Below are 142,437 nucleotides of genomic sequence, written 5' to 3' on the forward strand. Positions count from 1 at the left end.
CTAGCATCAAGAGCAACTGATATACCGCCTATATACGAGCGACGTTGCCACTCTTCGACCAAGTTCGACCTTACTGCACAGATTTTTAGTAATTTTTAGAATTTTTGTATGGAACTTCTATAAAAGTTATATGTGTTTTTTTCGACGTCAGAAATTAGTAAATGTGTTTTATTGTGACAATTTGAGAAGGCCTTAATTCTGGTAATTAGTCAATATCCCGGACACTTATACTGTCTATTCAGCTTCATAATATCTCCGTCGCTCATTCCCATGCGTTGACCGATTTTGGCTGATGTTTCCTGGAACAAATAAATTTTTGAAAATGTTGAACATTGAAAATTAATAAATAACAACACAATTGATCACGAGCGATGGACAAGCTGAAAAATACGTTAAAAGAAGGTAACTATAGTTGTGAACGATGAATAGGTACTTGAAATAAGTGGATGCTTGTGAGTTCAGAGAGTATTTTCACGAGAGATGGAAAGATTGATAGGGATATTGGAAGAAGGGTTAGTGCAGAAAACTCTGTTAATGGAGGACTGAATACAGTATGAACTTATAAAAAAGTTGGCCAAAGAAACGAGACAATCAGTCTACTATGGAATGCTGAAATCAGTACTGATGAAAGGCAGTGAGGCTTGGAACTGGCTGATGAAGAATTAATGTAGGATGACTGAGGTATAAATGACTTCCCAGAGGTATGTAAAACCATGAATTCATCTACGTAATGTGGAGATCTAGAAAGAATACAAGGCTCATGCGAACTAAATTAATCAGACAGCTACGCTTAGATGGTTTAAACACGAAGAGCAGATTGACAAAGAAAGGAGTATGAGCAGAATACGGGGACACCAGGGATGCCCGAGGATATCATGACATGATCAAGTGAATTAACCAAGAATTAACCAATTTATGAGTCATTATATCAGGCAAAAAGATACGTGAATGCAGCAAGGAGTGTGTCTCAAAACTGAGACCTTAGGCGGTCCATCCCATGTGTAGGTTTGTTTGGTTAGTTTGGTTTGTGGTTTGTTTGTTATTTTTCTCAAATTTTAATGGTACTGTTATAATAAGATATAAAAGGACTAGTTACCTTTATCGGAACAATAGTCCTATTTCCATCTGTGCTAAATCCATACTCAGAATAGTGAAGGACACTTTCGTAGTCGTATTCCACTCCGTGGTTGGTTACCACGCTTGAAGTGTATTTGTTGAAGTTGTGCTCAGTACCTGGAAAAAATGCAAAACATTATTAGTTACTTTAAAAAGAAGCTGAATTTATTTTACATCAATAATTTCATATTTGTGATAACCGCCTTGTAGTGTTCAAATATCACAGGCTCTCGGAAAGTTTATACGTAGTTCAAAGATCTTCACGCAGGACCGTTAAAAGTGGAGGAGTGTTCACCGCAGAAATTGGTGTGGGACCACAATCCTCAGCAATGATTCTTGAAGAAGATGTTGATAAGGCACACGAATAACTTCACAGTTGACCAGATCAAATGGTCTTAAATGAAACTGGACTGAGTGAGCATCTCATAAACTAGACGTTAAGTTTACAGCTTCAATATGATGCTATCAATATGAGAAGCACGTAATGTTTGACCTTTTAAATATAATATGAAGTGCAATCTACTGTTGAGTTTGGTTTCGACTTCTGATTTGCTTAATCTTGAATACTTGGTTTGTTGTACTGCTCTAAGAAACTGACGTTATTGATAATTTTCATTTTGCTGTGCCTACAACTTCCCAACTTGTGTGTTTCATCCTTCCTACAACATTGTGATAGTTCTAGTCTCTAGTGTAGATGGTATAGAGTTACCGGACAGATGTCGGTAGTGTATAGGATCACCACGGTAGGTACCAAGGTACGGGGTGACCAGATTTCGAGAAGCAGAGATATTATTTTATGAGAGTACAATACAGAAGACGTTGGCCTCCAGGCCATCCTACACACTCGTTCCCGATTATACGTGCTTTTAGTCTATACACAACGAAGTGGAGAGGCGACCATATATAACCACCGATATCTGTCAGCTACTCTATAACTTCTATGATCTATCTACACTACAGTTATATATGGCTAAGAGCTCAAACTATCGCAGTCATTATGCGGATCCCTGTTTGCACCGTTGATATTTACCTCACGAGAACGTGTCCTCTTTTATAGTTTCATCAAAGAATATTATAATAAACAATTTACCTGGTCGGATTTTGTCCCACACAATTCTGACAAAGTCATCTCTGTCGTGCGTACTTTGCATATGATAGAAGCCCAGCGCGTGTAAGAACTCGTGAACGATAGTACCGTGCCGCCAGCACCCCGATCCCGGGTTGTTTAAGGCCAGGTTGAGAGTCTGAACCCCTCCGACCATACCGACGCTGGAATAACAGCCGGAATTGTAGCCCTAGAACACATTTTTTTCCATTAACTCCTCACGGAAGTGGATGAGAAACATAATTGCCTCAGGTTAAGGGTATTTTTTAAGGAAATTCTGAGGAGGAAAAGGGGATGAGGTGTGTGTAGAATTGAGGGTGTCAGTGTATCCAGGAATGACGAACATTTGACAGCATACTTCTCACTATGGAGCATGGTGATAGTTCGAGAGATTCCGGCTTGAGAGGTCAAAGGATCTCCCTCAACCGTCTTTTCTTGATCCGGCCACCACGCAGTTGGTGGCCAGATGCATCCACTGCCAACTGGACTAACCTTACCCCATAAGTTACCAATGTTGCAAACACCTAGAGGTGACCTATGGCGGCCGTATTGTCTATCTAATTAATGGTTTCTGGGGCGCACGGTACCCATAAGCACCATTCAAATTGAAATTTGTGAATGCACTTATTCTTCCAAGGAAGACATATTTTTAAAACATTTCCAATGATAAATATAATGTCTTATTATAAATGCGTTGAACAGACAGGTTGATACATGTTGCACGAATGTTGTGTAGTTTCAGGACAGAACAGTTTGAAATCAACAGACCAGTTCAAGTTACTGAATTATAATTTAACTACAAGTAAATCTCACCACAACATTAACATAATTTGGAGTGGACATCTTCGACTTCTTAAATTTCACGCAGGATGATTTTGAAATTTCCTCCATCGCCTCCGCGATTGCCTCTGCATGGGAGTCAACTGCAAAAATAATTAATAAAAATATTCAAATTGTAAATTATTAAACAATATTTATGCTTGTCATATCGAAAGTATTAGAATTCACTTCCTACAACGATGTCCTTTCCTAGCTGCTTAACCCTTTCAGTCCCAGTGTTAATTCAAATTAACATGAACTTTGTGATTTTTTTTACCGTAACGGTAGCAATTTAGAAAAACCATGTTTTCGTTTTCTTATAGCTTGTAGTCTTTTCTGTGGTGTCTATTTTTTCCGCTCGGTTGAAATCCTTATTCCCGCCACAACAACGATAAATATTTTGACATCTGCTGATTGTGAGTTTCATCGAATTTCTGCCGTCATTGATTACTTAATTTAAGGTGAGATATCAATATTTTATACTCGAATTACAAATATTTTAACGCATTAAGATGTGTTCTATAATAATAACATCAGTTCAATTCACTGATCACAGTCTTTTTCCCAGAATATTGTAAATGAATTTCAATATTCATTCAAATTAACACTGGTAGTGACGGACATGTTTTCGACTAGTATGGCGAATTTTTAAAGATGATTATTTCCTTGATTATTTCTTTATTTCTGGATAAATTTTAGTTAAAATGTTATTTGTTTGTACCTTAGAGATAAACACTTCATTGTAAATGTGCATTTTTGACATGAAACAGTTATTTGTATTACTTTTGTGTTATGTTATGTTGACATATTCAATACCAACTTGGCAAGTTTTGTGGATCATTTATAACATTTATTTCAACAATACTCCTAAACACACCATGTAAACCAACAAATAGCTGTAATTTTCTGTTTTTGTTTCTTGTGTTTGTATGACTTGTTGCATAGCTTTTATCAAATGTAATTTTATTCTTATTTTCTATGTTTCAAAGTATTTGTCAAATTAAAATTATACTACCAACCATGTAAAAGCCCTCTGGGCGTTAGATAAATAAACAAATAATAAATAAATAAATAATAAATAAATAAATAATAAATAAATAAATAATAAATAAATAAATAATAAATTTTTATTTTACCTTTCTATTTAAAAAATACCCTCTGACGCATATAAAATTTTCTAAAAAAAAATACAAAATTAAATACCAAAAATTTTCAAATAATTTTCTAATCAAGCATTACATATTTGATAATTGTGAAAAAAATAATGCGGGTGTGAAAGGGTTAAGCTGATTATTGTTGAGAGCAGTACTTATCCAACGAATTAGATGATATCTGTAATGTAATATGAACATGGTTATTGAAAATTGTGCACGTGATTTTAAAATACAACTCCCCATCTTGATCTATACCAGCGAAGTTCGTTCATTTTGTGGCAAAAGTGTTGTCGTATTTTGTTGCGTGTCGTTTCGCTAGAAAGTAGTGTAAGATTTTGAACTATTGTTGCTTTAAGCGACACGCCGCCTAGAAGCTATATATTTTTTAATATTAATATAGCTGATTAAATTATTAATGATCAAGTCTGCAACAGTCTCCACCTAAAATATTTTTTACTGCCTAAAATTCGTGTTTGAAAAATGATCTTCAGAGATAGTCTAACTTGCTGGAAGACAAATTTGCTTCGTGCAGACCAACAAAAGGTAAAAAGCAATGCTTCTTCCGATCTTTCGACTGCGAGATAGTACACTTTATTATTGATTTATGTTTTCCAAAACCAATAATATGTTTGATGATTGATTTACTAAGCACGGAAGGGTTCAATAAATTTAAATTAAAGTCAAGAAAACTTACGCAATAATGCACTGAGATTATAGTACAATGTATTGTTGGTCCATAGCTTTTTAGGGTTCAGTATGGCGTTCCTTGTTCCAGCATAGTCCTCTACAAACGAATCCACTTGTTCTGAAGTCAGTACGATATCTCCCTCAAACTTGCCGCTATTCTCCCAGTCGTTCTGGAGGTCTGCCAGCTCTGGACTTAATGGTTCTAGAAGTTACAGAACGACGGGATTTATGTGGTGTTGCATTGAATTTTTACAACTGTTTAAAGAAGCGAAGCTTGCAGTCCACACTAGAGTGCTGATACAACCCTGATGTATGGCCATGTCTTCCTCGGTCATCCACGTTTTCTTATACCATTCTCATTCACGTCATACATTCTTCTTACACTTCTTTCTTCGTTCATTGGCTCGGCATACCCGAAGCGTCCTTTTCTTAATTTTAATCATTACGCTTACGTCAGCCATGCATTCTGCGAATCTCCACATTTCTTACACGATCATACGTTATGATTTTACAACACATACGCCTCAGGGATATAGCATCTACAACATTCAGTCTACTTTCATCCTTCCTCTGCCAGTTGCATGGCTCCCTGCCATACATATTACATAGGGTAGATATCAGTACTCCATTGTACACTGCTAGCTTTCGCTTTTTTAGACATTTTTGTTCAGTCCCCTATTTATGGAGTTTATTTTACCGATATTGCTTCCTTGTCGATATTGTCCTGCTACACCCTCAGGGTATCTTGCACGGTTGATCGATAAAACCCTAATATGGAATTGATATAAATATTATTACAATATTGCCTAAAACCATCATCTATGGTCAGTTAGCAATAATTGCGAACACGGTCAGAAAATGATTCCGACAGTCGGTAGACAAAAACTGTTTGCTTTTAGCGCGGCACCCAAGGCGTCAGATAAACTTCGGTTAACTGCCAATATACACCTTTTTTTAATAACGCGTTCGTTAAACAAAATAACTGGATTATTAATGAACGAAAGTGAACAAACGAAGCTCTTAGAATTGAAATAAACCTTACACGCGATAAATTGATTTCATTAACTAACTAACTAACTCTTTTAGTGTCAAAAAGTACATGCGGACGCCAATGTATATTAAAGTTAGTATTACAAAACAACATCATTCAATTTATTAGCATTTTTATTTTGTACGTTACCGTTTGACCTTTAGAAATGGACAGACCCGCCATTGTTGCCGTCGAACAACGTTTTCTTATTTATTTCATGTCAATATCGGTTTGGCTATTAACAGCACAACTTTAATAGGGATACTGATATCACATCGTTGTAAATTCCGTAAAGGATCTCGGTGTCGTCTTTGATCCCGAACTGAAATTCTCTGACCATATATCGCAGCTCACTCAGTTTTGCTACAAACTTCTTGGGTTCGTCATTAGGACATGCAAGCAGTTCAATTACCAAGATGCTATGTTAGCGTTGTTCGATGGCATACTGAGAAGCAAGCTGGAGTATGCGAGCGATGTTTGGGCACCGTAGCACCAGAAGTACATTGATATTACAGAGCAAATCCAGAAGAAATTCCTCAGGTATGTCTATATGCGGACGCATGGAACCTATCCTAGGTTCATGCACCATATCGACTTACTTGAGGAAACTAATTCTGTGAGTCTGGAAACTAGGCGGAAAGCAAGTCTAGCTATTATGTCTTTAAAAATTTTATCGATAGCCCATTCCTCTTGGGATGCTATGATTTATATGTACCAGACCACTACAGCCGAAGTCGATACCATGACTTATTCAGAGTACCAAAAGGCAATGTGGTATGATTTGTTTTCGACTGTTTTCCTAACTGTAACATATCTGTAAGTTTGTCACATGTAGTACTCGTTTATCTACCAAAACTGACACTAGGTATAAAGAGCAACTTGTTTGTATAACGCGATGTTCTATGTTTCCTCTGTTTGTTTTAACGTTGGGACGTTGGTGCATGCTGTTCGCCACCACATGGTCCAGTGTTGAAGTTCCGACCATCATTTGCAATAATTTCAAATAGCAGCGTTTAGTGCTTACAGTCCTGTGCTTCATGGTTGTTAAAGTTAATTTATTACCCGTTTGATTGTGCACCTTTTTTATAGTGAAAATAATTACAGGATTTCCTACTGGAACCTTTAATGGTTAACATAAATGGTTTTATTTTTAATGTCGTAGCTTTAAATCTCCGACAGCTAGGAGCGAATTGGATGGATGCTTGTAATTGCTACTTTTGTGGCTTGTTCCGTGCCTTTCGTTAACTTCTACAAAGTCGAAATCCAGAAACAAAATCCAGAATGACCATAACTGACATAAAACATAAAACCGACGTCCTGGTAAAGCATTGAATGACAGGGGAGTGGTGCTGTTGAACGAACTAGCAAAGAATTTGGATGTAAGTGACTGTTCTCTAAATGACTTAAAACAATTATTAAAGAGTCACCTAGTTAAATGCTGATATGACTATGTACATACATTGGTCGACGTTCTGATAGATTGGTATTTTCAAACTTACTTTCATACGTCCCATCGACAGTTTTCTCCAAGAAATCCCTGAAATTGGCAATATCATTACTGGACCTAGCGACACCAGCTTCAACAAAGGTGATCCCGACAAGAAGCATTATTATTGCGAGGCCAACCATTTTGAGTTCTGAAACAAATTTCTACATTTTATAAAGCTCAGTTCAAAGAGACTGATACATACTTTATTGAATGAAAAAAACGCACTTTGTAATTCACCACCATTTTAATTGAATTAATAACTGACAGCCAACCAGTTTTCGCCTATCTCAAGCTTCATCAGATTTTGTTTGATTTATAATGTGTAATACTTATTCAGCGGACGGCTTTCGTGGTAGGGTGGTCACGATCCTTGGCTACGATTCCTGAAGTCACGGGTTCAAATCTCGTCGTGCGTAAGTAAATTTTATTTAATTAATTTGTGTAATTTTCACACTTTATCAATTTAAAATAATACATAGTATATAAGTAGCAAGTTCCTTGCTTGAAAGCCGTAATTTTTGAGCAGACCTGAATAGCCAGGTACTTCTCTTCATACCCCAATTGGGGATGTCGTAGTATCAAGGTCTCCAGTCGGTTGAGAGCAGTTGGGACTGTTACGCGGTACTCGCATTAAAAAGTCTATGAATGTAGATATTTATATTTACCTTTTAGAAGAAATGATTAGTGACTTGATGAAATTTTGTATTAACTAAAAAGACGACTCACTTTTGCAAAGCACAGCACTAAACTACAATACGATGGCGAAATTGCATTCATTTATAAACATTATAAATGCACGCATCTCTTTGGCAAAATAATGCCAAAAGAACGGTAAGATTCTCGTTATCTAATGTTCAATTGGCAAAACTGTGAAAACATTTTATTCATGGATACATGGAATTACAGATTACAAACACTTTTTTGAAGAAAGAAAAAGATATATAGGAACGTATTAATTAACAAATTAATGTACAATGTAAATACAATGCTAATATACCTATCTATAAATGATATGAATGAATTATTTTCAAAGATTTAACTGTCAGTATTAAAGTTTTTGGTCTTATCTTGTCTTTGGGTTTATGTCAGTGCTAAAAAGGGTTGCTTGGTTCATACACAGAGGTGGACTGACCCAGAGGGCAATATTGACTTTTAGTTTTGGTGGTCCATTATAAAATAATGTGCAAACTCTCGTTCCAGTTCCTGTTCTTTTTCTCATTCTTCAACTTGTTCTAGTCTTTGTTTTTGTCATTGTGCTTGTTCATGTTCTAATCTTCGTTCTTGGTATTGTGATTGTTCTTGTTCTTGTGATTGTTGTTGTTATTGGTATTGTGATTGTTCTTGTTATTGTGATTGTTGTTGTTATTAGTATTGTGATTGTTCTTGTTCTTTCGATTGTTCTTATAATTGGTCTTATGATTATTCTTGTGATTGTTTTTATGATTGTTCTTGTAATTGTTATTGTTCTTGTCATTCTAGTTGTTCCTGTTCTTATCTTTGTTCTAGTGATTGTGATAGTTATTGTTCTTGTTCTCGTTATTGTTCTTGTAATTGTTCTTGTTATTGTTCTTATGATTGTTCTTGTAATTGTTATTGTTCTTGTCACTGTAGTTGTTCCTGTTCTTATCTTTGTTCTTGTGATTGTGATAGTTATTGTTCTTGTTATCGTTATTGTTCTTGTGATTGTTCTTGTTATTGTTCTTGTAATTGTTATTGTTCTTGTCACTGTAGTTGTTCCTGTTTTTATCTTTGTTATTGTGATTGTGATCGTTATTGTTCTTATTCTTGCTCTCGTTATTATTCTTATTATTATTCTTGCTATTGTTCTAATATTCGTTATTGTTTTTGCGATTGTTATTATAATTGTTCTTGTGTTTTGTGATTGTTCTTGTGATTGTACTAATTTATTTATTTATTTAAACGCCCATTGGGCTTTTACATACATTGTTATTAGTGTTATTACATTAACTATGTGACATTGAAAAGTTTACGTACATATATAAATAAAATAGTTATTATATCTGTATTACATAAATGTTTTACAAATAATACAGAATACCATTATGGAGAACAGTTTTTTTTTTCTTTTTTTACTTACTTAGAAAAATAAATGGATTGAAATTAATCAGCATTTATAGGGACTTAAAATCATATTCGAATTGTTATTTAAATTACAATATTAATTTGTAAAGTTAAAACATATATATTAAAGTTAAAAAGTCATAAAAGAAGTCATAAAAGAAAAGAGTGAAAAAAACAGAAGCTAAAAAATGGTTTTTTTACTATGGAGTGGAGAAGTCATACATATCAGCAAAGTGTTTATGTAGATTTCGTTTGAGCACTGCTACGGAATCTCTAAATATATCAATAATGATTGTTATTGTTCTTGTGATTGTTTTTTTATTGAATTACCTAGCTATTCGGACCGGTACACCAAACATGGCTAAAGCCATTGGCAAATGGCATCGTTTCAAATCTGAATGGTGGTCCTACACTAAGCCAACACTGAGAGTATATTCTACTCTAAAACGTGCTGCAAATATTACTATTCATTATCTTAAACGAGTAAATTGTGAAATAACACAAATTAATCAAATTAAATTTACTTGCGCACACCGAAATTTTAACCCTCGACATCCAGCTTGCTTTTCGAGAGCCTTACCCCTCGACCACTGAAGTAAAAAATATTTGTAAAATAACATTAAGGCGATGCACTACGTCGTGTAATATTTTAAATTGAGCCGCTATCAATAACAGCCCTTACGTAGATGGCGATAAGGTTTAAATTCCCGCTTAACACCATCCGCCTGTTTTGATTTATGCAAGAAAAAAACATGGCCAAAGAGTGCCTTTTATTTTATTTTGTGGATGTTCAGGCATAAATATTTAATTTTTTTTCGATCATTTTATAAATAACCTAATTTGCCACATTATACAATAAAATCATAACCGAAAATGGGTTCGTTAGTAGGAGATTTTGAACTTTAAAACAGTTTTCATAGGCCTTATACATTATTTTTTTCTGGGCTTATAAATAGACTTATCTGAAAAAATACTCGATTATTTTAAAGGCCAAGATGTATTCTACTCGCAGTATTTAGTTAAAGCATCTGAAACATTTCAAAACTTTCAACGTGATTTTGCATTACTACGTATGGCATCGCCTTAATATTAAATGGGACTATAGTGTTTGGTTTAACCCTGTTCAAATGTAAGCATTTGACCCGTTACATGAATAGCAAACGTTCTCATTTGCGCCCTAATCGCTTCGCGTATCGCAAGTCGTAAAAGGCCCAAAGGCTGTATTTTTATATCTTCATTGACTGTTTATCGTTAGCTTCAAATGTAAGTATCTCGTTAACAGCATGACATCCACAATACATAATTGTTATTCACATAAGGAACGATAGTATGAATGACTACACTGCTTTTTAAAGCCAAAAAGTGTTTAAAAAATATATCCATTCTACGAAACTACACGAAGAAAAATGAATATTTCTAAATTATTAAGTTATCTTCAAATTATTGGTAATTCGATTAAAAACGGGATTGCAGGCAATTAACCGATAAACTTTTAGTAAATTCCTAACATATTACCATATAACCTAACATAAAAAATCTAATATTTTCGCATTTCGTCATTATACATTATCAGAGAAAATGCAGGTGCATGAACATGTGTTCCGATATGTTAGAAATTTGAAAACAGGTTATCAGGAAATGGCCGGCAATCTCGTTTTTAACCGGATTACTAATAATTTGAAAAGATTCTAAATAAATTAGCAATCCTCATTTTTCTCTGTGTGCTCGGAAAAAAACAAGTATTGCTGATCTATGAAAATCCGTTCTATAATAAGAATGTTAGTACTTTCAGAATATATCGGAACACGTGTTCATGAACCAAAATAATGAATTCCTAGACTACCCAATCAGGTTGTCGCCTTCAATGAAATTAAATGTTATTTAAATGAGCATAGTTTTTCATTTCGTTCATCTGTAAATTGATTTGTACGTTCCGTTTCCGTGTCAAGATGGTGGTCGCAATCTGAATTTATACCTATGTATAACATTTTTGTCATTGACATTTTAAGTTTTATATATCTTAAAAATATATGTTATAAAATTATGATTATAAGTACATGTGTGTTGTTTATATACAAAGCTGGAGGTTCGTGTTCAAATCCCGGCGTGCGCAAGTAAATTTAATTTAACTGATTTGTGTTATTTCACTTATTTAAACTAATATAAAGTATATTTGCGGCACATTCCATAGTGGAATATACTCTCAGTATCGCCCTGGTGTAAGACCATTCAGAATTGAAGCGTTGCTTTAAAATGCTTTAGCCGTGTTTGGCGACAAGATCTGAATAACCAGGTACTTCCCCACCTTCCTCTTCCCATCTCCTTCATCTCCGCATTACCTTCAGTCTCACAACATACTACAATTGGGGATTTCATAGCATAACTGACTCCAGACGGTTCGGAGTAGTTCTAAAAAAACAGCTGAAATGTTAATCATATGAAATTTCCTCGAAAATTATTAAAAACACACTTTGGCCTGTTATTTAACTGGTTATAGGTATGAAAAAAATTCACAGTGTATCTTTAAATGCAACTTAGGCATTTATCGCGAGATTTCTGCTATATTTAAACAAGTCGTGTTTTATTGTAAAATTACTAGTCGTCCCTAATATTTTTAAACAGAGACATAATACACCGTTGCTGTTTCAGAGTGCCAAAATTTTACCTGTTAAGGCTATACTATGGCAAAAAATCATAATTCAGTATATATTTACCCCGCAGCATAAAGAAAAATTAGAACATAAATACAGTACTAGATTCACGCGAAATGACGGGAATAGTTCCGAAATTTAATAATAAATACGGACAGAGAACGTTTGAATACAACATACCGAAGATATTTAATTTATTACCTGACACTATAAAGCAATGTAAATCTATGAATAAGGTTAAATATATGGTGAAAAATTGGCTATCGGAAAAAAAATATTTATTTTAATATGTATGAAAAATTGTATGAAAAAATTGTTAATTCTGTAGATATAAGATGTAAATTATAACTTTAAAAAATGTATTTGAAACTAACTTTAAGCACCTGTTGACAAGCCAATTCCATCGGCTTAGCAGGACTTGTTTGTTGATATTATGTATTAACTATTTATTCAATAAAAAAAAAATAAAAAAAAATAAAAAAATTACATATTGTTATATCTGCTTTACTATGCAGACTTCGGTGTTGGGAACTCTTTGAAATTAGCAAAAGGAAGTATTTACGTTACAATAAAAGGTCTGGATTAAACTAAACTGTTCATTACCCGAGGGTTGGTAATTCTCTGGCTCCCGAGGAGCTTGCTCTCTGACAATATCATCTCGCAAGTAACTATTACACTCTAGCGACATCTGACGGAATCTGGAGTAAGCTTTATGACTAGCGCCATCTATCGATTAAATACTCAACCTAAAAAACTTTCTCTTAATTATTATCGTTTTTTTAAATATTAGCGTGCTCTCTTTACAATTCGTATATATCATCTTCCTTTAAAACCATCTTTTTCTTCTTTTTTAACGCTTACTACGAAGCCTTATTGATTCAGTAAATATTATATTTATTTCAATATCACAGTAGTTACCTGACTGAAGAAATTAATAGTTCTGTGAACATTGAACGTTGCGTTCTAATTTTGCATTATTATAAATAAATCAAAACTAAAATTTCCTCTAAGATTTTGTGAGAAGGTAGTTAAATACCTATAATACCTATTTATAAGCCATAAATTTTGTGTACTTATGTTTTTTTTTAAATATTTCAAATAAGGAATTATACTTTTTTTTCACAGAAACGTCACTATCTCAATGACAATTCTTTTTTTAAACATTCTTCTGGCAGTTAGTTACCATAATATTGAAAAAATGCAAATGAAATCTACAAACAAACACCACCATTTCTCATTGAAAAATGAATCTTTACTGAATCATTCAAACGGTGAATAACAAACAAATTTACAGGTAGACGAAATGCAAAACGGTCGAGTTAAGTAATTATAAATTTATAACATGGTTTTAATTTGTTCAGTTGTTTGGTTTTGGTTTCAGTATGTATTTGGTGTCGGTATAGTATTTATATCTGATCTCCCTTCTGATTTTCTTGACTATTTTGTTGAATAATTGTAATGGTTTTCTTAAAAATCACCTTTGAGATCAAGGTTACGGTTAGGTTGGATTGTTGTTGACCTTGATCTATCGGTATTTCAATGGAAGAATGCTTCGAGGAACTAGTGTGATCGATTGGTCGCGAAGCACACCAAACTCGCGCTCAGCACGGTGTCACTTGAAAACTGGGACCCAATTTTCATTTCAGTAGACAACTGTTCGCATGCGATAATTATCTACGTTGTCTATGGTTTTTCTATCATCGATTAATTATCTTCTAATTTTCGATAGAAAGCGTATTTTGGAATTTCTAATAGATAATTATCTATTACAAAGCAGTAGATAATAATTGGACTATTGGTTTTAGTAGTAGTTCAACTGTCAAAAAGTGTTACTTGTACGGTTTGCGTGTATCGTATTTTTGTTAATTATTATAAAAATGGTGAGTTTTGAAAATTTGACGCACATACAAGCGAACGAAGACATGGAACAGGCCGAATATTTAACTGAAAGGCCACCAAGAAATTTTTTTTCAAGAAATGATGTATTTAGTCTGAGTAATGAACTGTTCATAAAAAATTTTCGACTATCTAAACAATTGGTGCTCAAATTAATTGATCTATTGTCGCCTTTGATGAAAGAACCGTATAAAATCAAGTCTCTAGATGTTAAAACGAAGGTAAGAACGATTAATGATCCCCGTTATATGCAAACAAATCATTTTTTGTACTCAAATCAGTGATATGATAATAAAACTTTTTTTTTTCAGATTTTAATTGCGTTGAATTTTTTTGGCACAGGATCTTACCAACATTCTGTTGGGTCAAATTACTACTTCTTCAACGAACAACAAAGTGAATTGAAAATTGACAGTCGTAAACAGATGTATATAGAAAAATGTATCAAATCTATAGAGTTAAATACACGGGTTACCATATAAAAAAAATAAATTGGTACATTTTTATGTTGGTATTAATATCGGTTGTTTTACATTATCTACGACGGTCGAAAATACACATTTATCGAAACAGTAGATAATTTATCGTCCGCGATCCTCGCATGCGAGCAATTGTCTGCTGAAATGAAAATTGGGTCCATGATCGTTTCTACAACTCTTCCTTGAGCTTACTTAAACAGCGTGGCTGTGGATTGTCGAACCATTTTCTAAGCCTCTGTGTTTCCTCCCTCCTACAACAGATATCCTCCAGATGGCATTCCCAAAGATGTGTCGAGTTGATGTTAAGAAAAACAAAATAGTTAATGTTTTATTGTAGTTCATGGTTAGGTTAGGTAAGTTTTGAATAATACAACTTTTTGTGTTCGTTCGTTTTATTGTCAGAATGACGATGTTCAGATGTTTTGTTTAGAGAATAATGACTAAAGAGGAATATAATATTTACAATTTAGTATCAGGTGCGTTGAAAAATGACAGTATTGGTTGAAATGGATTCATTGAAATTAATTAGCACTTGTACTGAGACTTCAACTTGGAGATGTCGCCAGCGCTCATGCCGACACGCTGTCCAATGGTTGCTGTAGTAGACTGGAAAAAAATTAAAACAGATTAACGATCTTACTAATAAACGCGTTTTAAATTTCATACAATGATAAACAACCGTTGACAAACATATATACAGGGTTTTCCAATAAGAGGTGTTATTTTTATATTCAATCGTAAAAGATCAATGGTTTCGTTGCTTGTGTGGCACGTAGCGCCGTCTTGTTGAAAGTAAACGTTGTCCATATCAATAACATCCAATTTCGGCCATAGAAAATCATTAATCATCTCTCGATAGCGCAATCCATTCACCGTAACTGTTGCTCCAGCCTCATTTTCGAAAAAGTAAGGTTCAATGACTCCGCCGTACCATAAACCGCACCAAACAGTCACACGTTCAGGATAAAGAGGCTTTTCAACAATAACTCTTGGGTTTTTCGAGTCCCAGATGCAACAATTTTGCTTGCTGACGAAGCCACCGAGGTGGAAATGAGCCTTATCACTCAATATGATTTGCATTTGATTCACTCAAGTGAATTTTAATAATTTCAATGCGTTGTTGAAGCGTGTATCGTTCCATTTTAATTCATTCGTCAAAAAATAACAGCTTCGAAAGTAACATCTACTGAAATAGCGGATTATTCAAAATAACATCTCTTATTGGAAAACCCTGTACATACATCCACAAATATAAAAATGTACGTTTCGTTGTTGGTACCCTATATACTCTAAAACTACTGGACGGATTTTGCTGAAAATTTCAAACTTTTATCTTAATAGTGCCATGAGAGTTTAGAGTGTAGATTTAATGACAGAAAAGTCGGAGACGCCCGAGGAAGACTTTAGCATTATCTCTACACTGGAATGATACGCAGGTCGAATTAAAGTCGAATAATTGGTGGAATAATTCGAGGACGCCCGAGTAAGGTATGGCACGACCAAGTGAAACAAATGCTTATTATAATACAATAATAGTATTTCGGAATTTGACTAATAAATGCATTCACAAGTCCCGGAGCAACGCTGGGTACACGTCAGCTAGAACACAATAAACGTTACAGAGAGAAGCTCTCAGTAAAATCATCGTTATTAATGCCAAAAAATATGCTTTGGATAAATTGAAGTTTTTCCTATCGTTTCGCTTTGATAGAATAAAAATAAAATTGTCAATTACTTTATTAAAAATATAAGCGCAAACTACTAAAAAATACATTTTTTCACTAGAAAAATAAGAAACAATTTAAAAAAAAAAATTAATCCCAATACATATTAATGATAGTTTCCTTTGATTCATTTTTATTTCTTTCTTATGAAATTATTCACAAAATAAACAAAAACAAAAATTGCTTTCTCACTTAAACCGCCTATTTCTATATTCTGTGTGCTGAGCGATTTTTATGCCTATCACCCACATTTTTGGTGATATAAGACACACTAAGAATAACCCTTCTTTGGCTTGTGTATTCCTCGTATAGAGTTAAATATAGAGTATCGTTTTAAAGATACATATTGCTTACACAGCGGAAGAGACATGTTCATCTGTGTTTTAGCGTTGACAACTCTCAAAGTCATTAGTTATACTCGAAATGTTTTTGGGATCAATTTTAAGAAATTTTTGTTTTGAACTTGAAATAAGTGGGGAGGGGAAGGATATGGGAAAGAGGAAGGTGAGGAAGTAATCGGCTATTCAGATCTGGTCACCAAACACGGCCAAAGCCATTTCAAGCGACGTTTCAATTCTGAATATTGGTTTGCAAATGCAAAAAAATGGATTTTTATAAACACGTGTTCTGACATCGTGACAATTCATTTTGTATTTTTCTAATAGTTTATCAGGAAACCTATTAATTCATTTATTAAGTGCTTAATTAGTTTTTAACCGGATAACGAATAATTTGAAGAGATTCTTAATAAATTTGTACGTTTTTTCCGTGCATATAAAACAAACGGTGACCGGACAAATCATCACAATGATAATTCATCACATCTTTAAAAAGTTACATAAAGTCATGGAAAGTGATGAAACAAACACTTTATTAACTGGGTTAAGTAGGTTATGTTAGGTAAGGTTAGGTTAAATTTTTTTTCATCGTTTCTATGACTTTATATCACTTTTTAAAAATGTGTTGAATTGTCACTGTGTTGAGTTATCATGGAACCAAAAGGTGACCGGATAACTCATCACAATGATAATTCATCACATCTTTAAAAAGTTATATAAAGTCATGGAAAGTGATGAAACAAACACTTTATTAACTGGGTTAAGTAGGTTATGTTAGGTTAGTTGAGTTATCATGGAACCAAAACAAACCCACGTTTGCGTTGTGCGGTTTGATTGTAGCTCGACATGTTTTCATGTTTATCTTTGTTTCTATTATCTATGCTTGTATAACATCTGTTAGTTACAAGTTAAGTTACCTGGAGAGGGACGATAGTCTTGCTGCCATCGATGCTGAATCCATATTCAGAGTAATGCATCACACTTCCATAGTCGTACAGCACGTTGAAGTTGGTAACCTGGGTTGTGGTGTACTTGTTGAAGTTGTTCTCGGTTCCTGAATAACATAAAAATACATTATTATCTATTTCTTTATGTTCCCCATTAACCTCATTGAATTTCATATACCTACGAGAGCTACTCGTTCCAAAATCATGTTTAAATGTAACTATAACAGTACTGAGCATTTCAAACATTCGCTTGCACCTAGATTACATGAAGTTAGTAATATATACGCAGATGTAGCGGATCTATTTAACTGCTCGAAATGTAGGCACAAGAAGGTTATAATAGAATATTATCATCTTAGTCCACTTATAAGTTTTTCATGTACTTGTATCTCTTACTTTTTTTATATTCGAGTCTTTGTTTTTAATATACTTTCAATAAATTAATTAATTTTACATCGATACAGGGTGTATCGGCACGTACCCGACAAACTTTAACCAGCTTTTCCTTGGCACATTTGGAGTAAAAAATGTTATGGGCACTTCGCTGTCCGGTAACATTTTTTTTCAATTAAAAACAAAAAATTATAAAAAAATCCACACTCCATCACTGTCATTGGCATTGTTTCTCGTGTTCAACAGCTGTTATTAGCAAGTGTGTCAAAAAGCGTCTTCGCTCTTTCATACACACTAAATAATAATAGTTAAAAAAGAGACGAATGGTGCCGTGCCATTTCGTTGTGATTGTAAAAGCGCGCCAATGTAGGTATGTACGTATATTATTCAACGAAACTTGAATAAAATATTGCCAGATGGGTTTTCAAACTGTGACAAAGGATAAAACAGTGGTGACATGTGATGAAAATATGAATGATAATTTTTTTATTAAAAAAAAAAATGTTACCGGACAGCAAAGTGCCCATAACATTTTTTACTCCAAATGTGCTAAGGAATAGCTGATTAAAGTTTGTCGGGTACGTGCCGATACACCCTGTAGAATATGGATAAGATAACAAATTTGAGGTAAATGTAAGTATAAAAATGTAATTGAAATATTCGTATTAGTCCGTAAATATGTCGATGGTTAATGCTGAATCGAGTCGCTCTTTTGATTGGCGAGTTCTGATAGGTAAGAGTTCTTTCCTTTGGAGAAAAAAAAATTCATGGGATCTGCCACGAGTATACTTGTTATGGTACCTCTTTCAAAATAGGTGGATTAAGGTTCCAGAGATTAAGTTTAAAAAACTGTTTATTGGTGGGCTCCCAGCTTCTTTATCAAAATTGCAAATTCGTAACTCGACTAGTCAACTAACGGCCGCTGTTCCCAATCCTACTGATCAACAGCCAAGCCGAAATTTTGGCTCAACACTGCTCAAGGGCACAACTACGCTATTTCCAACGGAAAGGTGACAACTGAGCAATCTACAAATTTAAGAAAGGCAAACTACTGGATTAAGCCTACCTCAGTAAATGACTAGTTATAAAAAGTGTCGACAGAATGAAAAATATTCGCGACGCCAAGACACGATGGCATTAAAGTCAAGCAAACACTTTATTTTTAACCTATTAATATGTTTATTTAAAAAAATATATATGCATTAATAATAAACACAATAATTAATTCGTAAATATTAATTTAACATTGAAAGTTTTGACTTTGATGTCATTTTATTGTCTATGAAAGTGGGCGGGGCCACTTAGGATAATCAATGGTAAAGCTGTTTGGAAACAGACGAATCGAATGTTATTGAACAAATTACTTGGCTGATCGGAGCCTGAGATTGATCCTTCGAAAAGTTGGGAACAACGGCCGTAAGAGTGCCAACTCGATCCACTAGGAATAAGGACGTATTTCAATGTCACCGTTCATAAACAAACTATAAAACAAACTCGACAATTACTCTCTTACATAGTTTAGCAAACGAATCTGAATGTATTATTATCTTAATGACTGTACAGTTGAGGATTGTTTTAAACGGAAGTGGCGCCATCTGTTATTTTCAAAAAGTTGAAGTTTTCAAACAGCGTTGGGTTTTTATCTGCTACTTTACAAATGATTTCGACAGTGTTAACATGAAAAATTCGATTTTTAAAACATGACTAAATAACTGGTCAGTGGCTGAGTTGGCATAACGTTTGGGTCGATTTTAAGGCGATGCCATACGTAGTAATGCAAAATCACGTGTTTTTGGTTTGAAAATTTGGTCGCCTAGAAATGTTTCAGATGCTTTAACTAAATACTGCGAGTAGAATACATCTTGGCCTTTGAAATAATCGAGTATTTTTCAGATAAGTCTATTTATAAGCCCAGAAAAAAATAATGTATAAGGCCTATGAAAACTGCTTTAAAGTTCAAAATCTCCTACTAACGAACCCATTTTCGGTTATGATTTTATTGTATAATGTGGAAAATTAGGTTATTTATAAAATGATCGAAAAAAAATTAAATATTTATGCCTGAACATCCACAAAATAAAATAAAAGGCACTTTTTGGCCATATTTTTTTCTTGCATTAATCAAAACAGGCGGATGGTGTTAAGCGGGAATTTTAACCTTATCGCCATCTACGTAAGGGCTGTTATTGATAGCGGCTCAATTTAAAATATTACACAACGTAGTACATCGCCTTAAACCGATATTCACGTGGAAGATGTTTCTGACGTCATAATAATCAAATTTTATGTAACATTCTCTATTATTGAATTTAGTTATTAAAAACTTGACAATATTTGAAAAACTCCTACCACAGTCATAATAAGCGTCAGATATTGGCTGTGCAATGATGCAATAATTATCTAGAAGATGAATTGAACCAATAACGCCCGACTTGGAACCAGACGCATTTGTTAATTCAGCTACTAGCTTATCTTATTCATTGAGAATGTTACTGATCAAAACATACCTACCCCAGATTAAAAAAAATAAAAACAAATATTTGTTTTATATTTACACTGTGTCATCTTGTCAAACGTAATAAATTGCAATTACTACTGTGGAATATGATTTGGTAAATATTGAACGAAATAATAATTTTCTCATTCCAAACTTTTAACACTTGCACACCATGCCACCCCTTCTTCACTCCGAACTTTTAATGTCGCGTGTACACTTGCGAGCTGAACCACGAACCACGAACCAAAGAAACGCACGAACCAACCGCAAACCGCCATTAGTGCACAAAGAAATCTTGCTGTTATAAATTAAAATATTGCTAATTTATTAAAAATCTGGTAACATTATTTGTATTCCTGTTAAAAACGGGACTGTAGGTTTTTGATGAATGAATCGACAGATTTCATAACAAACTATCAGTAAAACACAAACGTGTTATGAGGATGAGAACACGTATTCATAAAAATTCTAACATTATCGCATTTCGTCATTATATTTATCAGGATAAACGCAGCTGCATTAACAATTTATTCCGAATGACTAATATTTTATCAGAAAATGGTCTACCATCACGTTTTTAACCGGATTTTAATAAATCAGTCATACTATTGTTCTGAGTGTGGTTGATTCGTTCCTTTCCCGTGTTTCGTGGTTCAACTCGTGGTTCGGCTCGCGGTTTGACTCGCAAGTTTATACGTAGCATAACATCTGATCCGATCAATTGGTACCTATGTATTAATATATATTTAAGTGCTCGCTTTCGATTCAGGGCGAATTCGGAACCAATTTAGCTACTGCGTCTTCCTGCTGTAAAATTATTGAACTGAAATAATTTCCTCTTGTGACAAAATATATCAGAGAAGGATATTATTGAATATACGAGTATATGACATACTTCGCAACATGTAATAACAACTAATATTTCAAACTGACAAGTGTAGTGTTTTATTGCGTTACTTATATTTCATGTTTTTCATATTTCTTTTATTATCATAGCTGCAAGGCAATTATTCAAACAGGTAACTGGATAAATCACAACACTTTTGAAAGGTGTTTTGTGATAAAATTTGAGAGGTGGGAATGGATACTGCCACCCCGGAACCATTTATTGTGTGACCAACACCGCTGCCATTACTCACCCCAAGTTTAAAATTACGTTTTGTAAAGCAGGGGTGCCCGGGTACATGGGAGAAGGTTTGTCTCTCGACTCCGCCTTACGCCGCCATGGGAGGGATCTATCAAACGTCTGTCACTCTTGGACATACTGACCTCAGATTGCTACCGTACATCCTCTCCTTACCTCCATAAAGAATCTTCAGAGGTGACATAGACCCTGAGAGTATTTTTTTAAAGTCTATCTGTGTAGAGTTAATGTAAAAGAATAATAATGTGACAAAGAATTTGAACTGACCAGCCTGGATCTTGTCCCATACAATCCTGACGAAATCGTCTCTGTTGTGGGTGCTCTGCATGTGGTAGAATCCTAGGGCGTGCAGGAATTCGTGGATGATGGTTCCGTGGCGGAAGCACCCATTTCCAGGGGTGTTGGTCTGAAGGTTGAGGATCTGAGCTCCTCCGGTCATGCCGACGTTGGAGTAGCAGCCAGAGTTGCTGACCTGGAACGTGGACACAAACAAACGATCAGTTATGACAAAGTGGAAAGCAGAAGAAGCAGAGATCAGAAGAGAAGCTCCAGATCCATGGATAGGCAGGTACAGATACATTCATAACATGGTCAAACATTGTTTTATAATTTATGCCTCGTGGAACTCATTTACATAGCAACCAATTCTGCTTTTATCATTTCTCTGCCAGCTCCATGCTTCATTGCCAGACATCAGGGTTGGTATCTGTTGGGAAGTGAGTTAGCTAAGAGCTTCACAGATGCACTCATAGAGGGCAGTGCAAAGAACTTGTTTGGAAGTCCGCAAGATGGCAGCTAGTAGTCAGTAGTCGCTAGTGCCAGTTAGACTACTTCCAGACAAACTTGGTTTTGGCAGATCTCATTTAACCAGCTCCTAGTTAGGTCGACTATCGAGTCACTATTGGAATAAGCGAAGTATTGAATAAATCCATGATTTAACACAAAGAATTTATTATTTAAAATCTCCTTCCACAACGAGTTGGAGAATTGTTTGTGGGAACACAACAGTATCATAATTCCATTGCGCATTGCTAAACTCGCTACACTGGACATTAATTTGACAGAGACTACACAATAAGATCAGGTAAATCTCATTATCAAACTGCAGAACCTATACCTGGGATGTCCTGTAGGGATATATGCATTATTTCACCATATGGAGCAGACTAAGACTATCCAAGAACACGAAGAACGTGAATAATATGAATACTGTTGCTGCGTTAATGGAAAAGTACAAAAAAACAACTCACGACAACATTGACGTAATTGGCTTGGGTGGTCCTCTTTTGGAATGTGACGCAAGACGCGCTGGAGATTGCGGTGAGGGCGGCTTCCACTGCGGTCACTTGAGCAGAGGCTGAGAAAAAAATAAACATAATTTTCAAATTATGTACACAAATGGAAATACGCGGAGTGCAACAACTCTACAAATTCATACATTAGACCAGAGGTTCCCAAAGTGGTTTATATAGACCCCCAGGGGTCGATATCGGCTTGCTGGGGGTCTATGTCAGCGAGAAAAATAATTGGGGGTCCACGAGATTCAAATGGGGGTACATTTACCTCAAGTCAACATTTAGGAGTTCCGTAAATGACACAATAGACCTAACACAAAGATTGAGAAATTACTCATTTGATATTTGAATTTTTATATTTCGTAAAGTTGTTAATTGAGGTATATAAATAGAGTCTACGTTCCTTTTCTCGTCAGAATTAATATATTCAAGCAAAACATTGCACATTGGAAGCCGCGAATTTTCCTAGTTCCCCAACTTGTTTTTGAAAAACGTCCAGGGTAATAATGACGTTCAACATTTAAATGTACTTTACACAGACTTCAAAACTAAGTTTAAGGACATTTTGACTATCGAAATGGAACATTGAAGAATCGGAAAACATGTGACAAGAAGAAATGACCGGAATAAGCACTGACAAAGAACTTAAGGGGCAGTTCTGTAGGGCCAGCTACAGAAAAAAATTCACATTGCTTATCCTGCTTCATTTTCATTTGGTGTAATACCTCACAAGGGCGCCCCTGTCTGCACAATGTAAAGAAACAGCAACTATACCGCCACCAGGCTGTTGGGCAGGCAAGGGAAGGGAATATTTTTACTAAAAAAATAAATGATTATCTCATGGGACGTTAATAGTTTTAGGAAAATTCAATATTCGGCAGGCAGGGGTTCTACGGGGAAAAAAAGTTTGGGAACCTCTGCATAAGACAAACGCCAAATAAATTATTTACTAAATACTAAATTAGACTGCTCGAAACTCATGCAACTTATAAACATACATATACCCACAAGATCAACACTACACAATACACTTTTCCACCGAGGTGTACATAAGCGCAACTATATTACTAATTCTCCGATACAGAGGTTTTTCACTGTGGGAAATCAATACTTCGGTGATATTGATATGTTTAAAGGTGTACTTGGTGAATTTCGAATTTAATTATTCCAACTTTTGGTTGTCTTATGGTACACCTATTAGACCACGGTTTTTAAAATTTTTATTTCATGTATGTATTTTTGGTGTACTGTAGGTAATTTTATTGTTCTCGTGTCAAAATTATACTACATATACTTATGTGAAAGACTAATCAATTATTGGATCAATGGAGAACTAGAAGAACAAGATGAGAAGACAGCGTTTAGGTAACTTACTTAATCCGGTGGTGGTGTAGTAGAGAATCTTGTTGGTCCACAGCCTATTGGCGTTCAGGATGGCGTTCCTCTTGCCGGCATAGTCATCTATGAAGCTGTCAATCTGCTCGGGAGTCAGGACGATATCTCCCTCAAACTTCCCGCTCCTCTCCCACTCGTTCTGGAGCTCGGCCAGCTCGGGGGTCAGAGGTTCTGGAACACATTCATTATTATAATCAGTCAGTTAAACCAAATACTAATATATTCATCAAATTTTAATGAGGAAGTGGCCCATATACGACATAATTTATTTATTTATTAATTTTCGGGAAATCGACAGTTTACATTTATTTCAGTTTGTACATTAGTATTATATATGGCCAAAATAAAACAATTATCGATTTCCTCCTTGTGACTTTACCTTTACTGAGACAGCATAGTAAGGAATAAGTAAATTAAATTTATAAGAAAGGAATATGAAATCAAAAATTTATACAAAACAAAAATTTATATAAAACGAAAAATTTAGAAAACAATACATTTATAGCCATGGAGAGAGGTTGTAGATATAAATCAAATCTTAATAGAAATATAAACAATAGAGACATAAACATTATTCACAAACCATCAGAGAAATATTCTTTTATGGACCTCTTGTATTTTGTAAGTTCGCAACTGAAAATATCCACCTTGGATAATATGCTATTGTAATTTTAAATATATAACAGAACATGAGTAGTACTTTTACAGAACTTCAAAATTAACGTCGAAATTCGATGAATTTTTAAATTATGAGAAACAACTCGTCCTTATTTATAAAACAACTTGTGACATTTCCCATATGCTACACTAGCGCCTCCTAGCGGGACGAGTTTTGCGGGTTGATTTTCTTTCATATATTTTAATGGATTTAATTTGAAATAAAATGATGTTTAAAAATAAATCTATATTCGATTTTATTGCCTTTTTTCTCATACTACGTAAAACAATATTAATGTGGCTTTTTGGCCATTGTCGGAAGGAATGCAACACGCTACACTAGCGCCTCAAGCGGCCAGAGTTGCCATCCAACAAAGTAAACACTGCCAATATATTTCTGGAGTTGGACGTATTATTATTATTCTAGGGTATTTGTTTCAACCAACATTTTATCTTTCTGAGGAAAATATTCGATTGAATGTAATACATTTCTACATTATGCACCACGTTATTATTATTTTTTTGTAATGTTATATAGGAATAAAAAAATTACAGTGTATCTTTAAATGCAACTAAAGCATTTGTCGCGAGATGTTTGCTCTATTTCAAACGAGTCGTGTTTTATTTAATATTTTAACCATTTTCGCTCTAACGTTCGTGTTTACATAACTCCCTTTTAAACCATCTTTGAACGCTTACTACGGGGCCTTAATCTTCCTCATTACGCTTCCTCTTTACGGATCTAAACTCTTCTCTAACAATCATACATGGTTTTACCACACATACACCTCTGGGGTCTCAATTCTACAGCATTCAGTATTTTTTTTAATTAAATTTTTTTATTAGTTGCAATTGCAAAGTTTGTACATGATGTAGGTATCAAGTTTTTTTTTCACATTCCTCCTCACCATGGTTTGTAGTTTTTTAAACCTTTGTATTTAGTTTCAAATCTATTTTAATCCTTTCTCTGCTGCTATGAATGGTGAATTTAATTATTAATTTTATTTAAATAGGCAAATATCAAAATTATAAAGAAAATTGGAGTCGAGTTCAGACTTAGAAGAAATGAGATGTTGAATGGAGGGGAGGCAATTTTAGATAAGGCTTGATAGAAGAGAGGATATTTGTTTAGAGAGGGACAGCCAAAAAATATGTGATCTAAAGTTCCCACTTCTAGACTACAGAATCTACAATCTGGGGAGTCAACGACGTGAATTTTATAAAGGTGGGAAGGAACGGAACAATGTCCGATCCTCATTCGAAGAAGTGAGAAATTTCTTTTTTGGAAAAATGGGGGAAATATAGATCTTTGTATAGTTATATTATATATTTGTACAGCGCCCTTGAGGTGATTTTGTACAAAAACGGCGGTATACAGACAATCTAAAAAAATGCAACGAATTAACTAATTACAAATAATATACTAGATATTAGGAAACTATTCATTAAAAAGATCATCCAAATAAACTGCATAAAATCCTCACAATGCCACGTAACTCACCCACATAACACAAGGGCAAAATCACAGAATCAACTTCAAGTGCCAAAAATTAATTCAACCTTTTCCAAAAAGCACGAATCCTTCCTAGCCCCTTACATCTTCAACACCTTCCTAAAAGAAACCACTTACTGCAACACTCATAAGCACCCAAACAGTTTACACATTTCAACATATGGTTACTACATAAAAAAAGGGCATGCATCAGCACATTTCTAGCAATCCCTTCTTAGTCTAATTCTCATTCCTTATTTACAAACGTGTGTTATTTACATTTATAGTGATTTACTCTTTCTTATTAAAACTGCTTATGTTTTACGTATGCCTAGTTTATCAATACCTAATACTGTTGTTTAAACTATTTTTGATATGTTATTATTATGAGATTTAGACGCTACCATTTTGTAAATTTAAAGTTCCTACGAAATTCCTGTTTTTATGTAACTATATATGTATATAACTAAATATGGAATCCTCCATGTATATATTGATATATATTTGTATAAATGTTTGTGTAAATATGTGTAAGCAAATATATGTACCCGCCTCGGAACAGAAATCTTCTAGTGAGGCGGGTTACTTTCATATTTGTAATATTGATCATGTTATTGCAATAAACGCCCGGGTTGAAAATAAAACAATGTATTTGAGAGTATATATCATACTTGAATCTGTCGCAAATATAAGTAAAATTATATAGGCGAAGCTTAATGCCAAATCACTATTTTGATTAATTTTTATAACGAATTGGTGTACATTATGAATACTAAAAAATATGCTTTAGATAAATTGAAGGTTTTACTATCGCTTCGCTTGAGTAGAATACAATTAAAAAATAAATTACTCAACAAAAATATAAATGCTAACTACAAAAAAAAATATTTTTTTCAATAATAATGTATGAACGCATAAAGGAAACAACTTAAAAATACAGTATTATATCCAAGATTATCTGTGACAGTTTCACTTGATTAACTTTTTTGTTTTCTTATAAAATTATTTACAAAATAAATAAAAACCAGTTTTTTTGCTTGAAATCGAACGTTTCTAGACTCCGTTTGTCAAGCGATTTTAATGCATATTACCTACGATATAAGGTATACCAAAAATACACATTTTTGGCTTGTAGCTTCCTCTTAAAAACCCGGAAATCGAACAGGCGATCCGTGGATCTCGAGCCTTGGATATCGATCCCGAAGATTGTAACAGTTTGATTACGAAGGTCGACAAAACATTGTTATCAATAATGTTTGTCATAAAAGATTAAAAAACATTGGAAAAACCAATGATTGTTTTCAATGTGTAATCAATGTTATCGATACGTCAAAATTAAAATGGTCAATTTTATCTAAAGATTAATATGAAGGAATAGATCATTTATCTTTTTTTACTTTAACTCTACACAGCAGACCCCGAGAAATATAAGTAATAAATAATAAATAGAGGTCGGCATATCGTTCCACAGCCGAGCTGTTGAACTCTGTGAATTTTTTTATTGATTATTTTAATATGAAACAATAAAAAAGTGAGGTTGCCATAATTTTTATAATACATCTGTCTAGTAAATTTGAATTTTTATTTATTATCATTGATTTTAGTTTTGTGTTTAGACAAAAAAAAAACGGAAGATGAGCCATTTTAAAACTTTTTTTGTTTGATTTCAAAAATTGAATGCTTAACAATTTATATGTTTAATCATAATAATAAAATTTTAAAGCGTATTTTAATACCTTTACAAAATAACTTTTATTTTTTTGATAAGTTCAGAAATATTCCATTTATTCGGATTTTATTGAGAACCGGAAACACACAAAAATTCCTGAAGCTTGTATGGTTAGCAAATTTATGGAACAGCGTTTTCATAATCTCTATTTCAAATAAGGACAAGTCAATTAACCATTCTTTCAATGGCGTTCTAATATTTACCGGAGTAATAATTACTTATATTAAAAAAAAGCAGACATACCCTGGTACTTTCCATCCACAGACCTTTGCAGGAAAGCACTGAAGGACTCCACCTCCGTGTTGCTGCGGGTGACTCCTGCGCAGACGAAAGCGACTCCGAAGAGCAAAAATACGAGGGTTTGAAGACCAACCATTATGAAATCTGTAAAATTAAAAATATTATATTATCCAACAGTTGTCAATGATGAATACTTGGAGCAAGTTTGTGTATTTGGGAAGCATGTTTAAGAGGAGTGTGGCCTTTTTCATACAACAATTAATTTTTGATTTGAGGCCAACCAAACCAAACCGAATATTTTGATAAATCGAAACGTATTGTAAAATTCTAGTACTGATGGAAGCATTTGATGATAAGCTATAAAAATAAATTTATAAAGAACTTGTTTTCAACTTAATAACTTCAAGAAATAACTATTTATGTCTTGGGAGATGGTATAAGATGGTTTATTGATCCATTTTTTCTCAATCAAGTTTGAAGGTTAGGAAATACGAATAAATTATTAAAATAATCCTAATTAACTAAAGGACTCCATGGTTGAGGGGTAAAGCACTCGACTAGCAAGCTGAAGGTAGCGCGTTAAAATCGCTTCGCGTTAAAATTTTATTTAATTATTAAAAGTCGAAGATACTCTCAAATGATGTAAGAACACCATTCAGAATTGAAAAGTTGCTTGAAATGACTGTAGCCGTGTTTGGTGACCATATCTGAATAGCCAGGTATTCCTCTATTCCTATTACCCATCTCCTTCTCTTCCCCACAACCTTCAGCCTGACAACATACCCCAATTGGGGAAGCCATAGTCTCACTGGCTCCAGAAGGTTGGGAACAGTTGAAACTCTTGAAATATGGGATAAACGGAGAAATCTAGGTGGATTCATTGTCTTTATGCCGCAGTAAGCAATTTTATATGTTTCTATATTAATATTTTGAGGAATAGTATTAATTCAATTACCTATATTCAATGAATATATATAACATAGATCGCTCGAGTGATTAGAATGAACTGAGAAGAGAATGTATCGATATAAAAAGTTGGAGACGACCGAAGAACGGATGATATGAACAAATCGAATGATGCCGCTATTGCAGGATAGTGTAGTTCTTGGAGATGAAGTAAAGATAGTAAAAAAAACAACAAAAAAAGTTTTGAAGTTATTCTAAATAAAATCAGTAAATTTTAAAGTGATCTATTTTTATTTATAGTCACCAAAATGTTCAAATCAAGAATTTTCAAAGTATTTTTAAGGGTTTTAAATATTATTACCAAGTGTGTCAACTTACCTTTTGAGAGCACGATTACACAATATGCAAAATCAAGGAGTCAACTTCAATTTATAGTCAATTCGAACATGATAATTATCTGAAATTTCGCAAATGACTGAAGAAAAACATTATTGCCACAACTTATGCTTATAATGTTTTTACGTGAAAACGTTTTTAAAAAGTCTCTCGCCAGTGCTATGAAACGCTTTTTGTCGCCAAATATCCAAATACACGCTATGGCCCAAGGGTTGTGGCGCCAAGTGGAGATTATATTCTAAAAATAGACGATCGTCCATTGCTTTATATTGCGCTTACGTCATCGAGCGGGAAAGGGTCAGATAAGAACTTCAAAATTCTCTCTGCACGAACAAAGAACCATTCATAATTTGGCAACGGAAAAGTTAACATGAGTTATTCGTGCGTCGTCGTGTAGATCTTGAGGTGCTATAAAAATGAAGCTGAGCAGAAAACATACATTATGCCCAGTGACGAACGAAAGACGTTTTCTCGCAAAAAATTAAAACTATTCCATAGATATTTCCCAACCATTTTTTTGTATTAACTCCACATTTTCGCTGAGATAAAAACTTGTATCTTTCCATCTTTGGGGGTGCTGTGAGGAGGGTCTTTTTGAGGGAAGTAAGGATTGAACCTGAGTCTTGAAGAGATCCAGGTTGTAGGAAGGAGGAAGCACAGAGGCTAGCGAATCGTACCACAGTCGAGGTGTTGAACTCACGTTTTCATGTGAAGATAATGTCACCCATGTGTAAATATTGGTTGTTACGTTAATTCCTGGGAGCATCTTCTATTGAAATATCGGTAATACAAGGAAAGAATTACCGCCTTAATACTGCGATACTTAGTTAAGATAAGGGCCTCCGGGGTCGACGGGTAAGGCTCTCGATTAATAATTCAGAAGTTGCGGGTTCAAATCCGGGCGAGAGCAAGTTAATTTATTTTAATTAATTTTTGCTGTTTCAAATGATATGCATAATATATAGTATATTTGCGATACGTTCCAGAGTGGGAGATACTCTCATTATCACCCAAAACTTTGCTTGAAACGGATTAGACAGATTTTTCCGCGTCTCATTTCCCTCCCCCTTTCGTTCAGCCTCACAATACCCCAATTGGCGATGACATAGTCTCATTGGCTCCAAACGGTTGGAAGCAACTTTCTCTGTATTATATTGATATTCATATAAAAAAGAAATCTATCAAACATTCCTCCGGCTTTTTCTGATATTTGGGAACTCCAAATTAGAGGTGGCCGCCGAATTCAATACTCGGACAAACTCGTAATTTGTACAGAAAAATGATGTCTTGAATTTGATTACAAATATCTATTTTTTTCCAATACTCGAGGTGTGACAACGTAATTAATAATTAAATAGTAGAACTATTGTGACATTATATTGATAAGAAAAAATCAGGATTAATTGATAAGAACGAGTGAACGATTGATTTATCGTACCTGACCGATTTTACACCACTTGGTCGATTACATTAATTTACCTATTTTTTTCTTGGTAAGCCTAGTTCGAGAGAGGTATGTCCCAGTAAATTGAGCGTTATGTTCATACTAATCGAACAAAAATATAACATATTCAAGTATCTAGATTGGAATCCAATAACGAAACGCACAAGAAAAGATTAGGCACAACGAATATGTGTTAATTAATGAAATTACTACAAATAACATCATTCACAGCGTAATGGAACGGAACGCATTACAATGAGATAGCTGTACAAATATATGTGTACGGGTGAAACAGCCTTATTATTGTGAACGCCCCTCGTTCCTCGTGACACCAGGTGCGAGCTTAAGCGGTCCACTGACGGGCGAGCACAATGTCACAGGCGAGCGACGAGTATTTTTATAATTCTCGACGAACAAACTAGTGAGCAGAGTAGTAGAATACGATGTACGTACTGTCACTAGGTTGTCCTAAATACGTTTATGTGTTTCTAGGTTCACCGACTCACTTTATTTTATTCGACGTTAAACGTTTTCGGGTTGTAAAAAGCAATGTGAATAATGATTTTTGAGTACATGCGAATGGAAAGAAATTTGGTCAAATTTGGTTTTTGCTCGATAATGAGCACATAGGGGTATTTTATCACAAAAAATGACCAAGAGCGACGTGTTTGTGACAGCCGGTGACAGTTTGTCTGACCAACGGACTTGTGTGCGACACTAAACGCAGTAAATCACAAGTTTGTCCACTGGACCCAGTTCTGTGGAACAACGCGCGTTTTTCAGTAACCTTAATCTTCCATTTTAATTCATCTAAAAGGGAATAATTAAAACACGATTGAAATCAACGGTGAATAATTGTGTTCGAGCGCCCTTTGAGGGCAGCACCCGTCTTTCTACGATGATATAATTATAATTACACATACAGCTAATAAGCCCTGTATATAATAAATTTAATAAATTTGATTTAAATCTAGGCTTGGTTGTAATCGAGCTTAGCGCGGCTTGACGGAAGCGTAGATATCATTAATATTACACGTGTTGTTTGGTTTTAATAGATGAATGTGCCTCATTTTTCTTAATAAAGCCAAATTACTGTCTACGTGAGCAATATATCTGTGTTCTCTACTGTCATGCTTTAGACGGGATTAATTTGCGAGTTAATTTTTTGATCAAATTCTCCATTTGAAATAGTTTTTATTATATGACGAACCATGACAAACAAACCGCTGAAAACACTGTTATAATACCTTACCAGACTGTTTGTCTATTTTAGATTGATTATCAATGAATAACATCAACTTTACTCATCGCTCAAAGAATATAATAGTCCATACTGATAAAAAGTCATTTTTGGAATTGGAACTGATAACTGAGACTATCGCATCCCCAATTGGGGGTGATGTTGTGCGGCTGAAGGTAGTGGGAAGGGAAAGGAGATGGGGGAGAGGAAGGTCGAGGGAGTACCTGCCTATTCAGATCTGGTCAACAAACATGGCTAAAGCCATTTCAAGCAACGTTTCAATTCTGAGTATCTTAAAAATTTGAAATAACACAAATTAATCAAATAAAATTCTGTGCGCCCTTCGTTACTCCAGTTCAATGAACTCAGATTTGATCAGAAGGTAAGTGTCATTTTGAATATTGGAACTGAATTCAGACTGAATCACATGATTTTCGCTGATCTAGGCCAGTATTTTGATAAAAATAATCGATAATTTCAATTAAAAATAAAACAATTAGAAAAAACATGATATACACGGTGTCCGCAAACTCGTAGTACAAGCGGGAAACTGGAGAATCTACACCACATGGGGAACCCAAAAAAACATAAAGTTTTTTGATTTGAGCATTTTCACAAAAAAAAAAAAAAACCAAAAAAAAATATTTTTCGGCTATTTTAGGGTTAAAGTTTTTTCTGGTGTTTAGGGTTGAACAACAGATGTTTTAACCCTGCAGAGCAGAAATATTTTATGATTACACCGGGTTAAATGAAGGGTGATTTCAAAATAATGCTTCAAATCCGAGTTTCTTCATTTGTTTTACTTTCAAATAGTTTAAATTAGTTGGGTACTTTGATCTTCAGTAATAATTTATAAGAATTTGATTAAAAAAAGAAAAAAAATAAAAAAAAAATCAACTTCAAACTCGATTTACTCGATAACGAAAGCTCAAATCAAAAAAAATATACTGCAAAATCGACTCCAAATGTGATGTAGATTCACCAGTTTCCCGCTTGTACTACGAGTTTCCGGACACCCTGTATACTAATATTTTCGTATTTGAGCATCAGTACATGATTGCGTAAAATTCGTTTCTTATAAGATTTGGGTAAGGCAGATAAATTAATTAAGTCCGCTTTAGAATTGCACGAGTCATTGTTTTGTTTGATATCGTTGATTTATTTTTAAACATATAAATAGATAAGACATTTACGCAATGTTTTTAATTATTCAACATCGTAATCCATTGTCATTAGATATTTGATTTTTATCTCGGTAAGTACGTCCTTTGTATTTCTGGTTTTCTGTTTTTATTTTAAAATAATCAGGTGTCGAGTTGATGGATTACTTTAAATAATTAGTTTGTTCAATTAGTAATAAATAATAATAACTGTAAAGTGAAGATTATAATATTATGCTTCCACTGTGATTTGACGTTGAACCAGGGTTAAAAAAAATATCACAGGTATGTAATATGAAGAATATATTATATCACGGATATATTATATCACGGATATATTATATCACGGGTATGTTAAATAACGTATTTATATAATATCACGGATATTGAGGTCCAAACTTCTGAGAGTCTTGTAAACACTCTTTCCTTTCCTTAAAAATCGTCTTTTTGTCTATTGCAAATTAAACAAACTTGTTATTAATATCGCAAAATGCAATATATTAACATTTACACGTAATAAAAATAAAATATCCTTTGTATACACACTAAACGGCACACACATCAATGAAGTAAAATATATGAGGGACCTTGGGGTAACACTGGATGTTAAATTAAACTTTATCCAACACACTGATGCTCCGCGCGTACATATCTCGGTTCTTGGTGCTCGAATCTCGTATATCGGCTTTAAAATGTAGCGTAAATGGAATACTACAATACATCTTGTTATAAATTAACGACGACAATAAAATGCTGGGATTTATAATTCGCATAGCAAAACCCTTCCACAACATAAACACTCTATATTCCCTTTACACCTCATATATTCGCCCGCACCTGGAACACTGTACACCGATCTGGGCTCCTTTATACCAAACCCATATCGAAAGAATAGAAAGAAACACATCAATTATAAACTAAACTTACACTTCTCAAATTATACCGAATCCATTAAATTTCATAATTTTAACTCCCTCTAAACACGACGTCTAATTTTTGATCAAATCTTATTATTTAAAATCCTAAATAATGGTCTGGACTCACCAGAACTTACCAATTTAACCTTAGAAGCCTTATCTACGCCTTTGAGGCGTACACACAATCGTAAATTTTATTTCTCTTTCTAACGGTTGAAGTTAGCGTCTCGTGCTTTTTAACCAACCCAGTGGCCGACGGGAGCTCGCCGATGGTACCTGTATCACTAAGGTAAGTCCAGCCATTTTTAAGTTTTTTTTTATTTATAATACGCTTGCAAGACGTATGTTTAGGCTTTGTCTAACTTTTAACTAAGATTATGTGTTTTTACTTTAGTAACTTTTTGTCCATTTTATGTTTATTTTGGCATTTTTTCAGATACCAATATGTCATGGTTAAATATATTAAACAATAACGATATTTTGAAAATCTTAGACCGAGAAGATAGTCTTTCTCTGGGAGAATTAGCTCCTGAATACGAGGACAGCCAGTTTGGACGACATTCAAAGCGAAGATGAGAATAACTATGTAACTGAAGAGGCTTTCCCTTTACAACAATCTGCTACCACTGAAGAAGCCGACTCAAAATTTCAAAAGCTGACCTAGCATCTGATTCTGCTCATGCTTCGCAATCTGCCAACTCAGGGCGAATTAATCGTGTTCCTGGAAATACTCTTCGCGGTAAGAATGGACGTGGGATATTTGGTCAGCAAATAAGGGTCAATCATCTCACAGAACTTCAGCTATGAATAAAGTCCGCACCTCTCGAGGACCATCTCAAATTACAAATTAAATCTAATGGGCACTATTCGATCAAATGAGCGGGAAATGCACGAAAAATTGAAGATCTCGAGATCTCGAGCTATTGGCAGTTCTACGTTTTGTTTTGATGGGCCTCTGACACTTCTATCGTACAAGCCAAAACCTACAAATATGTTTTCCCTTTTATCTGGTTGTGATGAAAATGCAATAATTTATAATTCAAGTGGCAAACCAGACATGATTCATTTCTAGAACCAAACAAAAGGAGGAGTAGATTATAATGTCATGCAGCCGCAAAACTAATATATGGTCAATGGCTGTTTTCTATGGCATCTTAAACATGGTTTTTGTTAATTCTGCTGTAATTTATGGCCACAATATGATCAAATAAACTCTCAAACAAAAGAGTATTCATTAAACAACTCAGCACAGATTCGGTCAAGCCTTGGATTCAGACTTGAACCTCCGACTTAAAAATATAAGCCAAATTTTCGCAAAACCTACTGATTCAGGTAATAAACTTCCGTCAGGAGAACCAGAGCCCAAAAAACGTAAATACTGCGCTTTTTGCTGCTAAAAAAAGAGAATGTCAAAATTAGTGTGCTGTAAATGCAAAAAGTCAGTATTTTCTGAGCACAAAGTTGATGTCTGTGTAGATTGCTCTAAAATTATAGCTAGTAATTAAAAGCATGATTACTTTTAATGTTTGCCCCAAGAATAAGAAATTAATCTTTAAAAAATATATGATTATTTAAAAAAAACATATGTTCAAGTTGATTTTTAAGAAGATGATTTTTTTGTTTGAATATAAGCATAATGTTTTGATTCGTTGGAATAAATACCTGTGCTATTAGTTTTCATTAATAAAACTGTGTTTTATTATTAGTTAACATACCAACCTTAACTTTCTATCAAAAAATAGGGCACAAGTAGGTATATTTTGCCCTACTGGCTGTCATTTACATGTGTACGCCTCTGAGACGTATGTTAAAGCTTTATGTACCTATAAAATAGATTAGGCTTCTAGGGTTAATAAATCTTCATATTCCGTCTAGATCAACCCGACAATCTGATTTATTTTATCTACCCTTGTGTAGAACAAACATTGGAAAAAATTCCCCAATTCCTCGTATATGTGCACAATATAATACAAAATTTTACAGCATTGACATTTTTGGTAATAACCTAAAGAAATATCGATATGAAGTTATGCGTACGATCGATTATTAATATGAGAGTATGGAATGTATCGGGAGCATCTCCTATCCTATTCCTATTTTCCTCTTCCTCTCCCTTTCCTTTAACACCAAATTAATTTTAAGATATTAAAACTTCATTTGCAATGAACTTTAGCATAAGAAACTTCAGTGGCTTGACTTCAGTTAACTTGTATATTTATATCTATCATTGTATATTATATAAAAGCTGTTTGCTTCTTACAAAATAAATAAATAAAAAGACCCTCCCCACACCATGCTCACAGATGACATGGGCCTCGAGGGAAATTATTTTTCTCTCAGGGCCTCATGTGTGGAGTTAATGTAAAAAAAATAATATATTTATTTTCTCATAATATCCAGAACAAAATTATGTTTGCTTGAAGAGACCATATCACGGAAAAATCTTTCTTCGGTGAGCCATACTGTCCAATTCAATATCTGAATTTATACTGAGCGGATTTTGACTCATGGATTACACACACACGACAGAGCCAGCGAGCCATTGGAGCGAAGATTTGGCACAAAACGTCGGGCCGAGTCACAGCTATTTGGGTCGGCTCGGTGGATTTTGAACTCAAGATGCCGAGCCAAGCCAAGCCATCTGAGTTTCCTGACATGTGATTTTTGGCTCTCTCGTGTGTGTCCAGCATTAAATATTATTTTTGAACTCGCCTAATATCAAGATGACGAGCCAAGCCAAGCCATCTGAGTTTCCTCACACGTGATTTTTGGCTCGACGCGGGGCTATTTGGCACATTGGCTCTATCGTGTGTGTCCAGCTTTAGATATTATTTTTGAACTCGCCTGATATCAAGATGACGACCCAAGCCAAGCCATCTGAGTTTCCTCAAACGTGATTTTTGGCTCGAAGCGGGGCTATTTCGCGCATTTGCTCCATCATGTGTGTCCAGTTTTACATATTATTTTCCTGTATCCATATGTCTTTCACATTACAAAAAATATTATTACTATTTTCTTCTTTAATGATTAAAATTGTTATACCACGTAGGTCGCACGAATTGACACTAGCAATTATAATTATTGAAATAATCTCGTTTTATTATTATTAAGGCAATTTACCGTTGCAGTAATTAAAATCGATCCATTTCGTTGCTTTATAAAAAGGAAACGAATTTTTCTTTCACATTTTCCCTTTGTTGCTAAAATCTGTATATTGCCTAATTGCATGAGACATGGCTTGGATTGTAAGAGAAGCTATTATTTTTTTTTATTGTACAGCAGAACATTCATTCCAGTTACAGTACAATTTTACATCAGATTAGCATTTAGCTAAGTGACTCTTCAATAATTGTTTCAGGTCATTTAGAGAACAGTCACTTACATCTAAATTCTTAGCTAGTTCGTTCAACAGCACCACTCCCCTCGTCATGCTATGCTTTGCCTGGACGTCGGTTTTGCCTTTTGGTACTCTGAATAGGTCATGGTATCGACTTCGGCTGTAGTGGTCTGGTACATATAAATCATCCCAAGAGGAATGGGCTATCGTAGAATTGTTCCAAATTTTGAAAGACATAATCATCGACAGACTCACAGAATTAGTTTCCTCGAGTAAGTCGACATGGTGCATGAACCTAGGATAGTTTCCATGCGTCCGCATATAGACATACCTGAGGAATTTCTTCTGGATTTGCTCTATCATATCAATGTACTTCTGGTGGTACGGTGCCCAAACATCGCTCGCATACTCCAGCTTGCTTCTTAGTATGCCATCGAACAATGCTACATAGCATCTTGGTTATTGAACCGCTTGCATGTCCTAATGACGAACCCAAGAAGTTTGTAGCAAGACTGAGTGAGCTGCGATATATGGTCAGAGAATTTCAGTTCGGGATCAAAGACGACACCGAGATCCTTTACGGAATTTAAACGTGATAGTGTTTCGCCCTTTATCTTATAATCGTAAAGTATAGTATATAGAGAACGAGTGTAAGAAATAGTGACACATTTTTTTTGTATTGAAATCTAATTTGTTTATCAACGACCATTCAGATAGTGCATTCAGATCAGCTTGCATTTTTAGACAATCTTGTTGGGAGCTTATTTTCATATATTTTATCTGTAAATTGATTTGTACGTTCCGTTTCCGTGTAAAGATGGTGGTCGCAATCCCAATTTCTACCGATTTATAAAATATTTCTCGTTCACATTTTAAGTTGTATATATCTAAAAAATATATATGTTATAAAATAAAGATTATAATAAGAAGTACATTTGTGTTGGTATGAAAAAAATCACAGTGTATCTTTAAATGCAACTTGGGCATTTATTTAATTTCTGCTATATTTAAACGATTCGTGTTTTATTGTATATTGTTATATCTGCTTTTTTATGCAGATTTCGGTGTTAGGAACTCTTTGAAATTGGTAAAAGGTTCTTATTATAATTGTGTTTATTTTCGTTACAATAAAAGGTCTGGATTAAACTACACTGTTCATTAACCGAGGGTAGGTAATTCTCTGGCTCCCGAGGAGCTTGCTCTCTGACAATATCATCTCGCAAGTAACTATTACACCCTAGCGACATCTAACGGACTCTGGAGTAAGTTTATGACTAGCGCCATCTATCGATTAAATACTCAACCTAAAAAACTTTTTCTTAATCATTATCGTTTTTTTAATATTAGCTTGCTATTATTAATTCGTATCTTCCTTTAAAACCACCTTCTTCTTCTTTTTAACGCTTACTACGAAGCCTTATTGATTCAGTAAATATTCTATTTATTTCAATATCATAGTAGTAACCTGACTGAAGAATTTAATAGTTCTGTGAACAGTGGACTTTGCGTTCAAGAAGCATTTTTCTAATTTAGCATTATTTTATAAATCAAAACCAAAATTTCCCCTGAAATCAAGATTTTTGAGAAGGTACTTAATTACTTACGCACTTATTTATAAAGCATATACTTTATGTACTTATGTTTTTTATATTTCAAATAAGAAACTATACAATTTTTCACAAAAACGTCACTATCTCAATGACAATACTTTTTTATAAATTTTCTTGTGGCAGTTAGGTACAATAATATTGAAAAATTGCGAATGAAATGTGCAAATATACACAACCATTTCACATTTGAATGAAATGTATGCATAAACACGACCATTTCACATTTGAATGAAATGTATACATAAACACGACCATTTCACATTTTAATGAAATGTATACATAAACACGACCATTTCACATTGGAATGAAATGTACAAATAAATACGTCCATTTCTCATTGAAAAATGAATCTTTACTGAATCATTCAAACGGTGAACAACAAACAAATTTACAGGTAGACGAAATGCAAAACGGTCGAGTTAAAGCAGGACTTAAAGCATAATACATTTTCATCACTAACTAACCATTACGCCGTTTTTCAACAGGGGTAGGCAAAGAGGACAGACCGACAAACAACTCGGTCTTGACACACACTCCTTGCCTCATTCACATTCATACATCGTCTCATAAATTCTTTTATTCTGAATCTTGACATGGACCGACTCCAGTGTCTGATTCACTAGATTGTGCTGTGCCTTCCTCGGGCGTCCACGACTTCTTTTTCCATTCAAACTTCTTCTAACATTCAAATTTGCGTCATACATTTTCATCATCCCCAAACCATCAGATCGTGTCTTTCTTAATCTTAATCATTACTCTTACATCAGCCTTGCATTCTTTGGGGGTCTCCACTCTTCTCACACAATCCTACATAGTTTTACCACACATACGCCTCTGGGATCTTATTTCTACAGCATTCAGTCTATTTTAATCCTTTCTCAGCCAGTACCAAGCCTCACTGCCATACATCAGTGTAGGGACCAGCACTCCATTATGAACTGCTAGCTTTGCTTCTATGGACAGTTTTTCCTAGCGCCAACTGCGTTCAGTCCTCCATTAATGTAGTTCCCTGCATTTACCCTTCTTTCAATATCTCTGTCAGCCTTCCCATCTCTCGTAAACATACTTCCCTAAATACACAAACTCATCCACCTGCTCCAAGTATTCCTCATTCACAACTATATTGTACACTGCTTTAGTAGTCTCTCAAAAAATATAAGGCAATTACACTTAGAATAAATAATTTCTTTTTTAAATCCCGTCGTCAGGGAATTTTTAATTGAGTTAGTTTGGGTGGATAATTATGTCCTTTGACTCCAACAATATCCTCATTGGGATCTCCCGTGATAAGGATTACATTTTCGTATTATTAAAATTTTGTAATATGGATACTATTAAGTTATTATAAATATATAACATGGTTTTTATTTGTTCAGTGTTTGGTTTTGGTTTCAGTGCGTAAATTATTTATTCCCGATCTCACTACTGATTTTCTTGAGTATTTTGTTGAATAATTGTAATGGTTTTCTTAAAAATCACCTTCAAGGTTACGATTAGGTTGGATTGTTGTTGACCTTGATCTATTGGCATTTCAATGGAAGATACTTCGAGGAACTAGTGTGATTGATCCCTTGCGCACTGGTGCATAGTCGGCAAGCACACCAACCGCGCTCCCAGCACGGTGTCACTTGAAAACTGATCGTTTCTACGACTCTTCCTTGAGTTTACTTCAACAGCGTGGCTGTGGATTGTGGAACAATTTTCTCGGCCTCTGTGTTTCCTCCCTCCTACAACAACAGAGTCCCTCTACATGGCATCCCCAAAATTATGTCGAGTTGATGTTAAGAAAAACAAAATAGTTAAGGTTTTATTGTAGTTCATGGTTAGGTTAGGTAAGTTTTGAATAATACAACTTTTTGTGTTCGTTCGTTTTATTGTCAGAATGACGATGTTCAGATGGTTTGTTTAGAGAATAATGACTAAAGAGGAATATAATATTTACAATTTAGTATCAGGTGCGTTGAAAAATGATAGTCTTGGTTGAAAAGGATTCATTGAAATTAATAGCACCTGTATAGAGACCTCAACTTGGAGATGTCGCCAGCGCTCATGCCGAAATTCTGTCCAATGGTTTCTGTAGTATGCTGGAAAAAATTAAAACAGATTAACAATCTTAATAATAAACGCGTTTTAAATTTCATACAATGATAAACAACCGTTGATGTACAAACATACATACAGGGTTTTCCAATAAGAGGTGTTATTTTGATATTCAATCGTAAAAGATCAATGGTTTATTTTATTTTATTTATTTTTTTTATTAAGGAGAAAAAACAGATACAGATATCAATTGACAAAAATATAATAATTGATATAAATATAATAATTGACGAAACATCAACTAAAGAATTCACCTGCATCCAAACTATTTCTCACGAATTAACTTAAACAGCAGTTAAAAACACTTACAAATATTTTCACTTATAAATAGGGGAAAAATATATACATAAGAATATTAATTTACAAATAGAGATATGAAAGAAATGCGCAATATCCTTTAAAGAATTTACAAAGGGTAAAACAAAAAAAAAACATATATATATAAATAGATAAACAATGTTAAACAGAAATTAAAAAAAATATATAAATATATTTAAACGAAGTATGTCTAAGTTGTTTACTTTGATCTTTGTAGGAAAACAGTCTTCATTTTTCTACTAAAAGTAGTGCGTGTATCAAAAAATAAGTCAGAGTCCTTGAGGTTTTGATTCTGATTAAGTGATTCGCACATTCTTCTGATTGGATCCCTGACACCAGCATTTGTACGCGTCCTGCTAATGTGGAATAAGTCGTTAAGCCTTGTTACTCTGGGTGGTACTTTGAAGTTTATCAATTTCAGTAAGTCGGGACAGTCAATAACGTTGTTACAGATTTTATACAGAGTCATGAGATCAAGGTATGTTCGCCGGTTAGATAGAGTGGAGACGTTATAACTCGAGAGCATATTTATGTACCCGCGTTTGGGTGCGCTCATTCTGTAATTGAGGAATCGGAGAAATTTCTTTTGAATACTTTCAATATTTTCTTTATAGATATCGTTTAGTTGATTGTGTAACACGTAGCGCCGTCTTGTTGAAAGTAAACGCTGTTCAGATTGATACCATTCAATTTCGGCTATAAAAATCATTAATCATCTCTCGATAGCGCAATCCATTCACCGTAACTGTTGCTCCAGCCTCATTTTCGAAAAAGTAAGGTCCAATGACTACGCCGGACCATAAACCGCACCAAACAGTCTCACGTTGAGGATAGAGAGGCTTTTCAACAATAACTCTTGGGTTTTCAGAGCCCCAGATGCGATAATTTGGGTTGTTGACGAAGCCACCGAGGTGGAAATGGGCCTCATCACTTAAGATGATTTGCATTTGATTCACTCAAGTGAATTTTAATAGTTTTTACTTGTCAAATGTTAAAAAATGACAGCTTCAAAAGTGACATCTACCGAAAAAAACGGGCTATTCAAAATAACACCTCTTATTGGAAAACCCTGTACATACATCCACAAATATAAAAATGTAGGTTTCGTTGTTTGTACCATATATACTCTAAAACTACTGGACGGATTTTGCTGAAAATTTCAAAGTTTTATCTTATCAGTGCCATGAGAGTTTAGAGTGTAGATTTAATGACAGAAGAAGTCGGGGACGCCCGAGGAATACTTTAGCATTATCTCTATACTGGAATGAGACACAGAGTCGATTTAAAGTCGAATAATTGGTGGAATAATTCGAGGCCGCCCGAGTAAGGTATGGCACGATCAAGTGAAACAAATGCTTATTATAATACAATAATAGTATTTCGGAATTTGACTAATAAATGCATTCACAAGTCCCGGAGCAACGCTGGGTACACGTCAGCTAGAACACAATAAACGTTACAGAGAGAAGCTCTCAGTAAAATCATCGTTATTAATGCCAAAAAATATGCTTTGGATAAATTGAAGTTTTCCTATCGTTTTGCTTTGATAGAATAAAAATAAAATTGTCAATTACTTTATTAAAAATATAAGCGCAAACTACTACAAACTAAATTTTTTCACTAGAAAAATAAGAACGCATATCAGAAAAAATTTAAAAAAAATAAAATTTAATCCCTATACATATTAATGACAGTTTCCTTTGATTCATTTTTATGAAATTATTCACAAAATAAATAAAAACAAAAACTAACTTTACATTTTGTTTCTATAGTCTGTGTGCCAAGCGATTTTTATGCTTATCACCTACATTTTTGGTGATATAAGACACACTAAGAATAACCCTTCTTTGTCTTGTGTATTCCTCGTATAGAGTTAAATATAGAGTATCGTTTTCAAGATACACATTGCTGACACAGTGGAAGAGACATGTTCATCTGTGTTTTAGCGTTTACAACTCTCAAAGTCATTAGTTATACTCGAAATGTTTTTGGGATCAATTTTTAGAAATGGGTTTTTTGAACATGAAATGAGCGGGGAGGGGAAGGAGATGGAAGAGAGGAAGGTGGGGAAGTAATCGGCTATTCAGATATGGTTACCAAACACGGCCAAAGCCATTTCAAGCCACGTTTCAATTCTGAATGGTGGTATCTTCCAAATGCAAACAAAATTGGATTTTTATAAACACGTGTTCCGACATCGTGACAATTTATTGGTATTTTACTAATAGTTTATCAGGAAACCTATTAATTCATTTGCTAAGTGCTTAATTTGTTTTTAACCGGATAAGGAATAATTTGAAGAGATTCTTAATAAATTTGTAGGTTTTTTCCATGCATATAAAACAAACGGTGACCGGATAAATCATCACAATGATAATTCATCACATTTTTAAAAAGTTACATAAAGTCATGGAAAGTGATGAAACAAACTTTATTAACTGGGTGAAGTAGGTTAGGTTGGGTTATTAATTTTGTTTTTCATCGTTTATAATGACTTTATATCACGTTTTAAAAGTGTGTCGAATTATCACTGTGTTGAGTTATCATGGAAACAAAAAAAACCCACGTTTGCGTTGTGCGGTTTGTGCGCTGTGGTCATGCTTTCATGTTTATCTTTGTTTCATTTATCTTTGCATGTAAAACATCTGTTAGTTACAAGTTAAGTTACCCTGAGAGGAACGATGGTCTTGCTGCCGTCGATGCTGGCTGCATATTCAGAGTAATGCATCAGACTTCCGTAGTCGTACGGAACGTTGAGGTTGGTCACCTGGGTTATGGTGTACTTGTGGAAGTTGTGTTTTTTTCCTGAATAACATAAAAAAACACATCATTATCTATTTCTTTATGTTCCCCATTAACCTCAAGAGCTACTCGTTCCAAAATCATGTTTAAATGTAACGATAACAGGACTGAGCATTTCAAACATTCCCTTGTACCTAGATTACATGAAGTTAGTACGAGAGCTATTCGTTCCAAAATCATGTTTAAATGTAACGATAACAGGACTGAGCATTTCAAACATTCCCTTGTACCTAGATTACATGGAGTTAGTACGAGAGCTACTCGTTCCAAAATCATGTTTAAATGTAACGATACAAGGACTGAGCATTATAAACATTCCATTGTACCTAGATTACATGAAGTTAGTACGAGAGCTGTGATGTTTTGAATATCCACATAAATAAACGATAAATAATAAACGAACGTGCTCTAAAATTTTTTTGTCTAGACTAGCAACATGGGATAGATTATAGGGCTTAAGTAAACACATTCCCACAGAAAGGGTTAAAATACGGGCAGTCAGTTCTTGAACGTGGATACGTTGACAGCTCCGAGAAATGAATACAAATCAGAAGTGTTGTGTGAGATTACAGTTAATTAGTGAATTCAGATGGTGTTAGAAAGCTTTGTTGGGTTTTGAATTAAAGTGAAATATTATTGAACCGGTGTTTGTGTGAAGTGAAAGTGGTTGGACTCAATGAGAATACAATTAATAATAATGACAATAATAATAATTGGATAATTTGTAGAGCGCCGTTTTGTGAAAAATCACCCCAGGGGCGCTAAGGGTTGGGCGATCGCGATTATAATATAAAATGTGTTAAATTAAACGTGATTTCGTAAATGTGTAGTTCAAACTAAATTATTTGTCTTAAAAACATGAAAATAATAATAATAATGATTTCGTTTTAAAACAGAGTGACCGTATATAAAGGCAGCAAGTTTTAATCGGTCTAGGGAGGAATTGATTTGGCGAGATCTATCCACGGAGACCGAAAACCAGAGGATCAAACAAATTATAAACTTGGGTTTGAATCCCAACAGAGATTAGGGAGGTACAATTGTATTTACAGAATTATTTAATTACCCTTTTATATGCGTAGGGAGGGGACCAAAATTGAACAGATTGCAAGGATTTCGCTAAAATGAGGAAAGAGGCCGATAGGGAGGAGATCGAAAATTAAACTGATTTAGCTATATAGTGTAACCAGGTAAGCTTCACGCTGAGAATGAGAGATGACTAACTGGGTGAGTTTTTTTATATTATTTATTAAATTTCAGAGGACCCTTTTAAAAGACGGATACAACCGAGGTACAGGAACTAAGTTTACGACACCTGCCGCCCAAATAATGTTATCATTAAAAGGGATGTGCTAGGCGAACTGTCAATCAGCTGTGAGCGAGAGACGAGTCAACGACCTTTTCATATGTAGGCCGATAACTTTTGTTTTAGGGGAACGCCTTGGACTGAGGGTCATATCGAAAATTTACCTACCTGCCGACCTGTTATTCTTTTAAAACATTACGAATCAAATCATGACGTTGTCCCTGCGGTAGGTATTGGATCGCCGACGAAACATAAAATACCTTTTACTAATTAGGCCAACCAATACAAATTCGCAGTATAAAAATACCTATCTACAGGGTACCTACCACAACACTGGCATACAATTGAAACAGCGAACACTATGAGGGATAGAGGCGTTTAGGCTACAGCAGTGTACAGTCAGTCGAAGGAGAAGTTTTGCTAGCGTTTGACCGCCCAAATAGAAAGCGATCGGATGCAACCAGACAAAACAGAATGAATACTTTTCTTCTGTTATTTGACTTTCTAATTTAATACTTTTCATATATTGTTTGACTTTCTAAGTTACGAATTGGGATGCACAAAAACAAATCTAGTGTCAAAAGAGGGAGATGGTAATCTCCGAAATAAAACTACCAACCGATCAACTTTTCTCAACAGGTACCTTTCGAGAGGTAGGCAGCCTCTTTAAATTAAATGCAAAAATCAAACCAATTATCCGTTTATACCTACTTGAGAGGATAGGTATTCAGTAGAAGTTACCCATACCTAATACACGAGGATGCTAGTAACCTCATAAAATAATTACTAGAACCGAATATTAAAATACAGACAGTCCTCATCCTAAATTTGGCATTTCGAGTAGACCTTACATATATCTCACATGATAATTGGCTGAATGAGTAGGCACACAACCTATCGCTAAAAAGCAGGCTAAATGTCGACAAGATCGTCGTGTGTTATCTATGTTATTGACCTAGAAAGGGATGTAAATCCCCGACGACGAGGGAGTTACAACGTTTTCTAGAGGTGGCACGTAACTTAGGACCTTACGTGTCACATTTTTGCGACTAGATTCGTGAAAAGGGATGTCATGGTTTTCCCCTTCTACACTCAGTAAAGTAGATTTTCCTGGAGGTGTATGAGATTGGGGCAATTCTGAAATTGGTGATGAGACCTGGTTTTCTTTATTCTGGCGTGACGGTTGCCGATTTGGAACAAGGGGAGACCCGGCCGGTTGTGATATCCAGACACGCAGATATCGATCGCCTTGCTCAAATTATCATCCATCGGTTTTGTTTGGTAAAGAGGAGGAGCCAATCTTAACTTGCAAAAAAAATTCATTTCCTTTCCTCTCCTTCCCCTCCCAAAATATATACATGGATGGCGCCGACACCTAACACCATAAATTTATCGTATGTTTATCACATATATAAAATCTAACACTTTATTATATTCACATTACCTTACGATAGATAGAATCGCGTAGCTAGTTGGGGGAGCAGGCGACTTAGAAGATAAGGTTTATAAAATGGCTTTAAAACACAGCGGTAATGGATTCAACTCACTCTATCTCAAAAAGAACCAAGGGATACCACACATACATAGATAACTAGGTTTCTAAACCGAGAAACAAAAAACCAACACAACGTTCGGTGAAGCCTTTTTATACTGAACCGTCACGTGAAATGAGTACGTTCAAGGTCGTACGTCACGTAGACAAACTAGGATGTACACACTTGAAGGGGTGTGTAATAAAGAGAGAGGCAAGGGCTTGAAAGACGGCAGGGAGGACCTTCCTACCCCGGATATATACATAACCAAAGCCTTATGGAAAAGTTACCTACGGGACTTACGGGAAAATTTATCGTAGAAAGAAGAGAAGAAAAAGTTTGAAGTAGAAAGGGTAGATCATTACAGAGCTATTCGTTCCAAAATCATGTTTAAATGTAACGATAACAGGACTGAGCATTTCAAACATTCCCTTGTACCTAGATTACATGGAGTTAGTACGAGAGCTACTCGTTCCAAAATCATGTTTAAATGTAACATACAAGGACGGAGCATTATAAATATTCCATTGTACCTAGATTACATGAAGTTAGTACGAGAGCTATTCGTTCCAAAATCATGTTTAAATGTAACGATAACAGGACTGAGCATTATAAACATTCCATTGTACCTAGATTACATGATGTTAGTACGAGAGCTATTCGTTCCAAAATCATGTTTAAATGTAACGATAACAGGACTGAGCATTTCAAACATTCCCTTGTACCTAAATTACATGGAGTTAGTACGAGAGCTACTCGTTCCAAAATCATGTTTAAATGTAACATACAAGGACTGAGCATTATAAACATTCCATTGTACCTAGATTACATGAAGTTAGTACGAGAGCTATTCGTTCCAAAATCATGTTTAAATGTAACGATAACAGGACTGAGCATTTCAAACATTCCCTTGTACCTAGATTACATGAAGTTAGTACGAGAGCTACTCGTTCCAGAATCATGTTTAAATGTAACGATAACAGGACTGAGCATTTCAAACATTCCCTTGTACCTAGATTACATGAAGTTAGTACGAGAGCCATTCGTTCTAAAATCATGTTTAAATGTAACGATTCCAGGACTGAGCATTTTAAACATTTCCTTGTACCTTGATTACATGAAGTTAGTAATATATACTCAGATTAAGCGGATCTATTTAACTGCTCGGAATATAGGCCCAAGAATGCTATATTACAATATTTTCATCTTAGTCCACTTATAAGTTTTTCATGTACTTGTATATCTTACTTTTTATAATCGTTTCACTGTTCTTAATATTATACTTTCAATAATTAAATTATAAAGTTTTCACCAATATAATATGGATAAGATTACAAATTTGAGGTAATGTAAGTAAAAAAATGTAATTTAAGTATTCCTATTAGTCTGTAAGTGACTTTGAAAATGTCGATGGTTAATGCTGAATAGAGTCACTCTGATGATTGGCGAGTTCTGACAGGCAAAAGTTCTTTCCTTTGGAGAATAAAAAAAATCATAGGATCTGCCACGAGTATACTTGTTATGGGATCTCTTTCAAAATAGGTGGATCAAGGTTCCAGAGATTAAGTTAAAAAAACTGTTTATTGGCTCCCAGCTTCTTTATCAAAATTGTAAATTCGTAACTCGACTTTTGCGAACTTTTAAGACTAGTCAACTAAGAGTACCAACTCGATCTACTAGGAATAAGGACGTATTTCAATGTCACCGTTCATAAACAAACTATAAAGCAAACTCGACAATTACTCTCTTACATAGTTTAGCAAACGAATCTGAATGTATTATTATCTTAATGACTGTACAGTTGAGGATTGTTTTAAACGGAAGTGGCGCCATCTGTTATTTTCAAAAAGTTGAAGTTTTCAAACAGCGCGGCGTTGGGTTTTTATCTGCTACTTTACAAATGATTTCGATAGTGTTAACATGACAAATTCGATTTTTAAAACATGACTAAATAACTGGTCAGTGGCTGAGTTGGCATAGCGTTTGGGTCCCACCCAGGCGTAGTGTGTTCAATTCCTCGGCTGGCTAAGTCGTCCATCACAACGCAAGCAACATTTTCCGCTTACGGTGGTGATAGTAGGAGATTTTCAAATATTGTCAGGTCATTCGTAACCCGGAAACGTTTATATTTTTTTAAAAATTTATATCGTAATTTTTTTTTTCTTGTCAAAATATTATTTCTGATAATTTCAGATAAATGTTTTTAATAACACGTAATTTTTTATCAAGCATTGTAAATGCCATTATAATTTTCCTATAACCGTTTAAAACAATTTATATTATTCTTGATTTTTCGCTAAATAGATATTCACGTGGAAGACGTTTCTTTTTCGAAATTTTATGTAACATTCTCTATTATTGAATTGAGTTATTAAAAACTTAACAATTTTTGAAAAAACTCCTACCACAGTCATAATAAGCGTCAGATATTGGATAGTAAATGAATTGAACCAACAACGCCCGACTTGGAACCAGACGCATTTGTTAATTCAGCTACTAGCTTATCTTACTCATTGAGAACGTTACTGATCAAAACATACCTACCCCAGATTAAAAAAAAATAAAAACAAATATTTGTTTTATATTTACACTGTGTCATCTTGTCAAACGTAATAAATTGCAATTACTACTGTGGAATATGATTTGCTAAATATTGAACGAAATAATAATTTTCTACACCCTTCTTCAGTCCGAATATTTAATGTCGCATGTGCAGTATGTACACTTGCGAGCTGAACCACGAACCATGGGAAACGAACGAACCAACCGCAAACCGCCATTAGTGCACGAAGAAAACTTGCCGTTATAATATATTGCTAATTTATTAAAAATCTGGTAACATTGTTCGTATTCCTGTTAATAACGGGACTGTAGGTTTTTAACGAATTAATCGACAGATTTCATAACAAACTATCAGTAAAACACAAATGTGTTATGAGGATGAGAACACGTATTCATAAAAAATCTAACATTATCGCATTTCGTCATTATATTTATCAGGATAAACGCAACTGCACGAACACGTGTTCCAATATATTCTGAATGACTAATAGTTTATTACAAAATTGCCTACCATCACGTTTTTAACCGGTTTTTAATAAATCAGTACTACTATTTTTCACCGTGTTGGTGTTGGTTCGTTCATTTCCCATGATTCCTGGTTCGGCTCGCGGTTCGACACGTAAGGGTATACGTAGCATAACATCTGATCCGATCAAACGGTACCTAGGTATGTATTAATATATATTTAAGTGCTCGCTTTCGATTCAAGCTATTCGGATTCAAGCTATTCTCAGTTCAAGATCGCCGACTGCCGGGCCTTCTAAGGTCAAGAAAAAGCTAAAAACAAAGTCCCAGAGAGAACAACAAATAATAGACTCAGACAGTGAGGCAGTCTCTGATCAACCTCCTACTCGTCGTACCCCATTCTCGGCGGACACGTGTGAAATGCCCTCCATTGCGCCATCTACGACTCCAAATGCGGAGAACAAGAAACGGGTCCGTTACAGTGATTCTCCGGGCAACCAAGAATGGAAGGCAATTCCAGCCTTGGCCAAGTGCCAAAAAATAAGAAACATCTTAATGGATGGCACGAACAAACTGAACAAGACTGTTAAAAGTTCACTTAACTCCACCCTTGATGACCTGATGTCGGACATCACAAGGCTTATGCTGGAATTAAATACACTTTCTACTAGGAGCACTACTATAGACGAAATGCTGAGTGCACAGTCAGCGCTTTCGTCCAAGCTGGATCAGGCGATAAAAACTCGCCCTGTCATGCCTAGTACCCCTCTTGCCAAGGAAACTATGTCATACGCAAATGCTGCGGCAAATTTGCCAGCTTCAAAAAAGATTTTAATAAATGGCTTTGAGCGACCGATCCCCCAGAAGCCACTTACAGTTCTATTCTACCCAGATGCTCCAGAGGGTAAAACCTCGGAGGAAACTCTTAAAACGCTGGAAAAAATCCTTAATCCCAAGAAGGATGACTTTCAAATTGTCCGATCTAGGAAGATCAAAGGCGCCGGTATGGCTTTTCAAGCCAAAGATAAAAAGGGCCTGGAGAACATTAAGAAAGCCGAAGCAAAACTCGCGGTAAGTGGTCTGAAGATGATCAACCCTCTGGGCCGACTTCCGAAAATTGTAATTTATAATGTGCCTAAAGGAGAACAATCCGCAGATCAGGAGCTCTTTTCCGAGATTTTTGCGAACAATTTATCCGGCCAGACTTCACTGTCTTTGGAGGATCACCTTCGGACCATGCGACGAGTTTCGCTTTTCGGTAAACGAGATACTCCCACCATGAATATGGTGGTGACTTGTCATCCAGCCGCTCGCAAGGTCTTATTAGATAGCGAAATGTGCTTCCTTGGGTGGAATGCCTGTCGCACTCGCGATTATACAGGAGCCACAAAATGCTTCAAGTGTCAACAGTACGGCCATATCAGTAAGTCCTGCTCTCAGGATAAAGAAACCTTTCGCCACTGCGCCGCTGTGGGACACAGTCATGAGGATTGCCCCAAGAAGGCACTTCCCGCTGTCTGTGCTACCTGTACTCGTTTCAGGAAGGTAGCTGACCACCCTACTGGGGATAGGAACTGTCCGGCACAGCTGGCTGCAATCAACGCACAAGTCAGAATGACTGACTATGGCTCCTGCTAATCTCCTCTCCCTAGGTCAGATTAACTTACAGCGTTCCCGGATGGCCACACTGGAGGTGCTGCGGGTCATGTCTGACCTAAACATCGACATCATGCTTATACAGGAACAGTACACTTGGGAAGGTAAGACTCCTATTGACTTTCCGGGAGCGGTACTCGAGGTCGGCTCTTTACCGGGGGCGGGTGTTCTGGTCAACACTTCGTTGATTAGCCCCCTCCTTCTGGCCGGGCTATCCAATGAGTACCAAACCTGTGTATGTATTAAATTTGCTGATACTGAGATCTATTTGATCTCAGTTTATTTTAAATGGGGGGAACCCGGTAGGACCACATATCCTGAGTCTGACACGCGCCCTAAACGCGCTTAAAGGTCGTAACATAGTTATCGGAGGTGACTTTCATGCTCGCTCTCCACTATGGTTTGACAATAATAAAATTCATTCAGTACGATCACGGACTGATGCCGTCGAAGACCTGATTGCTGCGCAAGGCCTTTGTATCGTCAACGAACGGAGTTCGTTTTTCACTTTTTCAAACCATATGAGAGAGAGCAACATTGATTTAACTCTTTGCTCTGAATCAGTTGCGGCCAGGATATCAAAATGGATGGTCCACGAATGCGCAATAAATTCGGATCACAGACTTATCACATTTACGATTGGTGTCAAGAAAACCGAAGCTCCAAGATCCTCCTGGAATTTCAACACCACTAGGGCGAACTGGGATAACTTTGGGGAAGCTCTAGGAGATACATTAAGGGATTTTCACCACGTAGCAGCTACCGATCCGGAAAATTTGGGGAATTTTTTCAACTCGGCTGTAGTATCAGCGGCCAACTCATCTCTGGGCAGAACAAACCCAAAGACAATTATCCGGACGACGTGGTGGTCACCTGAGCTGACTTCGCTTAAAGGGGTTTATAAGAGAGCTTATAGGGCACTGGGTTTGTCCAGGAGGGGTGGCTGCACGGAAGAGGAGACAGCCCCTCTCTGGGCCGAACTCAGAAAGTCCAGGGCGACCTTTAAACACGCTGTACTTTCTGCGAAACGAGCTGCCTGGCATAATTGGGTTAATAATGTGGGCAACGCCAACCCGTGGGAAATCCAAAGCGCAATTGAAAAATCCGGAAAAGGATCGGATCGGTATTTGTCTAGTCTCATTGGGATCACAGAAGATAGGAACGCTGAGACGATAGACGTGGCCTCTACTCTCAACACACTTTTGGGCAAGTTAGTTCCTGTAGAATCAGTAATTGGGGAAAGTGACCACCATAAACAGGTAAGACACCTGGCACGGCTTCCACCTAGAGACCTCGCCCAAGAGGATAGAGTCATTCCAGTCACTAGAGCAGAAATTGATTCAATAATTAAGGGTTTGGGTCCTAGGAAGGCACCAGGGCATGACAGACTCAATGGTGTGATAGCGAAGCAAGTCTGGATCCACGCTAGGGAGAAACTCTTCTAAGTGATGGAAACGTGTTTGAGAAGAGGAGTTTTCCCTTCTGAATGGAAGAGAGGCGTGCTCAGGGTCATACCTAAGGGGAACGGCAAGCCACTAGCTGATGTCAAGGCCTATCGGCCCATTACCTTACTTCCAGTGCTTGGCAAGATCCTGGAAAAACTTATCCGGCATAGACTACGACAATCACTCTCCCCGTCTAGCGATCTTCAATTTGGCTTCGTCCCCGGTAGATCCACCGTGCACGCCATGTCGTTTGCGCTTAATTGGGTGAAGTTTTGTACTAAGAGGTATGTAGTTACAATCTTCCTCGATATCACTGGTGCCTTCGACTACGCGTGGTGGGACATGATACGCATCAAGGTTAAAAATAGGAACTGCCCAAAACTTTTATTTAAATCAGTGGACAATTACTTATCGGGCCGCACCATCATTATATCTCATGGCGACACCGTTATTGAACGCGAAGCCGATATGGGGTGCCCTCAAGGCTCCAACCTAGGTCCTGAATTTTGGAATATAACCTTCGATGACTCCTCTAGGTTACCCTTGCCTGAAGGATGTATCATGATCGACTATGCGGACGATAAAATGTTTCTTGTCTCTGGGGACAGTAGAAGAGAAGTTGAACGTAAGGCTGGTGAAGGTTTGGACACCCTCCTTAAATGAGGGGAGAGGAATATAATGACCTTCGCTCCCCAAAAGACAATGGGTCTCCTGATGAAGGGTTCTTTCAGTAAGGAAAGAAACCCTACCATCCATATGGGAGACACTAATATCAAATTTGTGGATAACGTCAAATACTTAGGTGTCACTCTAGATCGATCGTCCTCCTTTCTGGCTCATGTCAAAGATGTATCCAGCAGGGCTCAGGCGCTTTTCCTGAAGCTAAGAAGAATCTCCACGGCTGAGTGGGGACTTCGCAGACCGGCTCTGCACGCTCTCTACAGGGGGGTATATGTTGCGCAAGTCTCATATGCTGCCTCTGTTTGGGAGCACCGCCTGGATAACTGCTTAATACTTCTAGCTCTCAATAGGGGTCAACGCACTCCCCTGCTGGCACTATCTGGGGCATATCGAACCGTCGCCTCGGACGCTTTGCCAATTTTGGCTGGTGTACTACCAATTGATCTAGAGATTAGGGAAGTGTTAGCGAAGCAGCGATTAATCCGAGGATCCCGGCAAACCACCTTGGTGTCGTTCTGACACCGGGTGGACCAGGAACTCTCCCAGGACTGCTCCGAACGATGAGGGACCTGTCGCTCAAAGAGTGGCAGGTCCGTTGGGATAGGTCGAGCAAGGGAAGATGGACCTTCTCCTTCTTCCCTTCAGTTAAACTCAGAATGGAAGGGGCCTTCCTCAAACTGGACCATCACGTTACGCAGCTCCTTTCAGGACATGGGGAATTCAGGGGAAGGCTTCACAGCCTTGCCCTGTCCACTCACCCCAATTGCGCTTGTGGCAATAATTACCAGTCAGCCGAGCACATTCTGTGGCACTGTGAGATTTTGAAGGATGCCAGAGACGAAATGATAGAAGGTCTGAATATCCCCATTAGACCGGTGTGGAACACCGATCTTGTTTCTAACAGTGTGAATTTCGAATGTTTGAGGAAGTTTACTAGGATCTGGGTTGAGAGATGGCCTGTGCTTAGAGTCGTTGACTAGTGTAATAATTGGGAACCCCCGGTGTACTGCTCCTGCTCCATTGACTTATTCTTTTACAACTCTTTCATTATTGTATATGCTATTCTGTTTTTCTTATTTTATTATTCTTATCTTATTTCTTTTTCTTACTGTACCAGCTGTTGCAGATGATTTCCATTCGTTTATATTTTGTTTTTTTTTTAATTAACTTGTCTTGTACTTTTTAATTCTTATTTTTCTATTTTCTTTTCATATATTTCTTTTTCCCTGTCTAAGGTCAACACACTGTTTTTCTTTTTACAGACACTGTAAGCACTCTTATATATTTGTGTTTACTAATTATCTCTCTTACTTTACTTTGTTATCTTATTCAATACTTACTGTCCTCTCTACAGACCATGCAGATCTTATTTTTACACCTTTACTTTTGTTTTTACTTATTTACCGTTGCCCTTATGTGGCACTTTTTGGATTGATTATTTTTTATCATTTTTCCTCTTATTTTCTCTTCTTTTTACATGTATTTTTTCCGGTTTTATTTTTTTTTTAGTAACAGCAACGAGTTTACAGGCGAGAACTGAACTCCGTTGTCTGTTTTGTTTTGTTTATTTTCCCCATTAGGGGTTGGATAACGGGCCTCGTCCCCGCATGCACGACTGGAGCTTCTTATTATTCTTTCTTACCGGGGTACTCCGCCAATCACCTGCGCCACCCCTGATGAGCGTTGGTGGTCAGAGGGGTGACTGTGTGGGCTGGGGTAACCTCCACCCTGCCTCCGACCTCCTGACGCTTCTTTCCCCTAGGTTCTTTAGGGTTTTATCCCTCTTTTTCCAATACTTATCTTCAGGGCACCACCGGGTGGTCGGCTAAGGGGTGTGGAAGTCCTGACCTGCACCAGTCGCCCCAACCACCACCAATTTCTCAACAGGACTGCCAGTCGTGGTTCGGCGAAACTCCCCCGTCACTCTATTGTTTACTTTACTTTTATGTGTTTACAGGTACTGGAGTGTGGGTCCCCTCCACCAACTATCTGCCTGACACTTGAACTTGATTGTTTTGTTGTTTATTTTTCTGTGTTGTCCTTAGTTTAGTACTTGTAAGCGCTTGCATACCGCTTCATAACACCGTATGCGGGGACATTGAAGGCCTAGCTTCATTTATATAAATTGTAGAGCCGTTTATTCAAAAAAATTAGATTCATGCGAGAGCTCCGAAGGGGTGACCATAAGTCACCTATACCGGGGTGGGACAGGGTGGGTGTACCTTCAATGCTCGCTTTCGATTCAGAGCGAATTCGGAACCAATTTAGCTACTGCGTCTTCCTGCCATAAAATTATTGAACTGAAATAATTTCCTCTGGTGACAAAATATATCAAAAAAGGATATTATTGAATATACGAGTATATGACATACTTTGCAACATGTAATAATAACTAATATTTCAAACTGACACGTGTAGTGTTTTTACTGTGTTACTTATTTTTCATGTTTTTCATATTTCTTTTACTATCACAGCTGCAAGGCAATTATTCAAACCGGTAACTGGATAAATCACAACACTTTTGAAAGGTGTTTTATGATACAATTTGAGAGGTGGGAATGGATTTATAATGGAATGAATATCTTGGAGTCCTAATGGACAGTAAGCTTCTTTTTCAATCTCATATCGAGCATATTACGTCGAAGGCTTTGAAAATGCTGGGATTTATACTTAGAGTATGTTCAGTTTTCAAAAATCCACAAACATTTAAGATTCTCTACATATCTTACGTTAGAAGCCACCTAGCGTATGCATCAACAGTGTGGAACCCTCATAGTTCTACATATAAATCAAACATAGAAAGAGTTCAGAAAAAGTTTTTGAAACTTGTCTCTTATCGCATGCGAAATGATGAAAGCAATGTGTCCATGAACCTTAAAACTCTTGATCAACGCTGAGATATCAGAGACCTAGTAATGCTATATAAGATAATCCACTATTTTATTGATAGCCCATACCTTTTACAAAATATTCATTTCAGATGTCCATTAAGCGTAACTCGATCTCCGGACACATTTTATATTCCTAAGAGCAATACTAATTATCTTGAAAATGTATTTATAAGAAGAAGCTGTAGCACCTTTAATAGATTATGCACAAATATCGATGTGTTCAATACGAGCCTCGCAGGATTCATAGCATTCCTAAGAGAGTAGCGTTCGATCGTTGCGGGAAGCTTACATAGTATTGTTTGTGTGTATATTGTTTTTGTATGGGTTGAATCTGTAGTCTTTTTATTTTTACTTTTTTTGGAGATTTTCCTTTTCTACTAGTTAGTATTTATATTGTATTGTATTATTTATATACATATGTTTTTCTACCTATATAAAAATGAATCTTCTGTGTAAATGAACTTTACTGGTTTATGCAACTTGGTAAAAATGATTTGTATTAAAATATATTTGTATAACTGTTTGTTTCCCAAATAAAATAAAATAAATTAATTGGGTGACCAACACCTCTGCCATAACTCACCCCAAGTTTAAAATTACGTTTTGTAAAGCAGGGGTGCCCGGGTACATGGGAGAAGGTTTGTCCTCGTCGGAGTCTCTCGATCCATCGCCTTAAGACGCCATGGGAGGGATATGTCAAACGTCCGTCACTCCTGGACATACTGTCCCCAGATTGCTACCGTACATCCTCTCCTTACCTCCACAAAGAATCTTCACATGTGAAATAGACCCTAAGTCTACCTGTGTAGAGTTAATGTAAAATAATAATAATATGACAAAGAATTAGAACTGACCGGGCTGGATCTTGTTCCATACAATCCAGACGTAATCGTCTCTGTTGTGTGTGCTCTGCATGTGGTAGAAGCCTAGGGCGTGCAGGAATTCGTGGATGATGATTCCGTGGTGGAAGCACCCAGTGTTGGTCTCAAGGTTGAGGATCTGAGCTCCTCCGGTCATGCCGACGTTGGAGTAGCAGCCAGAGTTGCTGTTCTGGAATGTGGACACAAACAAACGATTAATTATGACAAAGTGGAAGGCAGAAGAAGCAAAGATCATAAAAGAAGCTCGGGATCCATGGGTAACTAGGTACAGATACATTCATAACACGGTCAAACACTGTTTTATAATTTACGCCTCGTGGAAATCACTTATATAGCAACCAATTCTGCTTTTATCATTTCTCTGCCAGCTCCATGCTTCATTGCCAGACATCAGGGTTGGTATCTGTTGGGAAGTGAGTTAGCTAAGAGATTCACAGATGCACTCATAGAGGGCAGTGCAAAGAACTTGTTTGTAAGTCCGCAAGATGGCAGCTTGTAGTCAGTAGTCTCTAGGGCCAGTTAGGCTGCTTTTCCAGACAAACTTGGTTTTGGCAGATCTCACTAAGCCAGCTCCTAGTTAGGTCGACTATCGAGTCACTATTGCAATAAGCGAAGTATTGAATAAATCCCTGATTTAACACAAAGAATTTAATCTTTGAAATCTCCTTCCACAACGAGTTGGAGAATTGTTTGTGGGAACACAACAGTATTATAATTCCATTGCGCATTGCTAACCTCGCTACACTGGACATTAATTTGACAGAGACTACACAATAAGATCAGGTAAATCTCATTATCAAACTGCAGAACCTGTATCTGGGATGTCCTGTAGAGATATATGCATTATTTCACCATATGGAGCAGACTAAGACTATCCAAGAACACGAAAAACGTGAATAATATGAATACTGTTGCTGCGTTAATGGAAAAGTACAAAAAAACAACTCACGACAACATTAACGTAATTCCTTTGTGTGGTCCTCTTCTGGAATCTGATGCAAGACTCTCTGGAGATTGCAGCGAGTGCGACTTCCACTGCGGTCACTTGGGCAGCGGCTAAGAAACAAATAAACAAAATTTTAAAATTATTTCCACAAATGGAAATACGCGGAGTGCAACAACTCTACAAATTCATACATTAGACAGACGCCAAATACTAAACACTAAATTAGACTGTTCGGAACTCGTGCAACTTATAAACTTACACAAACCCACAAGATCAACACGACACAATACATTGTTCCATCGCATTGTACATAAGGGGACAGTTTCCAAAGACTTTTACAAAGACTAAGTTTCCTCTGGAAACAGATGGAGTGTATAAACTCAGCTGTTCCGGATGTGACAAGGTCTATGTAGGCCAGACAGAGCGGACTATCTCCAAAAGAATTTCGGAACACTTCAGAGCTTGTAAACTCGGCCACCCTGACAAATCGGCAATTGCCGAGCATTTGATTGACACCGGGCATTACTTTGGATTTGTTCCTGAAATCCTGGGGAGACCGAAAACTTATAGAGCACGGCTGATTACGGAGGCCATTGAAATTCATAAAAATCCCGTAAACATTAATAGAGACGATGGAGCTAAGCTTAATAGTTCTTGGTATCCGGTAATTGACGGCTACACCAGAGCTAAACGAAGAAAACCACTTTAAATAAAAAAAAATGATACGTTAATGTTAGCTCAGAGGGTTGGAGCTGGCAACACGGTATCACAACCTCATACTTAAGTTCACATTTTAACACAACCTCAAATAAGACATCTGCCCTGATGATGGACACTGCAATGCTGTCCGAAACGTTGGCTAAAGAAGGAGTTAGCGCAACACGGCATAATACCCCAAAAACAAATAACAAAAATACTTTTGGCCGTGAAAATCTTAAATCATATTTATAAGGGGACAGTTTTCAATAATATGGGGACCAGGGGATGCAACGTACACTTCAATGGTAGAGAAAGTACAAAAGAAGTTTTACGTTATCTTTATCTCAGAGACTTCGGGTACTATCCCTATTTATACCCATCAGCCTTCCTTTCCGGAATGCTAGGTATCGATAGTCTTGTCAACAGGCGGAAAGCTGCGTTGCTGATGATGGCCTATAACTTGTTGTACGGTCACATCAAAAATCCAGAAATTGTGAATAAAATTTTATTTTACGTCCCTGATAATTTCGCAAGAGCGCGTAGACACAAACCATTCATTCTTCCGAGATGTAGGATTAACTTACCATTAGCAATCCCTCTCGGAAGAATGATAGTCCTTCTAAACTCACTAGCCTCTGACATCGACATTTTCCACCTGAGCATTAATAAATTTAAATCGCTAATTGGGCAATTATGATTGTGTATTTGTATAATGTATCTTTGTTATTGGAATTTTTTATTCTGTAAATATGCATTTAAAAAATAAATAAATAAATAAATAAGCCCAAATACATTTCTGATTCTCCGAAACAGAGGTTTCTCACTGTGAGAAATCAATACTTAGGTGATATTGATATGTTTAAAGGTTTACTTGGTGAATTTCGCATTGAATTATTCCAACTTTTGGTTGTCCATGGTACACCTATCAGATCACGGTCTTTTTAAAAAATGTTATTCTAGAATTTTTATTTCATGTATGTTTTGTTTGTTTACTGTAATTTTATTGTTCTCATGTCAAAATTACACATCAATTATTATTGAATCAATGAAGAAGAAGAATAACCAGAACCAGAAGAACAAGATGAGAAGACAGCGTTTAGGTAACATACTTAATCCGGTGGTGGTGTAGTAGAGAATCTTGTTGGTCCACAGCCTACTGATGTTCCGGATGGCGTTCTTCTTGCCGGCATAGTCATCAAGGAAGCTGTCAATCTGCTCGGGAGTCAGGACGATGTCTCCCTCAAACTTCCCGCTCCTCTCCCACTCGTTCTGGAGCTTGGCCAGCTCGGGGGTCAGAGGTTCTGGAACACATGCATTATTATAATCAGTCAGTTAAACCAAATACTAATATATTCATCAAACTTTAACGATAAAGTTCTGTGAAAGATTTATTCATTTTCTGATATTATTTCTATTCTCTGAAGGAAGTGGCCCATATACGAAATAATTTATTTGTTTATTAATTTTCGGGAAATCGACAGCTTACATTTATTACAGTTTGTACATAAGTATTACACAGCCAAAATAAACCAATTATGGATTTCCTTCTTGTGACTTTACCTCTACTGAGACAGCATAATAAGGAAAAAGTAATTTGAATTCGTAAGAAAGGAATATGAAATCAAAAATTTACACAAACCAAAAGATTATATAAAACGAAAAATTTAGAAAACAAAAAGGTTGTGGATATAAATCAAATCTATAAACAATAGAGACATAATATTATTCACAAACCATCAGAGAAATATTCATTTCTGGACCTCTTGTATTTGGTAAGTTCGCAACTGAAAATATCCACCTTGGATAATACGCTATTGTAATTTTTAATAAATAACAAAACATGAGTAGTACTTTTACAGAACTTCAAAATTATCGACGAAATTTGATGATTTGTTTAAATTATGAGAAACAACTGGTCTATGCTACACTAGCGCCTCCTAGCGGGACGAGTTTTGCGGGTTGATTTTCTTTCATATATTGTAATGGATTTAGTGTGAAAAAATAAACTTTTAAAAAATAAATCTACATACAATTTAATTGCCTTTTTTCTCATATGTGAAACAATATTAATGCGGGCTATTTGGCCATTGTCGGAAGGAATGCAACACGCTACACTAGCGCCTCTAGCGGCCAGAGTTGTCATCCAACAAAGTAAACACTGCCAATATATTTATGGAGTTGAACGTATTATTAATATTCTGGGGTATTTGTTTGAACCAACATTTTATCTTTTATACAAAACGTTATTATTATTATTTTAAAATGAATACTGCACGAGAAGCACTGTAATTTAATATGTTATAGGAATGGAAAAAATCACAGTGTATCTTTAAATGCAACTGCATGCATTTTTCGAGACATTTTTGCTCTATTTCAAACAAGTCGTGTTTTATTTAATATTTTAACCATTTTCTCTTAACTTTTATCGTTTTTTTCATGTTACCGCGCTCCCTCTAACATTCGTATTTACATATCTCCCTTTTAAACCAATTTGAACGCTTACTACGGGGCCTTAATCTTCCTCATTACGTTTGTTCTTTACGGATCTAAACTCTTATCTAACAATCATACATGGTTTTACCACACATACGCCTCTGGGGTCATTCAGTAATTTTTTAAATTAATTTTTTTTATAAAAGTTTGTACGTGATGTAGGTATAAAGTTTTTTCACATTCCTCTTCACTAGGGTATGTAGTTTTTTAAACCTTTGTATTTAGTTTCAAATCTTTTTTAATCCTTTCTCTGCTGCTATGAAAGGTGAATTTAAATATTAATTTTATTTAAATAGGCAAATTTCAAAATTATAATGAAAATTTGAGTCGAGTTCAGACTTAGAAGAGATGAAATGTTGAATTGAGGGGAGGCAATTTTAGATAAGGCTTGAGAGAAGAGAATATGTGATCTAAAGTTCCCACTTCTAGACCACAGAATGTACAATCTGGGGAGTCAAGGACGTGCATTTTAAAAAGGTGGGAAGGAACGGAACAATGTCAGATCCTCATTCGAATAAGTGAAGAAATTTATTTTTTGGAAAAATGGGGGAAATACAGTTCTTTGTAGAATTGTAATATATATTTGTACAGCGCCCTTGAGGTGATTTTGCACAAAAACGGCGCTATACAAATCATCCGAATATTATTTGTAAGAAAGGTTTTAGGTGGTACGCCTGCTTTTTGAATGTGTAAGAGCGAGATGACAGATCGATGTATAAAAGATGATGGATGCATCTGCTCGCTCTCTTTTCCCAACCTACAGCTCAGAAGATAGAAGTAGTCAATCCGTACTAAATTGTTAATAAACATTATATCCGAACACGCGTTCTATTATTGAGATCCTACAGTACCACCAAGTCTGTAAATAACAGTGGCGCAGCCGGTAGGATCTTATTATTCCATGCCTCACTTATTCTTAAAGCATTACTGTGAAGCAAACTGTGTATTTGAATGTACTTATTTTTATACATAAAATTAACTTAGGGATGATGTCTAAGGAACTGAAAAGAAAAATAAATTACAATAACGAGATACACGGACACGGGACGAGAAATTCTAAGCAAATTAGATTGCCAACAAGAAAAAAAACAAGCACCCAAAAATCTCTGATGTACCAGGCCGTTCAACTCTATAACAAAATCCCGAAGGAAATTGCTGTTATAGAAAATATTAATAAGTTCAAAAATGAATTAAGAAAATATGTCTATCTCAATTATTAATGTTTCTTTTTTTGTGACTTTATTGAAATATTTAAAGAAAGATTATGTTTGCCAAACAATGTACATGTTTATATGTTTATAAAACTATTAGCACACACGAAGATGTGAGCTAACTTAAGATTAAGATTAATAAATAAATAAATTGATTTTTATTACATTATAGACTGATAGCTTCGCTTCTATGGACAGTTTTAAAATGTAAAATTTTATAGTTAAATAAAAAATTAAATTAAAATTAAATATTAGTTAAGTTATATGGGCGAAGCTTAATGCCAAATCACTATTTTGATTAATCTTTATAACGATTTGGTGTACATTATGAATACCAAAAAATATGCTTTAGATAAATTGAAGGTTTTACTATCGTTTCGCTTGAGTAGAATACAAATACAATAATAAATTAGTCAATACAAATATAAATGCAAACTACTAAAAAAAATATTTTTTCAATAGAAATGTATGAACGCATAAAGGAAACAACTTAAAAATTATAGCTAAGATTATCTGTGACAGTTTCACTTGATTAACTTTTATGCTTTCTTATAAAATTATTTACAAAATAAATAAAAACCAGTTTTGTGCTTGAAATCGAACGTTTCTAGACTCCGTTTGTCAAGCGATTTTAATGCCTACGATATTAGGTATACCCACAGACATAGGAATTAATAGACGAGAAGATAATGGCGAGGGGTAAAATCAACTGTTGAAGAACGAAGGGAGTGAAGCTGACTGTGATTCGTCAATAAATCAATCTGACAGTAAATAGGCATCTCGCATTATAATATCACCATTTACTTCTTAAAAGTAAAATCTGCTTTTGAATGAATAGACATTTTTACATGGGAGCGCAAATTACTCGCCACGTTATGAACAAATTTGCGAAGTCCAAATTCGGCAAAAAAATTCGGTTCTATTTTCAGAGTCGAATATTTCGTTTAAGTATTTAGTTAAGACACTTTTATAAATGTTCATAATTTACTTCCTAGCAACCAACCAGCTTTGTGTTTCGCGTCCAGACGTTTCTCGATGTGATAGTAACAACTGATTCATATTATACGATGTGAATATGCTTAAAATAAAGTAAAATAATGCTTATATATGGAATGTAATACGACAGTTGGGTTTATTCTCTTTTTCACATCTATTTTTACAAGTTTTCATAGCATTAGGTCAACATTTTGCCGTGTTATTTCGTAAAATGAACCGATGATGCCTCGACCATAGTTCGCACAAGAATGATGACGTCACGTTTTCAAATTTCACTTGAGGCCATACGCGAGCCCAGCCGGCTCCAATGGAACCGGTATGGGGAGTGGGGATAATACGCTTTTAATCACTTAGGGCAGGTCTACTAATATTCATATGTCTATGGGTATACCAATAATACACACATTTTGGTCTTGTAGCTTATCTTAAAACAAATTTAATGCACACCCGGAAATGATCTGTGGATCTCAAGCCTTGGATCTCGACCCCGAAGATTGTAACAGTTTGATTACGAAGGTCGACAAAACATGCTCATCAATAATGTTTGTCATAAAAGATTAAAAAAATATTGGAAAAACCAAGAAAAAATTGATTGTTTTAAATGTTTAATCAATATTATCGAAACGTCAAAATTAAAATGGTTAATTTAATCTAAAGATTAATATAAAGGAATAGATTTTTTATCTTTTTTTTTTACTTTTACTCTACACAGGAGACCCCGAGAAATATATTTTCCCTCTGGGGCTGTGTCATCTTTGGAGATGCTTTGGGTCGGCAAATCGTTCCACAACCGAGCTGTTGAACTCTGTGAATTTTTTATTGATTATTTTTATATTTAACAATGAAAAAGGGAGGTTGCCATAATTTTTATAATACATCTGTCTAGTAAATTTTATTTTTTTATCAGTAATTTTAGTTTTGTGTTTAGACAAAAAAAAACGTAAAATGAGCCATTTAAAAAAAATTTAAGTTTGATTTTAAAATTTTAATGCTTAAAAAATTATATGTTTATTCCTAATAATAAAATTTTAGAGCGTATTTTATCACTTTTACAAAATAGCTTTTATTTTTTTGATGCGTTCAGAAATATTCCATTTATTTGGATTTTATTGAGAACCGGAAACACACACAAATTCCTGAGGCTTGTATGGTTAGCAAATTTATGGAACAGCGTTTTCATAATCTCTATTTCAAATAAAGACAAGTCAATTAACCATTCTTTCAATGGCGTTCTAATATTTACCGGAGTAATAATTACTTATATTAAAAAAAAAGCAGACATACCCTGGTACTTTCCATCCACAGACCCTTGCAGACGACTGTGACTCCTGAGCAGACGAAAGCGACTCCGAAGAGCAAAAATACAAGGGTTTGAAGACCAACCATTATGAAAACTGTAAAATTAAAAATATGATATTATCCAACAGTTGTCAATGATGAATACTTGGAGCAAATCGATGAGTTTGTGTATTTGGGAAGCATGTTTAAGGCGATGCACTACGTAGTAATGCAAAATCATGTGTTTTTGGTTCGAAAATTTGGTCGCCTATAAATGTTTCAGATGCTTTAATTAAATACTGCGAGTAGAATACATCATTGCCTTTGAAATAATCGAGTGTTTTTTAGATAAGTCTTTTTATAAGCTCAGAAAAAAATAATGTATAAGGCCTATGAAAACTGCTTTAAAGTTCAAAATCTCCTACTTACGAACCCATTTTCGGTTATGATTTTAATGTATAATGTGACAAATTAAGTTATTTATAAAATGATTGGAAAAAAAATAAACATTTATGCCTGAAAATCTGCAAAATTAAATAAAAGGCACTTTTTGGCCATGTTTTTTTCTTGCATAAATCAAAACAGGCGGATGGTGTTAAGCGGGAATTTAAACATTATCACCATCTACGTAAGGGGTGTTATTGATAACGGCTCGATTTAAAATATTAAACGACGTAGTGCATCGCCTTACGAGGAACGACAGTGTGGCCTTTTTCATACAACAATTGAATGAACCAAACTGAATATTTTGATAAATCAAAACGTATTGAAAATTCTAGTACGGATGCATTTGATGATAAGCTATTATGAAAATAAATATATAATGAACTTGTTTTCAACTTAATTACTTCAAGAAATAACTATTTATGTCTTGGGAGATGGTTTAAGATGGATTATTGATCCATTTTTTCTCAATCAACTTTTGAAGGTTAGGAAATAAGCATAAATTATCAAAATAGCCCTAATTAACTAAAGGCCTCCATGTTCCAGGGGTAAAGCACTCGACTAGCAAGCTGTAGGTAGCGTGTTCATATCGCGGCGTGCACAAGTAAATTTTATTCAATTAATTCGTGTTTTTTCACAATTTATTCATCAAAATAATTGCGACACGTTCCAGAGTCGAAGATACTCTCAACATGGTGTAAGAACACCATTCAAAAGTTGCTTGAAAGAAAGACTGTAGCCGTGTTAGGTGACGATATCTTAATAGCCAGGTACTCCCCTATTCCTACTACCCATCTCCTTCTCTTCCCCACAACAACAGTCTGACAACATACCCAAATTGGGGATGCCATAGTCTCACTGGCTCCAGAAGATTGGGAGCTGTTGAAACTCTTGAAATATTGGATAAACGGAGAAATCTAGGTGGATTCATTGTATTTATACAGCAGTAAGCAATTTTATATGTGTTCATATTAATATTTTGAGGAATGGTATTAATTAAATAATATGGTAAATTTATATATAAGACAGATATCGCTCGAGTCGTTAGAATGAACGGAGAAGAGAATGTATCGATAGAAAAAGTTGGAGACGACCGGAGTTGAGATGACACGACCAAATCAAATGATACTGTCGGAGTTGCAGGATGGTGTAGTTCTTGGAGATGAATTTAAGATAGTAAAAAAAACAAAAAAAAACTGAAGTTATTCTAAAAAAATCAGTAAATTTTAAAGTGATCTATTTTTATTTATAGTCAGCAAAAAATGTTCAAATCAAGAATTTTCAAAGTATTTTTAAGGGTTTTAAATAATATTACCAAGTATGTCTGGCTAAGTCCTCCATCACAACACAAGCAACATTTTCGGCTTTCTGTGGTGGTAGTAGGAGATTTTCAAACATTGTTGGGTTATTCGTAACCTGGGAATGTTTGTCTTTCTTTAAAAAATAAAAAAAAAATTAAAAAAATAAAAAAAAATAAATAAAAAATAAAATAAAAAAAGTCAACTTACCTTTTGAGAGCACAATTACACAATATGCGAAATCAAGGAGTCAACTTCAAGAGACATCTATGAACCATTTGTCGTAATTTAAAAAAGTTTTAGCAATGTAGCTACAATGCTAATGAAGTCTCGACACAGGAATTTACCTGTGAGATATGCATTGACAAATCATTTTACCATGTTAAGATATTCCGTGACGTCATCGTTTTGCAAACTGATGAATCTACGTTATCTACATTTGGTGTCGATTTTGTGATGCAATTTTTCTGATTTGAGCGCTTGTTTACAAGACACAAGACACGAGACACAAGACACAAGACACAAGACACAAGACACAAGACACAAGACACAAGACACAAGACACAAGACACAAGACACAAGACACAAGACACAAGACACAAGACACAAGACACAAGACACAAGACACAAGACACAAGACACAAGACACAAGACACAAGACACAAGACACAAGACACAAGACACAAGACACAAGACATATATTCTTAATTGAAACGTTGCTTGAAATGGCAAATTGGATATGCCTTAGTCCCACTGTCCCCTGACGGTTGGGAGCAGTTGGGACTTGTCATTAAAAAAAACCCTGATTCAATATTTTCTTAATCCTAAAGTTTTCAAAAAAAAGTTAAAATAAATGATATATCAAAGTGTTTTTATTTTCTGGATTTTCTATGTAATACATGGTTCCATGATAACTCAACACAGTGATTATTCAACACACATTTAAAAAGTGATATAAAGTCATTAAAAACGATGAAAAAAAATTTTTTTTTTCAACCTAACTTAACCTAACCTAACCTAACCTAACCTAACCTAACCTAACCTAACCTAACCTAACCTAACCTAACCTAACCTAACCTACTTAACCCAGTCAATAAAGTTTTTGTTTTTTGTTTTATCCATGACTTTATATAACTTTTTAAAAATGTTATGTATTACCATTTTGATGATTTATCCAGTCACCGTAATACACATTCCCCAGTTTAATTCATTGTACCACTAATTTCCGGACACCGTATAATTCCACGATAACTCAACAAAATTACAATCAACAATTCTTCTTCAATGATATGTTACATTGATGGGTACAGCCTGAACTAGTGGATCCCGCAATTGTCGCAAAATGTCTTTATCGGGCATCTCCGACTTTTTCCACCATTCACTACTGTATATCACAATTAGGGAATGCAATCCAGCAAGAAAATGTCAATCCAGGTATTTGCGGGACTGAACAATCTTAGTCCCGCTGGATCCAGGTATTTGCGGGATCCAGCAGAGTGGACTTAGATATCTAATCAATCGTATAATAAAGACCTAATACCTCGATCTACCGATTGCAACAATAACATTTGGCTGTCATCAGTTGTTTTGTTTTGCTCTATCTAAAATTAATTTTTTACCATTCTTTTTTGTTTTCTGGCAAAGAAAAGTGTAGTGTGTTGTGCCTTGAGGTTTCTTCTCCCTCCTGATCTTCCAGGAGTCACTTTTCGCTGCTGATTTCCAGATATTTATAACCTTTTTTTACTTCTGTCATTTTCCATACTATTATTGTAGTTGTTTACTGTTGTGAATAATGGAGGAAGATTTCCCTCCTGGACCCCCTACAAAGCCCCCAGATCCCTCTCCAGACCCCCCAGACGGGGAAAATGGAGAAATTTCTGACAGTGATTCTGTCATTTTGACTTCTACCAAAAAAAGGAAATTTACTCCTTCTTCCCCAATAAAACTTGACTCTCCTTCGACTTCACAATCCCCACCAGCACTTTCTCAACTTCCTCCAACAAACTTTTATTCTCCTCATTCCCGTGGCCCATTCATAGTATACGCCCAAAAAACTGAGCAAGGAAAAACCATCCACCCTCTTGAATTTGGCAAATTCCTATCAAATAGCAAGAACCTTTCAATCAAGCCTGGAGGTGTAAAAGTCGAGGGTCGCTTCCGAATCTCCGTCGAATTCCTCTCAGGGTCAGCTGCCAACAGTTTCATCAAAAATATCTTCATTTCATCTAATTCAAAGTTCAAGGCATATATCCCTACTTTCAATATCACTCGCATGGGCCTGGTCAGAGGTATCTCGACCGATCTGTCCATCGAAGAAATTCTGTCTTCACTTTCAACCCCCCAACACATTGGCAATCCCATAAAAGCCAGGAGGCTAAATTACAAGGACTCCTCTGAGGGTATAATTTCCTGGAAGCCCTCCCAATCTGTAGTTATCACCTTTGAAGGTCAATCTCTTCCCTCCCATATATATTTATTCTTCAACTCATTACCAGTTGAAATGTATACTTATCCCACCACTCAATGTTTCAATTGCTGCCGTTTTGGTCATACCAAAGCTGCATGCAGATCTCAACCCAGATGTTTTAAATGTGGAGAAAACCACGCAGCTGACCAATGTCCTTCTTCCTCCTCACCCAAATGTTTTAACTGCTCAGGCTCACATACAGCTATCAACACTTCTTGCCCAGAACAATCTCGCCAAAAAAATATAAAAATTTCTATGGCCTCCCAGAACTTGTCTTTTCTGCAGGCTTCTAAACTATTCCCGCCTGTCAAAAAATCATTTGCTGAGGCTTTATCCAGCAACTCCTCATCCAACCCTCTTCCCTCTTCTACAACAACTTCTTCTCGTTCAACTAAATTCACATACAAAAACGATATCTCTAAACCGGCTCCTGGATACGATCAGCAACAACACAACTCACTGCTCTTAAATCCCAATGGTTCACCTCTTTCAAATGCCACAAATGGGTGTGCAAATAATTATAATCCGTCCTCAATGAACTCTCTAAAACTTTCTGAAAAACTCTCCCAAGACAATTCTTCATTTATCCAAACTCTCATTATGCTTCTAATTGACCTTATTTCTTCTCAAACTAATCAACCGTCCAACGCTGCTACTATTATTTCCACATTAAAATCATTTATTCAAAATGACTCTTCAAGATTTCAAAATACTTCAGTGGAATAGCCGAAGTGCTATTTCTAACAAATCTGATCTCCTTAACCTATTAAATTCCAACTTTATTTCTTTGGCTGCTATCTCGGAGACTTGGTTTACTCCATCCACCCACTTTAATGTGGGAGGGTATTCCTGTCTCCGCGACGACCGCCCGGAAGGTTCGGGCGGCGGTGCTGCCCTTTTTATTAAGAAATCCATATCATTTTCCCCAATAAATAATATCAAACCCCCCAATGCTGACTTCCAAATGGTTGCAGCTAAAATAAAGGACACATCCTTTATTTCAGTCTATCTTCCCCCAACAGCCCACTTCAATAAACAAATTTGGTTGCAAATTGTAAGTCAACTAAGCCCTCCTTTCTTTATATTAGGCGATTTTAATGCCCATTCCCCCGTCTGGGGTTCTGCTTTCTCCGACCGAGATGGTCGAAGTGTGATGGATTTCCTAGATCAATCCAACCTTTTCCTTTTGAATGACGGATCTCCTACTAGGATCTCTCGCCCCAGCACAAACCCCAGTGCAGTGGATCTCTCGATATGTTCTACTAGTCTGGGTTCTCTCTCCTCTTGGGTGGTGTCCCCCGACCCTTGCTCCAGTGATCATTTCCCGATCACCATTACTTATCAAACTTCTTTCCAATCGGACAAATCTCATATTTCGACAAAGATTAAAACGAAACACACCAAATGGGATGAATTTAACTCTCATATGGACAAGTTCCTACTAAATTTACCCGACACCAATATATTTTCCGTCAAAGATGACTATAATAACTTCAAATCAATGCTCATAACTGCAATAAATAAATCAAATCCTCCCCCTAAAACTAAATCTCTTTTAAAAAAACTCCCTCCGACTCCCTGGTGGGATGAGGAATGTTCCAAAGTAGTAAGAATTCGGAAAGCTAAATCTCTTTCCTATCGTTACAATATGACTATGGAGAACTATCTTATATACAAAAACGCTGAATCCAATGCCAAAAGGGTATTGAGGTCAAAAAAAAGATCTGGGTGGTACAACTTCTGCAGTTCAGTATCTCCGAACACTCCAATTTCGGAAGTTTGGTCTATGATCCGAAGATTTCGATCCTCCTTCAGTTCACCATCTCCTCGAGCGTCTCATTCTAAATGGATAGATGAATTCTTGGACAAAATTGCCCCCCCTTCTGTACCTAACTTAGATGAAATAACGCCTATCTATAATACTCCTATGTCTAATCATTGGCTAGACTCTCCATTCACCTTAATTGAGCTAAAAAATTGTTTATCAATAGTCAAGGACTCATCTCCAGGCAGAGATGGTATACCTTACAGCATAATCAAAAATAGTAATGATAATGTTCTAAACAACTTCTTAAGCATCTTAAACAAAATCTTCCAGACTGGTATAATGCCTGATGACTGGAGTTGTCAAATAATCATCCCTATTTTAAAAACAAACAAATCACCAAATTCTGGATCCAGCTACAGGCCGATCGCTCTTTCATCCACCCTCAGTAAACTTTATGAAAAATTAATTAAAAACCGATTAGAATTTTTTGTCGAGAGTAAACAGCTTCTCTCTCCATCTCAATTTGGATTTAGGAAAAAAAAATCCACTCAAGATAACCTTGCCATCATCAGCACTGATATTAATTTATCAATTTCTAAACAGGAAGTTTGTCTTGCCGTCTTTATAGATATAGAAGGCGCCTTTGACAATGTTTCCATCCCAATCCTGAAAAAAAAACTTCTAGGCCTTGGCCTTCCCCCCATGTTTGTTCAATCTATTATTAATCTATTTCTAGATAGAAAAATTTTCATTGAACTTCCAGATATTTCTCCTCAAAGTAGGTCTGTTTGGAAGGGTTTACCACAAGGCGATGTATTGTCCCCCTTACTGTATAATATATACACATATGATATGCATGTCACTATTCCCCCACAAGTAAAAGTTATTGAGTTCGCAGATGACATAGCTTTCTTCTTATCATCCAAAATCATCCCTCTCGCCGTCAAATATCTTAACGAAGCCATGAATGCCCTTTGCACATGGCTCACCTTAAATGGTTTTGAACTTTCAATCCAAAAGACTCAGTGTGTCACCTTCTCAAACCGCCATAAAAATACCCCCGTTCAAATTTTATTTAAAAATTCTCCAATCCCCAACGCTTCTGAAGTAAAATTTTTGGGAGTAACATTTGATAGGAAACTTAAATGGTCTTCCCATATTAATAATTTAGTTACTAAATGCGAAAAAAATTTAAATATCATCAGATCCTTATCTGGCGTTTGGTGGGGAGCTCACCCTACTTGCATTAAGTTGCTTTACAACGCACTTATTCGAAGCCATCTCGATTATGCCTGCCCACTTTTTAGTACTGCCTCAAAAAATGTACTTGATAAATTAGACAAAATTCAATCTAAATCTTTGCGAATTATAACTGGAGCGATGCAATCGTCACCCATCAATTCCCTTCAAGTAGAATGTTCTGATCCTCCTCTTTATTTAAGGCGTCAACTATTTGCTGACAAATTTGTTCTTAAATGTTTAAATTCTAAATGTCATCAGGTTATCCCCAGCGTCTCGTTGTTCATTGACTCAACCCATTCATCTACAATCAGAGCTTCAACTAAACCTCTTCCTGACATCTGTAAAAATTTTAAGTCTCTCTCAGAGCTTCACATCATCCAAAATGATCTACTTCCCTTATACAAATTAAAATATAGTCACGTCACCCTATCCCCAACAATATTTGAAGGGATCGGAATCCTTAAAAGTCATTCCAATCTCCCGGCCCGAACTGTCAATAATATTTTCAATGACATTATTTCATCTAAATGGCCCAACTTTTCTCTTTTATTTACTGATGGATCCAAATCTCCCGACTCTCCTAACTGTGGTATAGGTATTAACGTTTACCACAATAATTCTAATGACAGAATATTTCATTCAATTTCAAATCAATTTTCAATATTTTCAGCCGAGTGCATTGCAATAATAGAATCTCTCAAATATATAATCAAAAATAATTTCGAACATTCCCTCGTTCTCTCTGACTCTCTCAGTTCCCTCCAAAAACTTAAATCCAGTCCTCTTCTTCATCCTGATGATCACTTTGTATGCCTTATTCGAGAGATGATAGCCTCCATTCAAAGCTCTGGTAAAACTGTAACTCTGATTTGGATTCCTGGACATGTTGGTATCATGGGTAATGATATTGCGGATGCCTTGGCAAAACAAGGAGCGTCCAACCCTGTTGTTACCCTCGTAAACCACATTCCCCTATCTGACATTTTTTCCATCATCAAAGATAGATCCCGCAATGTTTGGGCAGAGTATTGGCACATTGCTAGTCAATCCAAGGGAGCCTGCTATGCCTCAATACAAAGAACTATTCCATCAAAACCGTGGTTTCAGCAATTCCCTCATTTTTCAAAAAAATAAATTTCTTCACTCATTCGAATGAGGATCGGACATTGTTCCGTTCCTTCCCATCTTTTTAAAATTCACGTCCTTAACTCCCCAGATTGTACATTCTGTGGTCTAGAAGTGGGAACTTTAGATCACATATTTTTTGGTTGTCCCTCTCTAAACAAATATCCTCTCTTCTATCAAGCCTTATCTAAAATTGCCTCCCCTCCATTCAACATCTCATCTCTTCTAAGTCTGAACTCGACTCCAATTTTCATTATAATTTTGAAATTTGCCCATTTAAATAAAATTAATATTTAAATTCACCTTTCATTTCTCAATAATTTTAAATGATGGCCAAGAACACCCTTGAAGGGTGAAAGCCAGAAATAATGTTAAAAAAAAAAACCTCGATCTACCAACCTTGTTTTTAGAGTTTTAAATTTATACCTATAATAAAACAAGTTCTTTGGGACATTTTAAATGATTTATTAAAAGGTATACCTTTAGTTAGACATGGGTAAAGTTTAAGTCATAAATTGGAAAAGAATAAGATAAGACATACATTTACATAACATACGCGCCTCGGAACAGACTTTGTCTAGTGAGGTGGGTAAAAGAAATCTATGTACACAAATGAAAATAAAATAAACGCCCAGATTGCCGGCACTGAAACTGAAACTGAACTGAAACTTAAATAATAACGTTCACACGATAAACAATATTCTTGTACAAAGAGCATCGTAAGTTTAATTAAACATTATTTTGGAAATAGCTTCGTAAAAAAGTTAAAGTATTAATTGTGTCATCTGATAAACGGCTTCTGATATTGGACACAAGGTAGCCAGCGGCTGAAAAAGCTCGTTCAGCTTCCACGCTGGTTGGCACAATAGTCATTAGCGCATTGTAAGTGAATTGAAGGTATGTGCCTTTTAATCCACCGGACTCGAAGTAATTCAGAGTAAGTGAGGGTAAATCTGTAGTTGCTCTCTTTCAGCTTTAAAAGATCTTGAATAACCCTCATTTTTAGTGTCTTGCCGTAATTCATAATCATTAATTTGATTGAATTAGACGATGTTGGTAAGTTAAAACCCCCGGCTTTAAAAAGATCTCGCAAATCCGACGAGGTACAGAAAACTCGGAATGGTAAACCATCTTTAGACACCATTCGTGATACCCTCTTTTCGACGGTATTGTTTTCGCTTGAAAAATGGTCAGTGATTTTATGCTTCTTTGCCAAAGTTGATGGTTGAGGACAATGAGCCGATGTGGAAGAACTGGACCTCGATGCAGTTGTAGAAGCTTCTCTGTAATCCCTCCAGTCCAGCGGGATCCCGCAAAATTTTCGACCGAGATTAGTCCCGCAAAATGTCTGCGGGATCTCGGTATTTCGGGATCCCGGTATACCAGGATTGCATTCCCTAATCACAATGTTACTGTCTGCGGGATCTCGGTAATTCGGGATCCCGGTATAACAGGATTGCATTCCCTAATCACAATGTTACTGTTAAAAAACTACATTAAATCGGCTTTAATTCTACTCCGTATCTCATTCCATTCCTCGGGCGTCCCCGACTTCTTCTATCATTCAAATCATTCTCTAAACACTCCTGGCGCTAATAATAACAAATTTTGAAATTTTCAGCGATATCGGTCGACTACTTTTCGAGTTTTGCGAGCACAAACATAGGCTGGCAGAACTTTTATATATATAATACTAGTGAATAATTTAGAGTAAAGTTTTGTGGTTTTAAATTCTATGATAAACATCGGCTTTTCTCTGCCTTCTATAAGTATAATATGCATTATATATATATAAACCTTTCGGAAGAAATTCTCTAAATGATAGTTAAAACCCTAGTCAAAATCCGTTACGTGGTCCAGTTTTTTTTCCATTTGATACTATTTAGAGAAGTATTATAGATTGTGCTGCATATATCACTAGTTTCCCGCTTTGACTCCAAGTTTCCGGGCATCGTAAATACGGTTATTTAGGAATTTCTAAGAATAGTGGCTTAAACATACATTTTTTTCATAAGGTCTTGAAGATAACACATTTTTAAATATATCGAATTTTTCCCACAACCGTGGATCAACACGTGCTTATCTCAATGGGTGCGGCCGTTTGTGTTTGTTGACTGTCAACACCGACATTTCTCAGTAATGAATGCTTCACACCGTACGTTTTTTCATACCGATCCCCATATCGGGACCCGCACGAAAAAGATTCGCTTTACACGATCATTATTTTCATACTTACGATTTCATATAAACAGTTGCCACTAGAGAAGAAATAATATTCTGAGACGGTACTAAAACATAACCATAGATCACAGCCATAGACATATGAATATTAGTAGACCTGCCCTAAGTGATTAAGAGCGTATTATCCCCACTCCCCATACCGGTTCCATTGGAGCCGGCTGTGCTCGCGTATGGCCTCAAGTGAAATTTAAAAACGTGACGTCATCATTCTTGTGCGAACTATGGTCGAGGCGTCATCGGTTCATTTTACGAAATAACACTGCAAAATGTTGACTTGCGATATGAAAACTTGTAAAAATAGATGTGAAAAAGAGAATAAACCCAATTGTCGTATTACATTCCATAAGTAAGCATTATTTTACTTTATTTTAAGCTTATTCACACCGTATTATATGGATCAGTTTTAGAAACATATACTATCACATCACAATGTAGCGATTCTCAAGTGTGCTCATCGTTGTTTACTGGGGTAAGTAAATTATGAAACATTTGTAAAAGTGTCTTAACTAAATACTCTGAAACTAACTACGACTCTGAAAATAGAAGCTGCCTTACTTTGCCGAATTTGGACTTAGCAAATTTGTTCATAACGTGACGAGTAATTTGCGCTCCCATGTAAAAATGTCTATTCATTCAAAAGCAGATTTTACTTTTAAGAACTAAATGGTGATATTATAATGCGAGATGCCTATTTACTGTCAGATTGATTTATTGACGAATCACAGTCAGCTTAACCCCCTTCGTTCTTCAATAGTTGATTTTACCCCTCGCCATTATCTTCTCGTCTATTAATTCCTATGTCTGTGAGAAGAAATAATATTCTGAGACGGTACTAAAACATAACCATAGATCACAGCCATAAAATCATCTGTCATTGTCATTTGCGCGCTTTGTCACGTGCTTTGTTATTACTCAATCGATGTGTTTGTCTACTCGTTCGTCTTTGAACCTTTGTCATAATGTTTTTATAGGTTTTGCGACATTGCTGACCTGATCATCGTATCTTGATCGGTGCGATATTCTTATAAAATATATGGGTTGAAACTAACAAAACACAGCAGCTCAGATGCCAAAATAACGGCTGTCACAACTCCATAAATAAATCATTCACTCTGTTTATATTTATTAAACAGTATGTTACAATATCAAGTTAACGTTAAAGTTGTAGTATTTCCTAAAAACAAAATGTCATATCATCGATCATACAATGCGAAATTTACAATATCTAACAGTAATACACACTCACAATCAATAATACATACATATTGTAGTTGATACTTCAACTTTTTATTAATATTTTAAATGTGCAATAATAATGCAACAATAGTTATGTAAACAATGAGAGATGGCAGAAACAAAATGTGAATTATCAAACATACACGCGAAATTCGCAATATCTAACAGTAATACACATTCACAAACAGTAATAAATATGTATTGTAGTCTTTTTACCTATATTTTAAATATAAAACTGAATTAACATTCAACGTTTTTACGTAATATAGTTACGTAAAACAGTGATAGTTGGCAGACGTCAAATAACGTCCGCCATCTTAAAATGTATGAAAATCGGTAATACCAACTACCAAAATAGAACACGTCCATTTTTTCAGCCCGATTAGATAAAATGATTAAAAATGTGCCATGTAAGACGGCCATTAGTCCTAAACTAACACAGGATACGTCAGTACATACTGATAACACGATACGCGTAACCTAAACATTGAAAGGTGTCTGGAAATAACGATCAAAGTCACTTTTTCCATATTTTATACAATTGTTAAGTTAGTGAAATTATTATTTATTTTTGGAATAACTCAACGAGTAAAACCTCAAATTGTAATATTTAAGGTTAAACACGACGCTTGTTAATAATAATAATAATAATATTTCGATGATTTTTTGTGCAAAATCACCTCAAGGGTTACATGGGTCTCCTTTAATTTACGTGTTCATTCAATTAATTTATTTTATTAAATACGCTTTATGTAAGGTATTGCTTTAATATATTAACACAAATTATTTGTTCGCGCCCGTACACATGCAAAATGAACACGAATAATTAGTTTTTTTCGTTTAAAAACTCAATTATTTCGAGAAAGACATGCAAATACAATATTGCACCGATAAGAATTGACTGCTTTTACGGACATAACTATTTATTCATATTATTATTACGTATGTACGGGCGTAAACAAATAGCATTTATAATTTTAATTTACTTTTATAATATAAAGAATAAGTAGCGTTGCGTTTAACCTTAAATATGAAAATTTGACTTCTTACGTGTTGGTTATTCCAACAATAAATGTATTCACCCTGGACTTGTAGAGTAGTCAATGGCTGTCGCACATTGAAGTTTTTTAATTGTAAGGTTAAGAACAATTCCTTATCCTTCATTATAACCAGAATCGTCCTTAAAGCCGTTAGTTTAAGGTTAAAGACAATTCCTTATGTTACCGCGGGATTAGGTGGCAACAATGAATAAAATTGATTAAAAAAACTACAAACTCTGTAACCGATGGGGTTTCTTTATAACAGAAAAAAGGACTTCAAATTTATAGTCAATGACAAACTCACTGAGGGAACTGGTAGGACTATTAACGGGACACTGCCATCTCAGGAGACACATGCAACTGTTGGGAGTGGAAAACACCAACATCTGTAGGAAATGTGAAGAGGAGGAAGAGACTCCAATTCACCTATGGTGCCAATGTCCCGCTCTGCTGGAAATAAGGCTTAGATACCTGTGACGACACAGTGTGGAACCAGAAGACATCGCCACATATCCAATGACAGCCCTGGTGAACTTCATAAAAGGGATCAGGTTACTGGCAAGGGAATGAGGTAAAGTGGGAGATAGTACAATGGGCCTATGGCCTAAGTGCTCGCGGGGAACGTAAGTAAACCGCCTCCGACTATAAAAAAAAAAAATATATACTCAATGACAATTCCTTTTATTAAGTTATTAAGTGAAACCGGAATCGTAGTCTTTAAGTTTAAGGAAAAGGACAATTCCTTATCCTTATGCCCCTGAATACCCAATTTCTACCGATCAACAACAAGATTCTCGTTAACTCTTTAAGTTTTTAAGTTCCAAAAAATATATACGTTATTTTTGAAGATAATATCTATACATTTGTAATGCCGAAACGTTAATTATATGAAATTCACTCGACAGAAAAAAATCGCAAAATAAGCTCCGAAAATTATTTAAAACATGTTTTGTTCTGTTATTTAATATGTTTTATTTATTATCATTTGAAACGAGTCGTGTTTCACTAAATATTTTTACCATTTTCGCTTAATTACTATCGTTTTTTTTTAATATTAGCGCGCTCCCTCTAACATATTTACGTATCTCCCAAAACCATGCTTTCCCGATCTGGCAATTACGCAGCCGTTGGGCAGGCGCTTCCTTAACATACATCACCCGATAAACCCGAGTGCCCCTGCTAAATCACCAAACGTAACGAGACCTATGGCCTAGATGTTTGTTATCCAATATATGGTTCTGGGTTCGGCGGTAACCAAACACACCTCCCAAATTAATTTTGGCGCCGTCACAAATTTTTCCATTTAATTTAGTACAGTAATCTTTCTTTAATCAATTATGAACACACTTCCATTCATTCTGAATAAATTAACAAAATTAGATTACAGACCAAATTATGTTACCGTGGGATTATGTGGCAAGAAATAAAAGTATGAATGGGTTTATTATCTTATTAATCTTATAGAACCTCAGCCAAGAGGAAATGCCCGCTGCTCTGGGCTGGTGATCAAAGAATGGCGATTGCTTCCAATGCAAAATCACAGATCCTTGCTCCCTCAGGTTTGGCAACTCTCCAAGTCGGAATTCCACGGCAGTCAATTTGACCAATAGCAAAATGACAATGTGTAGGTACTTAAAGGTCCCTCACACCAAGACCGTAGATAAAAAACTAAGTTACTTTTTCAAAACTATCAGGAATGTGCTCATTAAAAAAGACTTAATCAAAATCTGCTAATCTGCTAATCACTGTTGGAATACGGTATTATCGGATGGGGCAGTGCAAATAAAAATATACTAAATCCACTAATTAAAACTCAAAAAGCCATAATGAAAATTCTAATGAAAGTTCCTGTAAGAACTAGCACTGACGAAATCTTCACCAATCTTAACATCATGTCAATTAATCAACTATATTCTAAAACTATAATCATTAACATTCATAAGTACAAAACCCAACAAATAACAACAAACACGTACAATAGAAACACTAGATCTCATGGTCAAAAACTTATCCAACAAATAACTACTTATACAACTTTTGGGCAAAAAAGCTTCTTATATCATAGTATTAAACTCTACAATAAAATACCACTTGCACTCAAAAACCTCAACATTATAACATTTAAATCTCAAATAAAAAACTGAATACTTAATATAGGGAGATCTGAAATAGAAATATACTGATATCAAACACAGACTAAAACCGAATGTACCAAACTGAACTATACAAAAAAACACTATATTGTTACTAAAAAAAGAAGACAATAAATCATCATTATCATTATTGATGTAAGTAAAGTGATGCGCACACCTTGTTACAAATCTTATATGTAACAATTACATTTGTCTGTAATGCAATATTCGACCAAAAATGAACTCAGATCGTTACGCTACGTCACCCTTCATATCAGCATCGATAGATAACGAACTTCAAGTATTTAAAAATAACCGCTAGGCCAGTCTTACTACAAAGTTAACTTCAATCCTCAGACGTATTCTGCGCCTTATCGTATCTCTCTCAAGAATTGTTGATCTATTCTAAACAAATGAATTTTTTTAAATTTAGAAGTCCTCAGTGAATCAAATCACATATTTCGACTCACTGTATGCTAAAAGTTACATAATACGTATCTATCAATGCAAAGTACCTGTTAACATCCTCGATTGATTATTGAAATATAATTATTAATATATACCATAATTTGTATTGGTTTGGTGACAATCCTGCGACAGTTTAGTGACCTTTTGTGACAACTACTTGAGGTGAGTGTATTCTATGTTTATTTATGAAACCTTCAAATCTAATTATTCTTTTCAGAGACTTAAATATATTAATATTTTTTTATTGTTTTAACGGCATAAAAATGAAGTGATATTTTCTTTACTTATTCTCTACACAAAGTGAATGTATTTTTTAAATATTGTATTAAAAATTATGGACGTTTTGACTCAAAATGTCCAGGTAAGTTTTTTTGTTAACACGTTCTTGCTTGATATTAAAATTATTTTTTTTAGAAATATTAATGTTTATTTCAAATACAAAAGTTTGGAAGATAATATTATGTAGTTTATAAAAAGGTATTTTTCACGACAACTTCAGAAATAAGAAATGTGTAGCACATTTAAGATACCTCGAAAGCATTGCGAAATTTCACCGTGTTATTAGGACTTATTCCCTACATTCCCGTGATATCCTGTGGTCGCGCCTGGCACCGCGTTACATTTTTTTGCATCATGTGGCATCGTGTGGCATCATGTGGCGCCATGATGACATGTGAATGTGGTATTTAGTACCACAATGTGGCATAAAGTTGAATCACGTGGCATCATAACGTAGTTCTACGTGACTCCGTGTTAGATTGTGGCCCATTGGCACCGTGCTGTATCATGCGACATAATTTGTTATTATTGTTTCAGGTAAATCACACCTCATATCTCCACAACCATGGCTGTTGACAGAAGTTTACTGATGAAGAGCTCAGAGTTACAACTTTTGCTAGATTCCCTCCTGAAGGCGTCGGCAGAGCTTCCACTGGACATCCTACACACAGAAAATCACCTCAGAGAACTTTCCATGGTGATATTGGCCGCAGAGGTTTATACGGAGAAGGAGTCCGGGGAGATTGACGAATTACGGGGACTACCTGGATCTACCAAAAGGTTGGCGTCTCCTGGCGACTGGATCCAACTCGGATTGGACATTAAGATGCAGCAAGTTTTGGTGGCTCGTCGGGGAGCCATTCCAACTGACACAGGAGCGATACTGACAAATGTTTTAGGAATCTACGGAACAAAATACACGGGCTGCATCAACTCCACAATTAGGCAAGTCTTACATTTTTTTAACACTAAACACGGGCGAGGTTATACCCTCACTAAAAAGGGGGCACTCCGTCGGGGGTTGGCTCGCACAGATAACAGCATTCACGCTCAGATGGCTGAATGCATTGAACGGCGTACTAAAGACACACTAAGAGTGGCGATATTCCCACTGGTCTGTGGAAACACTGCGCCCTTATGTGTCCATAAAATTCTACGAAACCTCATGCGAAACAGAACGCAAATTGGTCATCATAACAGACAAACCCGGAATGGGAAAAACATACATCTCTGGCAAACATATCAAGGCTCATTGAAACAGGGTGGCTCATACACATCAAGTTAAAACAATTCAAAGCGCATATAGATAGATTATCAGATGAGCTCACTTCTCAAAACGTGACAATTTTTTGTTGTTGAGTGAGTGCTGCTCAAGTGCTGACCGCAGTCTGGGTTCAACGAATAGCGTATTTTCTTCAAAGTAAGACCTATTCCAAGAGGTTGGACGATTATGTCAAAAATAAAGATAGTTCAAAAGATTAACTTTACCCTTTACCCGAAAATATTTGAAAGATTCATTAGAAACAAAATTAAGTAATTTGTAACGATCAACACACAAGAGCAACGCATTTTTATTAATGTTTTGGCATGGCAGAGCTTTCTTTACCTTGAGTTGTGAAGAAGCGGAGGAAGGACTCAAGACATAAAGGGAAGAGGTGCTCAGCCAGACAAAGCAAGTACTAGGGCCAGGTATAGATTGTTTTATGGAGATTCCTCCCCAGTTTAGAATTCTGGCCGAAGTTTTCAGGCCACAAAGTGATGTGTTGATCAATCCCTGAAAGATTTATATGAAAAAAAATTGATATCGTCAGGGCACCTAATCTGTACAAGTCTGAAATGCGACATTTATTTACACGATAAAACATTGAAAGGAAAGGCATTGGACGAATACGATATACTGGAAGACACCAAATCATTAACTAAAGACCACGGCGAACTTGGTTTCAGGAAATTTATGAAAAGAGACAACTTGAGTTGAATAGGTTGGGGTTGATACAATCCAATATATGCAGAATATGGCTGCGCATAAATACTTCACTGGTTGAATTAACCAAATAAATTAAAATACTACTGCACCCAGACAGCAAGGTAATTAGATTGTTTCTAAATGTTGAATTGGAAGAATTGGCGATGTCAGACACAACAATTAAATTAAACGATGGACAATGGACATATTAGTCGGGTGTGTTTTGAAGAAAATGCCATCTTTAGGAATGAACATCACAAAACTGCTCTGCAGAGGAACGAATACATCATCACATTTCTGCTCAGTGGATTGAATATTTGTAGTACCCAGGAAGCTATCGTCTCTTTGTTCACACAGTGTGACATGGATTGTAAGACTGCACTACATTTAGTGGATATGCAATAATGTAAATTAGAAGATGACTTACATAGACATATTTTAAATCATATGTATTACGCAGTTTTCTGAAGTTGAAGAAAATAGAAGTGGTGACACCTCAAATGTATCATAGACAGTTGTGAGAAGAGCAAAACTGTATTATTGTATTAGAGGCTTTACTTGAAAAAAAAATGTTAAAAGTTAAAATAATATTGAATGTTACTGCTTATTCTTGGTGAAACATGAATATCACAGACTTCGAATAGTGTTTTTGTTTTTTTTTTAGTAATATTATTTAGTACATTCAGTTTTCAATGTAAAGTTTGTTGGTTATTTTTTAGCTTAAGGTGTAATTTGTTTCTCTTTATAATTAGTTTTAAGATGTCTTTGGTTTTCCCATCTGGATGTGTTTATTTTTAGTTTTTTGTGTGTACTGTTAGAGTTTATTTTGTGATTTACAAAATTGTTAGAATGACATCGAATCGTCATTTACGTTGATATCAAAGGGATCCTGAAGGATATCATTATTTAGTTTATCTAAATTAATATTTTTTTTCGTACGAAGACGTTATGGATGAAGTATTAATATATGTTTGAAGTATATCAAAGAGTAGTATATTGTGATCGGTTATTGCATTATCGCAGTTCCTTAGTGAGTACGACAGTGTGATATCGGAGAGTACGTGATCTCTGATTGTTTTTGTATTTTCTTTGATGCGTGTCGCGTGTTTGTTGTTATTTTGCTCAAAACAATAATTATTATTTAATCTTATTGTTTATGTGTATTTGTTGTGTCAGGTAAATTTATGTAGAAATCTCCAAAGATTATAGACCTTTTGTGTACTTCTAGTTTATCTAAGAAGTCTTGAGAGTTAGCGCTAGGTTTTTTGTACACTACACTGATGTTTAAGTTAAGTTTGTTTACATGTATCAGCAGGAAGTTGTTGTCAGATTCGTGCATGTTGTTGATTACGTTATAATCCATGGTGTCTCTGATAAAAATGGAGACTCCACCATCAGCTCCCTGTGGGCGGTGGTGATATTAAAATGTTTATAAAATATGTAAAAAATCTGATTTTTTTTTTGTCTTGTTAGAAAATATATGTAACATATTAATAAATCTGAAAATATTTATTTTTTGTGATTTAATGGAAATTGTTTCACATTTTAATAAAATGTTTGTCAACATTGTAGATATTGAAAAATATACATAACATGGAAAATGCTACCAACATAATTTTGTTTTATTTACATTTTTTTATCATTTACATTATCTCCACACTTTTTTGTGATTTAATGGAAATTGTTTCACATTTTAATAAAATGTTTGTCAACATTGTAGATATTGAAAAATATACATAACATGGAAAATGCTACCAACATAATATATATTTTGTTTTATTTACATTTTTTTTATCATTTACATTATCTCCACACAACTCCTACATGTATTTAAAATGACTAAGGACGGGTTGTTTCGGAGAATTTGAACAATTCTTCAAATTTCAAAGTTAATTTTCAGGTTCTGTGAAAGATTTTTTCAAGTTCTGTTTTTATTTCAGTTCTGTCAAGCAACTACCCTATGCTGAAATGTTAACAGAACTTGAATAGGACTTTCACAGAACCCTGAAATCAACGTTGAAATTTGATGAATTGTTCAAATTCTCCGAAACAACCCGTCCTAAGTGTGTTTCATTTCTATACGGTGGTATACAATGTCAGACTAAATGGGCTAGAACCAAAACTTACCTCAAGGGCGCAGTACAATTGATAAGGTCGTAGGTTCTGCAGAATTTTATTATTTGCAAACATTCACAGAATATTTTGTATATTTACCTGGAAGATCACTTCAAATAAACACACTTTTATTAAAACGTTTAACGCCAGTAGTAAGAGTTCAAAGATGGTTTGAACGGGAGATATGTAAATACGAGCGAATATGATGAAAATATTTAATATAACACGACTCGTTTGAAATAGAACAAAAATCTCTCAACAAATGCTTTAGTTGCATTTGAAGATACACTGTGATTTTTTTCAAGTCTATTACATCTTAAATAACCGAAAAAAACGTGTTTTTAATAATTTTTAGAGATTACTTTGCGATTTTTTTTCTATTAAGGGAATTCATATTATCTTCAAAAATAACATTTGTATTTTTTTAGACTTAAAAACTAGTTGTAAATTGGGAATGCGAGGGCTTAATATGTTCGTATAATTCAATATATTTACAACTTATTTGTGTGTTATTTTTCGTCAGTTTAAGTAAAGCCTTAGTTTAATTAATGCCTAAGTGGTTTAAAATTATCAGAAAAAATAACTTGAAATATTTTTTTGTTTAAGTTTAAACGCGACGCTCGTTGGCTCGATGGCGATAGTTAATTTATTTTATTAAAATACCCTTTTGTAAGGTATTGCTTTGCAGTTTTAAGACAAATTATTTATTTGCGCCTGTAAATATGCAATATAAATATGAATAAATAGTTTTTTTCGTTTAAGAACTCAACTCTTTCGAGAAAGGCATAAAAATAAAATAAATTGTTTAACTTTGGTTATGTTGGGATTGTTTAGGTTAGGTTAGGTTAGGTTATGTTTATTTATGTTAGGTTTAGGTTTAGTTAGATGAGGTTTGTTTAAATTTGGTTATGTTGGGATTGTTTAGATTAGGTTATGTTTATTTATGTTAGGTTTAGTTATATAAGGTTTGTTTAAATTGGGTTAAGTTAGGTTATGTTGGGATTGTTTAGGTTAGGTTATGTTTATTTATGTTAGGTTTAGTTAGACGAGGTTTGTTTAAATTAGGTTAAGTTAGGTTATGTTGGGATTGTTTTGGTTAGGTTAGGGTTTAGTTAGATAAGGTTTGTTATTTTTCTTCAATTTTCTCCAATGTTCTTGAATATTTTCTCCCGGAACCATAACCTTGTGCGTCAGCAGATAAGTGTAAAAACCGTAACAAAAAACATTAACCCATTATCACACGAAACACAGATAACACCCTATTCTTGTTTTAGCGTGTTTCGTGAGACTCCAAAGTTCACAGACCACATACAAATGATCCCCGGAGCGGGTATCAACTATCAGCCCACTCCGAGGCAGAAAGGATACGTGAGAATTTAGCAAATGGCCCTAAATTCAGTGGGTCAAATACCATTCTGAGGTCCCAACCATTGCCAAGGCCCTGACCATTGATAAAAATACGAAAGATTGGTCAACCACAAAATTAATAGGAAAGTATTAATAGTACTGCTATTGTAATTGATGTACTAAATATATCAACAACATCGGAGTATTTTTGTTATTTGTTTTTGGGGTGTTATGCCGTGTTGCGCTAACTCCTTCTTTAGCCAACGTTTCGGACAGCATTGCAGTAATAACACATCTGCCCTGATAATGGACACTGCAATGCTGTCCGAAACGTTGGCTAAAGAAGGAGTTAGCGCAACACTGCATAACACCCCAAAAACAAATAACAAAAATACTTTTGGCCGTGAAAATCTTAAATCATATTTATCGGAGTATTTGTTTCCTAGCTGTTGAATCCGTCGCATAAGAGTGTGATATTGGGACGTTGATACAGAATTGCTACAATAATATGGTAGGTACTGTCTTGTAACTGACCTGCTTGGAGTATTAAAAGAGATTACATATAATAAATCAGGGGTATCAAACATTGAATTAATGATTTTATACAAACAGGTTAAATCGGAAATGATTCTACGATCAGATAATTTTATTAAATTTAATGAACAAAGTACTCTAGGAATGCCCATTTTAAAATGAACATATCTTAAAAATTAATTCAGGATTCTTTCAATCGCAAGTGAATGAATTTCATAATTTGGGGACCAAACCGTGGAATTGTATTCTATATGACTCCTTACTAGTGACATATATAATGTTTTTATAGTATTTACATTATTGAAATCACTAGATGCCCTTAAAATAAATCCCAAAATTTTCAAAGCTTTATTGGTTATTATTTCAATTGCTTGATAAAGTTAAGTTTCGTGTCAAACCAAATACCTAAGACATTAATTTCCGAGACAGATAACTAACGACATATTTTTAATGGAATAATAAAAAAAATATTGGATTCTTTAAACGATAAAACCCCGTAATTTGACATTTGCTTATGTTAAGTTGCAAGCTAATGTTTACCATGCATGTATTAGTAATTTATTATAAAAATACAACACCTTCATGAAAATCTTATAAAATTGAATTTGAATATTGGTATGACCGTTTAATCTCACTTTTTGGAGTAAAATAAAAGTAAAATTTATAATATAAAATTATTGTATAATTACTTGACCAACGCTGACGAAAAATTACACACAAATAAGTTGTAAATATATTGAATTATACGAACATATTAAGCTCTCGCATTCCCGATTTCTATCGATTTATAACAAGTTTTTAAGTCTAAAAAAAATAAATGTTATTTTTTAAGATAATATCTTTACATTTGTTATGTTGAAAAGTTAATTATATGAATTCCCTCAATAGAAAAAAAAATCGCAAAGAAAGCTCAGAAAATTATTAAAAACACATTGTTTTTGGTTATTGAATATGTTATAGGCATGAAAAAAATCACAGTGTATCTTTAAACGCAATTAAAGTATTTGTCGAGAGATTTTTTCTCTATTTCAAACGAGTAGTGTTTTATTAAATATTTTTATCATATTCGCTATATTTTTACATATCTCCCGTTCAAACCATCTTTGAACTCTTACTACGGGCCTTAAACGTTATAATAAAAGTGTGTTTATTTGAAGTGATCCGCCAGGTAAATATACAAAATTTTGTGTATATGTTTGCAAATAATACAATTCTGTAGAGAACCTACGACCTCATAAATTGTACTGCGCCCTCTAGGTAAGTTTTGGTTCTAGCCCATTTAGTCTGACATTGTATATCGCCATATCACTGTAAAGAAATGAAAATTTCATAGCAATTATGAAACACACTTAGTCATTTTAAATAGATGTAGGATAACGTAAGATTTTTTAAATATTTGTGTTGAGGGATCAGTAGGATTTATAGGCCCTGTTAGGAGTTCTACCGAGCCGAACCCTCTGATATGAAAATATCTGGAGTCGGCGAATTATTTTCCCATTTGATCTCTGGTGAGTTGACGTGTTGTTCTCGTATTGTTTCGTATGTATTTTGCTTATATAATGCACTTGCATAATGTTGATTGACTAGATGATCATTTGTCGAAGGATTTAGTTTTTCCTGTGGGGAAGATTTAACCCGGACATAAAGTCGGAAATTATATTATGAAATTAATCAAACAATGCTGATTTTTTAAACACGAACATGCCAAATCACGTTTCTTGGAAGAGTTAATCTTGTTAAATTCATACCACTGGTAAAGTACAAAAAACTTAATAATATATCACGTCCCTCAATGTATTATCGTTATTTATATCCGTAACTAAGAAGCCAAAGGCCACATGTCACTGTTTTATTATTCAGGACAGGGGACACTTTTTTTAATAATTAATTTACATCACAGACATAGGAATTAATAGACGAGAAGATAATGGCGAGGGGTAAAATCAACTGTTGAAGAACGAAGGGGGTAAGGCTGACTGTGATTCGTCAATAAATTAATCTGACAGTAAATAGGCATCTCGCATTATAATATCACCATTTAGTTCAGATTTAGTTCTTAAAGTAAAATTAAAATTAAAATTAAAAATTTAGTTCTTAAAGTAAAATCTGCTTTTGAATGAATAGACATTTTTACATGAGAGCGCAAATTACTCGCCACATTATGAACTAATTTGCGAAGTCCAAATTCGGCAAAGTAAATTTCTTCTGTTTGCAGAGTCGTAGTTAGTTTCAGAGTATTTAGTTAAGACACTTTTATAAATGTTCATAATTTACTTCCCAGCAACCAACCAGCTTTGTGTTTCGCGTCCAGACGTTTCTCGATGTGATAGTAACAACTGATTCATATTATACGATGTGAATATGCTTAAAATAAAGTAAAATAATGCTTATATATGGAATGTAATACGACAATTGGGTTTATTCTCTTTTTCACATCTTTTTTTACAAGTTTTCATAGTACAAGTCAACATTTTGCCGTGTTATTTCGTAAAATGAACCGATGATGCCTCGACCATAGTTCGCACAAGAATGATGACGTCACGTTTTCAAATTTCACTTGAGGCCATACGCGAGCCCAGCCGGCTCTAACGGAACCGGTATGGGGAGTGGGGATAATACGCTTTTAATCACTTAGGGCAGGTCTACTAATATTCATATGTCTATGATTTACATGAAAAATTACACAAAACTCAGCTGTTAAAATAATGTAATCTGGACAACAATCTTCCCAACGTGCATTCCATTTGTATACTTGGTGTAACTCTAATGCCGGAATCACACGAGGATAATAAAGAAGACAGTACAATAGTGTCATGTTCCTGTTCCGTGAAAAGCTTCGACTGCGCAAGGCAAGACAATGGGAAAATACAAAATTCTACCGTAGTTCAAATAGTATCCAAAATGGATACGCGTTACGAGTTACGAGTGAGTTCGCAAAAAAATATTATGTTTTCATCTGTTTTTTAGATTATTGAGTTCAATTTACGCAATATTTTTAAGCCGAAATACTAGATCCGACCGCCAAGAACCGAGTTTTGTCAGACAATATCCTGCTGAGATACAAGGTTTTCCAATAAGAGGTGTTATTTTGATATTCAATTATAAAAGATCAATGGTTTCGTTGCTTGTGTGGCATGTAGCGCCGTCTTGTTGAAAGTAAACGTTGTCCAGATCAATACCATCCAATTCCGGCCATCTCATCCAATCATTAATCATCTCTCGATAGAGCAATCCATTCACCGTAACTGTTGCTCCAGCCTCATTTTCGAAAAAGTAAGGTCCAATGACTCCGCCGGACCATAAACCGCACCAAACCGGGTTGGGAATAAGCCGATGTAGCTCAGTGGTCCAGAGCACCTGACCGGACATCAGAAGGTGCGGGTTCAATTCCCGTCGGCGGCATTTATTTTTACGCGGGAGATATTTTCAATTTCTATGGATATTTCAATTAATGCTTATGTACAGGCTTTTCCAATAAGAGTTGTTATTTTGATATTCAATCGTAAAAGATTAATGGTTTCGTTGCTTGTGTGGCACGTAGCGCCGTTTTGAAACTAAACGCTGTCCAGATCAATACCATCCAATTCCAGCCATAAAAATCATTAATCATCTCTCTATAGCGCAATCCATTCACCGTAACTGTTGCTCCAGCCTCATTTGCAAAAAAGTATGGTTCAATGACTCCGCCGGACCATAAACCGCACTAAATAGTCATACGTTGAGAATAGAGAGGCTTTTCAACAATAACTCTTCAGTTTTCCGAGCCCCAGATGCGACAATTTTGCTTGTTGACGAAGCCACCAAGGTGGAAATGGGCCACATCACTGAAGATGATTTGCATTTGATTCACTCAAGTGAATTTTAATAATTTCGATGCGTTGTTGAAGCGTGTATCGTTCCATTTTTATTAATGACGTAGTTTCTACTTGTCAAATGTCAAAAAATGACAGCTTCAAAAGTAACATCTACCGAAATAGCGGGCTGTTCAAAATAACACCTCTTATTGGAAAACCTTGTATGTATATCTAGATAACTAATATTATTGTTATTGTTATCCCAACGGTCGGGTGAGATCCTGGGTTCAATTCCTAGTTGCGATCGTTATGTTTTTGTTTTTGTTTGTCTTGTTCTATGTTTCGTTTCGATTTATAAGTATTATCTTCTTCTTCAATGAAACATAATTATTGCTTGAATTTTGCGCTCGTTGCAGAGTTTAAGATACTCTTATCACCGCCTTGATGAACGTCCATAATCAAAACGTTGCTTCAATTCACTAACTAATTACCAATTAGCAGCATTTGGTGACCAGATTTGAATGGTCAGGTACCTCCCAATTTTCCTCCCCCATCTCCTTTAATTCTCCACTCCATTTAGTCTCACAATATAATCCAGTTTGTTAAGGCTACAGTCCCATTGACAGTTGGAAGCAGTTGGGACTGTTTTGCGTTATATAAAAGAGAAGCTGATATAATGGGTGTTTCACACGATGCTTTTTTTCGTCCAGTTTCCATACGGGTCGTCTTTTCGTGTAGATTCAGAATGAAAAAAAAGAGTGTTCGATTTTGGTACAGATTTACGTACAGTTTAAAATGGCGGACATTATTTGACATCTGTCGTCCGTCATCGTTTAACGTTACCGTACAATGTAAATTACATGCAGATTGCAGATTTGTTTCGTTTTATTGTTTAAATATTGATCAAAAGTCTATAACGTGTGTTTTCTACTGATTTTAAACGTGTGTTACTGTACGGTGTTATGAATTTCGCGTATTTTTTGATAATTTGTTGACGACAGTGGCAAAGGTTGCCATTTCCCAAAATTTTATATCTTCTCAAATGCATGGAGAAAATGAGTACAGCTTTTTAAAAAAATGTATACAAATTTGTAATCCTGATTAACTTTTAACAAATTCCTAATAAATCGAAATTTACATTGATAATATAAAATGATGAAATGCAGAAACATACGGATTTTAATAAACCCGTGTTCCGATATCGTGATAATACATTCGTATTTTACGAAAAAAATATTAGGAAACCTATGAATTCATTCGTTAAGGGCCTGCAATCCCGTTTTTAAGCAGATTACGAATAATTTGAAGATACCATTTGAATATTATAATTGAAACACCTGGAGCCCCACAATACTTGATAAACCAAATTAAGCACCCTTGAGGTGATTTTGCACAAAAACGGCGCTATAAAAATCATCCAAATATTATTATTATAAAGGAGGACTCCATCTGATTGAAAATCTAGTGTTAACAGACCGATTGGCATCTCTAATGCACAGGGGCATTGTGGACATGCTCAGTCTGTTGTAAAGGTATTTTAACGGAGCCTGCTCTAAGAATTTAGCTGTATTGATCCCCGGTGCACCGGTGCACGTACGTGAAAACGAGCGGAACAATCGTTCACAGTTGATGTTGGCTACATGAGAACCGCTTCTTCGACTCGTTTTTGTGTAAGACGGCTCGCATTTGGAACGAATTACTGGCATCTGTTTTTCCTCCTTCATATAATCCGGGCCTTTTCAAGATCCGCATTAATAAATCCCTTCCTACAGCCCCTATCTTAACCCGCCTCACAACGCTGCCCCACCGGCCTTTACACTGTACTGACAGGGGCGCTCTTGTCAGGTGTCACACAAAAAAAAGATTCTTAATAAATTGGCAATATTCAATATTCGTATTTTTCTCCATTGGCAACTAACTAACTCTGTCAAATTGCAAGTATGAAAATAATGACCGTAAAAAGTAAAGATTTTTCATATGGGTCTTAATATAATTTCCATATGGAGATCGGTAAGAAAAAAGGGTCGTGTAAAATGTCCCCTGGGCAAATGTTTTACATAACTCAAATGCGACAGAAAGTTTTAGACAAAGTTTGTTTGACGTTATAAACACGACATCATTTTGAAATGTTTTGTTGTTTGTTGTCTTTTGAAAACTAAAACAATTAAGTATGAATGTACAGCACCTACCTATTCTAAGAATTATGTACATAATTTTACTTCTGACAGACGCTGGACGTATTTCAATACATATTTTGTCAAAAATTTTGAATATTTCATTTGCTTATTGTGTACTTTTTATATTAATATATTCAAATTCACCGTGCGTTATGTTGCGCTCGTAAGTAGTCGACCGATATTGCTAAAAATTTAAAAGTGTGTTCTCATTAGTGCCAAGAGTGTTGGCAGAGTGTGGGTCTATAAGTGTTTATTAAGATTCCAATAGATGTAAAAAGCGAAACATGAAACAGAAGACACAGAAAAAACAAGATAACGGTTACAACTAGGAATCAAACCCAGCATCTTTTGTCTTACCGGGACAGGCGTCTAAAACCACTCGACTATTGGGTCCTATTTATTAAACCTCATATTTGTCCACCTCATATTTCAAATTCAGAATTAACAATACCATCTTGGAAATAATTTTTGGCATTAATATGACGTTTAAAAAATAGGTCCCAATGGTCAATTTGGTTAAGACGCCTGTCCCTGTAAGAAAAGAGGTCCTGGGTGCAATTCCTAACTGTGACTGATATCTTTTTTTAAATTTCTGTTCTGTTTCATGTTTCGTTAAAATTTCGGAAAAAAATTTCCCTGAAAACTAATAAACGTGACAATTCATTGCAATTTTACAAATAGTTTATCAGTAAACCTAAGTCATTCATTAGGGGCCTTAGATCCCGTTTTTAACCTGAAAACAAATAACTTAAAAAGGGTTTCACGATAAATCAACACGGTGACAATTCAACACACCTTTAAAAAGTGATATAAAGTCATTAGAAACGATGAAAAAAAAAATTAAACCTAACCTAACCTACTTAAGGCGATGCACTACGTCGTGTAATATTTTAAATTGAGCCGCTATCAATAACAACCCTTACGTAGATGGCGATAAGGTTTAAATTTCCGCTTACCGCCATCCGGCTGTTTTGATTTACGCAAGAAAAAAACATGGCCAAAAAGTGCCTTTTATTTTATTTTGTGGATGTTTAGGCATAAATATTTAATTTTTTTCAATCATTTTGAAAATAACTTAATTTGCCACATTATACGTAATGTTACGGTTCTTAAGTAGGAGATTTTGAACTTTAAAGCAGTTTTCATAGGCCTTATACGTTATTTTTTTTCTGGGCTTATAAAAAGACTTATCTAAAAAATACTCGATTATTCTACTCGCGGTATTTAATTAAAGCATCTGAAAAATTTCTAGGGGACCAAATTTTCAAACCAAAAACATATGATTTTGCATTACTACGTATGGCATCGCCTTAACCCAGTTAATAAAGTTTTTGTTTCATCACTTTCCATGAGTTTATATAATTTTTTTTAAATGTTTTGATGATTTATCCGGTCACCCTTAATAAAATACATAATAAATTATTAATATTTGTTATCAGTTAGTTTTCTCCGTGTAATTTCAGAAAGCTTTAAAATTGTATTTATGTCACCAAGATCGTGAAAATTCGAGTACTAAAGAAAAATTCATCCTATCGTTTTAAAAAGGGTGTCAAAGGCCTTGAGTATCCGGTCAACCTAACACACAAAGTCCAGCGGGTCTGAAATCATACAGCTCAACAAGTTTTACCACCCAAATAGTGTCAATTCTTTCTAAATATACCGTATTTTACGCCCGTTAAAAAAATAAAAAATTAACCCTTATAAATGCTTTACTATCTTTAAACCACTGAGGCCATGTTGCGCAATATACTAATATTATACGCAATATACATAAGACAAATAATAATAATATAGGATCAATACAATCTATCTGCTCAAAATTTTGTAAAAGCAATAAATACTTGGGCAATACCCCTATTAACGTACTCATTTGGCATAATTAAATGGTCCAATACAGATTTAGATAACTTAGAACGATTAATTAGAACTACGCTAACAAAGTTTAATTGTCATCATCCAAATTCAGCTATAGAACGAATTAATTTACCTAGAAATTTAGGAGGTAGAGGTATAGTCAAAATAACTTCTTAGAAACATAATCAGGTAGAAATGCTAAGAATTTTTTTTCCATAGGAAAGCTCATAGCTCAGAAATGCACAAAATAATTTTTAAGACAGATATAAACATTACACCTTTAAATTTATACGTCGAGAATGCCAACATTTTTAGAAATCCCAACCAGGAATAATTAGATTCCTGATCAAATAAAATTTTACACGCAAAACACTTCTATTATCTCAACCAAACGTATGTTGGCAAATTTTCGTCAAACAAATGGTTTAGTATTTGAGAGTTGAGCCCAGAAGTAGAAGGATTTATGCTTGCCATTCAGGATAGAGTCATTAATACTAAAAAATACGAAGCATATAATCAATGTTACCAATCAAATTGATGATTTATATAGAAAATGTTTTGCTTTTCCGGAAACTATAGAACATATTATATCGGGATGTTTTATATTAGCACCGTCCGAGTATACATTTAGGCACAATCAAGTTTTAAAAATAATTAACCAAAGTTTGGTAATTAAACATAACTTGATTGACTGCTGTAATATAGTACCATATTATGAATACGAACCAAATTAATTTTTAGAAAACGAATTTTATAAAATATATTATGATAAAACTATACTAACAGGCCGAACGATTAGTCATAATTGACCCGATATAGTTTTACATGACAAAATTTAAAAAAATAACTTATATCATTGATGTCGCTATTCCAAATTCCTGTAATACTCAAAAATCTGCTAATGAAAAAATAAGAAAATACACAGATTTAGGAATTAAATAAAAATAATTTGGCATTCTCAGACTATAAAAATATTACCATTCGTTATTTCGGCTACTGGCATTATACCTAGCTCTCGAACTATCATAAAAATTTAGGCGTATTAGATCTATCAAAAAATTTATATATAAAAATACAAAAGTCGGTCATTTTGAATACATGTAGGATAACGAAAGATTTTTTAAATATTTATGTTGAGGGATCAGTAGGATTTATAGGCCCTGTTAGAAGTTCTACCGAGCCGAACCCTCTGATATGAAAATATCTGGAGTCTTTGAATTATTTTCCCATTTGATCTCTGGTGAGTTGACGTGTTGCTCTTGTATTGTTTTGTATTTATTTTGCGCATATAATGCTCTTGCATAATGTTGATTGACTAGATGATCATTTGTGGAAAATTGTGTAGAAGGGTTTAGTTTTTCTCCAACTTCTTCCACCATTCACTGCTGTATACCACAATGTTACTGTTAATAAACTACATTACATAGACTTTAATTCTACTACGTATCTCATTGCGGTGCAGATATATTGCGTTTAGTATTCCACGGGTGTCCCCGACTTTTTATACCATTTAAACTACTCTCTAAACACTCCTGGCACTAATAAGAACAAACTTTGAAATTCACAGCGATATCGGTCGACTACTTTTCGAGTTTTGTGAGCACAAAAATACGTAGGCTTAATTTTTATGTATTGAGATAACTGCCTAATCTCTAAATAGTATAAAATAATGTCGCTGTACGGGACCAAGTTAGTGAAGCCCGCACAAATACTGCAAATTCAATAGGGCATCGGCACACATTGACACCTTGATCTGAGAGTTGTTGCAGGGGCAGTAGGAAAACATTAAATTAAACAAGTATTACTTTCCCGAGAACTCTCGGATGAGAAGTGACTGTTTGTACCAGTTACTTCTATATTTATTGGACAAAATTATACATAAAATTTCACACATGTTCAATGAGAGTAATTAGCGATCACCCTTATCTCTTCACTGTGTTGAACAAAAGAAAAACATTAGTTTTTAAATGTATGGTGGCGCCGAAAATCCATTAATATTAACTATAGCAGTCGCACATTAAGGATGTGGAATAATATTATAGTTTCATATTTATTTTGACGCAGATATCTAAATGGTTTTATCAAAAATATTAAGGACATCGTAAAAACTTGAGATCTTGTTATCTCATAATGGCTTTGGCTCTGCACGTCCGATATAGTCGCTATCCGCGTTTGTCTGTTTGTGCGCTTAGTTCTTCTACACTACGCAATGGATATTAATAGGATTTTCAATATCATTTTGAAAATTTCTTCCATAATGTTTACAAATATGATAAATGCATATTATATTTGTAGAAAGTAGAAAAAAGTCGATGTTTTATAATCAAGACGTAAAAATATATTTTGGGCACTACATTGCTAACGCAGGCTAAACCTTATGATATATATCAAAATAGTGTACTATGGAATTTTATATCTTAAAAAGGCCTACAGATAAGTCTGTGATGCCATATGTATATCCCCTAAGGAAAATCCCCAGCAACGTCAGCTAGTGAATATAAAGCTGTCCGACAGAATGTAATTTTTATTTTTGAAATTATTAATTTGCTTATTGACAGTCCTACATTATAGCAACAATAATGTCAATACCAAACACCATTAAGGCGATGCACTACGTCGTATAATATTTTAAATTGAGCCGCTATAGCCGCAATAATAACCCTTACGTAGATGGCGATAAGGTTTAAATTTCCGTTTAACACCATCCGGCTGTTTTGATTTATGCAAGAAAAAAACATAGCCAAAAACTGCCTTTAATTTTATTTTGTGGATGTTCAGGCATAACTATTTAATTTTTTTTCGATCATTTTATAAATAACTTAATTTGCCACATTATACAATAAAATCATAACCGAAAATGGATTCGTAAGTAGGAGATTTTGAACTTTAAAGCACTTTTCATAGGCCTTATACATTATTTTTTTCTGGGCTTATAAAAAGACTTATCTAAAAAATACTCGATTATTTCAAAGCCCAAGATGTATTCTACTCGCAGTATTTAATTAAAGCATCTAAAAAATTTCTAGGGACCAAATTTTCAAACCAAAAACACATGATTTTGTATTACTACGTTTGGCATCGCATTAAACCACTTATACCAATATTCAGAAGTAGCAAATAATATTTTTAATAGAACTGAAATAACTTATCTGTTTTCAAAAAATCATTTCACTTTTTTTTAAAACAGTTACGAGTGTCAATTTTCATGTAGTTTCATACAGCCTTATTTTAATTTTTTAGTTAATTTTTATTTTACGGTGAATAATTATTTTGTGGTCCTTTTTTGTAAAAATGATTCATTTTGTGTAAACTAACCGTTAATAATTAAATACAAAATGAAAAATTTTCGCTATAAAAAATACCTACTATTTAGTTTTCAAATTTTTACAGTTGCAGTTTACCGTGGATAATAACAAAGCAGTGGTATAAATTAGACATACGCACATCAGTTTTGTAAGAATAATCAGCAATATACAACATTGCTTATAAGCACGCCTTGCGTCAGCTAAAAATAATATCGCATTTTTTTGATTTCCTTGCGTTTATATTTCGAATGTATTAACACGTCTTGTATACGTAATATCAACACGTTGTAAATGTAAAATTACGTGCCTTATCAATGACAATTCAAATTATAAAACGGGATGTTTCAAGGAATTAGACATCAGTTCATTCTGTTTGCTCACAGCTTTAAGAAGTTAACACCATTTCAAGACATTAAACAGCTGACAGCAATATGGTCTCCGTGTTCGGAATTGTGCGTTTTCTGACAGTGCTGTTCCTAGTACAGGTAAAAATAAATATAAATAATAATAATTTTAATTCCATCGTTTGTACAGCACCGTTTTTGTGAAAAATCCCCAAATACGACACCCTAGGCTATCTGAACGAACATATACAGAAAACATTTTTACCTAGCAGGTTCAGTTTTATTAGAAAGTTCAAACTATGCGAAGATACGACGTTACACGCAGAGGATTCTATGATAAAATTATTAATATTAAATTAATCTTTCTACTGATGCTCTCATATCTGATTTCACAATAAATTTAACAGTTTTTTAAATTTATTTTATTTTATTGATACATGATTTAGAGAGTAAATTTGTTTTTTTTGTGAAATTTCACCCTCCATGCTATGGATGACCCTGTGTTATGGCGGGTGAATTTTACAGTTTGCGGACATATAATCTATACGTTACTATAATATAAAAAAGAAAAATAAGAAAAATGATTTATAGCTAGTTTGTAGAGAATGTGGAAGTTAGAGAATTATAAGAAGATGAAAAGTTTGAGAAATTATTAGTAAATGGATCACTCTAATTAATTATGTGTATACTATACCACTAAGTTAGATAATAAGAATAAATTATGTTTTGTCTGAAAGGTGATTAAATTGATAGAGTGTAGAATAAATGGGCAGTGGCGGATTTACCCTAAGGCAAAGTAGGCACGTGCCTAGGGACGCCAGTTACAAAGGGGCGCCGGCCGGCGCCCCTAGAATTAAAAAAAATATATATATATATAAACTTAATTTTGTAAGTAAGTATGCACCTGCTTACACAATATAAAAGATTATTTACTTCTGTAGAGATGCAGAGCTTCCAAAGCATACTCGCCTTCTTGATTATTCCTCCATGCCTCCATCGCATGATTTTTTAATAGAAGACCGCTCGCTCGTGGATTCGTTCGCGGGCGTTGCTAGATTGCAGGGCAAAGGGCGCAGCGGGGGCAGGGGCTAAGCGGCCGGCACCGGACTTCCGAACGGATGACGGGGTGACAGTCACACTCATCACTTTCAGCTTGGATGTCGCCGGTTACGCGCGCTTCTATTGATTACGTACTCGCAGCGGTATTTGTGTGAATTAATTAGTAGAAGGAGTGAACGTGGGTCTTGAAGAGACCCATGTTGTAGGAAGGAGGAAACACAGAGCCCGGAAAATCGTTCCACAGCCGAGCTGTTGAACACAATAACGAGTCGTAGAAGCAACCCGTTTGACATTTGTCACATGACAAATGTCAACCGTGTACATATGTTGGGCGCGCGTTTGGTGTGTTTCCCGAATATGCACCGGTGCCGAGGGGATCAATGATGCTAGTTCCTTGGAGCATCTTCCATTGAAATACCGGTTAATAAATATTTTCCGTGTTTGATGTTTTTTCTTTAGAGAATTCTGAATTTTAGTAAAAACGTCCGTAGTTGTTATGGCGGTGTGTTTTCTTGCAAGTTTCAAATCATCAGGAATATCAAATAAATGTTCATCGGGTGACTCGATTGAAGTTATGCAGTTCACACCGGTTTTTTCACCCAATGCTGCTAACACTGTAAATGTGAATCGTAACTTTTCCATTTTTCTTCACTAAAAATATCGTTTTATAAGACAAATAAAACAATGCGTTGCTCTGAAGTACAAAGAAACGACATTTAAAGTTTATTTGTCGTCCTTTTTTATATTAAAAAATTACATTATTTTTATTAGTCACTCAGTCAGCCACATAGCGAGTACACAATGCTGTTCATAAATAAATGCTGTTTAAGTGTAACCAAGACAACACATAAGTGACATTTGAAAAGTGCATAAAATAAAATTCGTAATTTAAACACAAAGGGATCCTAGGCATTTCTAGGTAGGTACTTATTAGTGAGTACTTATTCCTTTACATAAATAATTGATCATTTAAATTTTTTATGTTTTATTAATTATCCCTATTAATATTATAACTGCGAAAGTGTATATGTGTGTGTTTGTATAGGTATATGTTACTTCTTCATGCAAAAAAACTACTGAACCGATTGTGATGAAACTTGGTATGTAAAAAAAAGATAGCTGGCAATGTTGCCAACGAGGGCGATATATCGCCATTTAGGCTACTCAGAACGAGAATCGGCGCTGAAAAAATCTAAAAGGCGACTGGTCGGGCTACTTCAGAGTCAAATTAAAAACATAATTTTCACGTAAAAACATCAATTTTAAACAATTCTCTAGCCACCCCCCCCCCTCCCCCCATGTTTTTTTTTTTCGGGACAAATTTTATTTTCTTGAAATTCTCTAGCCACCCCCCCCCCCCCTCCCACGAAATTTTTATTTTCACGTAAAACCCACCTAACTACAAATTCGGCTACTTTAGGTACTTGTTAAAATTTATAATATGTGGTCGCTAGAGGGGCGCCGATGAGGTGCTTGCCTAGGGCGCTCTCAACAGTTAATCCGCCTCTGTAAATGGGTATTGTAGTTGTAATATATTCCGTGTGTAAGGATCCATTACGTAATTTGTTTTTTAAAGGAATGGGGTTGACTCACGGTTTTTAGGTTTTCAGGGATAAGGTTAAAGATTTTTGGAGCTAGGAAGAAAAATTGTCTTTGAGCTGACGTGGTATGTAGTGAAGGTACTTTGTAGTGACCGTTGGTTATTGTTCTGGTGGTGTAGTTGTGTTGTAATAGAGTTTTGTTTTTATATTTGAACAGTAAATGTATTAGCGAAAATTTTAGGTGAAGTTGTCGTATGTTTAAGACCTTATACTCTATGAGGAGTCGAGTGGAAGTGTATCTTGTCGGTTGCTTGTTAATGACACGTATTACCATTTTTTGGGCTTTTAAAAGAGGTTCGATGGTAGATTGTGCACAGCCACCCCAGATTATAATGCCGTAAGCTAGTAGGGATTGGCAGAGAGCGTAGTATACAGTTTTAAGAATTGAGGTTATAATTGAGTTGTTTGATAATTTTAAAATAAGTTGGTTCTTTCTTCTCTCCAAATAAGAATTCAATCGAGCTTAATATTGGTTTATATTTGTATAATCAATGACATGTTGTGGAAGTTTGTATTGTGCTCCAACTTTTATTTGAAAGGTTCCAACTTTTATTTACTAGAATTGGAAGCAAAAATCATTTTGTTAATTTTATTTCTGAGTGTTCAAAGACATTTATATTTTTGTTGGTCGTGAAGGTTTTTCCCGGATATGTCCAGATAACATTTTGAGATTCTCAATCAAGTCATCCCTTTTATTCATCTTAGTTACTTGAGTCTATCTTTATATTGCCGATCGTTCAAAGCTCTTGCTGTTTTCCGCTTATCTGAATTATTCAGATAATCAGTTCCAATATTGAAATCACTTAAATTCAAAGCAAATTTGAAATCGTTGAACCATATTACAGGCAGTAATAATTAACGAAAATCACATACAACCGAAATTAGTAAATATGTTTTTTCAAATTTTAGTACGGGAGAGTTATTAAAAGTATTAAATAAACTTCAAAAAAATTATTTAGATTTAATTAGCAAAATATCAATATCACACGTAGTTATTTACCATAATTATTTCCGTATGACTGAAAAGATTCTATTTTTTTATATATCATATTCTGTTTTCTTTGGGCATCTCCGAATTCTTTTACAATTCACAGTCGCGTCATATTTTATTCTGGTTAAAATGAAATCAATGGTCAAACAATCTAAGCATCCCTTTTTTAATCTTACTCATTACGATTACATCAGCCTTGCATTCTTTGGGATTCACACTGTCATCTTTTTACCACAAATGCACCTCGAGGATCTCCTTTCTACGGCATTTAATAGTTGGGTCCACAAAGAGTATCGTGGGTTATTGTCTTCGATCAAGAAGGGTTTTCAGGACATGAATAGGATTCAGTGTGAATCTGGTATCAGTGTGTCCAGGAGTAACGGATGTATGAATCCATCCCTCCCACTGTCGTGCAAAGGGTCAAGGGAGTCCGCCTGGAAGTCTAGCACGGATGATCTATAAAGCCATATGTCAATACGATATTGACAAAATCTGACCGAAGGCCCCTAACGAATCAATTGATAGATTTTATGTTAAACTTGTTGGTTATTATCAAACCATGACTTAAAAGTATTAATATATTCATTTGCAAGTGTGTTAATTAGTTCTCATGTTTGAACTTTAGCTTTCTGAATGTCATTTACATATATTCAAATAATAATGGTCCAAGGACCGTACCTTGAGGAATGCCAAATTTATTGTACGTAAATTTGATTACCTTCATCGTTCCTTGGGCGTCCACAACTTTTTCGAGAAAACTTATTGATATTTGCTAATTTATTAAGAATTTTTTAACATTATTCGTAATCCGATTAAGAACGCGGGTTCATAAAAATACTCATTTTTGTCCGTCCAGACCCATCCACAGCCAAGATCTTGACAAACCTCACTCCATGCACTACTGTTATGTACTAAACCGCTTGGGGTGACCTACGTCAGAGGTGGTGTTTGTTCAATTAGTTTCTCCGATTTAATATTGTGGTAACGTTTTAGGTCGCCTGTGCAGAGCCATGCACCCGCCGCAGAGTTCGCGAGGAACGTCTCATCCAGCTATTGTCGCAGCCCTCGCTACCGCAGTTACAACCCGTGGTTCTACCCTTATCCCAGGATGAGGCAGCTGTTCACGTGCGCCCTGCACGCGAACTGGTCTACCAGCCAAGCTACTCTTCTCAGCAGAATCAGTACCAACAGCAACAACAGCCATATCAATACCAACAGCAGTCTGTCTACAAGCAATCCCGGTGCCCTCACTCGTGCTATTAGTATTGGATGAGTTCAATCGAGATACTTGATTCATGATGGACCCATAATCTGACAACAGCAATAAAAACCGTACAATAGCCTTCAATGGTAACCGGACATCTCAATTCAATGACAATTCAACACAGCTTTAAAAAGTGATAAAAAGTCACGAAAATTGATGAAACAAAAACTGGCTTAAGTAGGTAATGTTTATAGGTCTTTTTCATCGCTTTTAATGGACTTTATATCAATTTTAAAAGATATGTTAAATTGGGTTCTAGGTAAAATTATCGTAAACAAAATCATTGTAAGGAAAATGTACGTAATCAGAGAGTGGTAACTGTTAAATGAATGTTAGCAAAATGATGGCAATCAAAATGACCGTAATCAAAAAAGTTCGTAAGCAAAATAATACGATCATATAGTAATTTCTATCATTTACGATCAATTGATAATTACGACATTTTCACATAAGATCATTCGCATACTATTTTTTGCTTACGATCATTTTTTTACGATCAAAATGTTGGTTACATTTGAATGTCATAGTGTTATTGTTGAACAACCTCCAATCTATTACAATATGTTTCAAAAACACCATCTTAATTCGTGAATTGGAAATAGTGGTCCCATCTGCTCACGACCTACAACAATCCAAGCAGAAAAACCAATATGGCACCAGATTGTGTAAAATATTAGTTGTGTTTTTGTCAAATCTTCTGCAAATCTGGCCAGTGATTGTATCTGGAATTGAGTTTGGCCATGTCAGTTATTTGTGTGATAAAAATATATTTTCCTCAATAAAATAATTATAATTTTATAATTTGTTCTATTTTTTATTTAGTTATTTCGCATGTCAGAAATGTATGGTTTTATTATACCATTGGAAAGAGTTATTATTCATTTTAGTCACCATGTAAATAAATCAATTTTCTTTGTCCTGCGATCTCAGAATTTCTCTTGATAATTAAATGATTAATTGCTCTGCATTACTCCCATCTACTAAATCCTGTAGATACATACATATTTTACCAATGAGGACTTATAGAAGAACTAATACTTTAGGGGATCAACCGTTCGAGGGGTCAACTGGTAGAGGGATCAAATTTCCGGGAGATTAACTATTTAATTATCTGGTCAACTTTTTTAATTTGGTAGGTGGGTATGGGTACCGCCGCACTGGCAACCATTTATTGGGTCAACAACACCCCTATAGGGGTGTTACCTACTACTTTACGTCACCCCAAGTGGTTCGCAACGTTTGGTGATTTAGAAGGGGTGCCCTGGTTCATGGGGTGAGGTTTGTTTAGGTCTTTTCGGTGGATTCATTTGCCCTGATATTTTTACCTCTACGGCCGGACTCTGTCGACCCATCGCCTTGTACCGCAGTGGAAGACATGGATATATACGTCCGTCACTCCTGGACACATTTGGCCCCCCAAACGGCTACCCACCACTCTTACATTTTTACTTCCCAGAACTTCTTATACTTACTTTCCGTAAAAAGACCCTCTACACAGCATCTCCAAAGATGACACAGGCCCAAAGGATTTTTTTCCTCAGCGCATCCTGTGTGGGGCTAGTGTAAAAAAAAACTGTCGGGGGACCAACTGTCATATTTGTGGCACCTATCTTTTTGAATGATCACAAAGTTCTAAATAATAGGTTTGTAACCTAGATACTGTCTCGGATAACCATATACGATTTTTATTTATATGAGATACCTATTGACTTTTTCCAAAAGCTGTCAAAAATATGGAAAAAATAGTTGCAAGATAATATTGTTAATTCGAAATAGAGTTTGCAATATGAGATTGACAAATATGACATATAATAATTTGGTCCCAATGATCTAGTGGATAAAGTCGTTGTCCCGGTAATACAGAGATCCTGGGTTCGATTCCCAATTGAGAACGTTATCTTTTTATTTTAAGTGTCTTGTTCTGTTTCATGTTTCGTTTAAATTTGTCAGTATATTCTTCTTTTTTGATAAACGTTTTTATTTTTCCTTCCTTTTTTCTACGGTTCTGTTTTGACATAAATACAAAGACGCGTTATGTTCACGCGTTGTGAATGAATGAAACGTCTACAAATAACATCATTCATGACTAAATGGAACGGAACTCATTAAAATGAGATAGCCATTCAAAGAATATGCGTACGAGTGAAACAGCTATATTATTGTGAACCCCCTCGTTTCACCATCGTAGAATTTTACGGACTTACGGTCACTAGGTTGTCTTCCATACGCTTATGTGTTTCTGCGTTCGCTGTCTCACTTTAATTTATTTGACGTTTAACGTTTTCGGGTAGCAAAAAGCATTGTGATTTTTGAGTACATGTGAATCTAAAGAATCTCCATCAGATTTGGTTTTTGCTCGAGAATCATTTGTACACATCTCAAAGATACAGAAAGGCATTTTTTTTCTCAAAAAACAGCCTTGAGCGACGTGTTTATGGCAGTCTTGTATGACCAACGGACCTATGTGTGATACTAAACGCAGCAAATCACAATTGTGTCCACTGGACCTAGTTGTCTCAGTAACCTACGAGTATCTTTCCTTTTAATTCATCTAAACTTTTATCATTGCTCTGTTTTTTCATGTTCCCTTTGATCTGGCTCCTGTTTGTCAATTAAATTAAGCCCAGAACGTAAGTGGGCTTGACATAATTGTGGTTCTGAAATAGAGTTGTTCGCAAAATAATATTGTGGGTAATGTGTTGTTTTATGCTTTGAAGGAACGTGAACCCTAAATGAAATACTCTAATTCAAATTTGTAATTTTCTAGTTTACATAATAAGTGAAAATTGTGGCTTGGCGATGGTTTCCATTATAACATTGTTTACCATTGAATTAATTAAATTCAGTTTAAATTAATTTTGTGGCTTACTTCTAACAGAACAAAGTCGATATTTTCTAGTATAGAGTTGGCACAAATGGTAAAAAGTAAATTCTTTTAAAAAACGTATCAAAGAAATACGTATTTTAATAATCATAATAATGAGTAGATGAGTGGATAAACGCGTCAAATTCCACCCAGGCGTCTTGGGTTCAATCATCTGCTAGTACCGCATGTTTGCGCAAACAACATTTCAATACAATAATAAATTAGGTGAGGTTAATCCAGCCCGCCAGCTGCATGGTGGGCCGCACCGAGAGAGGCCGATTGAGAGAGACTCTTTAACCTCTCCAGCCGGACTGTCACGACCCTACGCGCACCGCAGGGAATAGATTCATTCACTGACCCCCAATTTTCTACCAACCCCTCACTCCCTTTTCCTTTACAGAACTTCCTCTATTTCCTTTACTTACAAAGACCCTAAACATAGCATCCCCAAGGATAAAAAATAATTGCACAAATTAATATTACGTTAGAGCCACCACCACTTCAATATAATTGGGTATGTTCACTGAATACAAAATTCATAGAGGTGTGAATTATTTATTCATTTAATTTTTATTTAAGGCGATGCCATATGTAGTAATGCAAAATCATGTGTTTTTGGTTTGAAAATTTGGTCGCCTAGAAATGTTTCAGATGCATTAATTAAATACTGCGAGTAGAATACATCTTGGCCTTTGAAATAATCGAGTATTTTTTAGATAAGTCTTTTTATAATCCCAGAAAAAAATAATGTAAAGGCATATGAAAACTGCTTTAAAGTTCAAAATCTCCTACTTACGAACTCATTTTCGGTTATGATTTTATTGTATAATGTGGAAAATTAAGTTATTTATAAAAAAATTAAAAAAATAAAATTATATTTATTCCTGAACATCCAGAAAATAAAATAAAAGGCACTTTATGGCCATGTTTTTTTCTTGCATAAATCAAAACAGGCGGATGGTGTTAAGCGGGAATTTAAACCTTATCGCCATCTAAGTAAGGGTTGTTATTGATAGCGGCTCAATTTAAAAAAAATTGCACTACGTAGTGCATCGCCTTAAGATAAAATGCACACAACAAAAAATGATTAACATAAACGAAATAACAAAGAATAAATACCAACCGTTCAATCACGATATACAGTAAGAGTATATAATAATTAGACAACAACAATAACAACATCAAAAATAAGAGACAAAGTGAAAACAAGAGATTGGTGAAATTTTCTCAAGTTAAGATGGCTATCGCTAATGGGATATTTTTACAAACCATTAATACCGTTGAAATTGTATGGAAGATTTAATTGTACTAAAAATATGTAATTTTAATATTTTCATTAATTGATTTGAAAAAAACCGGACATTCTGAAATGGTTCCAATTGGCGACATCATCATTGCCACATAGAAACCGCCAATGGTAAGACGGCTGTCACCAACATTGTCCGGCGTCACGTCACCGCCGCCTAGTTCAAGAATAAAAACGAACAAGTCGTTTTGGCGACAAATCGAAAATGGTTTTTGAAAACGTTTAACTTTAAATTTTAACATAAAAACAAAATATAATTTTCATATTTTACCGTGAATAAACATAAACAGTGGAAATACCCTATGTCTGTATTCTTGCCACTATAGTGGATGTTCATAGTCGGCACATACGCACAAGAGAAGAGGTATGGAGAAGGTGAAGTCAGTTATTCGTAAAGGAATATGTCGATCGCGGAACATTCCAGCAATGGACAAGGCTACACCTACGCAGCATTATCATTTCATACAGCCGGGCGACGTCTTCTCGAAAGTGCGAGTAATAATTTTTGCTATTGTTTTTTTTGTTCTTATTTTTAACTTCCGATTTAGTTGTCCGGGTTAAATCTTCCCCATAGGAAAAACTAAACCCTTCCACACACTTTTCCACAAATGATTATCTAGTCAATCAACATTATGCAAGTGCCTTATATAAGGAAAATAAATACAAAACAATACAAGAACAACAACACGTCAACTCACCAGAGATCAAATGGGAAAAAAAATTCTCCGACTCCAGATATTTTCATATCAGAGGGTTCGGCTCGGTAGAACTCCTAACAGGGCCTATAAATCCTACTGATCCCTCAACATAAATATTTAAAAAATCTTTCGTTATCCTACATGTATTCAAAATGACCAACTTTTGCATCTTTATATACAAATTTTTTGATAGATCTAATACGCCCAAATTTTGAATGAGAGAGCTAGATATAATGCCAGTGGCCGAAATAACGAACGGTAATATTTTTATAGTCTGAGAATGCCAAATTCTTTTAATCTCATTTCCTAAATCTGTGTATTTTCTTATTTTTTTCATTAACAGATTTTTGAATATTACAGGAATTTGGAATAGCGACATCAATGACATAAGTTATTTTTTTAATTTTGTCATGTAAAACTATATCGGGTCTATTATGTCTAATCGTTCGGTCTGTTAGTAAAGTTTTATCATAATATATTTTATAAAATTCGTTTTCTAAAAATGAAATTATTATTTTTGTTGTATTTATTGTTGTTTTTTGTTATTGTTGTTGTTATTGTTATGTTAATTATTTTTGTTATTGTTATTTTTTGTTGTTATAGTTATGTTTATAATTGTTTTTATTGTTGTATTGTTGTAATTGTTGTATTTTTATAATTGTTGTTGTTATTTTTCTTGTCTAATTCTTACATATTCTTGTTGTATATCGTGATTGGTTACCATATGTGGTATTTATTCTTTGTTATTATTATCAGCACTTCTCATGTTACGCCTCAGGAACATTCCCGACTTTATGAGATGAATTCGGTTCTATATAAGCAGAGCGCACTGCGCAGGGTTTTGTTTTATTGGTCACTCAGTGAGTTAGTTAGTCATTAGCACTAATGTACACCGCGGGAACTAGGAATTGTGCCTAGGCTTGGTGACACCTCGCCGGCCTGCGCCCCCTGCGCCTAGGCCCTGCAACATCTTCACCGGCCTGCGCTTATCGCTGACATCTTACATCTTATATCTTCGTATGTGGAGAACGAATTCACATCTCACCGTAATGTAACCTGCATGCATCCCATCGTGATGCATACCGACTGCTACAACGACAATATCATTCGTTGTCAGCAACATACCACTACCACGTTGGCTACTCTAATTTGGACTCTGTATACTCTGAATCCTTCAATAAAACCGCAGTGATCCCACAATCATCTTTCATTCGTCTATCACTACAATCCCCAAAGGAATATCGATATCAAGTCGGTGATTGATTGTTATTAAGAGGAAAGATTGTGACCTTTTTTGTTACGACCTTCGTTTAATGCTTTCAGTTTGAAATATTCTACGCGATTCTTATGGTCTAATTCAGTGATTCCCAAAGTGGTCTATATCGACCCCCAGGGGTCTATGACAACCTGCAAGGGGTCTACGTCAGCGAAAAAAAAAATGGGGGTCCATGAAATGAAAATGGGGGTCCTCGATAGTGGATCTCAACATACACTGATAGTACCAATTTACTTACATTATATTGTCTTATAATATTAAGACATATACATTATTTATAAAAGTACCTATAAAGTAAAAAAAATATTATATATGTTTATAAAATTGTGTAAGTTGTAGGGTGTAGGCATTTGCTTTGTGGTTGTAATACATTTTGAACTTGTAAAAACCTACACATAATGATATACCAGTATCATCTTGTTACAAGCATACGCGCAGTAATAATTCTTGTCAATTTTTGTCTCAGAGCTTCGCGAACTTGCACTGACTTGTTCAATTCGTCACTCTATAAATACGAATGTGAGACAAATACGTTTATTCGTTTCCTGAATCTTGAAAAGGAAAGTGCTAAGAAAATATTAAAAAATATATAAACTGGTAGTTAATCCCACAAATTATAACCTACGTTCAACATTTAAATGCCCTCCATTCAGATTTTGAAACTAGGTTTGAGGATGTTTTGAATATGGTAATACCACCGTGGATAATTAACCCATATGGTGACATAGAAGAAACGAATGTCATAAAACAAGAGGAACTGACTGAAATAAGTACAAACGAAGAACTTAAGGTTCAGTTTAAGCACGGATATCAGCAATTCTGGCTGCAAAAAAACATACCCGTTACTTATCCCGTATTATGGAATATAGCGAGGAAATTTTTAATTTCCTTTCCATCGTCATACCTAGTGGAAAGGGGGTTCAGCGCTGTTACCAATCTCCTAACGAAAAAAAAAGAAACAGACTGGACATCATTAGCCGAGGAGACTTAAGATTAAACCTTACAAAATTGACGCCAAATGTTGATAATTTATTATTAAAGCATCAGGTTTATCCTTCCCACTAAAAACATTTACTTATTGCTTAGTAAATTTTATGCTACGTTTATTTTATATAACAGATACAAAATTTTATTTTGAGTAGTTTTAATTTAAATTCAATTAATAAATGTATAAAACTGAACATGTGTTTTTATTTTAAGTTTTTAACACTAAACTTCACTACAGTTAGAAATTTACAAAAAATCAATATCAAGTAAGTAGGGGGTCTACCAAAAACAGAAAAACATGGCAAGGGGTCTACGACACAAAAAAGTTTGGGAACCTCTGGTCGCTAATTTATTTGAAATTCATTGACTCCTTTGGCTACAGACAGACTATTTGCTAATTTGTTAAAAAAAGAATTACGATAATTGAAAATGTTTAGTAAAATTCACCCGATTTATGAAATTGACCTCACTTCAGACAACAAGCCGACAGCACCCTTCTAACGGTTTATCGTTTTCAGTGGAGGAGTTCTATTCCAATTATTGAAGCTAATAGATATCGCGATGGTCCATTGTACTTATCCCTGAATAAGATCTTGAAATCTCGAACAATTTACTGGTATTTAAATAAGGAAGATTGGCCATAATAATTTAAGGTATCGAAACCAGGCGAACCATTCACTGGATTACCAACAAGCCATAGGTCATCTCAAGTTGTCTGCTGCACTTGGTGACTTGGTGTTAGCAGGATGCGTCTGCCCACTAATTGCATGGTGCGCCAGATCGGGAGGCGTCGGTTGAGGGAGATCCTTCGAGCTCTCCAGCCGGGTCAAAACCCAAATTCAGGTTAGGACATGCATGGACCAAGTATTACATCGATCGATGGATATTTTAGAGATACACATTGTTGACGCAACGATATACATCTCCCTTTAACAGGTGTTTCGGCAATCCTCCACCCAATTACCTATCCTTGTCCGACAGCGTGGTTTACATAACTAAAGGAGGAAACACATTATTAAAACGCGACGCGACGCCACGTCTCGACACCCGATATGCACCGTGCACATTACCAACACGCGACGCCACGACATACTAGCAATTTCTGAATACAGTTAGCTTACAGCAGTGCAAGTGAATGGTTTTGTACTATGGATTTAATAAATAACGAGAGAGATGAAGACTTTGAAGAAGATTTGATGCAAATTATGGGTACATATATGATACTTAAACGACTCAAGAAAAAGAGAATAACTAGGCGTTACTGGGTTCATGAAATAAATCAAAAGAGAAGTATGTGTGGCGAATATCATACTCTGTATCCAGACTTACTTCAAGATAATGAAAGATTTCATATGTATTTTCATTTGCTCGGCAATTTCTTCCCATGCATTATTTCTCACAGTATGATCCCTGTATATAGCTAAACTCATGTCATTTAGAACAGGATATCGTTTTACCAACTCAATTCATTGTTCGTCGGTCATTTCGCTTATTAAATGCAAAAATAATATTAAATTGACATAAATTCCGTATATGCTCTATGACAGTTCTCGAACGACTGACGCGTGGCGTCGGGTGTTGTCTAGAAACATACTGCGCAGGCCGCGTCGGGTGGCGTGTTTACCCCCACCATGGGCAACACACCGACCTGGCACGTCTGGATCGGGTGGCGTGTGCGCGCATGGCGTCGCGTCGGATGTTCATAGTGTGATTCTGGTATATAGAAAACAATACATTTGATTCGACTCAACACGCATCGCGTTTCATCGGGTCGCGTCGGGTTTTAATAATGTGTTTCCACCTTAAATCAGTAACATTACAACAATTACAAATGCGTCTGTTAAGAAAACCTATGCCGTTAACATGTAAAGTGATCTGTCACGATGTAAAATATCGAATCTATTACGTAAACTTGTGCAGTGATTACCACCGGCAGTGTTCTCCAGGACCATTATATCGCTTCACAACAAGAAGATCAGCGGACTAAGTTCAAAATCCCTTCCCAATTTTAACTGTTAACAAGCTATCCAGATAGTTGTGACAATTTGAAGAATTATAATTATTGATTACTACGAATAATAATAATAAGTGTTATATTATCTTCCTTTTTTATAACCAATAGTGATAATGACATCCTCACTGGGATCTCCCGTGCTGAGGATTTCATTTACATATTATTAAAATTTATTATTATGGATAATATGAAAAAATATAAATAATTAAATAGTGTTTTTTCTGAAATAATTATAAATACATTAATTACATGGTGTTTTTTTTGTTCAGTAGAGTGGTTTCGGCTTCAGTTTCTATTTGGTGTCAGTATATTATCTATTTCTGATCTCCCTATATTGTGTATCCAGCTTTTTATTTGAGATTTAAATATTATAATATTGTTTTGAGTTATGAATGAAAGTGGTATTTTGTTGAAGTGTTTAGTGCAATAGTATAGGAATCTTTTTTGCCCGGATGTTTTATTTGTAAAATTTGAAATCATGACTACCTTCAAGCGCACTGCCATCTGCAGTAGAGCTGGGTTTTCGATGTTTTGAACGAATTTCAATATTGTCCATGAAAATTCCCAAGTAAAACTTTGGCATTGTAGATGTAATTTTCAATTATTTCAAATGTAATTGTCAATATTATATTTAGGAAATACAGGGTTTTCCAATAAGAGTTGTTATTTTGATATTTAATCGTAAAAGATCAATGGTTTCGTTGCTTGTGTGGCACGTAGCGCCGTTTTGTTGAAAGCGAACGTTGTCCGTAACTGTTGCTCCAACCTCATTTTCGAAAAAGTAAGGTCAAATTACTCCGCTGGACCATAAGCCGCACCAAACAGTCACACGTTGAGAATAGAGAGGCTTTTCAACAATAACTCTTGGGTTTTCCAAGCCCCAGATAGAACAATTTTGCTTGTTGACGAAGCCACCGAGGTGGAAATGGGCCTCATCACTCAAGATGATTTGCATTTGTTTCACTCAAGTGAATTTTAATAATTTCAATGCGTTGTTGAAGCGTGTATCGTTCCATTTTTATTAATAACGTAGTTTTTACTTGTCAAATGTTAAAAAATGACAGCTTCATAAGTAAAATCTACCGACATAGCGGGCTATTCAAAATAACACCTCTTATTGGAAAACCCTGTATAAGCCGTCTTCTAAGGGTTAAAAAAATTAAATGTATTGAGAAAAAAATCACGAAATCCGTTTCATAAAAATTTTTTTGGTGTTTTTGTGAAAAATAATCTGAAAGGAGATGTTTTAGCACTGTTATGTTTTAGATATTATCAGCAGCTTGGCGCCTTGACATTTCGGTGCCTGGAGCGGTTTGTTCCAATTCCGCCCGCCCGGGCCCTTACAATTAAGTTAGCTTAATAATAACCCATACTTCAAATGGAATATACATACTCAGATCATTGCAAATAAAATTAGGAAAACAAAACATTTCTTCAGATCCATAAGGAACTTCCTTAACCTACAAATTCTAAAAACGATTTATTTTGTAATCACACAATCCATCATTGAGTATGGTATCATTGCATGAGGAGGGGGTAGTTTGAAAAGGCGCAGAAAATTATTCTCAAACTTCCACAAACTGCAAGCAGTAACATAATTTTTTACATTATGAGAGTATTTGATAGTCGATAGATCTATGTAAAAAATATCTTCATGCATCTCTTTAAAAACAAACACGTACTTTAGGAAAAAAAATTAACTTAATATTTACGCGTAATGCGAACAAAGACATGTTGCAAGATCCAGCACTTTCTTCCACCTTTGGTCAACGTAGCTTTAGATACTTTGCCACAAAAATATTCAACATGCTCCCAGAAAATATTAAACTGAGTCAAACACAGAAAGAGTTTTAAAAGATATATTAAAATTTGGATTTATTCAAATGATCGAGCATATACTTCCCCAACCAACTAAAACATGCTACGGTTATCCCAATCTATAAGAGTGGCGACAAAACAAATATCGAAAACTACAGACCCATTTCTTTGCTAAGTGTCCTATCAAAAATCATCGAAAAAATTGTCAAAAATAGACTTATCTCCCATTTGGAAACCCAGAAGATTCTCTCGCCCAATCAGTTTGGCTTCCAAAAAAAAATTAGTACAGAATCTGCAATCTTAGATTTGACTGAGAACATCTCTAATAGCCTGGATGAAGGCGATTCCTGTCTAGCCATATTCTTAGACTTAGCCAAAGCATTCGACACGGTTTCCCATCCCATACTCCTAGAAAGGCTATCTCAAATAGGCATCCGGGACTCAACTCTTAACTGGTTCTCCTCATACCTAACTGGTAGATCACAAACTGTAAAAATTAATAACACAGCTGAAAGTAACCCTCTACCAATTCAATTCGGAGTCCCACAAGGGAGTGTCCTAGGCCCTATTTTGTTCCTCATTTACATCAACAAACTCTGTAACCTACCCATAACCGGAAAACTAATATCCTTTGCAGATGACACTGTGCTCATAGCTCGTCATAAAAACTGGAAAGGAGCATTTGACATAGCTCAACACGACATAGGCCTTGTAAAGAATTGGTTAGATGACAATCTCCTGACACTCAACGCTGGTAAAACAAAATTCCTAACCTTCAGTCTATCTGTTGCAACCCAACCTACTAACAATAAGAAAATAACAATTCACTCTTGTCCAAGACCTTATTCTTCCTGTACTTGCCCAAACTTAGAAAAAGTATCCCATATAAAATACCTAGGGGTCCTAATTGATCATCATCTTCGTTGGGATCAGCACTTAGCCAGCCTAACTCCCCGAATTCGCAAGCTCTGTTATGTTTTTCGAACATTAAGAAATATCCTTACTCCTACAATAATGAAAACAGTCTACTATGCTCTCTGCCAATCCCAATTAGCATATGGCATCATAATTTGGGGCGGTTGTGCACATTATCTTATTGATCCATTACAAAAAGCCCAAAAAACGATAATACGTACTATTAACAAGCGACCGACAAGATACTCCTCCACTCGACTCTTCACTGAATACAATGTCTTAAACATACAGCAACTCCACATAAAATTTACTCTAATGCATTTTTTGTACAAATATAAGAAAAAAACCCTCGTACACCACAATTACACCACCAGAACAATAACCAACCGACACTACAACGTCCCTACACTACATACCACGTCAGCTCGAAGACATTTCATGTACCTAGCTCCCAAAATATTTAACCTTCTCCCTGAAAACTTAAAAACCGAAACCCAACCCCATAAATTTAAAAAACTAATATCAAAATGGATAAGTTCACTTGGAGACCACAATATATAAAAATTGGTACATAAATTAAATTATATTATAATTTTATCAACTAATTATCAATTATTATTAATATTTAATACCATTTTTATTACTATAAATACATCTAGAAACCATGATTTTAATATTTGTAATGCAATTAAATTTGTATAATTTAAAAACTTTTAATTTAATTTAATTTGTATATTTTTATTACTTACTTATTATTTAATTGTATAATCTAATTGTATAATCTAATTAACTTATATTTCAATCTAAATTGCATAACTTTATAACTTATAATTAACTTATTTTATAAATCCAATCTGTAAATATCACCCGCCATAACACAGGGACATCCCTAGCATGGCGGTTGAATTATCAAAAATATGTATAAATGTTCAACAAGTTCTTATAATAAATAAATAAAATAAATAAATAAATACTGGTGCCCTCACCCAAACGTCTTGTAACTGACAGTTGTGTATGTATGGTGCTAAAACTTTCTGTATTTGTATTGTGTATATGCAAACAATAATGTAACCTAACCAAACGCCTTGTCATTGATAGTAATTATAGTATGTATTGTGCTAAAACTTGCTGTATTTGTATTGTGTATATGCAAACAATACTGTAACCTAACCAAACGCCTTGTCATTGATAGTTATTATAGTATGTATTGTGCTAAACTTGCTGTATTTGTATTGTGTATATGCAAACAATAATTTTACCTGACCAAACGCCTTGTCATTGATAGTTAATAAGTATGTATGGTGCTAAAACTTGCTGTATTTGTATTGTGTATATGCAAACAATAATGTAACCTAACCAAACACCTTGTCTTTGATAGTAATTATAGTATGTATTGTGCTAAAACTTGCTGTATTTGTATTGTGTATATGCTAATAAAAATGTAACCTAAAATAATGTATTGCTTTATAGGAACCTATATTAAACATTTATAAGTAAACCATAGACAAAATGCGAAAAATAATGAACTAAAAATTCTGCCTCAATACAGGTTCGCCTAGTGAGGCAGGTTATGCACAACTTAAAACATAGTAAATTATGCCAACCAACCCACCAATTACAACCACAACAATCTGTACAATAATCTTACTGGCCGGCCAACGTTGGTGGCCAACAGACAGGGTGGCAAATATACGTCAAGTGATCCAATACACTTTGTACTAGAGCAGAGGTTTTTTTAAAAAAATTTTTAAAAATAGTATTAGAGCAGAGGTTCCCAAACTTTTTTGCCCCGTAGACCACTTGCCAAATATTTTTTTTTCAGTGTACCCCCTGCCTGCCGAATATTGTATTTTACTAAAACTATTAATGTCCCACGTGATAATCATTTATTTTTTAATATTCCCATCCCTTGCCTGGCCAACAACCGGGTGGCGGTATAGTTGCTCTGTCTTTACATTGTGCAGACAGGGGCACCCTTGTGAGGTATTACACCAAATGAAAATGAAGCAGGATAAGCAACGGGAATTTATTTCTGTAGCTAGCCCTACAAAACTGCCCCTTAAGTTCTTTGTCAAAGGAACTAGGAAAATTCGCGGCTTACAATGTGCAATGTTTTGCTTGAATTAATTCTGACGAGAAAAAGAATGTAGACTCTATTTATATAATTAATTATTGAAGACAATATTAGCGATTTCTAAACGAAAATCTGAAACAAAAAAATCAGAAAAGGATAAGGTCACATCTAGGACTCGAACCCAGGACCCTTGTCTTGCCGGGGCATATTGTCTTCAATAATTAAATATTACAATTTGAGGTTTTACTCAGTTAAGTTATTCTGACAAATAAAAAAAAAAATTTATATACCTCAATTAACAACTTTACGAAATATAAAAATACAAATATCAAATAAGTAATTTCTCAGTCTATTATATTTGTGTTAGGTCTATTGTGTCATTTACGGAACTTCTAAATGTCGACTTGAGGTAAATGGGGGTCCGCTCGTATGTACCCCCATTTGAATCTCGTGGACCCCCAAATTTTTTTCTCGCTGACATAGACCCCCAGCATGCCGATATCGACCCCCGGGGATCCATATAGACCACTTTGGGAACCTCTGTACTAGAGGCTTCAAATAATAGCAATGTAAATCACATTATATTTTTCAACCACCATTTTCACTAATAAACACGGCGTATGTAGAAATTGCGCCATTGTATTTTTACGTCCATCCGATGAAAAATGCTGCCATTACTCTGAAATGAGCTACCAGAACACCCCAATCGTAATCCCAACTTCTTCCGTAAAACATGATTATGTACTTCAGCGGCAAAATGTCACCAAAAACTTTTCCCATATATATTAAAGTTGGGATATTTTCCAGGGATAATAATATATTGAAGATTTTTCGTAAAATATTTTTGAAGGAATTTTTAAAACTGCGTATTATTTATCGCCTTTCCACACTACCCTTCAAATTTCTGAAATATTACGAATTCCATTAAACAACTAGGTGAAAAATCAGACCAATTATAATAGAATGATAACAGAACTTGAATGTTAGAGGGAGAGAAATTGATTTTTGTCCGCACTTTGTAGATAATTTGTTCAACATAAAAAAAAATATTGCTTTCAGTATCGTAATTTTTTTCTTTTCTTTTTTTTTCTTCCTTTTGTTTAATTTCAAGAATAAAAAAAAGGAAAATACCCTATTCTGCGTTGCCCATTAGATTTCATTTTTTATGTAAATTGTGCACAAGTGTATCAACTACTCCCAACTGTGTACATTCAGCATAAGACAATGTACGATTTGGGATGGTTTTTGAATTAAATTCATATAATTTTGTCTCGAGGGTAGTTAGTGTCAAAATCATAACATCCATTTATTACATTTGATAAATTTGTTAGTACGTAGGCGAAAAGGATTTATCGTCCTGCTATCTGTTTACACAGCATGGCTATTATTAGAAAGATGTAACCTTTAATAGTAGTTTGTAAGGGTGTGGATGACGCATTGATAACCCTCGTCTGATATAGGCAATCTATTACTTTGTTCTCAAGAGTATAATTCCGTTTTTTTTTTTTTTTTAATATAAATTTATTTTATTTCATCAAAAAAATTACAGAATATATAATATACATAGACATATGAATATTAGTAGACCTGCCCTAAGTGATTAAAAGCGTATTATTCCCCACTCCCCATACCGGTTCCATTGGAGCCGGCTGGGCTCGCGTATGGCCTCAAGTGAATTTAGAAAACGTGACGTCATCATTCTTGTGCGAACTATGGTCGAGGCATCATCGGTTCATTTTACGAAATAACACGGCAAAATGGTGGCTTGTGGTATGAAAACTTGTAAAAATAGATGTGAAAAAGAGAATAAACCCAATTGTCGTATTACATTCCATATATAAGCATTATTTTACTTTATTTTAAGCATATTCACATCGTATAATATGGATCAGTTGTAGAAACATATACTATCACATCGAGATACGTCTGGACGCGAAACACAAAGCTGGTTGGTTGCTGGGAAGTAAATTATGAACATTTATAAAAGTGTCTTAACTAAATACGTAAACGAAATATTCGACTCTGAAAATAGAAGAAATTTATTTTGCCGAATTTGGACTTCGCAAATTTGTTCATAACGTGGCAAGTAATTTGCGCTCCCATGTAAAAATGTCTATTCATTCAAAAGCAGATTTTACTTTTAAGAACTAAATGGTGATATTATAATGCGAGATTTCTCGTGTTTCTTGTTTCTCTTCGTGTTGAGTATGACTTGTGTCTCTGGCTTTTCTTGTTTCTCTTCGTGTTGAGTATGACTTGTGCCTCTGGCTTCTCTTAGCATTATGTGTCTCTCGTGTTTCTTGTTTCTCTTCGTGTTGAGTATGACTTGTGTCTCTGGCTTTTCTTGTTTCTCTTCGTGTTGAGTATGACTTGTGCCTCTGGCTTCTCTTAGCATTATGTGTCTCTCGTGTTTCTTGTTTCTCTTTGTGTTGAGTATGACTTGTGTCTCTGGCTTTTCTTGTTTCTCTTCGTGTTGAGTATGACTTGTGCCTCTGGCTTCTCTTAGCATTATGTGTCTCTCGTGTTTCTTGTTTATCTTCGTGTTGAGTATGACTTGTGTCTCTGGCTTTTCTTGTTTCTCTTCGTGTTGAGTATGACTTGTGTCTCTGGCTTTTCTTGTTTCTCTTCGTGTTGAGTATGACTTGTGCCTCTGGCTTCTCTTAGCATTATGTGTCTCTCGTGTTTCTTGTTTATCTTCGTGTTGAGTATGACTTGTGTCTCTGGCTTTTCTTGTTTCTCTTCGTGTTGAGTATGACTTGTGTCTCTGGCTTTTCTTGTTTCTCTTCGTGTTGAGTATGACTTGTGCCTCTGGCTTCTCTTAGCATTATGTGTCTCTCGTGTTTCTTGTTTATCTTCGTGTTGAGTATGACTTGTGTCTCTGGCTTTTCTTGTTTCTCTTCGTGTTGAGTATGACTTGTGTCTCTGGCTTTTCTTGTTTCTCTTCGTGTTGAGTATGACTTGTGCCTCTGGCTTCTCTTAGCATTATGTGTCTCTCGTGTTTCTTGTTTCTCTTCGTGTTGAGTATGACTTGTGTCTCTGGCTTTTCTTGTTTCTCTTCGTGTTGAGTATGACTTGTGCCTCTGGCTTCTCTTAGCATTATGTGTCTCTCGTGTTTCTTGTTTCTCTTTGTGTTGAGTATGACTTGTGTCTCTGGCTTTTCTTGTTTCTCTTCGTGTTGAGTATGGCTTGTGCCTCTGGCTTCTCTTAGCATTATGTGTCTCTCGTGTTTCTTGTTTATCTTCGTGTTGAGTATGACTTGTGTCTCTGGCTTTTCTTGTTTCTCTTCGTGTTGAGTATGACTTGTGTCTCTGGCTTTTCTTGTTTCTCTTCGTGTTGAGTATGACTTGTGCCTCTGGCTTCTCTTAGCATTATGTGTCTCTCGTGTTTCTTGTTTCTCTTCGTGTTGAGTATGACTTGTGCCTCTGGCTTCTCTTAGCATTATGTGTCTCTCGTGTTTCTTGTTTCTCTTCGTGTTGAGTATGACTTGTGCCTCTGGCTTCTCTTAGCATTATGTGTCTCTCGTGTTTCTTGTTTCTCTTCGTGTTGAGTATGACTTGTGTCTCTGGCTTTTCTTGTTTCTCTTCGTGTTGAGTATGACTTGTGCCTCTGGCTTCTCTTAGCATTATGTGTCTCTCGTGTTTCTTGTTTCTCTTCGTGTTGAGTATGACTTGTGTCTCTGGCTTTTCTTGTTTCTCTTCGTGTTGAGTATGACTTGTGCCTCTGGCTTCTCTTAGCATTATGTGTCTCTCGTGTTTCTTGTTTATCTTCGTGTTGAGTATGACTTGTGTCTCTGGCTTTTCTTGTTTCTCTTCGTGTTGAGTATGACTTGTGTCTCTGGCTTTTCTTGTTTCTCTTCGTGTTGAGTATGACTTGTGCCTCTGGCTTCTCGTAGCATTATGTGTCTCTCGTGTTTCTTGTTTCTCTTCGTGTTGAGTATGACTTGTGCCTCTGGCTTCTCTTAGCATTATGTGTCTCTCGTGTTTCTTGTTTCTCTTCGTGTTGAGTATGACTTGTGTCTCTGGCTTTTCTTGTTTCTCTTCGTGTTGAGTATGACTTGTGCCTCTGGCTTCTCTTAGCATTATGTGTCTCTCGTGTTTCTTGTTTCTCTTTGTGTTGAGTATGACTTGTGTCTCTGGCTTTTCTTGTTTCTCTTCGTGTTGAGTATGACTTGTGCCTCTGGCTTCTCTTAGCATTATGTGTCTCTCGTGTTTCTTGTTTATCTTCGTGTTGAGTATGACTTGTGTCTCTGGCTTTTCTTGTTTCTCTTCGTGTTGAGTATGACTTGTGTCTCTGGCTTTTCTTGTTTCTCTTCGTGTTGAGTATGACTTGTGCCTCTGGCTTCTCTTAGCATTATGTGTCTCTCGTGTTTCTTGTTTCTCTTCGTGTTGAGTATGACTTGTGCCTCTGGCTTCTCTTAGCATTATGTGTCTCTCGTGTTTCTTGTTTCTCTTCGTGTTGAGTATGACTTGTGTCTCTGGCTTTTCTTGTTTCTCTTCGTGTTGAGTATGACTTGTGCCTCTGGCTTCTCTTAGCATTATGTGTCTCTCGTGTTTCTTGTTTCTCTTCGTGTTGAGTATGACTTGTGTCTCTGGCTTTTCTTGTTTCTCTTCGTGTTGAGTATGACTTGTGCCTCTGGCTTCTCTTAGCATTATGTGTCTCTCGTGTTTCTTGTTTATCTTCGTGTTGAGTATGACTTGTGTCTCTGGCTTTTCTTGTTTCTCTTCGTGTTGAGTATGACTTGTGTCTCTGGCTTTTCTTGTTTCTCTTCGTGTTGAGTATGACTTGTGCCTCTGGCTTCTCTTAGCATTATGTGTCTCTCGTGTTTCTTGTTTCTCTTCGTGTTGAGTATGACTTGTGCCTCTGGCTTCTCTTAGCATTATGTGTCTCTCGTGTTTCTTGTTTCTCTTCGTGTTGAGTATGACTTGTGCCTCTGGCTTCTCTTAGCATTATGTGTCTCTCGTGTTTCTTGTTTCTCTTCGTGTTGAGTATGACTTGTGTCTCTGGCTTTTCTTGTTTCTCTTCGTGTTGAGTATGACTTGTGCCTCTGGCTTCTCTTAGCATTATGTGTCTCTCGTGTTTCTTGTTTCTCTTCGTGTTGAGTATGACTTGTGTCTCTGGCTTTTCTTGTTTCTCTTCGTGTTGAGTATGACTTGTGCCTCTGGCTTCTCTTAGCATTATGTGTCTCTCGTGTTTCTTGTTTCTCTTCGTGTTGAGTATGACTTGTGTCTCTGGCTTTTCTTGTTTCTCTTCGTGTTGAGTATGACTTGTGTCTCTGGCTTTTCTTGTTTCTCTTCGTGTTGAGTATGACTTGTGTCTCTGGCTTTTCTTGTTTCTCTTCGTGTTGAGTATGACTTGTGTCTCTGGCTTTTCTTGTTTCTCTTCGTGTTGAGTATGACTTGTGCCTCTGGCTTCTCTTAGCATTATGTGTCTCTCGTGTTTCTTGTTTCTCTTCGTGTTGAGTATGACTTGTGTCTCTGGCTTTTCTTGTTTCTCTTCGTGTTGAGTATGACTTGTGCCTCTGGCTTCTCTTAGCATTATGTGTCTCTCGTGTTTCTTGTTTCTCTTCGTGTTGAGTATGACTTGTGTCTCTGGCTTTTCTTGTTTCTCTTCGTGTTGAGTATGACTTGTGCCTCTGGCTTCTCTTAGCATTATGTGTCTCTCGTGTTTCTTGTTTCTCTTTGTGTTGAGTATGACTTGTGTCTCTGGCTTTTCTTGTTTCTCTTCGTGTTGAGTATGACTTGTGCCTCTGGCTTCTCTTAGCATTATGTGTCTCTCGTGTTTCTTGTTTCTCTTCGTGTTGAGTATGACTTGTGTCTCTGGCTTTTCTTGTTTCTCTTCGTGTTGAGTATGACTTGTGCCTCTGGCTTCTCTTAGCATTATGTGTCTCTCGTGTTTCTTGTTTCTCTTCGTGTTGAGTATGACTTGTGTCTCTGGCTTTTCTTGTTTCTCTTCGTGTTGAGTATGACTTGTGTCTCTGGCTTTTCTTGTTTCTCTTCGTGTTGAGTATGACTTGTGTCTCTGGCTTTTCTTGTTTCTCTTCGTGTTGAGTATGACTTGTGTCTCTGGCTTTTCTTGTTTCTCTTCGTGTTGAGTATGACTTGTGTCTCTGGCTTTTCTTGTTTCTCTTCGTGTTGAGTATGACTTGTGTCTCTGGCTTTTCTTGTTTCTCTTCGTGTTGAGTATGACTTGTGTCTCTGGCTTTTCTTGTTTCTCTTCGTGTTGAGTATGACTTGTGTCTCTGGCTTTTCTTGTTTCTCTTCGTGTTGAGTATGACTTGTGTCTCTGGCTTCTCTTAGTATTATGTATCTCTCGTGTTTCTTGTTTTTCTTCGTGTAGTGTATCACGTGTCTCTCTCTTTGTATTGTGTATCACATGTGTGTTTCTTTGTACCTCTTTTGTCACTTAATTCTCAATGCACTGTGTATCACTCGTGCTTCTCTTATGTCTTTCTTTGTGTCTCTTTTTCCTCTTGCTTATCTTTGTGTTATGAATCATTTTAGTTAATTTTTACTTTTTTATAAGTATTAATGTCGCAAAGCCGGGTTCCAATCCTGGCGTGCGCAAGTAAATTTATTAGCATTAATTTGTGTTATTTCACATTTTATTATTGAAAAGTAATGTAAAGTATATTTGCGGGACGTTCCAGAGTGGAAGATACTCTTAGTATCGCCCTGGTGTAAGACCACAATTCAGAATTGAAACATTGATTAAAATAGCTTTGACCGTCTTTGGTGACCGGATCTGAAAAGCCAGATACTTTCCAACCTTCATCTCACCCATCTCCCTTCCCTCTCCTCTACTTTCAGCCTCACAACATATCCCAAATGTAGATGCCATAGTCTCACTAACTTCAGACGGTTGGGACTCTTGTGTGGTTTTTCTTAAAATACATAAAAATAAAGATATTCGTACTGAGAAGGTATTCGTAATTTCAATTTATTTTTATAATAATCTTATCCAAGCTTCAACTTTCTAAAAAAAGTATGTTTATTTGAAAATTATCCAATATACCTACACCAATTATCCAATTATTATTAAGGCGATGCACTACGTAGTGTAATATTTTAAATTGAACCGCTCGCTATCAGTAACAACCCTTACGTAGATGGCGATAAGGTTTAAATTCCCGCTTAACACCATCCGCCTGTTTTGATTTATGCAAGAAAAAAACATGGCCAAAAAGTGCATTTTAAAAATAACTTAATTTTCCACATTATACAATAAAATCATAACCGAAAATGGGTTCGTAAGTAGGAGATTTTGAACTTTAAAGCAGTTTTCATAGGCCTATACATTATTTTTTTCTGGGCTTATAAAAAGACTTATCTAAAAAATACTCAATTATTTCAAAGTCTAAGATGTATTCTACTCGCAGTATTTAATTAAAGCATCTGAAAAATTTCTAGGCGACCAAATTTTCAAAGCAAAAACACATGATTTTGCATTACTACGTAGTGCATCGCCTTAACTGAGTTTTTTCATGAACTATTTCCATGAGAACGTCTTTAAGAATTCAGTATAAAAATAAATTATTGAAAATAACGCTGAAAATATTATTAATTCAAAATATATCAATAGGATAAAATGAAAATATGGAGAAAATGAACTAGAGATGAAGTGAACGGAGTTTCAACAAATGTTTGAAGGGTGGATATCTCGCTGTAATACAGACGTATTTATTTTTTCTATGGGGATTTCAAGGGGGGTATTTATTACGCATGCGTGATCGCTGAAAGTACAGGGCGTGGTTAAAAAAACTGAAAAATGACATAAATATGTTATATAACTTACTGACTAACCGGCAAACAGCTCGATCTTGGCACAAACTCCTATTTTCTATGTTTCTGACTTCTGACATGGCCGAATCAAAAATCTCATTCATTTGATCATGCCATGTCTTCTTGGACTCGGTGACATGTGAATTGGTGTCATATATTCTCCTTGCTCTCCTTTATGAGTTCACTCTCTCTGCATGCCCTAACCATCTAAGCGTCCCTTTCTTAATCTTACTCATTACGCTTGCATCAGCTTTGCATTCCATGCGAATCTCCACATTTCTCACACGATCATACAACATAAAATAACCTATATAAAACACACATCACTCACAAACACACAACATATAATATAAATATACCGATTGTTTTCTTTATTTTATTTTACTATAATTTTAAATCTATATTTTTAGTTCAAATTTATATTAATCTTTTTTTTTTTTTCTTCACCAACATTAAATGTATTTTCTTTATATATATTATGAATATTTTTATATATAATAAAATGGAGGCCTCAGCACGGGTAAGCCACCAGGGAGGCCAACTTTACTAAATTGTACTAAGAAATGTAAAATATTGTACCAAAATAAAAAAATTAAATTACATTGTTTTACCAGACATACATCTGAGAGATTTCATTTCTTCACTGTTAGGAATGTTGTTAAGTGGAAGAAGACGGGAAAGAGGAAGGGAAGGACATACCTGGCTTTTTAGATGTGGTCACCAAATGCGTCTAAAGCCATTTCAAGCAATAACGTTTCACTTCTGAATTGTTGTCGCTCACCAGGAATATATATTGAGATAATCTACCATTCTGAAACTTATCGCAAGTTATACGTAAATAAATGACATACCCCAATAGGAGATGCCATAAGGCCACTGGCTTTAAACATATAAACTTTATAATACAAAATATTTTCTGGTTATTGTGATTACAAATTTTAAATTTAAATTTTTAAACACCCTATACTCGCCACCTGTATGATAGCTTCTCTCCCTCGGTAAAATATTTCAGTTTCGATCTCCCTTCTGACGGTACGGTCGTCTCGTTCTTATTTCAAAATATTAATAAAATACTGAATTACTTTTTAAAGTACGTGTTTTATAATACATATAAATTTAAGTAATATTTCAGCTTCACTCTTCCTTCCGACGCAACGGTGCGTAAATGTGGAAGAACGTTCTCTTTTTAAAAAGTTCTAAAATAAGTTTTAAAATACGTGTTTTATAATAAAATTAGTAAATACATATTTCAGTTTCGTTTATCCATTTGACGGTAAAACGTTCTATTTTCAAAATATAAAAATAGTACAGAATTATGTTTTAAAATACGTGTATTATAATAAGTGTGATTTATCTCACAAGACGTTTTAAATGACCAAGTAAAGCTTTAAAATACAAATACGTTTTTTTTAATTAGCTCAACACAGGAGGTCCTATGGTGGGGTTTCTGTCATTTTTGGGGACGCTATGAAGAGGGTCTTTTAATGAAATAAAGGAGTGGCGGTTCAAGGAAGGAAAATATGAGGGTTGGGTTAAAATCTGGAGTGTGACCAGGAGTGACAGAAGTCGTTTGGTCGAGAGATTCCTGCTGAAGAAGTCAACCGGCCTCACCCGATCCGGACCGCCACGCAATTGGTGGGCAAACGTTGGAGACCTGGACAAACCTGATCCCGTGAACCCGGGCACCCCTGCTAAGTCATCAAACGTAGCAAACCACTTGGGGAGACCTATGACAGAAGTGTTGATTATACTATAAATGGTTCCAGGGGCGGTGGTACCGATACACGATCAATACATACTTACTACTTAATTAATTTGTGTTAATTCACATATTTTTCTTATAAATTAATAAAAATATTGTTAAATTTGTGTCACGTTCTAGTGTAGGAGATAATCTCAGTATTGCCCTGACGAAATATCATCATTCAGATTTTAAATACCGCTTTAAATGACTTTAGCCATGTTTGCTAACCAGATCTGAATAACCAGGTACTTCCCAAACTTTATCTGACCCATCTTCTTCCCCTCCCCACTCCCTTCAGACTCATAATATACCCCAATATTTGGGACTCCAAAATCCCAATGTCAGTGAACAGTTGGGACTCAAATAATTTTAAATTAAACCTAACCGATCATGGGGTCCGTCACTCACTTGTTGCAGTTCTCAGAATAACTTAGAGACTAAAATAGGACGTTTGTTTCTATTGTATATCTTATCGTAAATAAAGCAACTTGTAATATTGACGATCAATTTTCATATCGGTTTCCAAGTGAAAAAATCTAATAAGCGATAATTGTTAACCCTTCACGCTAATCTGTTCCCAAAAGGGAACAAATCATATGGTCTCACAGAAATCGTTGTATCTTCCTTACTGGCATGGTGAAAAATGTGATATAAACGGTGTTAGAAAGAAAAAACACCACACTTCATATTAAAATCTATAAATTAATCACAGAAAAATTAAAATGTGCACCTTTTTTTTATTTTTTATTTTGTTTTATTATTTTTTTTTTTATTAACGACAATTATAATTACAAAGTTAAGTATATTATTCGCAGTCCTCCTCACTAGGTATTCCTGTTCCGAGGCGGACTGTAGGTTTTTGTATCGGTGTAGATCGTGATTTCCTTGTTAATGTCTACAAAAAAAAATTAAAAAATTGTCTTCACATTTGTTCAGTTCATAATTTTATTGATTTCTTCATCTTCATGTTTACTTAGCCATAATTTGGTGTCGTTTTTAAACTTTTGTGTCTCCGTTGTGTTTTTGGGTTCAATTGGGAGGGCATTATATAGTTTTGTAGCATGGAAATGATGATTTTTCTGGCCAAAAGACGTATTTAATTTTGGGATGTTCAATAGTTTTGAGGATTTCTTCCTTGTAATATAGTTGTGTTGGTCAGCAGGGTACTCATATTTTTCTGTAAATTTGATTAGAGCATTTTTTGAGTATAGTTTTATAATACTGAACACTTTAAAATTTTTAAAAATGTCTTTTGATGGAGTTCTTATGGGTACTTTCAGGATTATTTTTATTATTGCTTTTTGAGTTTTAATAAGCTGCTTCATGTGGATGTTTGAGGCAGATCCCCATCCAATAATCCCATATTCTATGCGTGATTGACAGAGAGCATAGTATACCTTATATAAATCATTTATACTTAGTATATTGCGTATATTTCTAAAGTAGTACATGAGCTTTGTGAGTTTCTTTGTAATACTATTTATGTGGGAGTCCCATCGAAGTTTTTTATCAATTTCAATGCCGAGATATTTTATACTTCTAGAGTGTGTTATGGTGGGGCAGTGGCATGATTGCGTCAAGTTTTTTCCTTGACAATCATGTAATTTGAGAGTATAATCCTCAGCTGGTTGTCCTCTAGCCGTTATAGAAAACGTTAAATATTTAGTTTTGTTAACATTAAGTGTGAGTGAGTTTTGCATAACCCATTTTTGCAGAAGGATAAGCCCGTTTTCAGCTTCTTTGTAGGTGGTTATCCAATCACTTTCATTAAATAAAATGAAAGTGTCGTCGGCAAAACTAATGATTTTTCCGTTGGTGTGTAAGTTGCAGATATCATTTATATATATCAGAAATAATAAAGGTCCTAGGACACTTCCTTGCGGTACACCGTAATTGATTGGGAGAGGTTTACTTTTACACTTGTCAATTTTAACACACTGTGAAAAAAAAGTTAAGTTAAAGCAAAGTTCCGACCGCAATTCGAAAAAAACTTATGAAACTAACAAGGCATTTAACCCTTAAATGCATACTGTTGCAAAAATGCAACATACCGTTCAAACCACCTTTAACTCGTTGGTGTATACTTAATGCATGCCGTTTTAGAATTCACGGTAGTATATTTTATCGAGTGGCATCACCTTTTTTTTCTTTCGCGAATGTCAAATGTCACTTTTTCTTTAACAAAGTGAAGATTCTCGAAAATTGGTTGGAGGTTAGAATTACAGTTTTGTTTTGCTGTTATTATTTTGATTTTCTTAGGTAAATAGATACAATAATATAATACTTATATGTAATAACTCGTATTTTTCCGGTACACTTATTAGTTTTGAGAATTTTTTTTAGGTTTTTAATTTTTTTTTTCAAACGTAAATTGTTCATATTAATTTTTATTAAATACATGGTGTTGTAAACCAGCAACATTTTTTTTTAACGAAATATCATTAAAAAATTACAAAAAAATAAAATTCTTTATATTTCCTTACATATGCATGTAAATATCTACAAAATATATTTTTTTCCAGACAAATAAATAAATCATGCATTTAAGGGTTAAAAAAAAGATTTTTCTAAAAAAAAATAATCTTTTAAATACAAAAAGTGTATTTTAATTAATAAAATTTGAAAGCACATGTCATCATCTTTGAAAATCAGTTTTTAGTTTTTGGATAAGTTCAGAAATATTCCATTTATTTGGATTTTATTGCAATGCAGAAATACTCGAACCAATACTAGTACATATTATTTGGTGGGTTTAAAATAAGCCGGGTTAGCGTATTAGTGGTAAGCGCAGCTGACCGGCAATCAGAAGGCTGAGGGTTCAATTCCCGTCGGCAACATTCAGATTTTTTTTAAATTTGTATGGATATTTCAGAATAATACTTATTGATTATAATAATTTGTTTTAAGGCCCCGTAGTAAGCGTTCAAAGATGGTTTGAAAGGGAGATATATAAATACGAATGTTAGAGGGAGATCGCTAATATTAAAAAAACGACAATAATTAAGCGAAAACAGTGAAAATATTTAATAAAAAACGACTTGTTTGAAATAGAGCAATAATCTCTTGACAAATGATTTAGTTGCATTTAAAGATACACTGTGAATTTATTTATGCCTATAAAATATTAAATAACAGAACAAAACGTGATTTAAATAATTTTCGGAGCTTACTTTGCGATTTTTTTCTATCGAGGGAATTTCATTTAATTAACGTTTCGGCATTACAAATGTATAGATATTATCTTCAGAAATAACTTTTTTTCGGAACTTATAAACTTAAGTTAGCGAGAAACTTGTTATAAATCGGTAGAAATTGGGTATGCGGGGGCTTCAAAGGGAATTTTATGGGGTTCTCTATGTGATGTAGATATGTAACTTGTACCATACACCTTGTATTGGTGTATTAGTAAGAGGGATGAAAAGGACATATCTAAGGATTACCTAGAATACATTAAGTGAGAGGTAGGAACCTATAAGGAAGTTAGATTGATTTATTAATGAGTCCATTAGTATTATAGGATATTGCCTAATTTATTTTCCAAGGATTTCAGATAATTAAGTCATTTCCTACAATAATAATAATAATATTAACAGACTATCATTTTAATGGTCAACATTGAGATTTGATTAGCTCTAAAATGTATTCTGTTGAAAAATAAAGTCGGTTGAGCAGTCACTTGTGGTCAACAAGTAAAACTAGCTTGATCAGCAAATAATCTCAAATACTAACCTCACTTATCTAAAAAAATTAAACCTAACCAAATCAAACCTAACTTAACCTAAACTAATCCAAAAACACCGAACCTAACCCTACCTAACAAGACCTAACCTAACCCAACCTAACAGAACCTAACCTAACCCAACCTAACCAAACCTAACCTAACCTAACCTAATCTAACCTAACCTAACCTAATCTAACCTAACCTAACCAAACCTAACCTAACCTAACCTAACCTAACCTAACCCAACCTAACAAAATGTAACTTAACCCAACCTAACCAAACCTAACCTAACCTAACCGAACCTCAAACCTAACTTAACCTAAACTAATCTAAAAACACCGAACCTAACCCAACCTAACAAAACCTAACCTAACAGAACCTAACCTAACCCAACCTAACCAAACCTAACCAAACCTAACCTAACCCAACCTCACAAAACCTAACCTAATCTAACCAAACCTAACCTAACCTAACCTAGCAAAGTATAGCCTAACTTAATGAAGTATTGACCCTGATATTTTTTCACTACCGACAAAAGCAAAGTATAAATGTTCAAATGATTTTAAATGTTTTTTTCAATTAACCGGAGACAGTTAGACAATAGAACTCCCAATTGGGGAATGTTGGGAGGCTGAAAGGAATGGAAAATAAGTGGGAGTACGAAGTTTGGGAAGTTTCTCGTCACCAATCACGGCTAAAGTCATTTAAAATAACGCCGTTTCGATTCTGAATTGTTTTGCTTCACAAGGGCGACACTGAGAGTATCTTAACACTTAAGTATATCGATGAAATCCTATATCAATACGATATTTATGAAATCCGTCATCTATGGTCAGTTAGCGATATTTGCAAGCACAGTCAGAAGACAAAAACAGAAACAGTCGGTAGACAAAAGCCGCAACTTTTAGGGCGGCCTTTGAGGTATCAGATAAGCTGTGATTATACTTTTTGAAGTCAAATTTTTGAACAATTTCAATGGTTATGCAAAATAACTGGCTTATTAATGAATGGAGGTAAACTAACCAAGCTCTATTGAAAGAAATCGTTCACACAATCAATTCATATACGACTCGATCAATCGATTCAGTTCCAGCTTGAGGAATCAAGTAATTAACTCCTTTTTAGTGTCAAAAAGTATACGCGGACTTCCAATGTATAATATTAAAGTTAATATTTCAGTTTGATATTGTCAATTTATTAGTATGTTTGACTTTTACATAGCCGTTTGACGTTTAGGAATGTCAATTCATAGATGCGCCATATTGCCAGCGTATGTCGATTCTTATTTAGCGTGTTATCAATATCTATATCTAGCTATCAACAGCGCTACCGTGCTCGGGAAATCATTTTTGGGGATGTGGTAACGAGACGGTGAAAGATGTAGGTCTTGAGGTCACAGTTTTTTTTTTTTTTTTATATTTACTCCACACAGGAGGCCCTGAAGAAAATAATTTCCCTCAGGGCCTATGTCATCTTTGGGGATGCTGTGTGGAGGGTCTTTTTGTGGAGAGGAAGGAGTGAACATGGGTCTTGAAGAGTCCCATGTTGTAGGAGGGAGGAAACACAGAGGCCGGCAGTTCGTTCCACAGCCGAGCTGTTGAACTTAAGAACGAATCGTAGAAGCGACCCGTTCTCATGTGACAAGTGTCAACTGTGTACAAATGTTGGTCGCGCGTTTGGCGTGTATCCCGACTACGCACCGGTGCCGAAGGGATCAATGACGCTAGTTCTTCAGAGCATCTTCCATTGTAATACCGATAGAACAAGGACAGCATACCTACCTGACGCCTGTGCTCTAAAGATTGCAGTCCGTTTGTTAAGATTGGGGAATCTATCAAACGGACCGCCCGTTTCTGCACAGAGTCAAGGGTTTTTTTCAGGTATTTTGGGGCTCCAGACCAGAGATGGCTGCCAAATTCGACAGTAGGGCGCACTTGCGATTTGTACAGGGTGAGCAGTTGTGTACTATTAAAGTATCTGCGGGCCCTGTACAGTACGCCCAGCTTCTGAGAGGCCAACTTTACTCTAGCTTCGATGGAGCCCCCGTACCTGAGCTGGTCACTTATAGTTACACCAAGCATATCAATGGAAGGCCTGTTCGGAAGATTGCTTCCGTTGAAGGAGACTAGATTATCATTTGGATCCCTTTTAGACGTAATCAGACAGGATTGGGTCTTTGAAACATTAAATTCGATGAGATTATTTTTACCCCAGGAGGAAATACTCTCGAGATAACCGTCCATTCTCTGCTTCAAAGCCCTCCGAGCCGTTGGAGTTTGTGTGCCCTTTGGGGGCTTGTCAAACAAAAAGCTATCATGAACTGTACTGTCATCCGCGTAACAATGAATCGGTGCACATGTCAAAAGGTCATTGATGTGCAACAAAAACAAAGTTGGAGACAGAACCGATCCCTGTGGGACGCCAGCATTTATGGAGTGCGAGGAAGAGGTGAAACCGTCAGCAACCGCCTGAATCGACCTATCCCTTAAAAAGTCAGCAATCCACGTACACAGGGATGCGAGAAGTCCGTAAGAATGCAATTTGTTGACAGTGTTTAATTGAGTCAGTACAGTTGTGAGATGACTCCAGGTGTAAGCGGCGATGGTGTAAGTCGGTGGCTCGACACCATGTTGGTGGAATCCGGACTTGTGGATGTGTTCAGCACTGGCGAAGTCTTTGAGTATTCCTAGTACTAAAGTATGTAACAGTATAGCCGAGGGTATAATTGACCTGGTCGGCAGATGCGCGAGAGATGCAGCGCTGGCCAGGGATGATATTCGAGGCCAGGGCGCTGATTATAATCCCGCGGAGTTAACGATCCGTAGTCTCTCCTTTAAGATCCGTGTAACGCCGGGCGTTATGAGTAGGTCCGTGGCCTGTAGCGTCCGTTCGGTCGGCAGCGGGCACTCGCATGGCTTGCAGGTGTAACTGCTTGTAACTGCTTGTAACTGTTGTAACTGTTGTAACTGCTGATTATTGACTGACGATACTGCCGTTATATAGACGCGTGTACATCGAGAATCTTTGGGCGTGTAGGTAGATGCCCCGTACCTACAATGTTTCGTTAGAGGGTTCTAGATACGATTCGTTTTGCAAAGCGAACATTCCCGAATATTCTATTAGTCACTACAAATTAATTCTTTCGCTATGACGATACTGAGAGTACCTTTACCCTAAGTAATTAAAAATTTTAAGTGTTCTCTTTTTAAGTGGGTTGAAATATGTTTATTTTAGTATTAAAATTAGAATCGTTAATTCAATAAGAAAGGAAACGCCGCAGACAAGATTTAAGTACGAGTTTGAAATTTAGTTCAGTAACTTTTCTTGGTTTCACACAAGTGTGTACTTAACAACCATAATTTATTACGAAAACCATAAATATCTACATACCTAGTACAGGGTTTTCCAATAAGAGGTGATATTTTGAATAGCCCGCTATTTCGGTAGATGTTACTTTTGAAGCTGTCATTTTTTGACGCCATTAATAAAAATGAAACGATACACGCTTCAACAACGCATTGAAATTATTAAAATTCACTTGAGTGAATCAAATGCAAATCATCTTGAGTGATGAGGCCTATTTCCACCTCGGTGGCTTCGTCAACAAGCAAAATTGTCGCATCTGGGGCTCGGAAAACCCAAGAGTCATTGTTGAAAAGCCTCTTTATTCTCAACGTGTGACTGTTTGGTGCGGTTTATGGTCCGGCAGAGTTATTGGACCTTACTTTTTCGAAAATGAGGCTGGAGCAACAGTTACGGTGAATGGACTGCGCTATCGAGAGATGATTAATGATTTTTTATGGCCGGAATTAGATGGTATTGATCTGGACAACGTTTGTTTTCAACAAAACGGCGCTACGTGCCACATAAGCGACGGAAATATTGATCTTTTACGATTGAATATCAAAATAACACCTCTTATTGGAAAACCCTATAATTGGTCAGATTTTTTACCTAGTTGTTTAATGGAATTCGTTAAGTATAATTAATATATTTCGATAAGTTTTTCACTATCATTTAGAGCATTTCTTCTGAAAGGTTTACATATATGATACATGCATATTTTATTTATAGAAATTAGAGAAAAGTCGATGTTTTATGATCAAGTCGTAGAAATATATTTTCGGGCACTACATTGCTAAAGCTGGCTAAACCTTATAAGATACATCAAAATAATGTACTACGGAATCGTATACCTATCTTAAAAAAGGTCTACAACAACGTAAGCAATGGTTTATGTCTATCTCCTAAGGAAAACCCTCAGCAACTCCAGATTTAGTGTGTTGGGAACTTTTGATAAAGTAAAAGGTTCTTTAAAATAATTGCGTGTATTTACGTTACAATAAATAAGTCTGAATTTAGCTATACTGTTCATTACCCGAGGGTTGGTAATTCTCTGTTTTCAGAAGCTTGAATTCTGACAAGGATACCCCACAGGCAATTGCTACACTCTAGCGACATCTGTCGGACTCTGCAGTAAGCTTTCTGACTGGTGCCATCTATCGCTTGAATACTCAACTTATTACCATACATCACAGCTAGTTTATAATAAATTAAAACTAAAATTTCCTCTTGAATCGTAAGATTTGTAATTACGTACCAAATACCTTTTTAATGTGAATACAACACAATGGTCACTTCTTCCAAACTATTATATCGGGGATTATTAAAAGACTGTTGACTCAGACCTATGACGTTTATTGACACTGCGCACACTCGTTATAATCTCCCACGTGACGCATCAGGACTGCCAACATGGCCATACATAACATCCTTTCCTCCTTTATTTTTTTTTTTATTTTCAAACAATTTACAATACCAAATAAAACTTAAACATAATTACTATGACTAAATCTGACAGGAGGTTTCACCAATCTGCCAGCCCTAGTTACTACATCAGTTTTCCCACTAGTGCTGGGTAAAGGCTCACTATCATTTTTATTTTCTTGACTTCCCAAGTCATACCATTTATCGGGATTTTCATAATTTGATTTTAACTTAATGCAACTTTTTTTTATTTGGTTAACATGGACCTTTTTTACCTCTCCTCCGATTAAAAGAATTAAATACACCCATGAACTTAATTTTAACTTAATAGTTCCCTGAACCCATTTCATAGGACCTTTCAAATGTCTTAAGTATACCAATACATTATCATTTTCCTCATACTCTGTCAATGCATTTTTACTTGATTGCTTACTTTTATTTACATTATTTTCTTCTGTCAAAACATGAAGAGGTGTTCGTGGCTCATACGAAAATATTTTAGCCATAGGAGACAAACCCGTGACAGAAGTAGGGGTGGAACGATAAGTATACAAACAATCTATTAGACGTTGAGCTGGTGACAAAAATTTAGAATTTTTTGAAAACATAAATTTAATTAAAATCTTTTTGAATGTTTGAACAGATCGTTCTGCTAATCCATTTGACTCGGGATTATATGGTGGAGAAAATAATAATTTAATAGATTTTTCTTTACAAAAAATAGAAAATTCTTTACATGAAAATGGAGGACCGTTATCACAAACAATAGTTTTCGGAAACGCAAATCTGGAAAAAACTTCACATAATTTTGATAGCAAATCCGAATATTTAGTATTTTTCATATAAAAACATTCTATCCACTTTGAATATGAATCACAAACTAACAAGTATTTGGAACCTTTTAAGTCAAAAAAATCCAAATGGACTCTTTCCCATGGACTTTCAGCAATAGGCAAATTATGACGCACATTTTTGTTAGCTTTTTGTACCGACTGACACATTTCACATCTAGAAATAATATCTTCAATATCTTGATTCATACCTAACCACCAAACATAAGAACGAGCAAGAATTTTTGATCTGACTATACCAGGATGACCATAATGTATTAAATTTAAGACTTTAGACTTAAGAGATTCTGGTATTACAATTCTGTCACCAAATAAAAGACATTTTCCCTTGACCGACAGTAAATTTCTGAACTTGAAATATTTTTTAATTTCTGGACTTGACAAGTTTTCAATCCAACCGATTGAAACATACTTAATGACTTTAGATAACATTTCATCTTTTTCAGAATGACTTTCAACTTCTGAAAATGGAATTAAGGGTGTTGACATGTATACAAAATTACATTCCTCTACATTAAATTGTTGTTTACTTGGCAAACGTGACATCACATCAGCTTGAGGAATTTTGAGTCCATTTTTAAAAACTAATTTATAATTGTACGCGGACAATATTATAGACCATCTTATGAGACGTGATGCAGCTAAAACGGGGACTTTTTTATCTTCGGCAAATAAAGACAACAATGGAGCATGATCAGTATATATAGTAAAATGACGACCAATTAAATATTTATGAAATTTCTTGATTCCAAAAATAACAGCAAGGGCTTCCTTGAGCAATTGGCTATAATTTCTTTGAGCTGAATTTAACGTTGCAGACTCAAAAGCTATAGGAAATTCTTGATTCTTTACGACATGACTTAAGACACATCCGACACCGTATGCACTGGAGTCGACTGTAAGACACAATGGTTTTGACGGATCAAATAAAACTAACATAGTTTTATCTGACAAGAGAGACTTACTATTTATAAATGCTTTTTCGCATTCATCAGACCAACACCATTCTACATTCTTTCTTAATAAATTATGGAGTGGTTCTAGTACAGTAGGACACATAGGAATAAAATTCCTATAAAAATTCAACATTGACAAATACGATTTTAGTTGAGTAACATTTTCTGGACACCCAGTAGACTTAATTTTCTCAACTTTCGACAAAGACGGACTTTTGCCTTGACCTGACAAAGTAAAACCTAAAAATTCAAAAGAAGATACAAAAAATTCACTTTTTGACACATTAATTTTTATATTAAACTCATTTAACTTTGACAAAACTTTTTCTAAAGTATTACAACACTCCGTTTCATCTTTACCACCTACACAAATATCATCAATGTATGCAGCACAGTTTTTTATGCCTCCCAAGACTGTATCAATGACCATTTGAAATGTGGCAGGAGCCGATGACAACCCAAAAGGTAAACGATTGTAAACATATAAACCATTACATGTATTAATTGTAAGTAATTCTTTACTAGAATCTGACACAGACAACTGTAAATATGCATTTGTTAAGTCTAATTTACAAAATACTTGACAACCTGAAAATTTATTAAAAATATCCTCTGGACGTGGAATAGGATATTGATCAATTCTCAATTGTGGATTGACTGTAGATTTTAAATCTGCACATAAACGTATTTTTCCATTTTGTTTTGGTACACAAACTATTGGAGAAGACCAAGTACTATATTTAACTTTAGAAATTATGCCTTCGCTTTCAAGACGATCTAGCTCTTGGCATACTTCTGCACGCAGTGCATAAGGGACCTCATATGCTTTGTGGAAAACAGGAGTTGAATTATTTTTTAAACTTAAATTTACCGAAAACTCTTTAATTGGTATGTCGTTATTCGTTTTAGAAAAAGAATTTAAATATTTTTGTGACAATTTTTCGACAATGTTTGATTTATTTTTTCCACTGACAGACACTGAATTTACAGTATTATCATTACCAATATTTGACATAAAAGAATTTATAAATGTATTTTCCCAAGACGGATTCAAAACATTTATCCAATTCCTACCAAGAATAGCTTCAGACGATAGATTTTTAATAACTAATACTGGTAAATCCACGACCAATTTAGAATCATCTTTTACACTTACTTTTGCAATAAAAAATCCAAAACAATATAAATTTTGACTATTTGCTGTAAACAAATTACCATAGAACTGACTTAATTTACAAGTTTTGAAAAATTTTATGTACATTTTGTGACTTATCAAGGTCGATGAACTCCCTGTGTCAATCATGAAGGACATTTTCCTACCGTTTACAAACAAATCAATATTAGCTGTTTCAGACACGGACATATTTAAAACATTTATATTACCCACACATTTTACATGATTAATAACAATTGATTTTACACTAGAACAAAATTTTGACGTATGACCGTATGTATTACACTTGTAACATTTCCAATTCCTTGACGGACATGACTCTGGTTGATGACTGATAAAACACCTCTCGCATCTTTTTCTGGGATTTCCACGTGATGGAGATGAAAGACGACTTGATGACATTGAACTCCTTTGACCTTGTTGCGGACTAGTACTCCTTTGACGTGACGTTTTCGGCTTTACTTCGAAAACTCCCGATGAAAGATCTTCTTTGTGTAATATTTCTGCAGAACAACTTACTGTCTCCATATTCTTCACAATTTTTTTTGCTTTTTCGAAACTCAGCGATTCATCTTCAGACAGTAATCTTATAGTCATGGCTTCATTTTTCACACCGCACACCAATTTATCCCTCAAGGCTTCATCCAGAAATGCTCCAAAATTACATGATATTGACAGACTTTTTATTTCTGAAATGTAATCATCAATTCCCTCGTTCGACTGTTGCTGACGATTATAAAATTTATATCTTTGGGCGATCGTACATTTTTTTTCTTCATATTTATTTTGAAGTGTTGTTACAATCTCGTTATAAGTTAACTCTTCAATATTTTTCGGATGAACTGTTTCTTTTAAAATTTTATATTTTTCCGCACCAATAATCATACAAAGATATCCAATTTTCTCTTTGTCCGTAATATTAATTACTTTTAAATAAATTTGAACACGTTCTAAAAACATTCCGAAGGTTTCACAACTCGACTCGTATTGCGGCACTGGTAAAGTACTCGTAGACATGTTAAAATGATTGAAAAAACAAAGACGAAATCACTGTTTTACACTGGACTTAATATTACTCGTTATTAATTTAACTTTTTCGATTATCCTCGTCGCCAATTATTATATCGGGGATTATTAAAAGACTGTTGACTCAGACCTATGACGTTTATTGACACTGCGCACACTCGTTATAATCTCCCACGTGACGCATCAGGACTGCCAACATGGCCATACATAACACAAACCACCTCGAGGCGGTGAGACTCTGGTATCCCCAAATGAGTTATTTAGCTGTGTGAGGCCGAAGGTAGTGAGGAGGTGAACGAGATGGTGAAGTGGAAGGTGGGGAAGTACCTGGCTATTCAAATCTGGTCACTAAATACGGCTAAAGCCATTTCAAGCAACGTTTCAATTCTGAATAGTGTTTTATATATATGATACTGAGAGTATTTTCCACTCTGGAACATGCAGCAAATATACTAAATATTATTTTTTTAATTAATACATTGTTAATTAACACCACTTTATCAAATGAAAATTACTTCCTTACGCCGGGATTTGAACCCGCGACCTCTGGATTTCTAATCGAAAGCCTTACCCCTCGACCATGGAGGTCATCAACCTACTTAATTATAAACTTCAAATAAGTAATTACAGAATTTGTGCAAAGAAACGTCAATGAAAATACTTTTTCAAACTTTCTTCGGGCCCGGGAAACATAATATTGATTATTCCAATTTGACAGTTCGTCAAAAGAACCACGATCATGACAACTCTGGCGGGATAAAAATGTAGTATCCAACACGGCCACTATCCTGAACCGGAACCGGAACGTAACAAAACTAAAAAAACTTAAAAACTTTTTCATGTCTGCCTTCAAATTGTGTATTTAAGGCGATGCAATACGTCGTGTAATATTTTTAATTGAGCCGCTATCAGTGACAAACCTTACGTAGATGGCGATAAGGTTTAAATTCCCGCTTAACACCATCCGCCTGTTTTGATTTATGCAAGAAAAAAACATGGCCAAAAAGTGCCTTTTATTTTATTTTGTGGATGTTCAGGCATAAATATTTCATTTTTTTCGAACATTTTATAAATAACTTAATTTTCCACATTATACAGTAAAATCATAACCGAAAATGGGTTCATAAGTAGGAGATTTTGAACTTTAAAGCAGTTTTCATAGGCCTTATACATTATTTTTTTCTGGGCTTATAAAAAGACTTATCTAAAAAATACTCGATTATTTTAAAGGCCAAGATGTATTCTACTCGCAGTATTTAATTAAATCATCTGAAACATTTCTAGGCGACCAAATTTTCAAACCAAAAACACATGATTTTGCATTACTACGTATGTCATCGCCTTAAAAAAAATGTGTGTTTATTTCTAATAACAAAAATTGAAAGCGTATTTCAAAACCTTTCAAAAACAGTTGTTATTTTTCGTATACGTTCAGAAAATTTCCATTTATTTGAATTTTATTGCAAAGCGGAAATAAAGAAAATCTTCCACCTTTTAACAGCGTCTTAAAGAAATCTAATGGTCATTATGACAAATATGAGAGTATTTAACGGTCAATATGACAAATTTGAGAGTATTTAACGGTCAATATGACAAATATGAGAGTATTTAACGGTCAATATCAACATACACGTTTTCATTTATCAAGATTAGTAAATTAGCACATTAATTGTTGAATTCAGCATTAAAATAATCATTATTTGACGGAAGGGAAAATTCATATCTAAAAGCAATGTTCTTTTATCAGGTGCAAAGTGCTGATAAAAGTCGATTTATATCAAACATTATTCAAACATCACTACTATACTAAGTACTAAAGTGATTCCATGTAAATTTAATGTGAATATTCCAAGCGACTAATTATTGCTTATAATAATTTGTTTACCATTGTGCTATGCATAAAAAACCTTGTCTTATAAACATTAGTTTAGCATAAAAAAAATAATAATATTTGACAAGTCAAAATATTTCACCAACAAATGTAGATATAATATGTCTCAACGCCATCTAGTGGGAAATTTAGCAATAACAAAGCCTTTCCTACAAAAGTAAAGTTTGTTGTTTACAGGTGAAAAAAATATAATAAGCAGTAATTGTTGATTAAAGTACTAGTACATATTTAATTATTTGGCGTGTTGGAAATAAGCCGACGTGGCTCAGTGGTCTAGAGCGTCTGACCGGACATCAGAAGGTACGGGTTCAATTCCCGTCGGCGGCAATTATTTTTACTCGGGAGATATTTTCAATTTGTATTGATATTTCAGGCCACTAATTATTGCTTATAATAATTTGTTAACCTTTATTCGTGGTGATATAAGGTACACCAGGAATATAAACAGTTTTGGCTTGTGTATTCCTCTTAAAAACTGATAAGAACATTATTTTCGGTACAATTTTTTCCCTTTTTTCAATCTTTCATTTTGGACAGAAAATAATTTATTCCGCACGTCCGACCCCTTTCACAGCATCTGTCATTTTGTGACGTTAGAAAATATTACTAGGTTTGTAAATCACTGAAAACGAAATTTATAGAGGCGTGCTGTGGGAGCGTGTGCGTGTGCCAAAAGTATGCAAAATTATTGGTCTATTCATTAAATTATTGAACCATTCATTGATCGAATTGGCAACATGATTTTTTTATTTTATTTATTTATTTAACGCCCAGAGGGCTTTTACATGGTTGGTAGTATAATTTTAATTTGACAAATACTTTGAAACATAAAAAATAAGAATAAAATTACATT

At 35.1% G+C, this 142,437-nt stretch overlaps 3 protein-coding genes across 3 annotated transcripts; all 3 read right to left on the minus strand.

The window, feature by feature from the left end:
* Positions 1-209: 209 nt before the first annotated feature.
* On the minus strand, positions 210-7,519 carry LOC149414966 (zinc metalloproteinase nas-4-like). The gene is made up of 6 exons (XM_089642952.1): positions 7,411-7,519; positions 4,889-5,083; positions 3,035-3,144; positions 2,207-2,411; positions 1,097-1,233; positions 210-299 (listed from the first exon to the last, which is right to left on the minus strand). The coding sequence occupies exons 1-6, from the start codon at positions 7,517-7,519 to the stop codon at positions 210-212; spliced, it is 846 nt and encodes a 281-aa protein (XP_089499078.1).
* Positions 7,520-14,882: 7,363 nt separating this feature from the next.
* LOC149414967 (astacin-like) lies at positions 14,883-28,504 on the minus strand. The gene is made up of 6 exons (XM_089642891.1): positions 28,363-28,504; positions 24,221-24,412; positions 22,802-22,908; positions 21,819-22,023; positions 17,488-17,624; positions 14,883-15,114 (listed from the first exon to the last, which is right to left on the minus strand). Exons 1-6 carry the CDS (start codon positions 28,493-28,495, stop codon positions 15,034-15,036), a joined length of 855 nt encoding a protein of 284 aa, XP_089499017.1. The 5' UTR covers positions 28,496-28,504; the 3' UTR covers positions 14,883-15,033.
* Positions 28,505-41,369: 12,865 nt separating this feature from the next.
* On the minus strand, positions 41,370-65,739 carry LOC149414968 (hatching enzyme 1.2-like). Its single transcript, XM_089642953.1, has 7 exons — positions 65,646-65,739; positions 60,763-60,954; positions 59,166-59,171; positions 58,958-59,064; positions 57,982-58,177; positions 44,456-44,592; positions 41,370-41,453 (listed from the first exon to the last, which is right to left on the minus strand). The coding sequence occupies exons 1-7, from the start codon at positions 65,737-65,739 to the stop codon at positions 41,370-41,372; spliced, it is 816 nt and encodes a 271-aa protein (XP_089499079.1).
* Between the last annotated feature and the right edge of the window lie 76,698 nt (positions 65,740-142,437).

Source organism: Hesperophylax consimilis, chromosome 19 (assembly GCF_061612785.1).
Source record: "Hesperophylax consimilis isolate HC1 chromosome 19, BYU_Hcon_1.0, whole genome shotgun sequence".
Taxonomy (NCBI): Eukaryota; Metazoa; Arthropoda; class Insecta; order Trichoptera; family Limnephilidae; genus Hesperophylax; species Hesperophylax consimilis.

What these genes read in the sequence shown, in the direction of transcription:
- LOC149414966 (XM_089642952.1), bottom strand. Translation starts at nt 7,519, where the DNA reads ATGCTTCTTGTCGGGATCACCTTTGTTGAAGCTGGTGTCGCTAGGTCC. An exon ending in TAATCTCAGTGCATTATTGC is followed by an intron (nt 3,145 to 4,888) that starts GTAAGTTTTCTT and finishes TTATTTTTGCAG; the next exon opens with TTGACTCCCATGCAGAGGCA. An exon ending in GTGGGACAAAATCCGACCAG is followed by an intron (nt 1,234 to 2,206) that starts GTAAATTGTTTA and finishes CATTTTTTCCAG; the next exon opens with GTACTGAGCACAACTTCAAC.
- LOC149414967 (XM_089642891.1), bottom strand. Translation starts at nt 28,495, where the DNA reads ATGGTTGGTCTTCAAACCCTCGTATTTTTGCTCTTCGGAGTCGCTTTC. An exon ending in CTACACCACCACCGGATTAA is followed by an intron (nt 22,909 to 24,220) that starts GTAAGTTACCTA and finishes TTTTTTTCTCAG; the next exon opens with CCTCTGCTCAAGTGACCGCA. An exon ending in ATGGGACAAGATCCAGGCTG is followed by an intron (nt 17,625 to 21,818) that starts GTCAGTTCAAAT and finishes TATGTTATTCAG; the next exon opens with GAACCGAGAACAACTTCAAC.
- LOC149414968 (XM_089642953.1), bottom strand. Translation starts at nt 65,739, where the DNA reads ATGGTTGGTCTTCAAACCCTTGTATTTTTGCTCTTCGGAGTCGCTTTC. An exon ending in GGAATTACGTTAATGTTGTC is followed by an intron (nt 58,178 to 58,957) that starts GTGAGTTGTTTT and finishes TCCACATTCCAG; the next exon opens with AACAGCAACTCTGGCTGCTA. An exon ending in ATGGAACAAGATCCAGCCCG is followed by an intron (nt 44,593 to 57,981) that starts GTCAGTTCTAAT and finishes TATGTTATTCAG; the next exon opens with GAAAAAAACACAACTTCCAC.